This window comes from Zingiber officinale, chromosome 5A (genome assembly GCF_018446385.1).
Source record: "Zingiber officinale cultivar Zhangliang chromosome 5A, Zo_v1.1, whole genome shotgun sequence".
Lineage (NCBI taxonomy): Eukaryota > Viridiplantae > Streptophyta > Magnoliopsida > Zingiberales > Zingiberaceae > Zingiber > Zingiber officinale.
The window spans coordinates 85959767-86102686 of NC_055994.1; the positions used below are offsets into that span (position 1 = coordinate 85959767).

Here is a 142920-nt window from a genome sequence, read left to right on the forward strand (position 1 = left end):
GGTTTACAGTTTATGACTAACATTAATTTTATCGCGTTGGGTGGCTAAAAACTGTTGCTAGACGGTTACCTTAGTCTATGTATAGATTTATACTATTTTCGTGTATAAAACCTAGAGAGTCGCACGCATTGCACGTAGACATGAACAATGGTATCGGAAGCTAGTCAAGATCAAGATCAAATAAAGATTTATTTGATACAAAGAAGAGAGAATTTGAATAGCCATAATCTTGATGATTAATGGATAATTCGAAGAGTCATCATAATGATAATTAATGGAGAAGTTGAAGAGTCATCATAATGAATCTCATAAATAAAGAATTTATGGAGGTTATAACTCTTCATCTTCCTAATTAATGAAAATCATAAATGATGAATTTATTGAGAATTTAACTCTTCGTATTACTTGGAGGGTATAAGTAGTCATCCTGAGAAAGATTCAACGGAAGAATTCGTTCTCTCCATTTCTCCCTCGTCAACTTCTTCTTCGTTTGCTTCACCGGAATAGATCGTAGTACTTCCAAGGCTTTGTCGATCCAAAAGGCTAGCACCTAACGGATCGTGTCAAGTTCATGATTTAGTGCGCGTGGATACTGCTAGAGGAGTCACACGTGGGGCTTTTATCTGTCTGTAATATTATTCAAGCCTATTGAGCACTCGAGGTATTTTTTATATTATTTTTATATCCAAGTCAAATCTGGCTGACATCTTTGTTGGTCCCTTGTAGCCGACAAGAGGGGGGAGAATTACCCTGCATAATAAAAATAACAAAACACTTTCTCGATCTTATAGCTTAATTAATATAAACACTTGTACAAAAAGAAACTAATTAAAAAGAGAAAGAAGAGGCAGATCTTTTACTTGGTTTGCAATCAGAGGACTACTAGTCTAAGACATTGGAAACTCACTATCAAATCTCCTTCAGGAGGAGAAGCCTCTTACAGTAGTTAAATCACTCAATTACACAACTACACAGAAAGAGAATCATTTACAAGTGTTGTTCTTCAACTACTGAAATCAGGGTTGTATTTATAACATTGATCAGGGCGTCTGGAAGAGTTTTGGGTGCATGGAGGTGAATAAAATTTTATCCATTGCGCAATGGATCACGACAGCTTGTGTTTTGACAAGTTTTCTGGTTCGACCGTCCGGACCGGGCTGAACTAGCCCATGACTAGGGCTCGGACTTGGGGTGCCCTGGCTGCCCCGGGTGATCCAGGCACCTGGAGTCTGAGCACCTAGAATAGCTCCGGGCGTCCGGACTAGAGTTAACTTCTAGTTGACTTTTTGGCCAAATCTTCTGCTCCGGTTCCACTCGCTTGGGTGATTTCGGCTATCCGGAATAAGATTCACCCAAACCTATTTTCTGGCCTTCTCAAACAACCTTCCGCTCCATCTTCTCGTCCCTCAGAATCGCTGTGCGCTTCCATCTCGTCCGCTAGCGCCTCGTCCCTCGAACGCACCGAGCCCGTCAACTCTCTCCCGTACCATCCTTCTCGCTAGCTATGTGTTTCGCTCGACCTCCTGTGCTCCTAAGTTCCTACACACTTAGACACAGAGCATCAAACCATAATATGACCTAACTTAACTTGGTTGATTACATCAAAACTATCATGAGGTACTTACAATCTCTCCCTTTTTGATATGAGCAATCCAAATTAAGTTAGGATAAACTAAAAACAAATAACAGGAAAATAACAAGTATAAATTTTGTAATTAAAAAAAAATGCTAAAATCAAGATGTTTTCCTCCTCTTAGACTTAACCTCTACTTCTCCCCCTTTGATCATATTAAAAATAGGATTATGCTATAAAAATAATTTGAAGTAAATTCAAAATAGAGTCTAAGAGATAAAAATACAGTGACTATCATCCCAAAAATCATGAACTTCAAATTTTGAGAATTTAGATTTTTACAATTTATAAATCATTTTAAAAAAAAATTGAAAAATATTTTTAATCATAGGGAAATTATAAATTTTTTTAATAATGGTTAAACAGTCATATCCAAACTAGAGATAAAATTTTCATAAAAAATTGAAATTAATTTAAGTAGTCATAAATTATTTTCTACATAAAGACATATTTTCTTTTAAAAATTACTTAAAAATAATTTTTAAGCTAAACAATTCGTGAAATATTTTATGAGAATGCAATAAGGCAATCATTTTTAAAAAAGGATAAATTTTCAAAAATTAAAATTTTGAAAATTTTTAATATAAATTTTTTTAGATAAATAATTCATAGAAAATTCATCAACGGTCATAAAATTTTAGAAAAATGTTCTTAAATAAAGAAAGTGATAAACTTTCATAGAAAATATATTTTATAAAAAATAACACTGAAAAATAATTTTAAATTAAAGAATATGATTTTTTTGAAAGAATTTATAGAAAAATAATACAATAGTCAAAAAATTTAAAAAAAATTTCTATAGATGAGCGATGAAATCCTCTTTCTCAGAAAAATTAAATTCTAATTAATTTCTAACAGAAAAAAGTAATTTATTTGAAAACATCAAATAATTTTAAAAAACTTTAATTCAAATAAAAAATAAGACATGCATAAAAATTTAATCTAAGTATGATTTTGAAACCCAAAAATAGATTACTACCTACCCGATTGATCAAAAATTTTCTAGGAACATATTTATGTGATAATTTTCTAATTTAGCTTTTATGGTATCTAAATTACCAATTAAGTCCTTGATACTTTTTGAATTTATAAATAGTAATATTCGAACATGCAGAATTCTTTAGATTCTCTATTTCTACTTTTAATTTTTCATTTTCAATTTTTAGTTTATCGAAATCTATCAATCGATAAGATATTGCTAAGGTTCTTTTTGCTCATTGTTTTCTTTTAATAATTTTTATTATCTATTTATAATTTACAAGAATTTTTTGATAAAATTTTAATAAATTTAAATAACTGGTCAAGAGATAGAGACTGTACTCGACTTACCTTGTCGATATCTAATACTCCCCCTGTAGGACTGCTTTCTTCTGACGTTGCTCCCCCTTCTTCGATGCTTGTGTTGAAAATGGGTCTCCCCATTTTCAACATCTCCCACTCGTCCAAGTTAAGTCACTAAGACTAGTTCATTCAGGTAAGTCACAAAGACTTAATCAGTCACACAGACTATTAGAGAGTTTGGTCACATAGATCATATGAGAACATCCAATCCATACTTAGAAAAAATGATTCGTGCGACAGCAAGCACACTGAGCGATAGTTGCTAAGAAAATTGTTACACCTTGACTTAGCGACTCTTTGAGCAATCAATGCTAATAAAGTTGTTACACTTTACTTAGCTGCTCAAATAAATTAGAGACACTCTTTATGGCACATAGCCACTTTTCTGGTGGCACATAGCCTTCATCTAGGATCCATCCAATCTTCAAGTGACACACAACCATTATCTTAAAGATATCCATGTCTTGCTATTTACCCAGATTAAATAATTTTCATTTACATCGATATGAACATCTCTAATCCCTTATAATGACCACTATGTTATGAGCATGTCCCATATCCTATATTCACATTCATTTCCGTACATAACAGAAATGGGTCGACCAGTGAATAACAACAAAAGATGTAAATATATTTAATCTTCCTTTTTAGTTAGAATCAATTCATTTTAATCAGTCGCTTTCCTAGTTATGCTTCATAGACCAAATCATCCATAGCCATAGGATACACGCTAAAGTAGCAGACACTAATTAAAACCTCAAGTAAACAGCTAAATAGTCACTAAGGTAAAAATTAAGATTAACATATAATCTCAAAGGTCTCACATAGTAGAGAAATAGGGATTCTTTCTCCTACTACCTTTATTGTCGCAATAGCACATGTGGTATGAATCACATGCTACGATGTTATTCTCTTTACTAAAAAGAGCGCATGTTGTCTTCAAATTTAACATCGTACAGATTTTGATCTAGACATACTTAACGTCTAATCCGGAATTCAACATATGAATTCTAATCTGGCCTTCAACAGGTTCAATAAATGGTGGGTTCATTTACTTAGATCATTATTTACACATAAATGATCTCATCTTGACACAATTATCAAGGCGACCTCAACTTATGAATCTGTCTCTAATTTCATAATTTCAGCTACGTAAGCTGTTTCATAAGTAACGGTCTTACCCCTATTTGTACTTAACAAACAAAGATGATTGTCCATGTGAGTGGACCAATCTCCACCTGCCAACATGCTCACTGAGATCTTATATGAATGTAACAAATACAACATATACACTGAATAAATTATGAAAAATGACACAATCAAAATACAAAGTCTGATTATTATTTCAATGGAGTTACATTCTATGAAGTCCCAAAGACTTTACATGTTCTTTAAATGACTCTTTAGTCATTGGCTTAGTAAAAGGATCTGCAAGCATAACACGTGTAGGGACATACTCAATGATGACTTTTCTCTTAGCCACAATATCCCTTACAAAATTATATTTAATTTCTATATGCTTGCCTTTGCTATAATATTTGGGATCCTTGGAAAAAGCTATTGCAGCTTGACTGTCACAGTAGACAGTTACTGGACTCCCACTATTCTCAGCAATTTTCGGATGCTTCAGAAACCTTCTCAACCAGACTACTTCTTGGAATTTATATCTAAATTACAACATATATTACTTTACAGGTTTTAGACAAAATTCATTTCTATCATGAAATGTTACGGCATATAACTTGCAATAAAGAAATTAAGATTTCTTTGAAATATCTTGAAACACTGATTCCTTAAATAAATTTTGAAGAATCGGCTTCGTACTATATGATCCAACCATGAATAGCTCTGATACCACTGTTGGGTTCGGAGCGCAGTGGAAGACATATAATGAATCATGGATCTTTCGTGGTACATATAGTTTTACACAAAAATAATATAAAAACATACCTCGAGTCCTTGATAGGTGTGAATAATATCACAGACAGATAAGAGCCCCACGTGTGACTCCTCTAGTGGTATCCACGTGCACTAGATCATGAACTTGACACGATCTGTTAGGTGCTAGCCTCTTGGATCGACAAAACCTTGGAAGCACTACAATCTCTTCCAAACGAAGAAGAAGTTAACGAGGGAAACTTGGAGAGAATGAATTCTCATCTTGCATCTTTCTGAGGATGGCTACTTGTAACCTCTAAGGAATACGAAGAGTTAAGTTCTCAATAAATTCATCATTTATGATCTTCATTAATTAGGAAGATGAAGAGTTATATGCTCCATATATTCTTCATTTATAACCTTTATTATGATAACTCTTCAAATTCTTCATTAATTATCATTATGATGACTCTTCAAATTCTCCATTAATCATTATGATTATGGCTATTCGAATTCTCTCTTCTTTGTATCAAATAAATCCATATTTGATCTTGATCTCGACTAGCTTTCGATACCATTGTTTATGTCTATGTGCTATGCGTGCGACCCTTTAGGTTTTATACACGAAGGTAGTGTAAATCCATACACAAACTAAGGTAACCGTTTAACAACAGTTTTTAGCCACCCAATACGATAAAATTAATATTAGTCATAAACTGTAAATCACCATGAACCAATTACCGTGTAATTCAATCTCTTCATCTAAGCCTAAATCCCAATTAATTCGATACATTATGCATCATTACCAAATTAATTATTTACTTGATTTTCAAGATATAATAGACTCCTCTTGAATGATAAATCATTCCTCCCGTGGCCATGGATTTTGAGTCACTAATATCTCTATCAAGCGGTCAGGATGTTAACTCATAATTCTCTCTATGCTTTTCCATACACCCAACTACCGTATTAATCACAATTCAATTAAAGACTGCTTTTAACGACGTCAAAGCATATAACTCCACACATAGAATAAATTAAGATCTCAAGTCAAAAGATCAGTTACACTCGTTCATAAGAGGAATAACCAATGATACTTAATATGTGGTCTCCTCTTGAGCGGGTTGTGTCCAGTGTACCTCTAAACTCAAGGCACCCCTAAGTACAACTTGGATATTCATCCCTCCGGTCTATCGCGACCTAGTTATAGTCAGCGTTGATCTAGATATCCATGTCCCCTCTAGATATCTGTCGGATCAAGGACGGTTTTCAGATTAATATACCCATTAATCTGTGGGATTTTATCATTAATTATATACGTATAGAAAAGTAAATAATTAATGATAAATACTTATCTTTATTAAATAATTATCCACAAAATACATAAGGAGTGTCTTGGCATATAAGTGCACACACTAACATTCTGCATGAGGAAGAAGATCATCACATGTTTGGAGTGCTTTTATCAAATCTTTCCAATTACAAAGAACCACTTGATTGAAAAAGATCTCTATCTGTCTACTCAAGTTGCTTTCTGCTATTTCCTCAGTCATTTGAAGATGTTCAACAGTAAAACGAAGGTAGATGACATTTGATGCAATGAGTTCTAACTTCACACTATAATAAAACTTTGCTACTAGTTCAAATGCCTTAACCCCATCAGGAATTTGATGTAGCTTTACCATACAAATATCTTCTTTATCAGAGATCTCACTGATAAGCTTTTCCTTAAGTCCGCTCTTTGACGGAAGAGGAAACTTATGAAGATGGAAGGACATCTCCTCAACTTCAACAATAATTGTAAGTACCCTGTGATAATTTTGATGTGATCAACTAAATTAAGTTAAATCATGTATATTTGATGTTTTATATCTGAGTGTGCAAGGATTAGGAACACAAGAAGCCGAGCGGAAGATGTAGCGAGTGAGAATGATGGCACGGGAAGCGAATTGACAAGCTTAGTGTATCCGAGGGATGAGGAGCTATGGAAAAGTCTACCGTGGAGTGAGAAGGACACGCTCGCATCCTCTTCATAAATGTTCATCTCTCGAAATTGTTGCTCCATATCACGGTCAAAAGCATAGTCGACTCGTTGCTTCCTTCTCAGTGACATGCTTCCACAAGATCAATTCGGCTCTGATACCCAACCGATGCAGTAGATAACTATTAATTCTATTGATTCACACATGAATATCGAAAGCTACTATCGAATCTATTGATTCAGCATGAATACTGAAAACGATCTTTTAAACCTATTGATTCGAAAAAGAATACTAGGAAATAAGAAAATAACAGCTCTGTTGAAAATATCATTAATCAAAAACTATCCCGAACATTAACTAAACAGACGCTTATATAGACTTAAAACCTTAAGACCAATGAAAAAAATAAATCTCAATATATACAATCAATTCCTAACTTGTAAAGAAAGAAAAGAAATCCTAACAAAAATAAAAAATACTCACAATCCTAAAATCTCTGAACGGACTCAAAATATAAAAATATGAAAGATAAAATTACCAAAAATATCCTAATTACCAAACTTGACAATAATAATAAAAAGATTAAAATCAATTTCTCATTTTGCTCTTCTGTCTCCATCATTAAAATTGCTTTCCTAATTTGCTCTTCTATTTGCATCATTAAAATTGTTTTCCTGATTTGCTCTTTTGCTTGTATCATTAAAATTGCTTTCTCGATTTTCTTTTCTGCTTGCATCAGTATCTTTAGCCAGCCACAACTTATCGCCCTGTTTGCTAGCATTCGGGTGCACTTCTTCGACTAGTCAGGGTAATCTGGAGTCGCGAGGAGTGCCTAGAATTGGGGTTGTATAGAGTCGGGTCTGCATGGAGTCAGGAGTATTGCAGAGTAGGGAGCGACTCTCTTTTGACTTTGACTGACACCTTAGCCAGACTATTGACCTCCTTAACCACGTGGTACCCTATGATTACCTTCTGTATCACCAGTCTCCCCTTCAAATCTAGTCGAAGGAGGTAAGAATTCGATTGACTAGATTTCAGCTTGGTGTCAGACCAATCAAGTCCTACACACTTGGTAGAAATGTTAGATCAAAATATGTCTAACTTTAATTCATTTGTCATTTATCAAAACTTAGGTTTGCCCATTAGTACCAGCTGCACCAATAATCTCCCCCTTTTGATACAATAACAACTTAAATTAAAGTTAGAAAAATAATACAAATAGAAATAGCAAAAAAATTGATTTAAGTTATTTTCATTTTCTGTTTTATTCTCTTGATTATTTTAATATTTTCAAAATTTCTTAATTTTCTTACTTTTTCATACTTAAAATCTTACTCTTCCCCTTTAGCATTCATCAAAAAATTATGCAACTAAGCAAGCAAATAGAGCAAGTAAGCAACTCAAATATTTGAAAGAAATTGTGCATAAAATTTTAGGTCTATATCAAGAGGATGTTTTCACCAAATCAAACTTAGCCAAATATTTAAAGACATTTATTTTGTAAATATAAACTTTAGCAGGTATTTTGAAAAATAAATTTTCAAAGTAAAAGTTTCAAATTGTTAAAGAGAACTTTCAAAATAGGGTTGCAAAGTAATTTATCAAGTTAATTATCAAAGTAAATTTTTGACCGTTTAATTTTTCAATCAAGTTTTGAAAGACCATTTTTCAAAGAAACTTTTGAAAAGAGTTTTTCATATCAATTATTTTTTTTCAAAATATTTTAAAGGTAATTATCTAAGGAAACATTTTCAAAATGTTTTTCAAAACAAAGTTTATCAAGGGAAAAAAACTTTTTACGAACCTTTTTCAAAGTAATTTGAAAGCAGGTTTTTTTAATAATTTTAACTTTTCAAGTATGTTTAAGGACTTTTTGCAAGCTATATTCAAAGTGTTTTCATCAAAATTTATAAAGTCATTTGTAAGATATTTTTCAAGAAAAATAATTTTTGAACCATTTACAAAATAAGTTTCAAAAGAATTTTTAAAACAACACTTTACAAAAATTTGCAAGAAAAAGAAAATTTTAAAATAAAATTCTTTAAAAGTAATTTTTAAATATCCTTCCTCTTAATATGATAATTATTTAAAAATAATATTCATATATAAATTGTCCTTAAATTTCTAGCCTTTAGTTACTAACTAACTATCAGAAGATAACCGCATTCACTTGGTTAGTCAAGTTAAGTAATATTGTCCAGTTAAATATTTGTTGAAAAAAAGACTACTTAATTTGATCACTGTATTTTTGTATTTTCTGTCCAGACTTATGTTGATGCACTGATATAAACATCTGAAGCCCAAGCAAAAGGCCTATGCATCTCATGCTATTTTAAGTTTTGGAATACACAATCAAGGTAGATCTAGTGCCCTTGTGAGATGCTCGTTGCCTAGATTTATAAAATCATGCTTTCTTGAGGTTCATTCTAGACTAAAGCTAAAACAAATTTTGAAACACTAGAGAAATAGAAATTTTTAAAGGAATATAAAAATGAGACTGGCCTAGAATTTGTAAATTACTTGAAATCTTTTTAAGAATAAGAGTCCTAGTCTATCATGTACATTCCCAATCTTCCTCGTAAGTTACTAAATTCAGATTTTGGTAGTATTTTAGTGAAGATTATAAGTACCTCGTGGTAGTTTTGATATGATCAATCAAGTCAAGTTAGGTCCTATTGTGATTTATACCCTGTGCCTGAGTGTGCAGGAACTTAGGAGTATAGGAGGTCGAGTGAAAGACGCATCTCGCGAGAAGGACGGTATGGGAGAGAGTTGACAGACTCAGTGCGTCCGAGGGACGAGGCGATGCGAAAGAGTACGCTGGCAAATGAGAAGGAAGCGCACAGAGGTTCTGAGGGACGAGAAGTCGGAGTGGAAGGTTGCTCGAGAATGCCAAAAATTAGGTTTGAATAAGCCCTATTCCGAATGGCCAAAATCACCCAAGCGAGCGGAACCAGAGTAGAAGACCTGGACAAAAAGTCAACTAGAAGTTGACTCTAGTTTAGGTGCCCAGAGCTATTCCGGGTGATCGGATCATCTGGGGCAACCAGGGCAGCCAGGGCACCCCGAGTACAAGCCCTGGTCGCGGGCTAGTTTAGTTTGATCCGGGCACCCAGACTTGGTCCAAGCACTCGGACCATAAAACTTATCGAAACGTGAGCTATAGTGATCAGTTGTGCCATGGATAAAATTTTATCCACCTCAGGTGCCCAAAAACCCTTCCAGGTGCCCGAATCAACACTATAAATACAGTTATGATTTCAGTAGTTGAGGAACAACACTTGTAAATGATTCTCTTTCAAGTTAGTTGTGTAATCGAGTGCTTTAATTGTTGTAAGAGGCTTCTCCGCCTGAAGGAGATTTGATAGTGAGCTTCCAACATTTTGGACTAGCAATCCCCTGATTGCAAACTAAGTAAAAGATCTACCTCCTATTTCTCTTTTTAATTAGTTTCTTTTTGTACAAATGTTTACATTAATCAAGCTATAAGATCGAGAAAGGTATTTTATTATTTTTATTGTGCAAGGTAATTAACCCCCCTTTTTCCAGCCACAAGGAACTAATAAGTGGTACCAGAGCCCAATGCTTCAAAAGGACTAACCGCCGAGTGAAGCATAGAAGACGATGGCCGGACCAAGCATCTACCTACCGAAGTGTTAGTATTAACCCTAGTACCAATTATGAGAAGATTGTAAAGGACTCCATTTGTATTATTTCATTATTAATAAAATGTAAAGTTGGTTATTATATTTATTTCAATTCAGTGTCGAATGAATAATATAATAATGTCCTAGAATAGGAGGCTCTAATCTATAACATATCAATTGGTTGAATTGATAGTGAGATATTGTAGATATACATAAAACACTACTCTTAACTATTCTTAGTCAAGTATTAATATGCAAGGACAATATTAATATATTGAGACTAGTATGTAGGCCAACAGATGACTTAATTTCACAAGTCATGGATATGAGATATCATGTTGACACATGGATATATATTAGAGAATATATACTGAATGGCCCATCATAAGAATATTTTATAGATCATTATATGAGTGTCATAAACATTCTCATGTGACTATTGGTATGAATAATTTTTAGACTTGAAGTCACTACGGTTCCCCACATAAGGCGTTGTATGCTTTGGTATCAGCAAACGTCACCTGTAACAGGGTGGACTATGAAGTGGATCACTGGGTATGCAATAATTTTGTGGAGGAATGTGAGTAATGTAGATGAGATCTATCCCTTCCATATGACGGAAGTGATATCTGTGGACCCCTTGATTAGTAGGACACAAGAATGCATGACCATGCTCAAATGAGTCAATATGATATATTGAGCTTATTTGTATGAGTGTGTCTACTTAGAGATCAAGAAACACAAAGATTGATAAGAGAATGACACGGTCTATGCCTTATTGATCAATCTAGATATCAAGGATAGAAGAACCAAGTCATATAAGATAATAGTCACGGAAAGGTTAAGTCAAATCTCGACATTCTCGTCACTTGGGTAGTAATGATGTATTGCTAGATGTCACTCATTGCCTATGTATCTAAATGTTGATTTGAATATATTACCAACATTACGAGGACCTATTGGGTCATACACAAAGAACAAGTTGATTTAGAGATGAGTTCATATGATGGATCATTGGATTAAATCTAATCCAAATTAGACTCATTGAATTAGACTCAATTGGATCCAATTATTGAATTGAGTCTAATTTGAATTAGATTCATGGAGCTAATTTGGATTGATATGGTTCAATGAGTTAGACTCATTGGGTGAACTTGAATTCAACTAGGAAGGTGAATGGTCAATTTTGAACCATTGGATTGAATGATCAATTTTGAACTATTGGATTGGAAGACCAAAAGGAAAAAACCCTTTGATATTCATGAGATGAATATAAATATGATTTATGGATAAAATTTTCATTAGATGAAACTTTTAGTCTTCTTCTTCCACCTTCCTCCTTCTCTTGGCTGAAACTCAACCTTGTGGTTGCTTGCACAACCAAAGGTTGTTTCTTTATCCACTTGGTGAATTTGTGAGACAAACAAGAAGCTTGTTCGTATGGATACTATTAGAGGCGTGAACGCGTGATAGTACTGAGATCCTAACTGTCGAGAGATTGTGTGCATGCACCAAAGGTATAACTCCCTACTTTATATAGAAACTTAGTATATGGTTTCCTTTCGCATGGATCTTTTAAGAAGGAACTAGATTTTTTTTGCTGCACTTTCGTGTGTGTAGTGTCCTAGTTCCCTACACGAAGTTTAAGGTGGAGTTCGCGAACTGAAAAAAGAAGATGGAGGTATTCTTCAAAATAGATTTTAAATTATTAATTATTATAAAATATGGTTTTATAGCACCAAAGGACAAAAAAGAATATCATTGAACGAAAAAGGAGCAAGCTGACTTTGTAGCAAATGGCAAGACAGAATTTCATCTGCTAAGCATTTTACCGCCACAAGAAGTTAATCAGATCAGAGCCTACGAATCATCCAAAGAGCTCTAGGATAAATTCCTGAAACTATACGAAGAGACCTCAGAGGCAAAACTCACGAGACAAGACCTGCTCCAGAACCAAATCAGCAACCTCCAGTTAGAAGAAAGCGAAACCATCGCACACCTCCACTTGAGAATCAAAGAACTCACCATTGGACTCACGAATCTTGGAGAAAAGGTAACCAACCGAGATTCGCTAAGGTACGCCTTTTATGCATTTTCTAGAACTCCTGAATGGTTAACCCTAGTAGATGCATATTTCATCTCTAGAGACTTAGAGGTAAGTAATTTAGAGGAATTGTTTTCGATATTTGAAATTCACGAATCTAGATATGCAAATCTAAAGATGAAGATGATGCAGAACATTGCCCTAAAGGCAAAAATGGATGAACCAGATTCCAAAACATCCCTTGACGATGATGAAACGACATTCATGGTAAGGAAATTCAAAAAAAAATTAAGGCTAATAAGTTTAATCAAGTGCAAGGTAAAAGAAGGAAAAAAAAAAGGTAAAATGCTACCACTATAATGAAGAAGGGTGTGCCAAAGACAACTGTCCAAAATTAAAAAACAATGAGAAGGATAAGAAGCAGACACAAACAAAGTGCAGAAACCTAAAGGTGACGTGGGACGAAATGTCGTCAGAGTCGGAGATCAAAGCCTATGTCAAACTTGCATTGATGGCAAGTCACCAAGAAGAAGGAAATGAAGCGAGCTTATTGAAGATGAGCATCGCAAGCTATAGATTTATATTCTAAATGCATGATAGACGAATAAAATAAAAGCGGTAAAAACTTACAGCGATCTCCCGCAGATCCGCAATCGGCAATGGCGAAACTCACTGTCGGAAGAGCGATCACAGGATCGAAAAGCCCTCCGCAATTCCACAAACCAAATCCCACCGCCTTGGATATTCACCTCTTACTCTCTTCTCCAACGCACTCATGATCCTTAGACGCACCCCCTTTATATAGGGAAATAAACCAGGGGCATAATGGACTTTTCCATTATGAGTAGTGGGGAACATGGGTCATATTCCCACATCCCCACTCTCCCCATTTCCAACATCTCCCACTCGTCCAAGGTAAGTCACTAAGACTTGTTCATTCAGGTAAGTCACAAAGACTTAATAAGTCACATAGACTATTAGAGAGTTTGGTCACATAGACCATATGAGAACATCCAATCCATACTTAGAGAAAATGATTTGTGCGACAGCAAGCACACTGAGCGATAGTTGCTAAGAAGATTGTTACACCTTAACTTAGCCGCTCGTTGAGCAATCAATGCTAATAAAGTTATTACACTTTGCTTAGCTGCTCAAATAAATTAGAGACACACTCTTCATGGCACTTAGCCACTTTCCTGGTGGCACATAGCCTTTATCCAAGATCCATCCAATCTTCAAGTGATACACAACCATTATCTTGAAGATATCCATGTCTTGCTATTTACCCAGATTAAATAATTTTCATTTACATCGATATGAACATCTCTAATCCCTTATAATGACCATTATGTCATGAGCATGTTCCATATCCAATATTCACATTCATTTCTATACATAACAGAAATGGGTCGACCAGTGAATAACAACAAAAGATGTAAATATATTTAATCTTCCTTTTTAGCTAGAATCAATTCATTTTAATCAGTCGCTTTCCTAGTTATGCTCCATAGACCGAATCATCCATAGCCATAGGATACACACTAAAGTAGCAGACACTGATTAAAACTTCAAGTAAACAGCTAAATAGTCACTAAGGCAAAAAATTGAGATTAACATATAATCTCAAAGGTCTCACATAGTAGAGAAACAGGGATTCAATCTCCTACTACCTTTATTGTCGCAATAGCACATGTGGTATGAATCACATGCTACGATGTTATTCTCTTTACTAAAAAGAGCGCATGTTGTCTTCAAATTTAACATCATACAGATTTTGATCTAGACATACTTAACGTTTAATCCGGAATTCAACATATGAATTCTAATCTGGCCTTCAACAGGTTCAGTAAATGGTGAGTTCATTTACTTAGATCATTATTTACACATAAATGATCTCATCTTGACACAATTATCAAGGCGACCTCAACTTATGAATCTGTCTCTAATTTCATAATTTCAGCTACGTAAGCTGTTTCATAAGTAACTGTCTTACCCCTATTTGTACTTAACAAACAAAGATGATTGTCCATGTGAGTGGACCAATCTCCACCTGCCAACATGCTCACTGAGATCTTATATGAATGTAACAAATACAACATATACACTGAATAAATTATGGCAAATGACACAATCAAAACACAAAGTCTGATTGTTATTTCAATGGTGTTACATTCTACGAAGTCCCAAAGACTTTACATGTTCTTTAAATGACTTTTTAGTCATTGGCTTAGTAAAAGGATCTGCAAGCATAACATGTGTAGGGACATACTCAAGAATGACTTTTCTTTTAGCCACAATATCCCTTACAAAATTATATTTAATTTCTATATGCTTGCCTTTGCTATGATATTTGGGATCCTTGGAAAAAGCTATTGTAGCTTGACTGTCACAGCAGACAGTTACTAGACTCCCACTATCCTCAGCAATTTTCAGATGCTTCAGAAATCTTCTCAACCAGACTACTTCTTGCACAGCTATTGAACATGCCACATATTCAGCTTCCATAGTCGACAAAGCTACACAAGCTTGTTTTTTGCTGTTCCAGGAGATGGCGCCACCATTCAGCAAGAATGCATAGCCTGATGTGGATTTTCTATCATCTAGGTCTCCAGCCCAATCTGCATCTGAATAACCTTTCAGACTCATATCCGATCCTTGAAAACAAAGACAATAATCTGTTGTCATCTTCAGATATCTGAATATCCTTTTTACTGTCTTCTAGTGTCTCGGTCCTGGGTTTGACTGGAAGCGACTGACCAAGCCCACAACATAGCTGATATCGGGACGTGTACACAACATAGTGTACATCAAACTACCAATAACACTGGCATATGGTTTTTTATTCATCTCAGCTATTTCCTCTGGAGTTTTAGGACACATACTCTTGTTCAACACAGTACCTTTCACAATAGGTGTATGTTATATGTTGCAATTAGACATGCTGAAATGATGTAACATTTTATTTATATAAGACTCTTGTGACCAACTCAAAAGTCTTTTAAAACGATCTCTTATGATCTTCACCCCTAAGATGTATTCAGCTTCTCCCATATCTGTGGTATCAAATTGTGATGACAGCCACTCCTTGACTTCATTCACATATCCTATGTCATTTCCAGCTATCAGCATATCATCAACATATAATGATAAAATGACATACTTTCCTTTTTCCCTTTTCAGGAAGACACAATGATCCTCATTGATTATCTCAAAACCATAAGATAAAACGACTTCGTTAAATCTTATGTTCCATTATCTTGACACTTGCTTTAGCCCATATATAGACTTTCTAAGTCTACATACTTTTTGCTCTTGGCCTTCAACAATGAAACCTTCTGGTTGAACCATATAGATTTCTTCGTCAAGATCACCATTAAGGAAAACGGTTTTTACATCCATTTGATGTAATTCCAAGTCATAATGGGCCACAAAGGCCAAAATAACTCTTATTGATACAAATTTCACTACAGGAGAAAATGTCTCTTCAAAGTCAATACCCTCCATTTGGGTATATCCTTTTGCAAATAAACGAGCTTTGTTTCTATTAATCGATCCATCTGCTTTCCTCATTACTTTGAGAATCCACTTATTCCCAATAGCCCTTCGGCCCGGAGGAAGATCGACTAAGTCCCAAACATGATTTTGAATCATGGACTCCATCTCTTCAACCATTGCAGCTTTCTATTTTTCTCTAACTCTACATCCCAATGCTTCATCAATGGATTGAGGTTTGTCGTCGTCAATTGGAAGTGTAACCAATGCCTCATTCTCAATATTTAACCTCTTCTTAGGTTTAATCTTACGAACACTTCTCCGTAAGTAGGGATGTCGAGAAGTCAACTTATGACTCGGCATATCACTCCCACTCGGTTGACTAGACTCAGGTATCCCTTTTGACACCTCTCTTCCTGATAATATCTCATTCTCCTCAAATAGAGGAACATTTTTATCAACATCACCTCTGATTGGGAACTCAGTTTCGAGAAAAGTTGCATCTTTCGAGTCTGTTTCGGAGATGGTTCCATCTACTTGCTCACCTATGAAAACATAACCTTTGAAGGTCTCATGATATCTTATAAAGATACATTTCTTACCTCTAGGCCCTAGTTTTCCATACTTGTGAGAACTATCATGAACATAAGCAGCTGACTCCCAGGGTCTCAGATTACTCAAATCTGGTTTTCTGTCTGTCCAACGTTCATATGGGGTAGATGCAACTGACTTTGAAGGCACTTTGTTAAGTATATAGGCTGCAGTTAATAATGCATCTCCCCAATAGGAGATTGGCAAATTAGCTTGCGCCATCATAGACCTAATCATTTCAAGAAGAGTCATATTTCTTCTTTCAGCTACCCCATTTTGCTGTGGAGTTCCAGGGATTGTCAACTGTCTAATAATCCCTCTATCATTACATATTGTCTTGAATATATCAAACAAATACTCCCCTCCACGGTCAGTGCGTAAAGCCTTAACTTTACATTCCGTTTGATTCTCAACTTCGTTCATATAACGAATGAAGCAATCTAATACTTCAGATTTGTGAGAAATCAAATACACATGACCGAACCTAGAGAAATCATCAATAAATGTAATGAAATAGGAAGCTCCATGTCTAGCCTTCACATTCATTGGATCACAAATGTCCGAATGAATTAACTGCAATATTGATTCAGATCTAATAGCCTTACCAAATGGTTTCCTAGTTGCTTTTCCAACAAGACAATGCTCACATATAGACAATTGAATCTTAGCCCGAGTGCCCAATAGACCCTCTCTAGCTAATCGATTCATACGTTCTTGTTCTATGTGTCCTAATCTAGCATGCCAAACCTCATCAGCTATATTTGCATCACTAGTTAAAGCAATGTTTGAAAAACAACCGTTAATAGCATAATTTACATCTGGCTCTACATCAAGAATCATAAAACCATTTGTTAAAAATCCATATCCGATTGACACTCAGTCAATCTTAAGTTCAACAGACCGATTGTAAAAATTAATACAATACCCTAAATCAAGAAGACACGTAACGAAAACAAGATTCTGTCGAATTTCAGGAGCATACAGGACATCATGTAGAAATAAAACTCTACCACCACGTAGGTTGAGTTTGCAAGTGCCGACTCCTTTGACTTCAACTCTTGCATTATTTCCCACATAGATCCACTTGTTGCCAGCTAGTACCCGACGGTACTCAACAAATGTAACTCGTTCCCGAGCTACATGGTTGGTTGCTCCCGAATCTTTTTCAGCTCAGTGCACTCCCGAGCAAAGTGACCCTTTTTGCCACAGTTAAAACAAGTCAACTTGTTTTTAGGTTTCTTTCCAGTCTTATTGACTATCTTCTTGATTGGGCCCTGTCCCACAACAGCAGCTTCATTCTTCTTTCCCTTCCTTTCTTGAACCATTTCCTCTTCTTGGATCCATATGATTCAGCAGAACCTACAGCCACATAGGCTTGTCCAGAAATCCTTGCGGATTCAACTCTCTCCGCCTCCAATTCTACATGGCGTGAGATGTCAGTGAAGTCTTGATACTCTCACTAGAGTTAAGGTCTGCTTCATGGTCTCCTAAGAATCTGGAAGTGAACGAATAACTGCTTGAACCTGTTGTTCATCAGTTAACTCATGACCAACAGTTTTAAGCTCTCGAATCATGTTCGACATCTCCCTGAGGTGTTGAACCATTGATACATTCGGACGCTTTTTGTAGCTGTCAAACTTGATTGTCAGCTGGCGAAGCTTGCTCAGACTTACTCCATTATATTTTTTTTAAAGGCAACCTAGACTTCATGAGCCGTAAGATATGACTCATATTCAAAAGCTAGGTCGTCTACCATTAAACTAATCAATATACCCTTTGTAGTGGAGTGCTTTTTCTTCCATGCCTTATAGGCATCAAGATCTCGTCTGTGTTGTGCAGTGGGACCATCTACAGGTACTTCCATAACCTGATTTACAGCCTCTAGAACTTCTTGTTCCTCAAGTACATATTGTATCTTGAGGTGCCAGATCTTATAGTTATCCCCATTAAATTTTTTACCTTTGTTGAGTTCAGCTATTATGTTTTTGGTTGCCATAATCTATCATAAATAAATAAATTATTTATTATTCAGTGTATATCATATGTATGCAATTTATGATTGACTTAATATTACTTTGGGTTGGTTTACAAAATCAAGTGACAACTATGTTTTCACTCATCATCCATATGACCAATCAAATTAATATTAATCAATTCTATTACATGCATCCCAACAAATGAACTAATCATTTAATATCATGAATTCTTTAATTAAATGAACTAATCATTTAATATATCATGTGTTTTTTTAAATTAAATGAATTAATCATTTAATACTTCATGAACTAATCATGCATCATGTTAAGCAAACAACATAAATAACTGAACACATCATTAACATAAAATTATGCTGTAAATTGTTAACATATAACTAACTGACATGAATGAAATGGACTAACTATTGTTCATACAAAATGACAATAAAAATAACAGAACTCTAATAAACTAGATAGGCAACTACCACTCCCACTAGGACAGACACTAGTGCAGTGGCCAAAATAATCCCTCTCAGCCTGGACTCATTTGGGGTAATCACAGGTAGGACAGCTTCAAGGTTCTCTATTGGATCCTCTTCTGGTTCCTCCTCGATCATTTCCGGGTCCTCTTCGAACTCTTCCGGATCCTCTTCAGTCATATGATGAAGCAGTTCCTCACATAATACAGAATATGTGACGCATCCTTGATGACGCCCCCAAATATAGTCTGCTATCATCTTAGGATTTTCTGGCAATGATTGCATCAAAGCCCAAATCCTATAACTGTCCAGGACTGGAAACTCTTCTCGCTCAAGTTTCCAAAATAGATCATCAAACCGTCCAATGTGTCCGTCGACTCCATAAGCAGAGTTATACTCTATCTCCTGAATCTCCTCCCTGAGCTGATTTCGTCGCACTTCAAGACGAGTCAATGTGGTAATCGTCCGTGCCATCTGAAAAATTGAAAATAAATAAATCAGTACAAAACCGACTAACCAGTACAAAACTGACTTATTCCAATTTATATAGGCATAGTACCAACATAATAAATCAAGAAAAACAAATCTTCTTGATTTTCATGAGTTCAAGTCGACAATTAGAACTAATCTAATTGGTCAGACCCATTGGATCGGTTGATTAGGAATCCAGATCCTAAGCTCAGTCCATTGTCCTTAATTAGAACTAATCTAATTGGACAGGGATTTTTATACCTATGTTCTGTTACTTTTAATCTAAGTCCATGTCTATCCATTTCAGACTTATTGATCAAACTCAGGTCCGTTTGATCAAACCAATGCCCATTGGTTTAAGTCCGACCAATTAGAACAAATCTAATTGTTTTGATGAAATTTGACCCATTAGAACAAATCTGGTCATTTGATCATATTTGGTCCAAGTCCAATTAATCAACCCAAATTGATTTCGGGTTTGGATCAAATTGGTTCGGTTAAACCAACTAATAATTTAAATCTGAACCGAATCTCAATGGACCAAAATTACTCTAGACTATTGGTGAATTAATTGAACTCAATTTTCAATTAATTAACGCATGCAAACAGATTTAATTGCATTAAATAAAATTAACTAAACATGCATGTACCCATTTAAACCATACATGAATTAATGTGAAAAATTTTAAATTATTTCATGCAATCTAATCCTATTTCCTTCCACCTCATTTTGTGAACATATCACAGTTTGTTTTTAATTTGAAAAAGTCAAAACAGAAACTTTGATATTTTATCTTTTCCGTTGTCTTTTTTTTGTTGCACGATTCCACGTTGCACACTGCATGCTGCAGATTGCACGCCGACCACGCCGCTGTAGCCAGCCTCACAGCGACAAATGTTGGGTAGAAACTGTAAGAGGCCACCTCGATCTTCTGCATGCACGCTGCGCACGTTATGCACGCCACCTTATCCGCAACGAACACGAATTGCAGAGGTGTCCATGAGCACTCCGCCGGTTATCCACCATCGGAGACAAACTCCGTGGAAGTTCCTCGAGGCATACGACGTCACAATTTCACTCGGCTACGGCAAAACTAGACGGAGACAAACTCTGTTCAGGGCAGCGATAATAATTGCTGATCACGACTCAGTCATGATTTCGCCAAGCAAAAACGAACAGAACCAAGCCATAATTTTGATTCAACGAAGAGGTAAGGTTTTAGGATTTATCATGCATTTAGAATGAACTACGCGCTCCGATACCAATGTAGATCTATATTCTAAATGCATGAAAGGAGAATTAAATTAAAGCGGTAAAAACTTACAGCGATCTCCCGCAGATCCGCAATCGGCAATGGCGAAAACTCACTGTCGGAAGAGCGATCACAAGATCAGAAAGCCCTCCGCAATTTCACAAACCAAATCTCACCGCCTTGGATATTCACCTTTTACTCTCGTCTCCAACACACCCTGATTCTCGTTCTTGATCCTTGGACGCATCCCCTTTATATAGGGAAATAAACCAGGGGCATAATGGACCTTTTCCATTATGAGTAGTGGAGAACATGGGTCATGTTCCCATATCTCCACTCTCCCCATTTCCAACATTTTCCAATTAATTATTGCATACACCCAAATTAAAAGTACTGTTACGGTAGGCATACATTAACATGTACAGTATGCATACAAATTTTTTTTTTTAAACACGTAAGCTAAAAAAAATTCTGTATAAAAAAATCGAAACAAAAAAGTTTCATTTTTTTATTTAACTGCATGCGACATTTTTGCTCATGTTTTTTTTTATTTTTTATTTGATTTATTTAAATCAAACTTTTCCTCACGTTACTGTGCTTCATTATTTCTTCGCATCGACGTTTTCTCCGCCGCATTGCTGCCCACATTCGCATGATAGACCTCTATGTAGATAAATCTAAATGCATGAAAGACAAATTAATTAAAGCGGTAAAAACTTACAGCGATCTCCCGCAGATCCGCAATCGGCAATGGCGAAAACTCGTTGTCGGAAGACCGATCATAGGATCGGAAAGCCCTCCACGATTCCACGAACCAAATCCCACCGCCTCAGATGTTCTCCTCTTACTCTCGTCTCCAACCCACCCTGATTCACCTCTATGATCCTTGGACGCATCCCCTTTATATAGGGAAATGAACCAGGGGCATAACGGACTTTTCCATTATGAGTAGTGGGGAACGTGGGTCATGTTCCCACATCCCCACTATCCCCATTTCCAACATCTCCCACTCGTCCAAGGTAAGTCACTAAGACTAGTTCATTCAGGTAAGTCACAAAGACTTAATAAGTCACATAGACTATTAGAGAGTTTGGTTACATAGACCATATGAGAACATCCAATCCATACTTAGAGAAAATGGTTCGTGCGACAGCAAGCACACTGAGCGATAGTTGCTAAGAAGATTGTTACACCTTGACTTAGCCGCTTTTTGAGCAATCAATGCTAATAAAGTTGTTACACTTTACTTAGCTGCTCAAATAAATTAGAGACACACTCTTTATGGCACATAGCCACTTTCCTGGTGGCACATAGGCTTTATCCAGGATCCATCCAATCTTCAAGTGACACACAGCCATTATCTTGGAGATACCCATGTCTTGCTATTTACCTAGATTAAATAATTTTCATTTACATCGATATGAACATCTCTAATTCCTTATAATGACCATTATGTCAAGAGCATGTTCCATATCCAATATTCACATTCATTTCTATACATAACTGAATAAATAACAAAGATGTAAATATATTTAATCTTCCTTTTAACTAAAATCTATTCATTTTAATCGTCGCTTTCCTAGTTATGCTCCATAGATCATCCATAGCCATAGGATACATGCTAAAGTAGTACATCGATTAAAACTTCAAATAAACACTAAATAGTCACTAAGAAAAAATTGAGATTAACATATAATCTCAAAGGTCTCACATAATAGAGAAACAGATATTCATTCTCCTACTACCTTTATCGCCATAGCACATGTGGTATAAATCACATGCTACTATGTTTAAAAAGAGTGCATGTTGTCTTCAAATTTAACATCGTACTGATTTTGATCTAGACATACTTAACGCTAATCCTAAATTTAACATATGAATTCTAATTTGGCCTTCATAAATGGTGGGTTCATTTACTTAGATCATTATTACACAAATGATCTCATCTTGACCAATTATCGCCTCACACTCAGCCACGAAGTTGTTTCATAAACTTACCCTCATTTGTACTTAACAACAGATGATTGTCCATGTGAGTGACCAATCTCCCGCCAACATGCTCATCGAGATTTTATAGGAATGTAACAAATCATATACATTGAATAAATTATGGCAAATCACAATATCTCTAATTGTTATTCCAATATTATTATATTCTACGAAGTCCAAAGACTTTACATGTTCTTTAAATGACTCTTTAGTCATTGGCTTAGTAAAAGGATATACAAGCATAGCAATGACTTTTCTTTTAGCCACAATATCCCTTACAAAATTATATTTAATTTCATATGATTGTCTTTGCTATGATATTTGGAATCCTGGAAAAAGCTATTGATCGTCACGAGACGATTCATGGACTCCCACTATCCTCGTGATTTTAGATGCTTTGAAACCTTCTCAACCGACTTTCTTGCACACCGCCGAACATGCCACATATTCAGCTTCCATAGTCGACAAAGCTACACAAGCTTGTTTCTTCATTCGAGGAGATGACGCCACCATTCGCAAGAATGTATAGTCGATGTGGATTTTCTATCATCAGTCTCCACCGATCAATAACCTTTCAAATCATATCGATCCTTGAAACAGAGACAATAATCTGTCGTCGCATTCAATATTCTTTTTATCGCCTTCTAGTGTCTCGTTCACATGACCAGCCAACAACATAGCGATATCGGACGCACAACATATACATCAAACTACCACATGGCATATGGTTTTATTCATCTCACTATTTCATTTGAGTTTTAGGACACATATTCTTGCTCAACACAATAGGTGTATGTTCTAGGTTGCAATTAGACATCTGAAATGATGTAACATCTTATTTATATAAGACTCTTGTGACAGACCCAAAAGTCTTGTGACGATCTCTTATGATTTTTACTCTAAGATGTATTCAGCTTCTCCCATATCTGTATCAAATTGTGATGACAACCACTTTTGACTTCATTCACATATCTAATCTTATGTTCCATTGTCTTGACACTTGCTTTAGCTCATATATAGACTTTTTTAGTCTACATACTTTATGCTCTTGGCCTTTAGTAATATAACCTTCTGGATATGTCATATAAATTTTCTCATTATAATTACCATTAAGGAAAACCGGTTTTACATCCATTTAATGTAATTCTAGGTCAAAATTTGCTACTATAGTTAAGATGACATTTATTGATACAAACTTCATAATAGGAGAAAATATCTCTTCAAAATCAATACCCTCCATTTGCATATATTCTTTTGCAACCAGTTGAGCTTTGTATCGATTAATCGATCCATCTACTTTCCTTTTTATTTTGATAATACACTTATTTCCAATAGCCCTTCGACCCGGAGGAAGATCAACTAAATCATGGACTCCATCTCTTCAACCATTGCAGCTTTCTATTTTTCTCTAACTCTACATCCCAATGCTTCCTCAATGGATTGAGGTTCGTTATCGTCAATTGGAAGTGTTACCAATGCCTCATTCTCAATATCAAACCTCTTCTTAGGTTTGATCTTACTACTTCTTAAGTTGATGAGAAGTCAACTCATGACTCGGCATATCACTCCCACTCGGTTAACTAGATTCAGGCATCTCCCTTGTTGATAATATCTCATCCTCCTCAAATAGAGGAACATTTTATCAACATCACCTCGATTAGAACTCGATCTCCGAGTCTACTTGAGATGGTTCCATCTAGTTGCTCATCATGAAAACATAACCTTTAGAGGTCTCATGATATCTTATAAAGATACATTTCTTACCTCTAGGCCCTAGTTTTCCATACTTGAGAACTATCATGAACATAGCATGACCCCAGGTCTCACTCAAATTCCGCATGTCCAACGTTATATGGGGTAGATGGGACCGACTTGCACTTTGTTAAGTAGCTGCAAATGCATCTCCCAATAGGAGATTGGCAAATTAAACGCCATCATCTAACCATTTCAAAAGAGTCCTATTTCTTCTTTCAACTATCCATTTGTTGTGGAGTTCCGTGATTGTCCGGTGTCTTATAATCCTCTATCATTACATTTGAACATATCGCAAATACCCTCCACAATCGCAGCCTTAACTTTACATTCGTTTGATTCTCAACCGTTCATATAATGAATGAAGCAATTTACTTCAGATTGTGAGAAATCAACATGCCCGAACCTAGAGAAATCATCAATAAATGTAATGAAGTATTTGTAAGTTCATACACATTGCAACGAATGAATTAACTGCAATGTTGATTCAGATCTAATAGCCTTACCAAATGGTTTCCTAGTTACTTTCCAAGAAGACAATGCTCATATAGACAATTGAATCTAAACTCGGTGCCCATAGACCTCTTTAGCTAATCGATTCATACGTTCTTGTCCTATGTGTCCTAATCTAGCATGTCAAACCTCATTAGTTTTATCATCACTAGTTAAAGCAATGTTTGAAAAACAACCATCAATAGCATAATCGGTTCTACATCGAGAACCATAAAACTATTTGTTAAAAACCATATTTGATTGACAATGAGTCAATCTTTCAACAGACCAACTGTAAAAATTAATAAAATATCTTAAATCAAGAAAACATTACCTTGGATATTGCACCAACAAGGACATCATGTAGAAACAAAACTCTACCACCACAGGTTGAGTTTGCAAGTGTCGATTCCTTCGACTTCAACTCTTGCATTGTTTCCACATAGACTTGTCAGCTGGTACCCGACGGTACTCAACAAATGTAACTCATTCCGAGCTACATGGTTGGTTGCTCCCGAATTCATCAGGATAAGAATCAACTACATCGAACTAGCAACAAAATGCTCTTGAAGAAGACACTGATTTACCTTTGCCATGCACCCGAGCAAAGTGGCCCTTTTGCCACAGTTAAAACAAGTCAACTTGTTTTAGGTTTCTTTCCGATCTTCTTGACTATCTTCTTGATTGGGCCTTGTAACTTCCTTCTTCTTTCCTTCCCTTTCTTGAACCATTTCTTTTCCTAAATCATTGCAGATTCAACTCTCCGCCTCCTACATGGCGTGAGACATCGTGAAAGTTTGATACTCATCGTGAGTTAAGGTCCGCTTGGTTTTCAAACGGAAGTGAACGAATAACCGCTGAACTTCATCGTCAACTCATGACCGTTTTAAGCTCGAATCATGTTCGACATCTCACGAGGTGTTGAACCATCGACATCAGATGCTTTTGTAGGTTAAACTTGATTGTCACCGGCTTGCTCACTTACTCCGTATTTTTCTTTTACCCAGACTTCATGAGTAAGATATGACTCAGCTAGGTCGTCTACCATTGAACTAATCAATATACCCTTTGCGCGGAGTCCTTTTCTCCATGCCTTATAGGCATCAAGATCTCTGCAGTGGGACCATCTACAAGTACTTCCATAACCTGATTACTGCCTCTAGAACTTCTTGTTCCTCAAGTACATATTGTATCTGAGGTGCCAGATCTTGTAGTTATCCCCATTAACTTTTTCATTGGTTGCCATAATCTATCATAAATAAACACATTATTTAGTATTCAGTGTATATCATATGTATGCAATTTATGATTGACTTAATATTACTTTGAGTTGGTTTACAAAATCAAGTGACAACTATGTTTTCACTCATCATCCGTATGACCAATCAAATTAATATTAATCAATTCTATTACATACATCCCAACAAATGAACTAATCATTTATAATATCATGAATTCTTTTAATTAAATGAACTAATCATTTAATATATCATGTTTTTTTTAAATTAAATGAACTAATCATTTAATACATCATGAACTAATCATGCATCATGTCAAGCAAACAACATAAATAAATGAACACATCATTAACATAAAATTATATTGCATATTGTTAACATATAACTAACTAACATGAATTAAATGGACTAACTATTGTTCATACAAAACGACAAAAAAAAAATAATAGAACTCTAATAAACTAGATAGGCAACTACCACTCCCACTAGGACAGACACTAGTGCAGTGGCTAATATAATCCCTCTCAGTCTGGACTCATTTGGGGTAATCACAGGCAGGACAGTTTCAAGGTTCTCTATTAGATCCACAATTGGATCCTCTTCTGGTTCCTCCTCGATCATTTCTGGGTCGCCTTCGAACTCTTCCAGATCCTCTTCAGTCCTGCCTGGGATTACCCTAAATGAGTCCAGGCTGAGAGGGATTATTTTGGCCACTGCACTAGTGTCTGTCCTAGTGGGAGTGGTAGTTACCTATCTAGTTTATTAGAGTTCTGTTATTTTTATTGTCGTTTTGTATAAACAATAGTTAGCTCATTTCATTCATGTCAGTTAGTTATATGTTAACAATATGCAACATAATTTTATATTAATGATATGTTCATTTATTTATGCTGTTTGCTTGACATGATGCATAATTAGTTCATGATGTATTAAATGATTAGTTCATTTAATTAAAAAAAACATAATATATTAAATGATTAGTTCATTTAATTAAAGAATTCATGATATTAAAAATGATTAGTTCATTTATTGGGATGTATGTAATAGAATTGATTAATATTAATTTGATTGGTCATACGAATGATGAGTGAAAACATAGTTGTCACTTGATTTTGTAAACCAACTCAAAGTAATATTAAGTCAATCATAAATTGCATACATATGATATACACTGAATACTAAATAATGTGTTTATTTATGATAGATTATGACAACCAAAAACATAATAGCTGAACTCAACAAAGGTGAAAAATGTAATGGGGATAACTACAAGATCTGGCACCTCAGGATACAATATGTACTTGAGGAACAAGAAGTTCTAGAGGCTGTAAATCAAGTTATGGAAGTACTTGTAAATGGTCCCACTGCACAACACAGACGAGATCTTGATGCCTGTAAGGCATGGAAGGAAAAGGACTCCACTGCAAACGGTATATTGATTAGTTCAATGGTAGATGACCTAGCTTTTGAATATGAGTCATATCTTACGGCTCATGAAGTCTGGGTTACGCTTAAAGAAAAATACAGTAGAGTAAGTCTAAGCAAGCTTCGCCAGCTGACAATTAAGTTTGACAGCTAAAAAAAGCATCCGAATGTATCAATGGTTCAACTCCTTAGGGAGATGTCGAACATGATTCGGGAGCTTAAAACTGTTGGTCATGAGTTGACTGATGAACAATAGGATCAAGTAGTTATTCGTTCACTTCCAGATTCTTTGGAGACCATGAAGCAGACCTTAACTCACGGTGAGAGTATCAAGACTTTCACTGACGTCTCACGCCATGTAGAATTGGAGGCGGAGAGAGTTGAATCCGCAAGGATTTCTGGATAAGCCTATGTGGCTGTAGGTTCTGTAGGATCATATGGATCCAAGAAAAAGAAATGGTTCAAGAAAGGGAAGGGAAAGAAGAAGGAAGCTGTTGTTGTGGGGCAGGGCCCAATCAAGAAGACTGGAAAGAAACCTAAAAACAAGTTGACTTGTTTTAACTGTGGCAAAAAGGGCAACTTTACTTAGGAGTGCACTGAGCCGAAAAAGGTAAATCCAAGTGTATCTTCTTTTCAAGAGCATTTTGTTGCTAGTTCAGTGTTATTAGCTGATTCTTATCCTTTGTGGATTATAGATTCGGGAGCAACCAACCATGTAGCTCGGGAACGAGTTACATTTGTTGAGTACCGTCGGGTACCAGCTGGCAACAAGTGGATCTATGTGGGAAACAATGCAAGAGTTGAAGTCAAAGGAGTCGGCACTTGCAAACTCAACCTACGTGGTGGTAGAGTTTTATTTTTACATGATGTCCTGTATGCTCCTGAAATTTGACGGAATCTGATTTTCGTTACGTGTCTTCTTGATTTAGGGTATTGTATTAATTTTTACAATCGGTCTGTTGAACTTAAGATTGACTCAGCGTTAATCGGATATGATTTTTTAACAAATAGTTTTATGGTTCTTGATGTAGAACCAGATGTCAATTATGCTATTGATGGTTGTTTTTCAAACATTGCTTTAACTAGTGATGCAGATATTACTGATGAGGTTTGGCATGCTAGATTAGGACACATAGGACAAGAACGTATGAATCGGTTAGCTAAAGAGGGTCTATTGGGCACTCGAGCTAAGATTCAATTGTCTATATGTGAGCATTGTCTTGCTGGAAAAGCAACTAGGAAACCATTTGGTAAGGCTATTAGATCTGAATCAACATTGCAGTTAATTCATTAGAATATTTGTGGTCCAATGAATGTGAAGGCTAGACATGGAGCTTCCTATTTCATTACATTTATTGATGATTTCTCTAGGTTCGGTCATATGTATTTGATTTCTCACAAATCTGAAGCATTAGATTGCTTCATTCGTTATATGAACGAAGTTGAGAATCAAACGGAATGTAAAGTTAAGGCTTTACGCACTGATTGTGGAGGGGAGTATTTGTCTGATATGTTAAAGATAATATGTAATGATAGAGGGATTATTAGACAGTTGACAATCCCTGGAACTCCACAGCAAAATGGGATAGTTGAAATAAGAAATATGACTCTTTTTGAAATGGTTAGGTCTATGATGGCGCAAGCGAATTTGCCAATCTCCTATTGGGGAGATGCATTATTAACTGCAGCCTATATACTTAACAAAGTGCCTTCAAAGTCAGTTCCATCTACCCCATATAAATGTTGGACAGGCAGAAAACTAGATTTGAGTAATCTGAGACCCTGGGGGTCAGCTGCTTATGTTCATGATAGTTCTCATAAGTATGGAAAACTAGGGCCTAGAGGTAAAAAATGTATCTTTATAAGATATCATGAGACCTCCAAAGGTTATGTTTTCATAGGTGAGCAACTAGATGGAACCATCTCCGAAATAGACTCGAGAGATGCGACTTTTCTCGAAACAGAGTTCCCAATCAGAGGTGATGTTGATAAAAATATTCCTCTATTTGAGGAGGATGAGATATTATCAGCAAGAGAGGTGTCAAAAGGGATACCTGAGTTTAGTCAACCGAGTGGGAGTGATATGCCGAGTCATAAGTTGACTTCTCAACAGCCCTACTTACGGAGAAGTGTAAGTAAGATTAAACCTAAGAAGAGATTTGATATTGAGAATGAGGCATTGGTTACACTTCCAATTGACGATGATGAACCTCAATCCATTGAGGAAGCATTGGGATGTAGAGTTAGAGAAAAATGGAAAGCTGCAATGGTTGAAGAGATGGAGTCCATGATTCAAAATCATGTTTGGGACTTAGTCGATCTTTCTCCGGGCCGAAGGGCTATTGGGAATAAGTGGATTCTCAAAGTAAAGAGGAAAGCAGATAGATCGATTAATCGATACAAAGCTCGTTTAGTTGCAAAAGGATATACCCAAATGGAGGGTATTGACTTTGAAGAGACATTTTCTCCTGTAGTGAAATTTGTATCAATAAGAGTTATTTTGGCATTTGTGGCACATTATGACTTGGAATTACATCAAATGGATGTAAAAACCGCTTTCCTTAATGGTGATCTTGACGAAGAAATCTATATGGTTCAACCAGAAGGTTTCATTGCTGAAGGCCAAGATCAGAAAGTATATAGACTTAGAAAGTCTATATATGGGCTAAAGCAAGCATCAAGACAATGGAACATAAGATTTAATGAAGTCGTTTTATCTTATGGTTTTGAGATGATCAATGAGGATCATTGTGTTTTCCTGAAAAGAGAAAAAGGAAAGTATGTCATTTTATCATTATATGTTGATGATATGCTGATAGATGGAAATGACATAGTATATGTGAATGAAGTCAAAAAGTGGTTGTCATCACAATTTGATACAACAGATATGGGAGAAGCTGAATACATCTTAGGGGTGAAGATCATAAGAGATCATTCTAAAAGACTTTTGGGTCTGTCATAAGAGTCTTATATAAATAAGATGTTACATCATTTAAGCATGTCTAATTGCAACATAGAACATACACCCATTGTGACAGGTGCTGTGTTGAGTAAGAGTATGTGTCCTAAAACTCCAGAGGAAATAGCTGAGATGAATAAAAAACCATATGCCAGTGCTATTGGTAGTTTGATGTACACTATGTTGTGTACACATCCCGATATCAGCTATGTTTTGGGCTTGGTCAGTCGCTTCCAGTCAAACCCAGGATCGAGACACTGGAAGGCAGTAAAAAGGATATTCAGATATCTCAAGGTGACAACAGATTATTGTCTCTGTTTTCAAGGATCAGATATGAGTCTGAAAGGTTATTCAGATGCAGATTGGGCTGGAGACCTAGATGATAGAAAATCCACATCAGGCTATGCATTCTTGCTGAATGGTGGCGCCATCTCCTGGAACAGCAAGAAACAAGCTTGTGTAGCTTTGTCGACTATGGAAGCTGAATATGTGGCATGCTCAGCAGCTGTGCAAGAAGTAGTCTGGTTGAGAAGATTTCTGAAGCATTTGAAAATTGCTGAGGATAGTGGGAGTCTAGTAACTGTCTACTGTGACAGTCAAGCTACAATAGCTTTTTCCAAGGATCCCAAATATCATAGCAAAGGCAAGCATATAGAAATTAAATATAACTTTGTAAGGGATATTGTGGCTAAAAGAAAAGTCATTCTTGAGTATGTCCCTACACATGTTATGCTTGCAGATCCTTTTACTAAGCCAATGACTAAAAAGTCATTTAAAGAACATGTAAAGTCTTTGGGACTTCGTAGAATGTAACACCATTGAAATAACAATCAGACTTTGTGTTTTGATTGTGTCATTTACCATAATTTATTCAGTGTATATGTTGTATTTGTTTCATTCATATAAGATCTCAGTGAGCGTGTTGGCAGGTGGAGATTGGTCCACTCACATGGACAATCATCTCTGTTTGTTAAGTACAAATAGGTGTAAGACCGTTACTTATGAAACAACTTACGTAGCTGAAATTATGAAATTAGAGACAGATTCATAAGTTGAGGTCGCCTTGATAATTGTGTCAAGATGAGATCATTTATGTGTAAATACTGATCTAAGTAAATGAACCCACCATTTACTGAACCTGTTGAAGGCCAGATTAGAATTCATATGTTGAATTCCGGATTAGACGTTAAGTATGTCTAGATCAAAATCTGTACGATGTTAAATTTGAAGACAACATGCGCTCTTTTTAGTAACGAGAATAACATCGTAGCATGTGATTCATACCACATGTGCTATTGCGACAATAAAGGTAGTAGGAGAAAGAATCCCTATTTCTCTACTATGTGAGACCTTTGAGATTATATGTTAATCTTAACTTTTACCTTAGTGACTATTTAGTTGTTTACTTGAAGTTTTAATCAGTGTCTACTACTTTAGCGTGTATCCTATGACTATGGATGATTCGGTCTATGGAGCATAACTAGGAAAGTGACTGATTAAAATGAATTGATTCTAGGTAAAAAGGAAGATTAAATATATTTACATCTTTTGTTGTTATTCACTGGTCGACCCATTTCTATTATGTACGGAAATGAATATGAATATAGGATATGGAACTTACTCATGACATAATGGTCATTATAAGGGATTAGATATGTTCATATCGATGTAAATGAAAATTATTTAATCTAGGTAAATAGCAAGACATGGATATCTTCAAGATAATGGTTGTGTGTCACTTGAAGATTGAATGGATCTTGGATAAAGGCTATGTGCCACCAGGAAAGTGGCTAAGTGCCATGAAGAGTGTGTCTCTAATTTATTTGAGTAGCTAAGCAAAATGTAACAACTTTATTAGCATTGATTGCTCAACGAGCGGCTAAGTCAAGGTGTAACAATTTTCTTAGCAACTATCGCTCAGTGTGCTTGCTGTCGCACGAACCATTTTCTCTAAGTATGGATTGGGTGTTATCATATGGTCTATGTGACCAAACTCTCTAATAGTCTATGTGACTCATTAAGTCTTTATGACTTACCTGAATGAACTAGTCTTAGTGACTTACCTTGGACGAGTGGGAGATGTTGGAAATGGGAAGAGTAGAGATATGGGAACATGGCCCATGCTCCCATATCTCCACTCTCCCCATTTCCAACATAATTTGGGGTTGAATCAAATTGGTTTAATTTAACCCAATGGTTTAATCTAAACCGGGTCTAATTGGACCAAACAGTTTAAACCCACCTAATTAATTAAAATTAGACCAACAATCATAATTTTAATTAATTTTAACATGCATAATTTTATATATATTAATAAATATATATAAATAATTTTTAAACACATAAGCTTAAAAATTTTGCATGGAAAAACAATTCGAAACAGGAAGGTTTCTTTATCAGAGTAGCGCAGAGGAAGCGTGGTGGGCCCATAACCATGTTGAAAATGGGGAGAGTGGGGATATGGGAACATGGCTCATGTTCCCCACTACTCATAATGGAAAAGGTCCATTATGCCCCTGGTTTATTTCCCTATATAAAGGGGATGCGTCCAAGGATCAGGAGGGATAATCAGGGTGTGTTGGAGATGAGAGTAAGAGGAGAAGATCCAAGGCGGCGGGATTTGGTTTGTGAAATTGCGGAGGGTTTTCCGATCCTGTGATCGCTCTTCCGATAGCGAGTTTCGTCATTGCCGATTGTGGATCTGTGGGAGATCGCTGTAAGTTTTTACCGCTTTTATTTTATTCGTCTATCATGCATTTAGAATATAAATCAACATTGGTATCAGAGTGCGTAGTTAGTTCTAAATGTATGTACGATCTCTTGTTTGAACGGAGTCCGTCTCCGTCTAGTTTTGCCGTAGTCGAGTAAGATTGCGTTCATGTCGCGATTTGCTTGAATTGCCGACACGATAGGCCTCAAAGAACACCCAAAGAATTTGTCTCCGATATTGGTCGGTGACCGTGTTCATGGCAGCCTCCTGTAGAAGGTTTACGTCTTTAGTGGACACTAGTGGCAACAATCTATGGCCGGCAACAACATTTATGTTGGCCGGCGACATGCTTGAGGAGGCCTCTTGCAATTTCTGCACAGTGTACGTCGCTGTGAGGTTGGCTGCAGAGGGGAGGTGATTTGCCGTGACCAGCGTTCGTCGTTGTGTGAGCGGCATGTGTGGCATGCACTGCGTGCGAGCGTGGGCAGCGTGAGTTAGAGAAAACATGCAATGAAGAAAACGGAAGTCGTGAGGAAATGTTTGTTTTTTCAAAAATCAAATAAATAAAAAAAATAAACGGTTGCTGCATTTTTTAAAAATTAAAAAAAAACAAAACATTTTTTTTAAGCTTCTGTGTAAAAAAAAATGTGTCCACCATCGAAATATGCTTATGCATGCCTATTGTACCATGTTAATGGATGTCTACTGTAGCATTAAGTTTAATTTGTATGCATGAGATAATTAATTGGAAATGTGTTCAATTAATTTATCATTTATGATAAATAGTCTAGAGTAATTTTGGTCCATTTAGATCTGGTTCAGATTTAAATCATTAGTTGGTTTAATTGAACCAATTTGATCTAAACCCGAAATTAATTTGGGTTGATTAATTGGACTTGGACCAAATATGATCAAATGACCAGATTTGTTCTAATGGGTCAGATTTGATCAAAACAATTAAATTTGTTCTAATTGGTCAGACTTAAACCAATGGGCATTGGTTTGATCAAACGGATCTGAGTTTGATCAATAAGTCTGAAATTGGTAGAATGGACCTAGAGAAAAAGTAACAGAACATAGGCACAAAATCCTTGTCCAATTAGATTAGTTCTAATTAAGGACAATGGACCAAGCTTAGGATCTAGATCCCTAATCAACCGATCCGATGGGTCTGACCAATTAGATTAGTTCTAATTATCGACTTAACTCCTGAAAATCGAGAAGATTTATTTTTCTTGATTTATTATGTTGGTACTATGCATGTATAAATTGAAATAAGCCGGTTTTGTACTGGTTAGTCGGTTTTGTACTGACTTATTTATTTTTAATTTTTCAGATGGCTAGTCGTGATTTACGACAACATGAGCTTTGGGAAGAGATTAAGGAGCTTGATTTCGACCCTGTTCAAGGACTCGGATGACTTATTGGTCGGCTCGATCGGTTGTTCTGGAAACTCGAGCGAGAAGAATTTCCAATCGAAGACACACACAGAAGATTTGCTCTAGTCTATTCACTACCAGAAAACCTTAGGCAGATAGCATTCCAACTTTGGGATGATTATGATGGACACATCTCATATTCAGAGATGTGCAAACAGTTGCTTCATCTCTATTGGGGTCCTGAAGACCCAGAGGAGGATCCAGATGAATCTGAAGAGGATTAAGAAGATCCTGAAGATCCTCCAGAGGAGGATCCAGAAGAATCTGAAGAGCATTCAAAAGATCCTGAAGATCCAGAAGAATCTGAAGAGGATCTGGGAGAGTGTGTGTGGGATCCAATTGAAAATCTTGAAGTTGTCCTGCCTGTGATTACCCCAAATAAATGTAGGCTAAGAGGGATTATTTTGGTCACTGCACTAGTGTCTGTCCTAGTGGGAGTGGTAGTTGTCTATCTAGTTTATTAGAGTCCTGTTATTTTTATTGTCGTTTTGTATGAACAATAGTTAGTACATCTCATTCATGTCAGTTAGTTATATGTTAACAATATGCAGCATAATTTTATGTTAATGATGTGTTCATTTATTTATGCTGTTTGCTTGACATGATGCATGATTAGTTCATGATATATTATAAATGATTAGTTCATTTGTTGGGATGTATGTAATAGAATTGATTAATATTAATTTGATTGGTCATACAGATGATGAGTGAAAACATAGTTGTCACTTGATTTTGTAAACCAACTCAAAGTAATATTAAGTCAATCATAAATTGCATACATATGATATACACTGAATACTAAATAATGTGTTTATTTATGATAGATTATGGCAACCAAAAACATAATAGCTGAACTCAACAAAGGTGAAAAACTTAATGGGGATAACTACAAGATCCGGCACCTCAGGATACAATATGTACTTGAGGAACAAGAAGTTCTAAAGGCTGTAAATCAGGTTATGGAAGTACCTGTAGATGGTCCCACTACACAACACAGACGAGATCTTGATGCCTATAAGGCATGGAAGAAAAAGGACTCCACTGCAAAGGGTATATTGATTAGTTCAATGGTAGATGACCTAGCTTTTGAGTATGAGTCATATCTTACGGCTCATGAAGTCTAGGTAGCCCTTAAAGAAAAATACAGTGGAGTAAGTCTGAGCAAGCTTCACCAGTTGACAATCAAGTTTGACAGCTACAAAAAGCATCCGAATGTGGCAATGGTTCAACACCTCAGGGAGATGTCGAACATGATTCGGGAGCTTAAAACTGCTGGTCATGAGTTGACTGATGAACAACAGGTTCAAGCAGTTATACGTTCACTTCCAGATTCTTGGGAGACCATGAAGCAGACCTTAACTCACAGTGAGAGTATCAAGACTTTCACTGACGTCTCACGCCATGTAGAATTGGAGGCGGAGAGAGTTGAATCCACATGGATTTCTGGACAAGCCTATGTGGTTGTTGGTTCTGCTGGATCATATGGATCCAAGAAAAGGAAATGGTTCAAGAAAGGGAAGGGAAAGAAGAGGGAAGCTGCTAGTGTGGGATAAGGCCCAATCAAGAAGATAGTCAAGAAAACTGGAAAGAAACCTAAAAACAAGTTGACTTGTTTTAACTGTGGCAAAAAGGGCCACTTTGCTCGGAAGTGCACTGAGCCGAAAAAGGTATATCCAAGTGTGTCTTCTTTTCATGAGTATTTTGTTGCTAGTTCAGTGTTGTTAGTTGATTCTTATCCTTTGTGGATTATAGATTCGGGAGCAACCAACCATGTAGCTCGGGAACGAGTTACATTTGTTGAGTACCGTCGGGTACCAGCTGGCAACAAGTGGATCTATGTGGGAAATAATGCAAGAGTTGAAGTCAAAGGAGTCGGCACTTGCAAACTCAACCTACGTGGTGGTAGAGTTTTATTTTTACATGATGTCCTGTATGCTCCTGAAATTTGACGGAATCTAATTTCCGTTACGTGTCTTCTTGATTTAGGGTATTGTATTAATTTTTACATTCGGTCTGTTGAACTTAAGATTGACTCAGCGTTAATCGGATATGATTTTTTAACAAATAGTTTTATGATTCTTGATGTAGAACCAGATGTCAATTATGCTATTGATGGTTGTTTTTCAAACATTGCTTTAACTAGTGATGCAGATATTACTGATGAGGTTTGGCATGCTAGATTAGGACACATAGGACAAGAACGTATGAATCGGTTAGCTAAAGAGGATCTATTGGGCACTCGAGCTAAGATTCAATTGTCTATATGTGAGCATTGTCTTGCTGGAAAAGCAACTAGGAAACCATTTGGTAAGGCTATTAGATCTGAATCAACATTGCAGTTAATTCATTAGAATATTTGTGGTCCAATGAATGTGAAGGCTAGACATGGAGCTTCCTATTTCATTACATTTATTGATGATTTCTCTAGGTTCGGTCATGTGTATTTGATTTCTCACAAATCTGAAGCATTAGATTGCTTCATTCGTTATATGAACGAAGTTGAGAATCAAACGGAATGTAAAGTTAAGGCTTTACGCACTGACCGTGGAGGGGAGTATTTGTTTAATATATTCAAGACAATATGTAATGATAGAGGGATTATTAGACAGTTGACAATCCCTGGAACTCCACAGCAAAATGGGGTAGCTGAAAGAAGAAATATGACTCTTCTTGAAATGGTTAGGTCTATGATGGTGCAAGCTAATTTGCCAATCTCATATTGGGGAGATGTATTATTAACTGCAGCCGATATACTTAACAAAGTGCCTTCAAAGTCAGTTCCATCTACCCCATATGAACGTTGGACAGGCAGAAAACCAGATTTGAGTAATCTGAGACCCTGAAAATCAGCTGCTTATGTTCATGATAGTTCTCACAAGTATGGAAAACTAGGGCCTACAGGTAAGAAATGTATCTTTATAAGATATCATAAGACCTCCAAAGGTTATGTTTTCATAGGTGAGCAACTAGATGGAACCATCTCCGAAATAGACTCGAGAGATGCGACTTTTCTCGAAATAGAGTTCCCAATCAGAGATGATGTTGATAAAAATGTTCCTCTATTTGAGGAGGATGAGATATTATCAACGAGAGAGGTGTCAAAAGGGATACCTGAGTCTAGTCAACCGAGTGGAAGTGATATGTCGAGTCATGAGTTGACTTCTCAACAGTCCAACTTACGGAGAAGTGTTCGTAAGATCAAACCTAAGAAGAAGTTTCATATTGAGAATGAGGCATTGGTTACACTTCCATTTGACGACGATGAACCTCAATCCACTGAGGAAGTATTGGGATGTATAGTTAGAGAAAAATGGAAAGTTGCAATGGTTGAAGAAATGGAGGCCATGATTCAAAATCATGTTTGGGACTTAGTCGATCTTCCTCCGGGCCGAAGGGCTATTGAGAATAAGTGGATTCTCAAAATAAAGAGGAAAGCAGATGGATTGATTAACAGATACAAAGCTCGTTTAGTTGCAAAAGGATATACCCAAATGGAGGGTATTGACTTTGAAAAGACATTTTCTCCTGTAGTGAAATTTATATCAATAAGAGTTATTTTGGTCTTTGTGGCACATTATGACTTGGAATTATATCAAATGGATGTAAAAATCGCTTTTCTTAATGGTGATCTTGACGAAGAAATCTATATGGTTCAACCAGAAGGTTTCATTGCTGAAGGCCAAGAGCAAAAAGTATGTAGACTTAGAAAGTCTATATATGGGCTAAAGCAAGTATCAAGACAATGGAACATAAGATTTAACGAAGTCGTTTTATCTTATGGTTTCGAGATGATCAATGAGGATCATTGTGTTTTCCTGAAAAGGAAAAAAGGAAAGTATGTCATTTTATCATTATATGTTGATGATATGTTGATAGCTAGAAATGACATAGGATATGTGAATGAAGTCAAAAAGTGTCATCACAGTTTGATACAACATATATGGGAGAAGCCGAATACATCTTAGGAGTGAAGATCATAAGAGATCGTCCTAAAAGACTTTTGGGTCTGTCACAAGAGTTTTATATAAATAAGATGTTACATCATTTCAGCATGTCTAATTGCAACATAGAACATACACCTATTGTGAAAGGTACTGTGTTGAGCAAGAGCATATGTCCTAAAACTCCAGAGGAAATAGCTGAGATGAATAAAAAATCATATGCCAATGCTATTGGTAGTTTGATGTACACTATGTTGTGTACACGTCCCGATATCAGCTATGTTGTGGGATTGGTCAGTCGCTTCCAGTCAAACCCAGGTCCGAGACACTGGAAGGCAGTAAAAAGGATATTTAGATATCTGAAGGTGACAACAGATTATTGTCTCTTTTTTCAAGGATCAGATATGAGTCTGAAAGGTTATTCAGATGCAGATTGGGATGGAGACCTAGATGATAGAAAATCTACATCAGGCTATGCATTCTTGCTGAATGGTGGCGGCATCTCCTGGAACAACAAGAAACAAGCTTGTGTAGTTTTGTCGACTATGGAAGCTGAATATGTGGCATGTTCAGCAGCTTTTATTTTTTTTAATTAAAAATATATTTTAAAAATTAAACTTAAATTTTTTTAACTAAAAATTTATTTTAATAATTAAACTTAATTTTTTTAAAAAACTTAAAAATTTATTTTAAAAGTTAAACTTAATTTTTTTTAACTAAAAATTTATTTTAAAAGTTAAACTTAAATTCTTTTTTAACCAAAAATTTACTTTAAAAATTAAACTTAAATTTTTTTAAACTTAAATATTTATTTAATTTTTTTTAAACTAAAAATTTATTTTAAAAATTAAACTTAATTTTTTTTTTTAAAACTTAAAAGTTTATTTTAAAAGTTAAACTTAATTTTTTTTAACTAAAAATTTATTTTAAAAATTAAACTTAAATTTTATTAACTAAAAATTTATTTTAAAAATTAAACTTAAACTTTTTTAAAAACTTAAAAATTTATTTTAAAAATTAAACTTAAATTTTGTTAAAAAATTTATTTTAAAAGTTAACTTTAAATTTTTTTTAACTTGAAAATTTATTTTAAAAATTAAACTTAAATTCTTTTAACTTAAAAATTTATTTTAAAAGTTAAACTTAATTTTTTTAACTTAAAAATTTATTCTTTATTTTAAAAATTAAACTTAATTTTTTTTAATATAAAAATTTATTTTAAAAGTTAAACTTAATTTTTTTTAACTTAAAAATTTATTCTTTATTTTAAAAATTAAACTTAAATTGTTTTAACTTAAAAATTTATTTTAAAAGTTAAACTTAATTTTTTTTTAACTTAAAAATTTATTCTTTATTTTAAAAATTAAACTTAATTTTTTTTACTTAAAAATTTAATTTAAAAGTTAAACTTAAATTTTTTTAACCAAAAATTTATTTTAAAAATTAAACTTAATTTTTTTTAACTTAAAAATTATTTTAGAAGATTAAACTTAATTATTTTTTAACTTAAAAATTTATTTGAAAAGATTAAACTTAAATTTTTTTTAAAAGATTAAACTTCAATTTTTTAACTAAAAATTTATTTTAAAAGATTAAACTTAAAATATTTTTTAAAAAAAACTTAAAAATTTATTTTACAAATTAAAATTAAATTGTTTCTAACTTTAATTTTTTTTTAAAAATTAAACTTAAAAAAAATCGAAACCGGAGTCAAAAACCAGGGGCGGGCGCCCCTGGTATACGTACCCGGGGCGCCCGGAAGGGATCCGGGCGCCCCACCCCACTTGACCCCAGGCGCCCGGAATAGGTCCGAGCGCCCGGAGTCCCCTATATATAGGGGGGCAGGGGCGTCCCCTCTATTTGCACTACAAACCTTTTGCTTTTGTCAAGGCTCCTCCCGAGCTTTACTACGAAAGCGTTTAAAATTAAATTTTCCCTCATTTTGTGGTTAGTACGCTGTCGCGAATCAACTGAGGTCGTCAGTTCTAAAAATATTTTGGCGATGGCTCCTTGGTAAAATTCTTGTTCTCTGTTTAAATTTTATTTGCATGTTTGCTCTTTTAATTAGTATACTGTTGCTTCATAATTTAGGAAACGTTCTAAATCTGGTGCTGGACCCTCCACTCCTAGCATTGACCCTAGGTTTCCCACTGACGAGTTTAGGATTAAGTTTGAGTCGACCATTTATATGGCTATTAGGACTAAATGTGTAGATAGAGCGTTCTTTTTACGCTCTTGCATTCCAGCTATATATAGAGGTTATAAACCACTATAACTTGCGGAACCTTGTTGAATGTACTAGTCCAGTAAACATAAATTTGTGTGCCGAATTTTATAACAACCTAGTGAAAGTAGACGACCTTACCTATACTACTAGGGCAGCTGACACTGATATCACGCTATCCCCTACTACCATCCGGGACTTTTTGGAGTTACGACCATCTACCTATCCCTTTCAGTGCTATCCTCCCAGGGATCTACCATTTGGAGATCCCTACTCGCATATTACTCTTGATACGATTTATTCGTATTTTTTTGGGGGTGAGCGAGTACCCACTGTGACCCAGTTTAGGTCAGTTGCCCTTCGAGTCAAGGACTATGCCCTTTATAGTTTCTTAGTCTTTTGCATTCTACCACTGAGCACTCACGACATCGCGATGATGCGTCCATTCCACTCTTTCTTCTCTATGCCCTGTGTCGTAGGTTAGATATTGACATTAGCCTACATATCTTTTCCACCATTATTTACTCGGCCGGATACGTGACTAGTGGGTGAGTTCATATGCCCTACTGTCACATTCTGACAGCATATATGTCCTCTTTGGACATTGATGTCACTAGAGGTGACATCCGCTATATGACCGAGTTTGACGTTATAGGAGCTAGGAACTTTTCCCTAGCTAGTATTCATATAGATGGTGAGGGTATCATGACTTGGCAGAGGGGGGCACAACACCAGCCTGACCCAAATGCCCAGCAGGAGGAGGCAGAGCAGGATGAGTTTTTCCTCACACTGTTTCCTGATGAGGCTGCTCCTGCCCCAGCACCAGCTCGAGCATCACATCACGCTCCTCGCACTCTGGCCGATCGAGTATCCGGACTAGAGAGAGCTATGTCGAGCCTCCAGCAGGAGTCCTCCGAGTTTCACCGAGACATACGGCGAGAGGTCTCCGATCTATGACGAGAGGTGCGATAGGAGGTCTCCGATTTACGACGAGATGTGCGGCAGGAGATCTCTGACCTGCGACGAGACCTACGAGAGGACGACCGGACTCGTCACACTAAGCTATTGGCACTGCTTCGGTCGTTGGGTTTCAGACCGCCTCCTTCATCATCTCAGTAGTCATGATTGTTACATAGTTCTGTTATGACTCTATTACAGCTCTTGTAGTACATCTTGATCTATTGATTTTCATTTCGGATCTGATTGGTTCTGCTCTAATTTAATAGAGTAGGGTTTTTCAAAATTTAAAAACTATTTTAAAAAATAATTGTTTTAAATTCTAGGTTAAAATTGTTTTATTTTTTTCAAAACTTTCCTACTTTTAGAATTTCAAAACAATTTTAGCCTTAGACTAGAAAAATCCCCTTAGAAATCATGTTCCCCTAGGACTAGTATTTGAGCATCTCACCAACACTCTAGGTTTACCTTGCTTGTGATTGACAAACATAGAAAGGGGTGAGATGTATAGGCCAGTTGCCTGGACTTAAGATGTTTTTGTTAGTGCATCGATATAAGTCTGGGCGTTAAATACCAAACATACAGTGATCAAGTTAAGTTACTCAGTTTAGTCAAACACTAACTGATTACAATAAACCTAACTTGACTAACCAAGTGAAAGTTGCTATCTTCTGATAGTTAGCAAGTACCTAATGGGTTAGACAACTATTTTGAATGTCAGGTTTAGGGGGAGGATTAATCATTTTCATACTCATTTTTCTTTACTAAAAATATTTTGAAATCAGTTTTTGAAAATTGCTTTATTAATTTTTTTTAAACCTATTTTTGAAAACTAGTTTTTATAAAACTAAATTCTTCAATTAGATTTTATAAACTAAGATTTTGAAAATTGAATCTTTTGCAAACTTAGTTTTAATTAGTTTTGAAAAGTAAATATTTTTTAAACTCAGCTTTGAAATTTTTGATTTTGAAAACTCATGTTTGAAAAGTGTTTCAAAATTGAAACTTAATTTGAAAATTTAAACCTTGATCTTAAACTTTGGTTTTGAAAACTCATGTTTGTAAAATGCTTCAAAGTTGAAACTTATTTTGAAGATTTAAAAACTTTAATCTTAAAACTTGGAACTTAAACACTTCTGTTTGAAAATTAGACTATCCAAACTTAGCTTTCCTAAACTTATACGTGAAAATTAGTTTTTTTTTTTAATTCTCTTTGAGTTTGCAAATTCATTTAATTTTGCAAAAAATTATCTTTCAAAATTACTCAAAATGTACTAAATACTTGCTACAATTAGCTACTTTTCAAAACTTAACTATTTTCTAAAAAGCTAAAAGCTAATACTTTAAACAAGTTTTCAAAAGTTTAAACTCCCCCGAGTCAACTTGACATCATTTCTTGTAATTTTTTAATTCTATAATGTTTACTTAACTTATGTCGTTATTTGATGAATGTCAAACGGGGAGGGTTAAGTGGTTAAGTTAGCTAAACCAAAATTGAAAATACAAACTAACTTAAAAACCCTATGGTTAGGTGGTTAAGTTAGCTAAACCAAAAGTGAAAATACAAACTAACTTAAAAACCCTTTAAATGCTTGTTTTTTACTTGCATATTTTTTTTTCACTAACTTAACCAGGTTGTCATTCCATCAAAAAGGGGGAGATTGTTGGTACGGTTAGCACTAACGATCTAACTCAGGTTTTGATGAATGACAAATCAGGTTAAGTTAAGTTTGTCGTTATCTAACACTCTGATCGAGTGTGTTGGCTAAGTCCAGACAGGTCGACGGGCTGACCGAATGTCTGGCACAAAGTCCAAGCGGGTTGACGGGCTGACCGGACGCTTGGTGAAAAGTCCAAGCGGGGCGACAGGCTGACCGGACGCTTGGCGAAAAGTCCAAGTGGGTCGACGGGCTGACCGGACGCTTGGCACGAAGTCCAAATGGGTCGAAGGGCTGACCGGACATTTGGCACGAAGTCCAGCTAGGTCGACGGGCTGACCAAATAGCTGGCAAGAAGTCCAGACGGGTCGAAGGGCTGACCGGACGTCTAGCAGGTGAGTAAAGGTAAGTCACTGGAGGGGAGTGATTGTGAGGACGCATTCCCAGGAAGGGAACATTAGGCGTCGATCCGGCCTAGATCCATTTCGGATATCTAAGTTGAGATCGTGACTAGATTCCGGTCTCGGAAAGACGGAATCTAAGTCATACTTTTTATGTTGAACTTATAAACAGTGCTAACACTTTGTTTTACAGGATATACATTATCTATTTGCCTCGGACTAACCTTGTCTTGCAGGAAAGATATTCTCTGGAGAAAGGTGGTCCGGGCGCCTGAAGGGGATCCGGGCGCCCGGAGGTGAATTCTATCCTGATCGCGGCATCGACACGTGGAGCTCGTTGGTTGGACCTGCCACGTCACACCAGGGCGCCCGGAAGGGAAGCACCCTGAGCATCATATAAAAGAAGGGTCAGGGCTGGAGCTTCAGACACAACTCTGAATTGAAGAACTCGCTCTCCTGTGCTCCTGCAACGCTGCAAAGCTCCTACAAACGTGCTGTTTCCTTTTTTTTAAGTCTCTTATTTTGTCGGTATTGCTTTAATTCTTTCATTAGCATTTTCTGTACTTAGTTTGTAATATCTTTCGAACTGCTAGTGAATTTTCCATCGAAAGCACCCTTGTGTGCGGGCCTTGGAGTAGGAGTCGCCAAAGGCTCCGAACCAAGTAAATCCTTGCGTTCTCTTTGGCTTGTTCTTTTCTTTTCCGCTGCGCTTATTTGCTTCGAAATTTTTGTAATCGATATTCCCCCCCCCCCCCCTCTATCAAAATTCACGATCCAACACATATAACTCCACGCATAGAATAAATGAAGGTCTCAAGTCAAAAGATCAGTTACACTTGTTCATAAGAGGAATAACTAATGATACTTAATATGTGGTCTCCTCTTGAGCAGGTCGTGTCCAATGTACCTCTAAACTCAAGGCACCCCCAAGTACAACTTGGGTATCCATCCCTCCGGTCTATCTTGACCTAGTCATACTCAGCGTTGATCTAGATATCCATGTCCCCTTTAGATATCTATCCGATCAAGGATGATTTCAGATTAATATACCCATTAATCTGTGGGACTTTATCATTAATTATATACGTACAGAAAAGTAAATAATTAATAATAAATACTTATCTTTATTAAATAATTATCTATAAAATACATAAAGAGTGTCTTGGCACATAAGTGTACACACTAACAATCTCCCACTTGCACTATTGTCAAACACTACAGACTCTCAGTCCTAGGCTCCTCACATGGGTCTCATGTTTCTGTAAAGGTAAGCCTTTGTGAGGGGGTCTGCGATATTCTCGCTGGTATCTACTCTGCTAACCAATACATCACCCCTCTGAACAATCTCTCTAAGGAGGTGATACTTCCTTAGTACATGTTTGGATCGTTGGTGAGATCTTGGCTCCTTTGCCTGCGCTATGACCTCGGACTTAGTTGTTGAATCTGCAACTGTCTCCTGCTTAGAATTCCTCCAGCAAATAGTTACACCATTCAGACAAAACACGTATCCTTGCTGTGATTTCAGATCATCCTGATCTATCTGAAAACTTGCGTCGGTATATCCTCTGACGACTAATTCCTCATCTCCTCCAAAAACTAAGAGCATGTTCTTTATACTTCTAAGATACTTGAGGATAGTCTTTACCGCAGTCCAATGACCCTCTCCAGGATTTGACTGATATCTACTCATCATGCTTAATGCATGCGAGACATCTGGTCGAGTACAGATCATAGCATACATTATGGACCCTATAGTCGAAGCATAAGGTATTTTGTCCATTCTACTTCTTTCCTCTTGTGTTCCTGGACACATAGCCTTGGAAAGATGCACACCATGTGACACTGGTAAATATCATCTCTTGGAGTCTTGCATACCGAATCTATTCAATATTTTATCAATGTATACACCTTGACTCAATCCTAGTAACCTAGTTTGTCTATCTCAGTTTATTCTAATACCTAAGACATAGGTTGCATCCCTAAGATCTTTCATTGAGAAACACTCTCCCAACTAAGTCTTGGTAGATTCTAGGCTAGGGATGTCATTGCCTATAAGAAGTATATCATCAACATACAACACTAGGAACGTAATCTTGCTCCCACTAACCTTCTTGTAAACGCAAGGTTCTTCTGGATTTTTGACAAAAGAAAAATCTTCAATGGCTTCGTCAAATCGCATATTCCAACTCTAAGATGCTTGCTTTAGTCCATAATGTAGGATAGAAAAGAATTTAGATATCTCCACAATGGTATGATATTGTCCATTTTGGACCTAAGCCCTCATGACTTTGCTCTTGGGCTCTCCCCAAAAGGCCTCATTCCAATGGAGATATCTTTTTCTTTTATAAACCCATGATCTTTTTCATGTGTTTTTCAATGTGGGATTATGTTTGCAACCCTGCAACCCCAACAATCCCCCCTCAAACAAAGGACCATAGGTTTCCCACGTTCGATCCTCGACCCACCAGGTCTTCCTACCCCTCGGTCCACCCGACCTACTAGAACTTCCTTACCTAGCCGTAACTATGACTCCTTCCTTAGTGTCTGGTCCTCTTAATTCGAACATAGGAGTCCTCACTTTCTTTGTTCGGAGTCAATATTATACTCACATGGCTCGATCAGACCATAACTCTTATGCACAATCGACGGTTAAACCTTCTGGCAGTCCGGGCTCTGATACCAATTGTTGGATCGAAAAGAATTTAGATATCTCTACAATGGCATGATATTGCCCACTTTGAGCCTAAGCCCTCATGTCTTTGCTCTTGGGCTCTCCCCAAAAAGCCTCATTCCAATGGAGATATTTTTTTCTCTTATAAACTCATGATCTTTTCCATGTGTTTTTCAATGTGGGATTATATTTGCAACCTTACAACCCCAACACATAAATGGACTTCTTGAGCCTACATAACTTATTGGCGTACTCAGATTCTATAAAATCGGGAGGTTGTACCATATATACTTCCTCCTGTAACCTTCTATTTAGGAAAGCAGTTTTAACATCCATTTGCCAAAACTCGTAGTCCTTATAAGTTGCTATAGCTAGCAAAATTCTAATGGACTTAAGCATTGCAACGAGCGAAAATGTTTCATTATAGTTAATTCCTTGACGTTGATTGAAACCCTTTGCCACAAGCCTAGCTTTATAGGTGCTTATGTTCTCATCCATACCAATCTTTTTCTTGAAGATCCATTTGCACCCTATGGGTTTTACCCCAACTAGCACATCAACCAACTCCCAAACTTGGTCGGTGTATATGGAGTCCATTTCAGATTTCATGGCTTCCAGCCATTTCTTAGAATCATTTGAAGTAACTGCTTCCTTGTAAGTCGACGATTCATCATCTTCGATGAATAACACTTCCTCATCTTGGGTTACCAGCCAACCATATCTATTTGACTCTCGGTGTATTCTTGTAGACTTATGTTGATCTCGCGTTTCTTGAGCAGTCTCGGATGAAGGAGACACTTGTACTTGTGGCACTGTCTCATTATCCAACCATTCATCTTCCAACCTGTTTGTAGAGTCTATAATTTCTTCAAGACTTACTTTACTCTCACTACTTTCTTTAGAAATAAATTCTTTTTCCAAGAAACTAGCATATTGAGCAACAATAACTTTCTACTCACTTGGGAGATAAAAATAATATCATATTGTAACTTTGGGATAAACTACAAACGTACATTTTATGGATCTTCCTGTAAGCTTATTAGAATTTTCATTCTTCACATAAGCATACCCCATATCTTAAGATAAGACAAATTTGGTTTCTTTCCAAATCATAATTCATAAGGAGTCTTATCTACAGTTTTGGTTGTAACTCGGTTAAGTGTGTGTGCTGTTGTTTATAAGGCATAGCTCCAAAATGACATTGGAAGACTTGCATGACTCATCATTGATCTAACCATATCCACGAGTGTGTGATTTCTCCTTTCTGAAACATCATTCCACTCCGGCATTCTAGGAGGTGTAAGTTGGGAAATTATCCCACCCTCTTTTAGGTAATCAATGAACTCTTGACTTAGATACTCGTCACCTCGATCACTCTGAAGGGTCTTAATCTTTTTGCCACGTTGATTTTCTACCTCATTCTTGAACTCCTTAAACTTTTCTAGAGTTTCAGACTGATGTCTCATTAAGTAGACATATCCATATCTACTTAAATCGTCAGTAAAAGTCACGAAGTAGGTATATGCTCCTCTAGCCTGAACTTGCAATGGCCCACAAACATCACTATGTATGAGTTCTAGTGGTTCCTTTGCTCGTTCACCTATCTTGGTGAACGACTTCTTGGTCATTTTGCCTTATAAACATGCTTCACATGTATCTATGGGCTCTAATTCAAAAGAGTCCAAATACCCATTACTGAGTAATCTAGCGATGTGTTTCTGGGTTATATGACCAAGTCTACAATGCCAAAGATATGTTGATTTTGAGTCATGTAATTTCTATTTCTTACTTTCAATACAATAGATCGGTTCATCTAAGTTAAGAATATAAAGACCATTATTCAATGAATCATTCCTATAGAATATATTATTCAAATAAAAGGAACATAACTTGTCCTTGAATTGAAATACAAATCTCTTGATGTCTAAACTTGACACCAAAATGATATTCTTTGAGAAACTAGGATCAAAATAATAATTTTCTAAATTCAAAACAAGTCCACTAGGCAAATTTATTAAATAGGTTCCTACAACTAATGCAGCAACTCTCGCTCCATTAGCTACTCGTAGGTCCATTTCGCCCTTGGACAACCGTCTGTAGTCACTTAGACCCTGCATGTTCACACAAATGTGAGAACTACTTCCAGAATCTATTACCCATGATGAAGAAACAGAAATATTACACTCTATCATAAAGATACCTAAAGCATCCGCTCCACTAACATTCTTCTTCATGAAAATATAGTAGTTTTTCTTCCAGTGACCTTTCTTGCCACAATGGAAGCACATGGCCTCCTTCTCATCAGATTGGGGTACTTGCATCCCTTTCTTAAGCTTTTTCTGAGTTTGATATCTAGGATTCTTCACTGCATTAGCCTTGGGATTAAACTTCCCGGTGCTAGGGCGCTTGTTGGTTTTTCTGACCATCATTGCATACAGTGAAAGATTTACCTTCATATCCTTCTTAGCAATTTTCAGCATTACCATCAGATTATTCAAACTCTTTTTCATGATGTTCATGTTGAAATTCAACACGAACTGGGAAAATGATGGAGGTAGCGATGACAAGACTAGGTCAACAGCTAAGTCCTGGTCAAACTTGGAACCTAAGCTCTCGAGCCTCTCTATGTACCTGATCATCTTGAGTACATGAGATCCAACTTGGTTTCTTTCCTCTAGCATGGTACGAAATAGTGCTTGAGAGGTTCATACCTCTCTACTCTTGCACTCTCTTGGAAGAGCTCACGCAAGTGCTGATTAATCTCCCTAGCACTTATGTTCTCATGTTATCTCTACAACTCGGGAGACATAGAAGACAACATGATACACTGCACATCCCGTGCATCTTCCATGTACTGAGAATAATATGACTGATCTTCGTCTGAAGCATTGGGTGTAGGCTCTTTCAGTGGTTCATCTTCGAGCATGTAAATTTTTCTCTCATGTCGTAAGACGATTTTCAGTTTCCTATACCAATCTAGGTAGTTGGAACCGAGGAGGATATTCTCTTTCTCGAGAATGCTTCGCAGTGATAAGGTACTCGTGTTTGCCATCTAAAATTTAAAGCAGAGGTTTAGTATTTGTAGAATATATTTAATAAAGGTCTTTTATAACTCCTATTATTTTATTCAAGTCCAACAACCCTCACTGTTAGAATCGGGAATTGGTTGGTAACAATTTCTAATAGGACCAAAACCCTGAATCATATAGAATACACACAGCTGAGCTATACCTACATGCTACATTCATCAAGCAGGCCTTAACTTGCCAATCATAAATTTATGTGACTTTCGGTATGTTCTTGTTGAGCCTTATATTCTCAACACTTGCCCCTCAAATCAGTTAACCTTAGCTGAGCTAAACAAGTCAATGAATTTGAGTTAAGTCAACCTACTAATAATTATGATAAATTATAGATGTTTTGACACAAGCCCACAGCTGAGCTGTACTGACTTATGTAAAAACTCTAATTATCATCATAGTTATTAGTGGAGGGCTTTTAACAGATCTTGACTTTAATATATTTAAGAGATTTTATAATTATTAAAATGTCTCACCATAATTAACTTCTTGTGCATTTGCACAATCTCATTACGAGATTTATCTCCATTAATCCTCTTAGTCTTTTAAGACAAATAGGTCTCGGAGATTTTAACATGTTAATCTACTTATGCCAAAAAATTTTAAGTTTAAAAAAATTTAAGTTTAATTTTTAAAGTAAATTTTTGGTTAAAAAAGAATTTAAGTTTAACTTTTAAAATAAATTTTTAGTTAAAAAAAAATTAAGTTTAACTTTTAAAATAAATTTTTAAGTTTTTAAAAAAAATTTAAGTTTAATTTTTAAAATAAATTTTTAGTTAAAAAAAATTTAAGTTTAATCTTTTAAGTAAATTTTTGGTTAAAAAAGAATTTAAGTTTAACTTTTAAAATAAATTTTTAGTTAAAAAAAATTTAAGTTTAACTTTTAAAATAAATTTTTAAGTTTTAAAAAAATTTAAGTTTAATTTTTAAAATAAATTTTTAGTTAGAAAAAATTTAAGTTTAATTTTTAAAATAAATTTTTAGTTAAAAAAAATTTAAGTTTAATCTTTAAAGTAAATTTTTGGTTACAAATGAATTTAAGTTTAACTTTTAAAATAAATTTTTAGTTAAAAAAAATTTAAGTTTAACTTTTAAAATAAATTTTTAAGTTTTAAAAAAATTTAAGTTTAATTTTTAAAATAAATTTTTAGTTAAAAAAAATTTAAGTTTAATTTTTAAAATAAATTTTTAGTTAAAAAAAATTAAGTTTAATTTTTAAAATAAATTTTAAAGTTTTTAAAAAAAATTAAGTTTAATTTTTAAAATAAATTTTTAGTTAAAGAAAATTAAGTTTAATTTTTAAAATAAATTTTTATGTTTTTAAAAAAATTTAAGTTTAATTTTTAAAATAAATTTTTAGTTAAAAAAAATTAAGTTTAATTTTTAAAATAAATTTTTAGTTAATAAAAAATTTAAGTTTTTTTTTTAAAAATTTAATTAATTCTAAGGGGCGTTTGGTTCTTTCCTAGGAATAGGAATCAGAATGGGAATCATTGTATTGTGGAATGGGAATGGGTATGAGCATGAATATCACTCTTAAAAGCAATGTTTGGTTAGTTGCATATTTTCTATCGGAATAAATCAAAATTTCTTTTTATACCCTTAAAGGAAAATAAGAGAAAAAATTATATGTGAGAGAAAGATGAATGTGAGAGAAAAATATGATGAGAGAGAATGATGAGAGAGAAAGTGTGATGAGAAAGAATGAAGAGAGAGAAAGTGTGATGAGAGAAAATGATAAAAGAAAGTGTGATAGGAGAGAGTATAATGAGAGAAGATGAGAGAGAAAATATGATGTGAGAGAAAGTATGATGAGAGAGGATGAAGAGAGAGAAAATGTAATGAGAAAAAAAGAGAAGAGAGTGTGTGATGAGAGAGATTGAGAAGAGAGAAAGTATGGTGAGAGAGAAAGTATGATGAGAGAGAAAGTATGATGAGAAAAAAAGAGAACAGTGAGTGTGATGGGAGAGATTGAGGAGAGAGAAAGTATGATGAAAGAGAAAGTGTGTTGAGGAAAAAAAAGAGAGAGTGTGACAAGAGAGATTGAGGAAAGAGAAAGTGTGATGAGAGCGAAAGTGTGATGAGAAAAAAAAAAGAGTGTGATGGGAGAGATTAAGGAAAGAGAAAGTGTAATGAGAAAAAAAAAGGAAGGAGAGTGTGATAAGAGAGATTAAGGAGAGGGAAAGTGTGTGATAAAATGATAAGAGAGAAAATATGATGAGAGAGAACAAGGAGAGAGAAGTGATATGAAAGAAAAAATAAATAAATATATTTTGATATTTGATATTAAGGGAGAAAATTTTAGTTTTAGGTCAAGGGTATTTTTGGAATAAAGAAATATTTTGATTGATAAAAATAGGGTAATGACTCATTGAAGGGGAGGTACATGGGAATGAGTCATTACCCAATTTCAAAGATTCATTCCCTTATTTGTATTCCTATTCCTATAATCCAAACATTAACAATGGCAATCAATGATTCTCATTCTCATTCCCCACTCCTATTCCCCTAAACCAAACGCCCCCTTAATTTTAATTTAATTTAATCTAATCTAATTTAATCTTAATTTAATTTTATTTAATTTTAATTTTAATTTTAATTTCTTAGTCATCTCACCCAATTTATATTTTCAATCAGGAAATCCTATAATTTTGTGAGAAAATTAGGTTTAATTTTAGAGTTTGTTTTTAACTTGTGTTAGATTCAGATTTAGCTTTGGGTTCAACAAATAAACGTTCTCTGGATAAACTTCTAGGCTATGGTGAGTCACTTGGACATCATTAGAGTAACCATGCTTTCGAGGTTTTCCAAATAGTACTATCCACTGGACTTAATACAAAACCTTGGTCAACTGGTTAGAATCCGTAGAGGGTAGCTTCGGTCAGTTCCACTTAGCCAAATACACCAGGTCGAAGCTATATCTTCCTAGACATGCATAGACTAAGTTTCCCTAACGCACTATCATCCAAAACTTCACCAGTACCATTTTTCAAGTTAAACTTGAACCCTTTTTAACTAGTTCTAATTACCCTGTCGGGTAGGTTGGTTAGGGTTACCCTGTCGGGTAGGTTAGTTTTGGAGGTGCTAGCTATTCTGGAGCCTCCCCCTGAATTATTGGCTATTAATTTAATTTTTAATACTAGGTTTATATCTATTCATTTTATAATTATATTTTACTTGGTGATAGTTTAAATTTTGGTAAGTTCTAACATATTTAGATTTTAAATTTTTTGATTTAGGTTTGTATTCTGGTTTTTTATTTGGTTTATTTGACTTTATGTAATATATTTTATCTTTAGGGATATAATATTTGTTAGGTCTTATTTGCATGGTCAAACACGCTTTTGAAACCCAGGCTTTATTCGTTGATTTGTGTTAGGTTATTAATGATTTAAAGGTTTTATTTGAGTTCGACTTATATCCGAGTCCGGTTTTATTGTAACATGCTTTTTGATTATTTAGGATTAAGTCTAGATTTTTTGATCTGGTAGTAAATTTTTCTAACATATTTTTGAAATTATTAATTTATGATTTTAGTGATAAATTTTCCTCCTCAAGTGTTAGATCTTGAGTTGGATTATTATTTACAATTTGTTCCTTGAGGATTTGATTTTCCTCAAGGAGTATTTTGTTTTCACTTTCTAATTTAATTAATTTACTATTCAAGCAAGAAATGATTTTAAAAAATTTTCGATTTAAGGTTAGGAATACCTCTTCGGAACCTTCGGATACGAGTACGGACTCGTGGCTCGATTCAGGTTCGGACCCGTCTTCCGATTCATCTTCCGACTCTGCTTCGCGGGCCATCAATGCGAGGTGGCTCTGGTGCTTCTGATCTTTGGCCTTCGATTCGTCCGAGGAGGAGGAGTCCCACGTCACTTTGAGGGCCTTCTTTTTGGTTGACTTCAGTTTGTCGATCTTCAGTCTTGGACACTCGTTCTTGTAATGCCCCTTTTTGTTGCATCCGAAGCATGTCACGTTCCTCGAATCGGCTGGAGAACTGATCTTTTGTAGATCCTTCTTGCTGAAGCTTCTCTTCCTCCTGGTGAACATCTTCCTTACCAGGTTCACCAAGTGCTCTTCATCTTCAGAGCTCTAGTCAGAGTCTTCATCAGGTTCAGACTTGTTCTTCTTGGGGGAACCTACATAAAAAGCAATGCCTTTCTCGGCTCCGGCGTTAGTCTGCTTATGCAACTCCAATTCAAAAAACAATTCATCTAATTTAAGTTTATTTAAATTCTTAGAAATTTTGTAGGCATCCATGATGGATGCCCACAAACTATTGCGTGGAAATGTGTTTAATGCATACCTAATTAGGTCTCTGTTGTCCATCTGATGCCCTATCGCGTGGAGCCCGTTGAGGATATCCTTGATCCTCGCATGCAGCTGACTCGCTATTTTGCCTTCCTGTATTTTTATATTAAATATTTTATTTAATAGCAGGTCGCGTTTCGTTACCTTAGCGTCGCTGGTTCCTTCATGTAGTTCAATCAGCTTGTCCTGCAGCTCTTTAGCGTTCTGGTGTGGTTCTACCCGGTTCAGTTCTTCCCTTGTTAGTCCGCATTGTAAAGTGTTGATTGCTTTGTTTTCCGTCGATGCCTTTTTCTTCATGTCTGGAGTTCACTGTTCCGGATCTAGTGGATTTCCGGAGTTGTCGACCGGTGTTCTGTAGGTTTTTGTGATGCTTAGCCATTGGTCGAAGTCCATCTTGAGATACACCTCCATCCGCTTCTTCCAGTACGAAAAATCGTCTCCATTGAATAGAGGAGGACGCACCATACTGAAACCTTCGATCTGAGACATCCTACACACAAGTAAACAACGACAAAATATCCCAAGACTTTGGTCTTGGATTAGTAGTGCGGGAAGAATTAAAAAATAAAGGGAATTAAATTGGTGTTGCACCAATTTAATTGCAACGGAAAAATATTTCCAAAAAGGTAATAATACCAGTTTGGAATTATACGAAAAATTGAAATCCGAAGGAAAGAAGGAAAAAAGAAAAAAAAATTAAAACAGATTACCCTCTTGTTTGATTGGTGGTTGCACCAAATCAGAGCGATAACTGCTCTGATACCACTTGTTGGAGCGTGAATTTCAATAGAGGGGCGGGGGGGAGGGGGGGGTGAATATCGATTACAAAAATTTCGAAGCAAATAAGCGCAGCGGAAAAGAAAAGAACAAGCCAAAGAGAACGCAAGGATTTACTTGGTTCGGAGCCTTTGGCGACTCCTACTCCAAGGCCCGCACACAAGGGTGCTTTCTGTTAGTTAGAGCCCTAGAGCCAATCATTTGATGATTGTTGTATGGACTCATTGTATCATATTTCTTATGTATATAAAGGCATTTGTTTATGGTTATTATACTTACTTGTATTGGTGTCAAATAACTAAGTATAATAGCGTCCTTGAGTAGAAGGTTCTTACCTATATCAATCGATTGGTTGAATCGATAGTGAGATGATATAGGGAACATTACTCTTAATCATTCCTAGTCAAGTATTAACATTCAGGGACAATGTTAATGCGACGAGACTAGCATGTAGGTCAACTCGATGACTTGATCTCACAAGTCATGGATATGGAGATATCAAGTTGACACATGGGTATGCATTGGAGAATGTATACTGAATGATCCGCCATGAGAAAGTATCATGGATCGTTATATGAGTGTCATATACTTTCTCATGTGGCTATTAGTATGACTATTAGTCCTTGGACCTGAAGTCACCATGGTTCCCTATATAAGGAGTTACATACTTTGGCTTCGTCAAATGTCACCCGTAACTGGGTGGACTATAAAGACGATTATTGGGTATATAACAAATTATGCGGAGGGATGTGAGTGATGTAGATGGGATCTATCCCTCATATATGACGGGAGTGACATCATTATTCTTGATAGAGTGAGACCACTAAGTGCATGGTCTTGCCCAAATGAGTCAATATGAGATGTTGAGCTCATTTGATTGAGTGAGTCTACTTGGGATTCAAGATTTAGATTGATTAGAGGATGACACGGTCTATGCCTCATATTGATCAATCTAGATGTCAATGATAGAATGACACTTGTCATATATTGTGAAAAGTCACAATAAGTAGTCACAAGGTGATGTTGGATCTCAACATTCTTGTAACTTGGATAGTAATGATGTGTTTAGGAGCATTGCCAACGTTACAAGAACCTATAGGGTCACACACAAAGAAAAATTAGATGGAGATTAGGTTCATATGATGAACCAAGAGGATTAGGTTTATGTGATGAACCAAATTGGATTAAGAGTAATCCAAAGTAAACTAATTGAGTTGGACTCAATTTGGTTCATGTGTTAAATGAGTCTAATTTAGACTTAGACTCATTGAGCCAATTTAATTCAATGAATAGAGATTCATTAAATTAAAATTGACTTGAACCAATGGTTAGATTTGATCAACCATGGGAGAGAAGTGGTCAAGTTTGACTTGACTTGAGAGGAAGATGAAAGGTCAAGTTTGACTTGACCATTGCCACCTCATTTGTGAGTTGGCATTAAGTGGACTAATGATGATGTACCACATTATCAAGGCTAGCACATGTGTGTGTCACCTCATGAGGGAGATCAAGAGTTGTGACTCTTGATATTTCATGGAGGTTATTAACCTCTTAATGCGGCCGGCCACAATTTATTCAAGAGAGGAGTTTTTCATTTTGTGTGTAACTCTCATCTTCTTCCTCAAGCTCTCTTCTCTCCCTCTCTTCCTCCATTGCCGAGAGCCACAAAGGGTGCTAGCACACTCTAGTGTCTTTTCTCCATCTCCTTGTTCGTGTGGATACATATAGAGGAGTGTCTACTTTGACATTCTCGAGATCCAGCATCATTTGGACGAGCGGTATTAAACGAAGGGCATCGCTTCAAAGGTATACCTTCTGATCTTGTAGATCTAATGTAGATCTAGGAGTAGAGAAACTCGTACACAAATTTTAAACTTTGCATGGATCCGGTGGCATGGGATTTGGGGTTTCCGCAACGCAAAAAGGCGATTTTTACGGTCCGAAAAACCCTACACTTTCGATGGGCAATTCACTAGCAGTTCAAAAGATATTACAAACTAAGTACAGAAAATGCTAATGAAAGAATTAAAGCAATACCAACAAAATAAGATACTTTAAAAAAAGGAAGCAACGCATTTGTCAGAGCTTTGCAGCGTCGCAGGAGAACAGGAGAGCGAGTTCTTTAATTCAGAGTTGTGTCTGAAGCTCCAGCCCTGACCCTTTTTTTATATTGATGCTCGGGGCGCCTGGATCCCTTCCGGGCGCCCTAGTGTGACATGGCAGGTCCAACCAGCGACCTCCACGTGTCGACGCCGCGATCAGGATAGAATTCGCCTCCGGGCACCCGGACCACCTTTCTCCAGAGAACATCTTTCCTGTAAGACAAGGTTAGTCCGAGGCAAATAGATAATGTATATCCTGCAAAATAAAGTGTTAGCATAGTTTATAAGTTCAACATAAAAAGTATGACTTAGATTTCGTCTTTCCGAGACCGGAATTTAGTCACGATCTCGACTTAGATATCCGAAATGGATCTAGGCCGGATCGACGCCTAATGTTCCCTTCCCGGGAACGCGTCCTCACAGTCAGTCCCCCTCCAGTGACTTACCTTTACTCACCTGCCAAACGTCCGGTCAGCCCTTCGACCCGTCTGGACTTCTCGCCAACTATCCGGTCAGCCCGTCGACCTAGCTGGACTTCGTGCCAAATGTTCGGTCAGCCCTTCGACCCATTTGGACTTCGTGCCAAGCGTCTGGTCAGCCCGTCGACCCACTTGGACTTCTCGCCAAGCGCCCGGTCAGCCCGTCGACCAGCTTGGACTTCGTGCAAGACATCCGGTCAGCCCGTCGACCTGTCTGGACTTAGCCTGCACACTCGATCAGAGTGTTAGATAACGACAAACCTAACTTAACCTGATTTGTCATTCATCAAAACCTGAGTTAGATCGTTAGTGCTAACCGTACTAACAATATGCTTTGACGCTGTTAAAAACAGTCTTTAATCGGATTGTGATTAATACGGTAGTTGGGTGTATGGCAAAGCGTAGAGAGAATAGTGTTGAGTCAATAGAGGATTCATCGCTCTCTTGAATTAGGAGTTAACATCCTGGCTGCTTGATAGAGATATTAGTGACTCAAAATCCATGGCCATAGGAGGAATGATTTATCATTCAAGAGGAGTCTATTATATCTTGGAAATCAAGTAAACAATTAGTTTGGTAATGATGCATAATGTATCGAATTAATTGGGATGTAGGCTTAGATGAAGAGATTGAATTACACAGTAATCAGTTCATAGTGGTTTACAGTTTATGACTGATATTAATTTTATCGCGTTGGGTGGCTAAAAATTGTTGTTAAACGGTTACCTTAGTCTGTGAATGGATTTACACTGCCTTCGTGTATAAAACCTAGAAGGTCACACGCATAGCACATAGACATGAACAATGGTATCGGAAGCTAATCGAGATCAAGATCAAATATGGATTTATTTGATATAAAGAAGAGAAAATTCGAATAGCCATAATCATGATGATTAATGGAGAATTCGAAGAGTCATTATAATGATAATTAATGAAGAATTTGAAGAGTTATCATAATGAATGTTATAAATGAAAATTTTATGGAGCCTATAATTTCATTTTTCTAATTAATGAAGATCATAAATGATGAATTTATTAAGAACTTAACTCTTCATATTCCATGGAGGCTATAAGTAGTCATCCTCAGAAAGATACAAGATGAGAATTCATTCTCTCCGAGTTTTCCTCGTCAACTTCTTCTTCGTTCGGAAGAGATCGTAGTGCTTCCAAGGTTTTGTCGATCCAAGAGGTTAGCACCTAACGGATCGTGTCAAGTTCGTTATCTAGTGCGCGTGGATACCGCTAGAGGAATCACACGTGGGGCTCTTATCTGTCTGTGATATTATTCACACCTATCAATGACTCGAGGTATGTTTTTATATTATTTTTGTGTAAACTATATGTACCACGAAAGATTCATGATTCATTATATGTCTTCCGCTGCGCTCCAAACCCAACACAGAAAACCTTCCTATCATCAAGAGATTCATTGATTCTTTAGCTGTCAAAGCTTATGCAGATCCAAAGCATTTTAGCTGGCCTATGATGGAGTATGGCATGATGCAAAGCCATAGCAGGAGCATCTTGTGGAATGGTATTAGTATAGGAGTTAGGCCTAGAATTTGTAGTGCTGAAGATTCTTCCTTGTTGAAGCTTCCTTTGTTCAAGAGGCTGATGTCAGAAGGAGAGAGCTAGACTTGGAAGAGAATTTTACCAAGTTGATTTTAAATGATCTTTCTTGTAGACTATCATTTGATATTATTCTAAGTTCGAGCATGAGCTTTCTCCAACCTAAAAAGAATGATATAGATACAAAACTAAATTAGGAAATCAATTTTAATGACTTAGACAGAAGAACAAATCGAGAAAACAATTTTAATGACATAGACAAAAGAGAAAATCAAGAAAATAATTTTAATGATGCAAATAAAAGAACAAAATGAAAAAACAGTTTTAATCATTATCTTATTATTGTGAGTTTGTTATTTAGGATATTTTTTGATAATTTTATCTTTTATATTTTTTATATTTTGAGTTGGTTTAGAGATTTTAGGATTATTAATTTTCCCCCATTTTTGGTAGAATTCTTTTAATTTCTTTATAAGTTGGAAATTGAGATATATATATTGATATTTATTTTGTGTCTATTTAGTTAATATTTGAGATATGTTTTGATTAATGCTTTTTTTGGCAGAACTATTAGTTTTCTATTTATTGGTATTCTTCTTCAAATCAACAGGTTTAGAAGATTACTTCCGATATTTATGTATAAATCAATAGATTTGATACTCATTTTCGGTATTCATGCATGAATAAATGGAATCAATAGTTATCCGGTGCATCAAATAGGGACAACGTAGCCATTATCCCTAGAGAACGTAGAAAACACTGTCGTTTAGTCCGAGAGAAGTGGGCAACGTAGCCATTTATTTCAGGAGATGTAGGTAACGCTAGCATGAATCTTGGGAGACATGGAGTACAGTCGCAACTCTATAAAACATAACTTGCTCCTACTGGCACATATATGCACAAACATGTATCTAAAATCCTAGACTACTGTTCATCTTCTCCTTCTTCATAATATCCTTATTTGAACGTCGGAGTGGCTACACTGAGAACCCCCGATAGTTATTCTTACTGTCTCTTTTTAGTACTCTTTCTCCAGGCACTGGTGGATCTCTCCACTAGTCTTTACTGTGCCAAGCCGAACGACAACAAAATTAGTAACTATGCAAATCCACCTGTGACTCATTTATTTATCGACAATCTCAAATAAGATAAAACAATATAAATAAAAATATTTTTCTAGCCGCCTTAAAATCTATAAAATATAAATTCATATATACAGATAGATAATCTATAAATTATAAATCAAATTTATTAAATTATTAGAATTTTAATGAGAATCATTCATATCAAAAGGTGACGATAGATATCGCTTTAATTAACATGGTGTAACTTGGTGTTGAATGATCATGACATGTGCATTATACCACTCATTTCCTTAATGCATGATATAAAAGTAAGACTATAAATTAAGAAAGTAAAACACCATAATTGACTAGTTGAATTAGACAGAAGATTAGTCATCGGCTTCTTAATCGATCGATATCATGTCATCCCATTCGCCATCGCTTTCTAAGTCTATGTGGGTGACACATCAGTTTCCTCGGAATGGTCTAATGATTAACGCATGAGATGTTGTCATCATGAGATCTAAAATTCGAATCTCGATAAAATCGAGATAAATGTCTCTCTTATGTGTTAATCATTATTCCAAAAGCTAATAATCACCTGTGATTTACTTCCTCCGTGTTAACTCAGACGGATTAGCAAAGACATTAGGAATTAGCGTATTCACCTTTTACCCATCATATGGGTGACACACCACCTTCATAATTTGTTAAAAAAATGACAAGAAAAATATAGAAAAACACAGAGGTTTGGGGATCAATTAATTTTGGATTACTTTCTAAAACAGAATGTGCATGACACAACTTTTAGTTGATTTTTCTTCTAGATAATAAATAAATAAATTAAAGGGAAAATTTTTACTCGAATTGTATAGTCTTAGTCTCAAACAATTGACAAGAGATGAATGCATTAGCACTTCAATTTTGATTAACATTGATAACAATGCATTGTAGCAATTACCGTTCATCACTTTTGTAATATATATACACTTGATCTTCGATCAACACAATCTACGGATGAATAATACAAGTCTCAAAATATAAAAATGAGTTAACCAAAGTAAGTCAATAATCAACAACTCCATGGTCCCTGAGTGCCTTGACCACCTCCTGAAACAGAAAATGGTTTCCAAGATCGGTGAAGTGCAATCCGTCCCTGCAAATTAAACATGGCAATTCAATCGAGTTAATCTTTTTATAACATTCTGAATCGAAAGTGAAAATTAAGTAATAGCTTAAACACGATGGAGGCCGTCCGTTATAAGAATTTGAGGAATGAGATGAATTGTAATTACCACAGAAATGTCTTCTCCCAGTTTGAAAATTGTTGCATCTTCGTCCATATGTCGATGACGGGGAGACCGAGTTGTTTGGCGACGTAAATGCACGCTCCTGCGTAAGTTCCCGCGGCCAAGTTGGTTCTTTCCGGTAATCCTGATCTGTTTCCGTAAGGGAATCTGCATAAAATTGTCCAGAAATTTAAAAAGATAAATAGTTTGATATTGTAGATGTAGAATATATGGTGCTCACCGGAGACGACCTTCTTCGTCGATCGGCGGCGGTGTGATAAGAATCACCAAAGTCGAAGGCCATTTTGCCTGAAACAGCATGAATGATCATGATTTCTAACTGGTAGCTCAGATTTAGGCTAAGCTAGCAAATTAGGAAAAACCTTTGAGATTTCGAGATCGGGTAATCAACGTACCTTAATGAAGGCGCAGATGGCACGCAGGTTATTGGTGTACTCAAAGAGGGGCACGTGCACGGAAGCTGCGCTCCGATCGGGGAGAGCCGCATCGTTCGCGCCGAAGAAGACGGTAAAGGCGGCTGGCGAATCGACGCCTTCCATGGCCCGATGGATCACCATCAGCGCCTGCCGCGTGTTGTAGCCGCTGTAACCTCGAGCCAACACATCCGCCTGGACAAGATGCAGAATTAGTTCTAGATCGATGGCATCGTGAAAAAAGAGGAGACTTACCGAAGGAGATAGGTGGTGGGAGAGAGCGGCGCCCCATCTGCCGTCACGAAACGAGCCTTGCGTGAGGGAATCGCCAAACAAAACCACCTCCGAACGCGACAACATCAACTATTGCCACCTTCTGTACTTACCGTTGATTTTGGTTGAAGGAGAGAACATGGAAATATAAGACAAGCCAGGGCAGTATTTATAGAAATTACAATAGCGAATAGTTAGAATTAATGTAAACAGATATTTGAGAGAAATCATAACGCTTTATTTGTGCTACAATTTTTTTTTCAAAAAAAAAAATAGAAATTCAATTTCTTCAAATTAAATTGCATTATTATAGAATTTTTCTAATTAACCATCGAAACAAATTTTAATTGCTAATTAACAAAGTTTAAATTAACGACCTAACAAAGACATTATCTAGCTATTTTTTTAAAAAAAATAATTTAATAATATTATTTTCTCCTTTATACATGGCACAAAATCCGCACAAACAGTGAAAACCACTTCCTCTCACTGTTGTAGCCCTTCACTTAGAAAGGATCTATCTTTTAATTTGGATAATTTGCCAGATACTGAATTCAAAATTGCATACTAATGCTAAGAAAATAGAAAACCTGAACGCTTTTCCGATGGGCGGCCATGTATGCTTCTGTCACCAACAAGGAGAGCTCCTGCAGATTATGTGCATAGTGAACAGACACATAAGAACGGCGTTATGTAGTTCGATGTCAACTCGAGAGGAACAGCATTTCATGGATAACCTTACACTAAGATCATGAGGTTCAAGAAACATGAAGAATGCAATAATTGAAAACCAGAACAAGCAGCTTTCTCCAAGTTTGAAAACCTTCAATTATTGAAGTTGTCATAGAACAGACGAACCGAAACAATCACACTCGATTAGTAGCAAAAAAAAAGTGACTTACTCCAGGCCCAAACTCCATGGCAGTCTCTGTGATTTCAATGCATATTGGTTGCTGATTCCCAGAAAGTGTTGCCTGGTATATCAAAGCAATAATTTGTGAATTGTAGCCTCCAACTGCAGAAATGAATGTTAAAGGGAGCAAACAAACAGTAAAAAAAGCATAAAATAAATATTTAATTGGTGGTTCTCCAATTGCCTTTATCATTCACATTGCCAAGTAATTCGAAACTATATGTCTAACTTGTTGCCTCACAGTTCATTAAAATGTGTGGTTGCAGTCAACTATGACATTGGACTTGCCGTCCTGAAATTTGAGATCCTAGGAAGGTATGGGCCAAGTGGTGTATGATGACCCATGGTATTATATTGTTCGCTCGCTGAAAGTAATAACTAATAAGATACCTCTGGAGCTCCACCATGGAATTTAATAAGCAGTCGAGGAATCTAACTGAGAGGGACAGTGGTCAGATTTTCTCAGTCAAAGCATATTTCAATGATATCTTCTCAGCCAATCAAGCTCAAACCATCCTTGCAAGTCTATTAAACATCCTTTGGTATTGATGTTAAATCTCTATCACGTCAATGATTAACTGGGATACCTCATAACCAGTTATTAAGAGTAAATAAATATATCTAATTTAGAGATATTTTGAGTTTTATTTGAAGGATTACTCGTGTCAATATTGTAATTAGTTTTGATCAAAAGTCGATACACCATGGATATTAGAATGGATTATGTTATTGGAGCAATTCAAATAAAAATTCTTGCAGGTTAAGTTTATAGGATGAAATCTTCATATGTAAGGTTTTAAGGAATCAAGCAAGTTCGATCATATATAATTTCTTTTCCTTTAGTCTCTCTTATCCTCTACTGCCTCTTTAAGAGGATATGACTGTGAGTTCTCTTCTCTCAACAAATCCAAGGAGATTTAGTGTTTTGACCGATACCTATAAATGAAAGTTACACCCACAAATGCAACTTGATCCTGTGTCTATAACACTTGGCCAAGGCGTCTCTTAACACTTCGTCCTTTTTTTGTGTGTCTATATTTGTCTCTTTTATTGTGCCAACAATGTAATTGTCAGACTACCAGAGAACAAAGATCTCAGATAGCATCTCTTCACTGAGATTACTTCCATATTCCAGCAGCACCAGTCACAATGTATTATAGGTGATTTGAAACAGCAAATTAGGGCATTTATTAGAATTCTGAGGAAGATTATTAAGTGTTGATTCCATTAAGTGGTGCCAGAATGACCTTAAACCACAACAATTCTAACCAGTCACAATGTTTAGTTTAGAAATTATAGTCAAGACAATTGGGAAAATGCTGTCAAATATGTCAGTGCACATGAGAATTTGCTAGGAAGAAAATGACAACCAGCAAAGCATACCTTTATTAGCTCACCTTCACAATAGCCATCAAATTCCGCTCTACAAAAGAAATGGGAAAGGACAAGCGTAAAAGCTCACAAGAAAACAGAAAACTAGGGAAAGTAGTAGATGGTTCATACGCTTCAAGCTCGTTCTGTACTCGAACGGCTTCTACTTGAGCTACCATTTGTGCTTTCTTAACAGTCTCAAACAAATTCTGCATGTTTCCCAGAATACCTGTCTATAATACAAATAAAATGTCAAGTTGAACCAGAGACACTCTTCAAGTTCACAACATATTCACAATGAGATACAAGGGAAAATATAGAAAGAATGAATGAGAAAGGAAGAGTTACAAAAGAACAAGCAAGTTTCTGATTGTGCTAAAAATATTGCAAATGAGTGCTAGAAACAATAGAGGATCCAGTCCTAATTTTGGAAAGTAAGAATGTAATACAAAACCTTAGAAACAAGACCTCACTTGCTTAGGTCAAGAATGGCCAAGGTTTTCCAGATGGCTGACCTCACTTGCTTGGACTATGAGAAGACCCAGATGGCATGGGATGACATGGCAGGAAATTTAGAACAAAGATATAGCCTGGATCAGCGACAAAAATGAGAGAAGAATTTTAACGCCACTTGCTATCTTGAATGAGCAATGATTACATAAGTCAAGGAAGTTGCCACAGCTAACATTGTTGCAACAGCCAGGATAATTTCCTGGTAGGCAATTAAAGATGATGGTGTACATGGATTCCAAAGTAACATATCATTACAATCCATTCAAAAGAAGACAAGGAGAAGGAAGAGCATAAGCATAGCCCTGTTTGATGTCAGATATCGAGAGCAATAGCATAGCCAAATCATTGAACAGTAGAATGCCATTGACCACGATGATCCCCTGCTTATCAAAGCACAAGAATTACTGTGACGGTTCCAGATTGTCTCCAAAAAGTTGAGGGAAAAGAGGCTTAACCCAAACTCACTAGTGTGAAGAGGAAAGGAAAATTATAACTAGACATGTTCACTATTGTGTCCAAGAGGTAAAGAAAAACCATAAAAGACAGGAGATTTTTCACTGTCGTGTCCTGATTTTTTCCTTCAATTCATTAAGCATTGCATTTATTATTTTCAAAACTTGTATGAGTTAATTTAAGTTGGAGAGCTTAAACTATAACTTGATTGTAACTAAGCAGTAAATGCATATGATTGAATCCTTGAAAATTAAAATTAATGGTTGAGCAGACAATATGACAACCGCCTTTTAAATTTCTCAAATACAGCAACATTAACACAACAATCCAGTGACCTCATTTTCATTCATTCTTGTCCTTTTTACCCCCAAATAAACCATATGCATGCAGGGGCCTCATTTTTTTTTCTCTTCTGCTAGAAGTCCATGATAAACATTGGCAAAACTTTCATTTGATAGGCAGCCTGAAAAATAGGTAATCATGTTGATATGATCATAAGAACATCAAATATAGTGCTCAAGGATGTAGAATATTTCATAGATGTGTGCCTAAGAAAATTAACAGCTCAAGATCAGACTGCCTGTGAAAGCATGCTCTTATACAATCGAATTCATTGCATATACTTGTTGGATTTACTGAAAAGAAAAAGAAAAATGCAAGTTTGAAATGAAGACATAGAGATTATTTGAAATAAAATTAACTTGAAAAATGCAAGTCTAAAATTGACATAGAGATCAGTCAAAAAACCACAGGTATTGCAATTCATGTCTTTATGAGGTGAAAATGAAAATGTTTCGACCAGATATATTTATATCATGATCTTCTATCAGAAAGCTCAAAGATCAGGTTGCCAAAAGATGAGAATTTAGTTTCCTTCAGTTTCTCTAGTGTATATGACTAACAGTGAGTTTGGGAAATTTGCCAAACTTTAAATATATAGTATAATTTATAATCCATCAGATTTTTACTGCATCAGCAAAACAAATGATGCTATTTGCCCTGTTTTTTACAGGAAAAAGTTAATGCCCGTGTACAATCAATCACACCTCTACATCATCACAAGGTAGCACATACAATAATCTATGCTAGGAATATGAATGAAATCCATCAGAATTCTGTTACACCATCTCACAGAAAACTAGGCTTCCCTGAGAATTTAGTTTCATTCAGCATCCGTGGCTTAGGTTACTGTATGTGCTACTTGTTCAACTGGTTTTTCTACACAAAAACAACAAGGGGCACTGTTCCCTCATAAATATTTCACTTGTTCAATTAGTTCTTATAAATAAAAATAACAAGGAGTCATTGTTCCCTCCAAAAATATTTAACTAATCGAATTGCTGAGCAAAATGGTTCATCACCAATTCTGATTGCCTTTAACTTGGACCAGTTAGTATAAAAAATAATAATAATAAAAGAATGGATTCAGCTCTGATCTCTCCCATCAAATTTGGTCATTTCTGGCCAAAGTTATTCTCTAAGGTCAGAGGTCACTGAACTTGAGATAACTTCTCGATCAATAATAAGGCTTACATCTAAAGATCCTGGATTCTTCCATTACTTCCTAGAACTTAAATATATACTGTCTTACAGAAACCACGTTAGGATGTCTCTGAATATTATCTAGCTATGAATTTGCAAAACAACTGGGAAATTCATGAAGCATGCAGACTGAGTAGGGCCTGAAATATATTGGAGAAAAAAAAACCACATCTTGTCCTCATTGCAAGTCAATCTTAAGGAAATATATGCAAGAAATTCTAGACGCACAATAAGAAATAAAAAGCATAAAGATGCGAAAAAGAAAACTAAAATGACCCAGAAAAACAAGAAAATAAAAATAAAAGGTCAAAATTTAGCACACCAATTTTCCATAGTTGCAATAAATTATTAGATGGCTTTGATCTACACCTATCAAACAAGCGAATACCCAAAAAGTTGAAATCATACAATAAACAAAATAGGGCCGAAAACATCTGGCGGGCGAATCACAGAACCCAAATGAAGAAACCAGAAAAAGCTAAAACCTTTACTCACGTGAGGATTTCTGCAAACGTGGCGTCAGCGAACTCAACAAATGGCCACTAACAGCACTCCTGGGAGCCATTGGAGAGCAAGAAGCAGCCCCTAAAGAGTGGAGGGAGAAAACGAGACGGAGGAGAGTGAGGGGAGCGACGGTATCGAGAAATCAACGAGGATAGAAACGCTATGGATGACGAGACGGCGACGTACCGGAGTCGCATAGCGACTTTAAACGGGGCGTCGACTCTAAATAGACCGGGCCGGGCCGGGTCCGGCCGGACAACACAGTATAAATTTATCAATTAGTAGTTATTCAAATTTCTCTATAATTTTGATTTATGGAATAGTTATTCAAATTAATAATCTTTTATAGTATTTGAATCCACAAAAATTAAGCAACAGACAGCATAAAATTTAAACAACCACAATCTGAAAATAAACACTGCAATAGTATTTTGAAATCAACAGCAAAAACAATTTCTTTTCTACATTGTCTTTCCACAACAAAAGTATGCCTCTTAATTCTTAATTAGTAGTTATCATCATCGATCTCACTTAGCTAATCCTGAGAACACTTGTTCTATCAGCACAGATTGTTTAACTCAATCCATCAAACATTCTACAAAAGGAATGACAAAAACATCATTCCAGAGTTCTAAAAAGTGCCATGTATAAGATCAATTGTCTGCCTCCAGCCTTCCTTTACACAAATATTTCCATCAAGCATAAATTCAATCAGTCAAGGGCACAGATTTTTCGCCCTTTATGCGATAGAAGAATAACCTACACCCGCAAAGCTAACTGATCTTGCCATGTAATCTTTCTGTTCGTCACCTTGTGGGATGGTTCATGCACAACATCTCGACAGATCGAAAGGTTGAGATCATTAGCGGCAGTATTGCTTTCCGCTAAGCTCTTCCTCGGTTTATCAGCCTTGGCAGGCTCTGAGTCGAAGCTTAATGGATACTCGTCCGTATCCTCACCAATCTATATACCACGAGAACATCCATTGTCAGTACAAAATACATGATCTCTTTGCAGTATGAGATTGCAGTAGTTACCGGCGACAAAACCTGGTTCAAGTCGATCACTGAAGTGGTTGGAGCAGCAAAATCTCTCAGTTTTACTCTTTGTTCTTTAGCAGGGAGCTGAGAAAATGCATTAGCATTTGAAGGTTGACAAATGAAGGGCTGACTCTGCGGTTTCTTTTTCAGTCTAAATTGGTTGGCTCCAGATGGATTCTGCATTAGGCTTTTGTATCTCTTTTGCAAGAATCTATAGCATTGAAAATAAAGGAGAGGATTATCGAAATAGTAAACATTCTACGATGGTTTTGATTTACAACTACAATTTTTCCACCCTAACTCTCATACCTTCTCAACCATTCAACATAATGTATAGTTAAATTATGTCTTCCTTCTACCTAAACAAAAGTACACATATTCCTTATATTTGAGAGAGTTCTTCAAGAGGAGTATATAGGGAATTCTACATGGCAGAAAAAACTATAATGACAGGGCCTTTTCGCGTAGAGCCATGTGATCCAAGGTGTTCGTGAATGACCCAAGGCATAAAGGGGGAGGCCACCTTCATTGTAGCTTTCCCCCACCATTCGGAATAACCCTAAAGACCCTTCAGCTAGTTTTATCTGATTTCCTCTCGAAATCAAACCACACTTTAATTCACTTTTAAACATTTTTTTTTTAAAAAAGGCATATGATTTATTGTGTTTATCAAGTTTTATTAATAAAATTGTCATGGCCATAAAACTAAAGATTGCAAATAATTTCAGGGCTCAAGTTCCATAAATAATTTCTTTCCCCTATGTAAAGAACTAGAATATGTAGATACTAACTTCACTTCAGAAAGAAGTTTAAGTTTCTTCTGTTTGGCCAGCTGCAGTTTCATCCTCTTTGCCTCAGTTTCCTGTGACAGATTGCTGTGTAAGAGATTCTTAAAGAAACAAATTACTATCTATGGGATGAGTACGTTTACAAGATTAACAGTGCTCATGAAATTAACAGTGATGTTTGAGATGCCTAAATTAATACAAGAACAGAAAAAAAAATACTCATAGTTCTTGATGAATCTAGAACAGAGATCCAAGGAGGCAAATTGTTAGGGGGGAACAACAAAATCTGATATCCAGAACCATTAGGTCGATATATGTCAAATAAAAATGTTAAGCACAACAATAAGTGACATGTAGCACACCAATCATCATCTTGTAAGCATGATGCTGGAAAATTAGGGTTCTTAGAAGAAAGTCAGGTCTCGAATTCTTAGATTGGAAATTCTAGCATAAAACACAATAAATTTCCAGATCAAGATCCGAAGAGCAAAAGAAAGGGGAATATCTCACCTTAACCAGATCTCCATAATCCTGCAGGAGACTCTGATGCCTGAACTTTGCCTTGGCTTCCTCGCTCGATTTCTTGCCTTTCCCCATCGCAGCGGCGCCAAAATCTCACCTTTGGAGGTGGAAGCGGAGCGAAACCCTAGCAAGCAGGCAGCAGATGGGAAAAGGTTCCTCCTTTGCAAGTAGCGACGGGGAAGCCGAAGCAGATGTGGGGTTTCCTCCTCCCTCAGTTTTCTGCGGTCTGACCATGACCGAAAGGCCCAAATAAATTGCGCACAGGAACAGGAGGAGGGCTGGCAATTTCCTGCTCGGTGGAGATGGATGGAGGGTTTTCTGGGCCTCAGAGGGGCAAATCTGGCAAGCTCGGAGCAATAGTCTTGTGTGAGAGAGAGAAAGAGAGAGGTTTGGTTGGGTGAATGGTGATGCATATCTGAGGACACTCACTTCTCCTCCTCCTATTTCTCCCTTTTTTGATTTCTCACCATGACCACCTCGTCTTACTGATGCTCCTTTTCTTTTGGCCTCGGTCTCGGTCTCGCCTTGGTTTTCCTCCACCCTACCCTCATATGACTCGCTCCTGGTCCAGATGGGCCATCATCAGGAAGACAGGAACAAAGACATGGATGGAATGGACTTGTTCTCGGAGGGTGGAGATTCCTTTTGATTTTCTTCTTTGGCATGGTTGACAGAGAAGGAAGGAAGACGGGTGGATGGAGAAGCTATGAATGAGCGGCGTCTGTGCTGCGATGTTGCAGCTGTCCGCTGCTGCCTGCTCTGCTACTGCCTGAAATCGTACATGCCCATCGCCATTTGCGGTGGAGATGATGGAATATAATATCATTTTCCCCACATTACATTCTAGTCCTACAAGTTTCCCCACATTTCTATTCCCCCTTAGAATTTAAAATTTTATATCCAGACATATATTCCTTTCGTTATATTTCGACATTTTACTGAATTGTGGAAGTAAATTTCGGTATTATCTAAATCACATATCCAACTGAAACTTAATTAAGTGATTAAGTAAAATAGTATTAATACTTTGATCTCCGGAGGCAAAATGAAAATAAGCAAAGAACAAGAGGTTTAATAAGAGTTTCTCCGCGATCTCTTGGATTCCATTTGTCCGTGTGAATTCACCGAAATGCCCCTTCTTTATTTTCTCTGTTTCAAGTCGCTGTCCGCCAACATAAATGCTTTGGCTTTTTTTCTTCTTCCACCTCAAGCTCCACTCCCTGTCCCTACCTTGTTTTCCTATTCTTTCTCTCGCTTTCTTGCCCTGGCCATTGGAGAAGCCTTCCACCCTCCTCCTCCTCCTCCTCCTGCTTGTGGATCAAGCCTGGCATTTTGCATTCTCCTCTGGGAATTGCAGTTGGCTTCGGCATTCTGCACAGGGAGACATAAAGATGAAAGGGACGTGAGCAGGCTGCAAATTATCACTGACCAAGGAGACTCAGTTGATTTTTGGTACAGTAAATAATTTTATGTTAGAAAGAAAGGGAATTTTACGTTGAGGCTCTGCATTGATGGTTGTCGAGGACGACTTGAGGCCCGACTTGAGGCACGAACGAAAGATCAAAGCCTTTAACAACTTATTGGGCCTCTATATTAGGCCTCAATAAAGCCCAAATAAAGTCGTTAACAATAGGAAGTCCTTTTCTCCGTTTCCGGCCATCTTCGCTAGCCCTAAGCCGCGCCTTCGTCGGCGCCATGGGGAACACGGAGAAGCTGATGAACCAGATCTTTGAGCTCAAGTTCACCTCCAAGAGTCTGCAGAGGCAGGCGCGCAAGTGCGAGAAGGAGGAGAAGTCCGAGAAGCTCAAGGTGAAGAAGGCGATCGAGAAGGGGAACATGGACGGCGCCAGGATCTACGCGGAGAATGCCATCCGGAAGCGCACGGAGCAGATGAATTACCTCCGCCTCTCATCCCGGCTTGACGCCGTGGTCGCACGGCTCGATACGCAGGCCAAGATGCAGGTCATCGGGAAGTCGATGGGGTCGATCGTCAAGGCTCTCGACTCCTCCCTTGCCTCCGGAAACCTACAGAAGATGTCCGAGACCATGGACCAGTTCGAGCGCCAGTTCGTCAACATGGAGGTCCAGGCGGAGTTCATGGAGGGCGCCATGGCTGGCTCTACCAGTCTCTCCACTCCCGAGTCAGAGGTCAACAGCCTCATGCAGCAGGTTGCTGATGACTACGGTCTTGAGGTTTCCGTAGGTCTCCCTCAAGCTGCGTCGCATGCCATCCCTTCTGCCAAGGAGAAGGAACCGGTGAATGAGGACGATCTTTCGAGGCGCTTGGCAGAGCTGAAGGCGAGGGGTTAGCTCCTCTCAAGGTGACTCTTTGATTTTGTATAATTTATCTTTCTCCTTATTTGTCAACGAAAGTCAAAACAGGGGATCTATATTGAGGAATGAACATTGTTTCCCAATGCTTGCTATACTATATATTTTGTTCAATTGACCATTTTATAATTAGTGTAAGATTACAATAAACAATTGTCATGTTGCTGTTAATGCCCAGTTCCATAGGACCTGTATCTGGAGGTTGAAAGAAAGAGTCGAGTCAGCTTCCTTAATTAGCGGTTGAAGATGGTTATCTCAGTCAATCTAGTTTCTCACATTTAATTTATACTAATATGATACTTAGCTGCCTATATAGAGCAACTTATGGTGACTTCCCTTGCAACCTGTATTGAATTCTATGATAATTGAAGGCTGATGTAGATGAGTTAGGTTGATCTTCAAGATTTTTTTGAAACTTTACTAGGAATTATCATATCAACGAATGCTTTTACCTACATTTACTTAGTGACATACTACTAATAGTTACATCTCAATGATTAAACCATTATCATTTGATATCCTATTAATTTGAAATATCTCCATTGTTGCTGGCGTCACACTCAATTTGCTCTTGCCCACCTCACTGCCAATTTTGCTGCTGTTTGCGTAAAAACAACTTTATTGTTGCCTAATGCATGACAGCTCAATTTGTAAAGTTTTCCACTCTATACAATCGTTGCCTGTAGAGTGTGTAGCTTGAGATAGAAGTTTGTGCAGGAGAGGAGTTTACATAGAAGTGTTTCGCGAATGAGTTTGCTTCTTTGTAGAGGAGTTTGCTTGGAGAGGAGCCTGTGGTTTTTGTTGAGAAATTTTAGGACAATTATTATTATTTTTAATATTCTGAGTGTTTTTTCCCATTTTCCTTGGCATGCACTTGATTTTGCAGCACCTGGTATTAAACACTTAGTCAGGTGGTGCATGTCTAATAGTGCCGACCTACCTAGGTGTGGTGGTGTTCAGGCTGCACCTAGTCTTGCCTAGGTGCACACACAAGCAATTACTCAAGTGGCCTTTAAAAATATTGCCCTGAAAAGAAAGAGAGAAAACAAGGGAGCAATAGCTTGTAGGACATTGATATTTCAACAGCAATACTTGCAGTGGACACTTGACACCTCTATTTGTATAAGTTTTCTGAAATAATATTATCAGAAACTTAGATCCAATGATTAGATACTTGTGCCAAAGTTCTAGTAACATATTTAGTGAGTGGGGTCAAAATGTCATTCAAGTCACTATTGAAAGGCAGAATAAATTGGATCTGGGCTTGTTCTTTAGTGAGTAGAGAAATATAAAATCTCGCGACTTTTCTCTGACTATACAGATTTCTATTCTATTTTTAGTTGTGTTCTTCAGATGAATTCTTCAACAAACTGCTCTTCTGCTAGTTTATTGAAAAGATTGCAAACAGGTCCCTTGAAAATTATCCTTAACCACGAGCTAATCCTTTTCACTAACAACAAACCAATCTATTAAATTATGTTTACCCTCGGAGGAGCTTCATGTCACAGAGGTTAAACATAAAGCAGTTAGTCTAAGTATGAAAATAATGATGTATCTGGCGAAGATGTGTTAGTTAGTACAAGTTTCAAGATCCTTGCGTCACTCTGATGCAGATATGTCAATTCAGTTTTCATATTACTTGCCCTACAAATTCGGGTTAAGTTCTATCCATCTTCGTTTTTATTGTTATTTAGAGTATTCTACTTTTATGGGCATTGCATATTCTTTGCTATAAGTTGGTAAAGTGATTATTATTTCCATAGTTTGCATGAGCTCTGTCTGTCTTATTTGCGAGACACTTTATTGATTGCTTTTTCTTTCATTTCAGGTGTCGGAAAAATCTTGTTGAAACCACTATAAGTGCATCGTCTATGCTATTATTCTCGGTGTCTGCCAATAATGCTTCATAGCCGTGTAGCATACATGTGTAACAACAATCAATTATCAATTCCATTACATATTTGAACTGGGAAAATCAAACAGACTGTTTTCAGAGCTTATGATGGATCTATAATACACTTGTTGAAACTTGTGGTGGGTCCACCAAATTGATTGAAGCTTTGGTGCTTTCTCCAGACCAACTTAACAACACTTGAGATTCAACAATGGTGAAGTGCTTTTGTTGCTTGCTGCATGAATAAGTAGGATATCAAATCAGTTTGATCAGTGGTTTAGAGGATGACTGTAAAAACTTGCTCTTTGACTTCCTAATTGCCTTAAATTGAAATAAGTGTTAAATCAAGTTAAATTATGAGGTTGGTTGGTGATGTAATTTATGTCCTAATTGGTTGATCCAGCCACCATCCATGACTTGACGGCACCAACTTATGCTGATCTCACCACCATTAACTGGTTCATGTCCATTAGGAAGCCAACAAATGTGAGCAATTTACTTTTGCATGGAGACAAGGATTAAATAAAGGGAAATTGTCTAATTATCTTCATCACCTTTTGATAAAGGGCTCTAATTTGACTAGCAATAGTCATTCTTGTCCCTCAAATAATTGGATAAAAACAGAAACCTTATAAGAAGATTATCGTTTTGGCTTAATCTATTTGTTTTTAATGACTTTTTTTTTTTTTTGCTTTTGTGTTATTGTGTGGTTGATTATGCTACCTCATTGATTGAATCAAAAATTTACACTGACATTATAAGATTTTGATCGAATGAGTTTATTTAGTTTCCCATTTTTGTGTTATTTTTGGTAGTAGAAGAAGAACACCCAAAGTGTTTGTTGAAATGCCTGAAGGAGGCGAAGGAGCAAACCTGAGAGCCCAGAGCAGACAGCGGCCTTGACGGGTGTGCCTGCCTGGCTTTGTCGGGTCGGGCGCGGATTGCGCTGGGTGCTTGCCATTTCCACCCGACAAAACTTCGTCTCTTCATTAAATTCGTCATGCATTTCCATGCACGTCACTTAATTTACGGACACAGTTAGTCCCATACATCTTCATCAGCAATCTGCCAATATGATTTCAAAAAAAACACACACAAGAAATTAATGCTCACTCATTCATCCCATAGATTGGCCTCAAAAGGCATTCCAGCTTTTAATGATCTCCGATGTGAATTTTTGTACTCTGCGTTCTGCAACAGTATAACCAGAAGAGAAAAAAAAACAAAAGAAAGAAAGAAAAAGTTGAGGTTTACACTTCTCTCCTCTCCTCTCCTCTATATATGCCTTTCTCCTCTCCTCAATTTCCATTCAATTTTCTTCTGTGTTACACTTCTTGTGTGAATACATGGGCTCTCTCTGTTGTCTTCCACAGCTTTCTTGAACTGCATGCTTGCAGATACATTTATGAGTCCGGTTGCAGTTCAATGAAGCTGTGGGAAATCACAGAGATGGTCGAGCAGTTTAATTTTATCCTCTCTTGGATCAATTTAGCTGTCTAATTACTTCTCGAGACCAGTGTTTTCCTCCCCAGAATACTTCACAGTTCTCTTGCCAAATTAGCATGAAGATTTCTGAATTCAGTTGTTTCCTTTTCTACTTTTTAAAAAGCTGAAAATTGTTCAGATATTAATTCCAATTGATTTATTTTCTACAAATTTTTGGAGTGGGCACCTGGTCCTCCCTCATCATGCAAGGAAAGATGATGCTCTTCATGATGAGATATCAAGTCTGGCTATTTTTATTTTTCTTAAAAAATAATAATTTAGATATCTTTTTGTATGGTGATAAAGCTTAATTAATTATATGAGATAATCATGTGTTTTAGAAACACTAAAGTGTATTATTCTGAACAATATACGTTGTATTTGATTACTGATTTATACGTCTACTTCAGCAGCATATTTTTTTCATATCACTTCTGATAATTTTATTTTTACCCGAAAATCTTCATCCGAATAGCACTGATTTATGTTTTGAATTTATATATAATAATAATGTAATCCGAGAGATAAATTGAACAATTTTGACGTCGTTGAGTCAATAGAAAGGTTGGGTTTGATCTTATTGGGCCGCTCAAGGGCCCATTTAAGAAATGAGGATCGGGAAATTTATTCATATGCCGTTGGTTTTTTTTCATATTATTCTTTTATTTTTTTTATCCATTGAAATTTTTTCGTGTCCTCCAAGTAATATCTTGGGGAAGACGGTTCTCGATATATTATATATTATTATTATTTTTTTTTATAAACTAAAGGCCGAATGATTTGAAAGCATTTAACGCCGTGGCTTTCTGGTAATAAAAGGCGTCGTCAATTGCTCCTTTCCATCGCAAGAGAGGATTCGCCCTCTTCTCTATCGTCTCCTAGGGTTTGCGTTTCCGCCTTCCCCAATCTCACGGCTACCGGATCCCAAATCGAAGGATTTGTCTCGTCCAGTATGAGGCCGACCACCGCCGAGAGAAGCCAGCAGCAGCAGCAGCAGCATCGCAACGACCGGAGGCCTCGCCCGCATCACCGACCTCCTTATGCCTCTGGTGATCGCCAGGAATGGGTTCCCCGCGGATCCGCCTCCGCTTCTATTCTTCCTACTCCGCCGCCACCTGCAGTCTTCGAACCCGAACCCGCCTACCGACATTGGCACCGCCAGCCTCGGCCGTCTCCACCGGCTTCTGCGGCGGCGAAGCCGACGTCGGAATACGGGCCGGACCTCTCGATGCCGCAGTTGGTGCAGGAGATTCAAGACAAGCTGGCGAATGGGACGGTGGAGTGCATGATTTGCTATGACATGGTGCGGCGATCGGCCGCGATCTGGTCGTGCTCCAGCTGCTACTCAATCTTCCACCTTCACTGCATCCGCAAGTGGGCCCGTTCGCCTACGTCCTCTGATGTCCCGTCCGCCGGCGGTGGGGATGGCGGCAGCGCGGGATGGCGGTGTCCTGGGTGCCAATCGGTGCAATCCATATCTGCCAAGGAGCTATCTTATACTTGCTTCTGTGGCAGCCGACGGGATCCTTCGAATGACCTTTACCTCACTCCCCACTCCTGTGGAGAACCATGCCGAAAATCACTTGATCGGACTGCGCCCAATAAGTTGGCGTCGGATGATGATGGTGGTTACCATTGTCCCCATGTCTGCGTCCTCCAGTGCCACCCTGGGCCGTGCCCACCGTGCAAGGCCTTTGCTCCAGACCGGCCTTGCCCATGTGGCAAGACGGTGATTGTCCGACGATGCTCTGATCAAAAGAGTCCCTTCTCGTGCGGGCAGCAGTGCAATCGTCTCCTTTCTTGCGGCCGCCACCGGTGTGAATTGGTTTGTCACACTGGTCCGTGTAGCCACTGCCGAGTACTTGTTACTACTGTTTGCTTTTGTAAGAAGAAGACTGAGGTTGTTCTTTGTGGTGATATGGCGGTGAAGGGAAACGTAGAAGGTATTCAAGATGGGGTCTTCTCGTGCAATTCTGCCTGTGGTAATATTCTTTCGTGTGGGAACCATTTCTGCCGAGAAAAATGCCATCCTGGGTCTTGTGGAGAGTGCGAGTTGCAACCAGATAGGATAACAAGTTGCCACTGTGGAAAGAACAAACTGGAATATGAAAGGAAGAGTTGCCTGGATCCGATTCCAACTTGTTCTGAAACTTGTGAAAGAGTCCTTCCTTGCGGAATTCATAGGTGCAAGGAGACCTGTCATGAGGGGGATTGCCCACCTTGTTTGGTGCTGGTTGACCAGAAATGTCGATGCCTCTCTTCAAACAGAAAAGTGGAATGCTACAAGGCCTCTGAAGAAAGCAAAAATTTTCTTTGTGACAAGTCCTGTGGTAAAAAAAAGAACTGTGGCAGGCACCGGTGCACTGAACGTTGCTGTCCTCTCTCTAAAACTGCTGGAGCGATTTCGAACAGTGATTGGGATCCTCATCTGTGCTCCATACCTTGTGGAAAGAAGCTCAGATGTGGGCAACACTCTTGCCAACTGCTTTGCCACAGTGGTTACTGCCCACCTTGTCTTGAGACTATATTCACAGATTTGACATGTGCCTGTGGAAAGACATCAATTCCACCGCCACTTCCTTGTGGTACTCCAAGACCGTCCTGCCCCCACCCTTGTTTGGTTTCCCAACCATGTGGTCACTCGGCTTCCCACACTTGCCATTTTGGAGATTGCCCACCATGTTCTGTGCCAGTTGTGAAGGAATGCATTGGAAGCCATGTGTTGTTAAGGAATATACCTTGTGGATCCAAGGATATCAGGTGCAATCAACTCTGTGGTAAGACTCGCCGATGCGGGATACATGCCTGTACTAGGACTTGCCATCCTCTTCCATGTGATGCTTCTTCTGCTTCAACATCTGCATCTGATGTGAGTGGGAAGTCTTCATGTGGACAGGTCTGCGGTGCACCTAGAAGGGATTGCAAGCACACTTGTAGTGCACCATGCCATCCCTCAGAGACCTGCCCTGATCTTAGGTGCGGAGTGCTTGTCATGATAACTTGTTCTTGTGGTCGAATTACTGCAAGTGTTCCTTGCAGTGCTGGAGGAACCACCAATGAATTCCATGTTGATACTGTATTAGAAGCGTCCATTCTTCAGAGGCTTCCAACTTCATTGCTTCCCGTGGAAGCCAATGAAAAGAAGGTCCCTCTCGGGCAGAGGAAGCTCTCTTGTGATGAAGAGTGTGCTAAGCTGGAGAGGAAACGTGTCCTTGCAGATGCATTCGACATAACCCCTCCCAATTTGGATGCTTTGCATTTTGGTGAAAACTTAGCATCATCTGATCTTCTTGCTGATCTCTTTAGGAGGGAACCTAAATGGGTTTTGTCTGTGGAGGAAAGGTTTAAGTTCTTGGTGCTGGGAAAGACAAAAGGAGGTGGCATCAAAGTACATGTCTTTTGTTCTATGTTGAAAGAAAAGAGGGATGCTGTTCGGCAGTTAGCAGAAAGATGGAAACTAACAGTCCAAGCTGCAGGTTGGGAGCCAAAGCGATTCCTAGTGGTTCATGCTACCCCCAAGTCAAGACCTCCACCTCGTATATTGGGCTCAAAGCCAGGAGTACCGCTAGCTGCTCCACTTCCTCAACCATTCGATCCTCTAATTGATATGGATCCTCGACATGTTGTTTCAATGCTAGACATGCCTCGTGATGCAGATATCAGTGCCTTGGTGCTAAGATTTGGTGGGGAATGTGAACTGGTATGGTTAAATGACAAGAATGCTTTAGCAATTTTTAATGACCCAGCAAGGGCTGCCACAGCTTTGAGGAGGTTAGATCATGGATCAGTATACCAGGGAGCAGTGATAGTTTCAAGTTCTGCTGTGAGTAATGCATGGGGAACGAGGCCTAAAGAGGATGGAGTTTCCTCAAAGGTTAGCAATCCATGGAATAAGGTTGTTGCCCCTGAATCAGATTCTTGGGGAGGGGATTGGTCTTCTTCTGGGGTTAGTGCTGCAGCACCTGCTTGGAGGCCAATAGAGGCTGCACCAATCTCGGCATCAACAAATCCATGGAATGTTCTTGATTCTGATGCAACGATGAATTCATTGCCTGCTGAATCATCAGATCATCCTTTTGATTCCAGTGGTGAAGGTAGCCCCACTGTGAAACCTGATACAGGTGGTGATTTGATCTCTGTGAGTCAGGGTGTTGCTGTTGACGAGACAGAGATAAAAGAGGTGGACGACTGGGAAGAAGCTTATGCATGAAGCCTCTTTTGGCTTGTCTGAGTTGCTTCCCTTTGAATGTCGTTGAACCTTTGTTTTACTTTTGCAGCCAATTTATGTAAATCCATTATGTCGATGAGAAATTATACTCCTCGATGCAGACTTATTGTTGCTCATCCTATTTTTGTTGTTTCTGGCAATAGTATACAGGGATACTACTTGAGCAATTCCTTTTTTGTGTTTTTTTTGGGGGAGTTGTTGTGGAAGCCATGGGAGAACTACAGGTGATCCTCTTAAGAAAATCATCAAAGAGAATGCAATTATCTTCTAGTATGAACTAAATTGTTAATTGGAACAATTTCATTATTTTCTCAATGAATTGGAATTTTATCAGTGAATCTAAACAGATAACTGTTGCCTCTTTATTGCATGGTTGAGCAATTGAGTGACTGCATGCTATTTCAGGTTGAATCTTCTTTTCTCATTCCACCTTTTTTTTTCGGTATGAAAAGCATTAATTATGTTTCAGTTTTATACCAGAAAGTTCACTTGTAGCATCTATGCTTTTGAACATTCCTCTCATTTCTCATGGTTTATCTAAAAATTTATATTTCTTTTCTGGTCTTAAACATGTTACTGCCAAAGTCTGGAGCTGTACGTGCTCATTGTTAGGAACTTTGGACTTCTTACATAGTTCCAGATCATGTGTGAACTTTATCTATGGCATTCTGGTGGTAAGCTGATATGCAAGTAAAATGAATTTTTACTAGTCTTTCTATGCATACGATCTTTGTGTGTTTTTTTTGGATCTTTGTGCACATAGGAGAATGTTAATTTTGTTTCCTTTTGTATTAGTATTTAGAATTGGTGATACATGCTAACAATGCACATGAATCTCCATCTGCATAAATTTGATCCAAATAATTAAATGGTGATTGTTTTGGAAAGCCTTCACATAAGTTGGGTGTCATAGGCTTTTTACACCTGCGACCCCTGTTGGTTGATGCATAAAGCGTATGCATGCTAAACCAATCCATGGAGCTAAAATTAAGTGATGTCCAAGTTAATGTTGATTTGATAAATCAGTTTAACATTCAAGAGGCTTTTATGTGCTTTACTTTTTGATTGTTTAGGTTAATTAATTTGGTATATTATATAATAGATGTAAACTTATATCATATACCAGATGGAAACTCACATGTTTTCTTGGCAGAAGGTGTTATATGCTGGTAATATTAACTAATGTTGCTTCAAAAGAAGGTACGTATTGAATATGCACCAAATATGTAAGGTAATATTAACTAACATTTGACAACTGTGTATTGGAGGCAGACCTGTAAGTGCATGATCACATATAGAGGAAGATTTAGATTTATAAAGATCCATGTATTTGTACAATACATTATTAGAGCAGTGTGAACTGACATTCTATTTGAATTTGGATAAACTTATATAGGTCTAATATCCAATGCATTTATATAGTTTGACCCATTTTCAAGCTTATAAGATTCTAATAATATACAAGTCAAAAAATGAAACCTTCAACTTAATAATTTCAGGATCTCCTCTAAAGGGATCATTTACATTTGTCATCTTTACTGTTGTAATCAGCTCTCCAGCCAGTTAATTGTGCAAGACTTGCCGTTAGTTTTTAGGCTCTACTAGCCCAAGAATTCAACATGCTTTCTTTACCACAATCTACATAGCTCACACAAAAAATAAAAACGAAAATAATTTACACGGATTCCCAGCCATTTATACTGGAAAGAATAATAATAAAGTTGTAAACACCTAAAAGTTCCATAAATAATTTTCAATAGACAGATTCCTCTTTTTTCAGGACAGGATTAAATCAGCTGGTTCAGCTTGTTAGTTTGCAAACCAAAAGGTAATTTGGTGGTGCATAAAACTGAAGATAATAAAAAGAAAAAAGAAAAAAAAATGGTCTGCGTTCTTTATATATTTGTTGATGATTTAATAAGTTAAATGAGTTTCTCCCCAAATTTTTGATAAGTTAAATGAGTTTTTTATATATTTGTTGATGATTTAATAAGATCTTTATTCGTGATTTATACTGATTGCTTCTTGTAAAAACGAATTCCTTAGTGTAAATTTATATTGCAACATGTCTCAAATAATGGTCTGTGTTCTTTAAAATCGAACGGAAGCCTTTTTCTTGGACTGAAATTAGATTCAGTAACTTGAAAAAAATCTTGACTCTAGTCAAAAGCTGACTGGTTCAACTGTGGTTTCCAAAGCACTGATAATGGTGAGGCCTGTAGGGGAAACTGGTATGTCTCCTCTTTCCAGTCCACTTATTCAGCACAGTGCCGATCAAACTTTTAAGGTCTCATTTTTTTTCTTCCTTCTTCCTCGTTTGTTGCCACCTCGTGGTCCACTCAGATGACACAGCAAAAAAGCAGCAATGAGTGCTCATACAGCATCTGGTATGCAATCACATGCCATGGCCCTCTTGTCTTCTCTTTCCCTGCACGCACTCAGAGATAGAAAGAAAGAGAGATTGAGATGGAAGAGGCAGAGAAAGAAAGAGCGGAATCAGACAAGAAGAAAGTGATGAAAATGGACACAAGGTTTTGGTGGATGCTGCGAAGTTAGGAGCAGCCTTACTGTTCCTAGAAAAGCTACTTGTTGCTTGCTCCCTGGTGCTTGTCCAACTGCTGATACCGCCGTCAGCAGCAGTGAAACGAGGGAAGAAAAGTGTTTTCTTTTCATTCCTTTTAATAAAAATTAAAAAAGATGCTTGGTTTTTATGTTTTTCCTAACTTTTTTTCTCCCTTTTAGTACTTGCTTATTTGCTCAAATAAAGTCAGGACGGTGCCTCCAGTGCCATAGCTATCTGCAATTATTTGATTGGACTGGCGATGGTTGATGTGCTCAACATAGGCCACTCTTATTTTGGTTGCAAGTCCCATTCATCTTTTAAGCCATCCAATTGATGATAAGATGCAAGGAGAGAGGAAACAACACTGACAAATGGGACCTCAGTTGATGAGTGAATGATTGAGGTTTTTTATGCAAGTTTCTGTTGTCTAGGGTGGGTGGAGGAAAGAATCCAACTATCGTTATGCTAATTGGAGATGTTCATTGTTACTCTCTGTATGGAATATGCCTCCATTTTCGTTCATCTTTGACAATAACCAAAAACAGCAACTTCTGTGTTGCATTTTATCGTCACTTTATTATAATTTGTATTCAATTTACCAAAATTGCTGCGTATTCAGTAATGCTTTTACCCTTAAGCTTGAGGATACATTAATTGTCTGTGAATATGATTAGTTAATACATATTGCTGCACTGATGTCTTAATTTTCACATTGTCTGTGTTGTGTGCAGAGATGCTCATCTCTGGCCATGCTGTGCTTGGCCATAGTTTACCATTCTGAGGGACGGCCATGTTGTAAGGCGAAACAGAAGGAGGACAAAGAAAGGACCAGAGCGGAGGTACTATCACTTACTACTCTTTTGGCATTTCCCCCTTTCTATTTCCCCGACGCCTCTCTCTTCTTCCCAGCTGGACAAGAAGAGAGATTTTTTTTTGATGCAGAGGGCCGTTATATTATAGTAAAATATTTATTTAGATCGTTTGAAGTGAACAATTTCACTTTTGCTCTAACAAAAAGAGGAATCTTTACCCCAGGTCATGGTAATCTTCCGTGATTTATTTTCTTCTAAAAAGTAATAGAACTGCACACTCAATATGACGATTTCATTTATTGTCATAGGAAAAGAGAGATCTTCATTTCTTACTTTTAAATATTATTTTTCCCTCTTTCCTTTTCCACCTTCATTAATGCACCCTTGAGTTAAGTGCTAGTTAAGATTAGGCTTGAAGTCCAAGTGAGAGTTATAGGAATTGAAAAGGAATGAAAGTGAAAGCTCCTAATTGCAGATGTTATTTTTCGCACTCATTTTAATCAGTTATCAATCAGTTTTCTCAGGTACACATCGGGACAAAGACTATATTCATTGCATTAAAATTCAAGAGTTTCCCGTATTGCTTATCCAAAACTAGGGCTCATGGTCATCAATCGTAGGAGATATGAAGTAAAGACAGTCTTTTCTGAAGTATACTAAGATATAATGTTTGAGCACAGTAGATTGAATAGCTTCTTCATACAGAACTGCTACTGTTGAAGCAGTAAACATGGCACAGTGAGACAGAATTGACACAGGTAAGAATATAACAGGCAGTAAAACAGAATTGACTGTGACGGAATGACTGCGCCCGGTGGTCAAAAGTAGTTTTAGATTGCAAGAGCTAGATCAAACAAGCTGAACTATGCAGTAGGAGCTTAGTTTCCTTAAATAACAAGGTAGAACAGCTTCACTAGTCTTTGCTGTGCTCTACAACAACTCACTCCACTCTTCCATTAGATACATGGCCACTATGTCATTCACTCATTCAATGTTGACTGTCTTCTGCTAATTGTTTGCTCCTTTGACAGCAGAGGCAACAAACTATGCTTTCATTCAGCTTGGCCTAATGGACTGGTACTCGTTCTTCTGTTGCCAAGTGAAAGGCAATGCTGGTATTTGTGGTGGGAATCCTGATGATGCTGCTGAATTGGCGGCCGAGAACAAGTGAGTCGATGGTGCAGCCGCTGACGGCCAAGTTCCACTGTCGTTCCCCCAACCGAAATTCGTGCGCCGTTGATCACCACCTCCATTTGTGCTGCTCACATACTGCATCGTGCCAGAAACTGTATTCATGCACGAGGCTAAGCTCTAGTTGAAGCTAAGGAATGAGGACACCCACCTGATGAAATCTAGGGGCAGCGAATTGCGGAGGAATGATCATAAGCTGCGAGTACTTGCACATTTCGTCAGCACCGATGAGCATTGGAGAATGGAGGCTTCTGCTTTCGCTCCCAGGAAACTATGCAGTCCACGGGCATGGAAATTAGAGGCTATTTAATTTTAGCAGAAGCAACAGGTGCAGACGATGAACCTTTAATCTGGTGTTGCGACTCCATTCAGGCTCGAAGCCGAGTGAAACTCCTTGGTCCATCCCGTTTGCGTCTTCATCCCTTTTGGATCTCGAGCTCCCCAAGCTCAAGCTGAGACTGTGCTGAACAGAAGCAGCTAACAAGTTTGGGATGCATGCAAACTTTAGAACCCTGAGCAGATCAATAACGAGAGGGAACAACATCGTTATTGGAAACTCACTCTGGGGATTGAGCTCGTTCGAGTAGAAGCTTGGATCGAAGTTCGTCACCGCGTCCTTGCCACTGCACTTGATCGCGGCCTTGTCGTAAGCTCTAAAACAACCAAAATGAACCAGTGGCTTAGGGCTTGATGGTTGTGGAGGAAGTAAGATGCAGAGCCTTCACTTACCTAGCAGCTTCAATTTCAGTGTCAAAGAGGCCAAGGTAAACATACCTGCTAACAAATGGATAGCCAAATCATTGCTAGATTACAATAGAGAAACAAGGCGACATGAAATAAGGCACATTGGAGGAAATACTATTACTTACTTCTTCGCCATGTATTGTCCAATTCGAGCTTCCCATCTCCCACATTTGTGCAGGGTAACGCCAATGTACTTGGAGTTGCCTCTCGGGAAAGCCGTGCTTTGTCGTCGAAGAAGATGAACAAACTCCTCCTTGGTGAGATTGCCCATCTGCAGCCAAGTCATTTAGGCATTTGATGAACTGAGGAAAGTTAGAGCGAAAGGTGGAGGAGATTTTCAATCGCGCACCTGTTTCAGATCTTCCTCGTAATCCTCCAAGTCGAAGTTTATATCTGCATCGACGCCACGGAACTTGATTGCTGCTCGGTCGTATGCCCTGCGATGAAATTATTGTGTCAAATGCTGGAATGGAAACTGGAGTTATAGTTTGGGGGAGGAGATAGTCTTACCTTGCAGCAGCATGAGCAGTGTCGAAACCGCCTGTAGATGAAGATCCAAAAAGTTATTGCTTTAGATTATCAGAATTCAGTAATTTTTTTATTTGAACTTCCATTACTTACCCAAATAGATTTGTTTTCCACAGTCCCTGCAGAGTAAAATGGAGAAACAGAGATGAATGAAGAAGCTCAAAAGACCAGGAAAAAGATCCAATTTTTATGGTTTGGGAGAAAGAAAGCTGACCATATGTGGGATTCCCACCGGCCGGTCCGCCGGTAGAAGGTGACGCCGCGGTACTGGGAGCTCCTCGACCGCGGCCCGCGGCGGCTCTTCTTCACTGGCTGCGGCACTTCCGTCGGCTTTCCGACCACCACCCGCTCCGTCGAGTGGCAAAACCTCAGAGCGCCGGCCCATTGAGCGCCAGGGGGCGGCGGCGTAGGCAGAGTACGGCCGCCGCCGCCCCCATCGCCGCCGACCGAAGGAAAGAACTGCCGAGTGACGACCGCCGGCGGTTCGCTCTCCTCGCCGCAGTGGGAGATGGGAAACCCGAAGATCTTACCGGCGCAGCAACACGCCACGCCCTCGTCCCCGACAGATCCTCCGGCGTTGGACTCATTGATCTCGGCGTCGGCGTAGACCTCCCTGGCCGGATTGCTCTTATCCTCCTCTCCGCCGGCAGACGACGCCTCCACCAGGTCGCCATCGTCATCCTCCTCCAACGAGGCAACACTATTAAGATCCAAAGACCCTTTCATCCACCTAAAAATCCCTCCTTTATCTCCTTTCCACCCTCAAACTCCAATCTTTCTTCTCAAAACAATCGATTTAAAGGCGGCGTCAGTAGCAGCAGCCGCTTTACCAAACTTGTGCCACTCAAAGCTCAGCAGCAGGGAGAAAGGAACACACACTATGCATACATCAAAAAAGGATCCATCTTTCACCAAAGTGTAAGTTAAAAGTTAAAATGGAAAAGGAGTTTTCCTTTGAGGAGCCAGCCATGGTGGTCTCCTCCACTTGGACCTCTACTTATCACACGTTCCTACTTGATCCAATCCAATTCATCCACTCAATGCCATTTTTATCCTGCAGGTCGAACTGTAGAACAAGGGAAAAGACAGAAACCCTCGCTGTGCCATCTGCATCAGTATCACAACGCTTACTCATGTTATTTACTGTCGAAAACACAGACACAGTACAGAGCCCCTCTCTGACGTGCCGATGTGATTAGTGACTTACTGAAATTTGGAAAATAAGTAAATAATGTTATAGGTGATGAAGGTGAGATTGGCTTAAAAGCTATACGTGGAGATGGCGCTGACGGTATGCAAGAGGAGGGCGTCCGAGTAGGAACCTGTCTATTCTTGAACAAGTGGAAGTCGAATGGCCAAGAAACATCTGAAGAAGATTTTTATAATATTCATCAAAAGTGTCCAGCTAGTGATCTGGTGCCAGTTTGTGGTCCTCTGCATGACTCAGTTTAGGAATCAGCAACATGCCTCAACTTGGACCAACTTGTCACCTAACCTACTCAACCCACTGGATTTCTGCTATTTCCTGGGAACAGACAAATAGATCCTATAGAGGAGGAACTCTTTGTAGAATTCTTATGAAGAGGCTCGAGAGTATTGTTCTTTGTACATGTCGATGTATATCCCCAGATACAATGAGTAACCTAACAGCCGCGCGTTTGCAGCTTTGAATCATCACTGGGAGCAGCATGGCAAACAACTGCAAATGCAAGTAATAAATGGCTGTAAAACCTACACAGAAAATTGAATAGCATGTCAGCTGTTGATAATTAATTGCATGACCAACATATGACATTGCCATAACTGGGAGAAAACTGACATATCTGCTTCGAGTGAACTGTACTCTTCACTGTCACTTGGCCCTGCACTCTTCAATGCAAAGACAAGAGTTGATGAACAGAGAGAAGAAAGTAAGGCTTCAAGTTCGTGCAGTAAGGATTGACTTAGTGTATATATCACACAGAGGTATTAGATGACTTATACCCTTTTCTCCGACATGGGAAAACAGACCAAGAGCCACATGATGGATGCATGTAATGCAGTAGTTGTCACAGAGAAAAACTGCACCAGAAGTTTACTGTTTTACCTGCATTGCTTATTGACTGACTATATTGCTATTTGACTGCAGCCGAACAACACAAATCTGAAACTTCAATTCACTTTGAGCTTTCACTAACATGCCTTGGAAGATTGAATTTATTACTGTGTTGCTATTTGATCTGTCGTTTTCTCTGAACACTGCGTGCCTCTGGTATTACTACTATTTACCAAAGCGAGCACTCTGTTCAGGAATAGAACGGGCATAAGTTGATTTGCAAGTTATATTGCGCCCTGATTCGGCCAGAAAACTTGAGTTGCTTGTCATTACAGATGAACTAGTGAAATCAGCTTATGATCGGATTTGTCATCAAAATTAACATTTTTGGACACAGGAAAGCCTTGCATGTTCTGCTAGATACTTGTCAAAATTATCAAATTTCAAAAGCACAAGCTGATTTAGCTCTTGGAGGGGTTTTGAAGGAAGATAATATTGCTGGGAAAAACTCATTATATTATATTAGTAGGTTTTGAAAAAATACATAACGCTTAAAGAACAACTTCTGGATTTCATTGAATGTCTGTATCAGCATAGCTTATGTAAGCCCCAGAATTTTTGAATCAATAATGCAATGCATTGAAATAACTGGTCACTGGAGAGGAAAAGGCATGGTGGAGGTATCTTTTCAACAATGTTTTCTGAATCTGTCTTTTGGGTCAGTGAAGGCATGAAAACTGAGACTCCAGTGATTATTCAAGATGTGTTTGACTAAGAATGGAAGAAACACTGATGCAGGTTCAGAAAATGGTCTATATAATCTCCAACAATGTCAGGTCCTAAAAACTGAAATGGTACCAGCACCAGACAACGTCTAATTATCAATCTATAATGGAGCCAATGGTAAAAGTATAGATAAAATATTTGAGATGTTACAGTAGGTAAACACAATATTCATGTTTCTGTCATCCATCTTGAGGTTGTCTTTGCGGTCACTGAGCATCTAAATTTATGCATATCCCTTACTGTAGTTCACTGCAGTATGATTAAATGCATTCTGTGTTATGTTTAGGGTTCTTTGACTTTCATTGAATCACAGATCTAAATTTCTTTTGCATGCTCCTCTTGTAGCTCCTTCAACTATTATTCAATGCATTTCTTGCTATCTTAAGATTGTGCTTACTCCCAGCAACTTGAGAGATAAGAGGAAAGGACATAAAATTTTGAAGCACTTTCCTTCTAATCTAATGAGACTCTTTCATCTTTATCAAACAACAACTTGTCGACATAATAAGAAAACTATTTCTGCAGACTGATTCCAATCGTTGTACTTCAAATTTAACTCCTATGATCTCCTAAGCTGAATTTGTGAGATAATACTAAAGCAAATAGTTCCAACAACCAAGAAAGTCGAATAATATTGCAAGTAGTTTCAAAGTAACATTACTAGTACTTAATACATCATTTTTATGCTAAACAATATACATATGTATATGCAGGTTCTCATAAAGGAACTCCAATATTTACTTGCTAGAAACTTCGACTTGTGAATGATAAATACATGGGAGGTAAAATTTTCCTACCCTTTGCAAACAAAGCTGAAGTAATGATACACCACTGACAGTCTTGCTGTTCATTTTCCTGTCTTTAGAACAAAATATTTTTTGTATTCATAGAATTCTTACCGCTTACAAATTAAATCATGTGAAGTAACCTTGATTCAAGTACCAAATTCTCATGACTCTGTGATGCCTTTGAGGTGTGCTACCTTCTGTTGAAGGCTTTTTACATTATTTTCTGACAGAAATGCAGAAAAGTTTCAGTACTCAGTAGCTTGCTTTCTGGGTGTGAACTATTCCGCAAAGCTGATCATGAAATACTTCCATTAGTTGGGTACTCCACTAGATGTTTTAAAGCCTGTAAACTTTCGCTAATTACCTCTAGCAAATTGATGGATGCATTGTCATATTTTTAATTAATCAACTGCCATTGTCGTATAAGCTTCATTCACCTATCTGTTCACATCAGCAAGAAACCTTTCCTCAGTAGTCATCTGATGAATTCAATGTTTCCGAAATGTGTATGTCATTTGACCTACGATCATATATTAGCCTTGTGCAATACCAAGGGAGGTCCTAACTGCTAATACATAGGTAAGATTGCTCCATCATGACCTAGGATTCCAGGATGTTATGAAGAAGAGCAACCAACTTGTTGCTGTACAAGGATAAAGTTGTGTACACCAAGAGTGTATCTACTTGATGGAAAGAGAATCAAAGTAGAAGGAAAAGAAAACCAATTAGATTCCCTTGTCTACTTGGGTAGAAAAGAAAAGAAAAGAAGCAATTTGAAGTTCCTTTCCTCGCTTTGAATTCTACCCAAGAGTAAACTGAAGTTTGAGAGGAAAAGAGAATATTGGGGAAGGGAAGAAAAGAGATTCTTTCTTTTATTTACATGAAAATAATGTGTAAAAGAGAAAATCAGATAACACGACAACATAAATCTTTTGATTTGATCATTCCCAAGATATGCAAGGTTAAACCAGTGTTTCCATTTCTTTTTTTTCTTTCCTCTTCTATCCACTTTTAGATGGAACCAAAAGTGAGAAAAGAAGCTCCTAGTGCTACTTTTATTTTTCCCTTGATTCTTGTTCTTCTACTGATTCTATTGAAGTGGACAAGGAAAATGGCAATTTCCCTCCTCCCTTCACTCTATCTGACCCTTCTTCTCAAGTAAACACCATGTATATAGGTCACACATTGAGTTTACTTCACTTCTTTGGTCACTTTATGCTTATTCTTCATTCAGGATAAAGGGCCTTTAGGATTCACAAGTGGGACATATCCTTCATCTTTCAGTTGCTTTGTTAGACCATCAAGAGCTAAATATATATCATCACATTGTTCATGGAGCTTATCAGCAGTTAGAAACCTGTGTACTTCCCTGCCACCTACCTCAACCCAACTGAAGCCTGGGCACTTGTTAACGCCGGCACCCTTCATGGCTGCTCGAACCTCCGAGACATCACCCCACCTAGATGCATCGGCATATACGTTAGATAGCAACACCCAGTAACCAGAGTGCTGAGGGTCCAATTCAATCAGATGCTTAGCTGCGATTTCAGCTAGTTGAACATCCCCATGAATCCTACAGCTGCTAAGTAATGCACCCCAGATGTAGTCATCTGGCTCAACCGGCATGTCTTTTATGAACTGGTAGGCTTTCTTAAGCAGACCTGCTTTTCCTAAGCTATCTACAATGCAAGTATAGTGATCCACATCAGGTACAATCCCATGCTCACTGACCATTGTTTCAAAGTAATGCAAGCCCTCATCAATCAGTCCCGCGTGATTACAAGCTGACAAAAGTGCAATGTAGGTCACACGATTGGGCTTCCAACCTTCGTCTTTCATCCTATCGAAAAGTAAGATGGCTTCTTGAGGACGCGCACTGAAGCCATAACATGATATTATCGTATTCCATGAGATGACATCTTTGTGGCGCACCTCCTCAAAGACAGTTTGAGCATCTTCTACACACCCACATTTCCCATAAGCATCCATGAGAGAATTCTGAACAATCGGACATGAGCTGCAGAACCCACTCTTAACCATACGTCCATGTAGTGCCATCCCCTGCCTGAGACATGAGGAATATGCACAGGCATTAAGGGCAGAACTGAATGAATACTCATCAGGCTGGACGCCCTCTGTGACCATCTGTTGGAATAGCTTGAATGCACGATCTACATCATGGACCATCACATACATTGCAACCGTTGTATTCCAAGAGACGACATCCTTTGCTTTTATCATTCGAAAAATCTTCTCAGCCGCAAAGGTGTCTCCTCGCTTAGCATACATGGCTATCAGAGCATTGCTCACCGCTGTGCTCGATTCAATCCCACTTCTAAAAGCATGGGCATGGATCTCCAATCCAGATTTCCATGGTCGACCACATTCTGGAAGGATTAAGGTCAATGAAACTTGAGAAAGTGTTTGTGCTTCAAAGCCACATTGTAAGGCCATCTCCCGGAAAACATGGGATGCTTTGTCGATTTGCCCATAGGCTAGAAACCCTGAGATCATTGAATTCCATAGATAGCAAGTTTTCAACCTGACTTTCTCAAATAAGCAAGTAGCATATTCCATGCACCTGTGGAATGCATATCCAGCTGCGATAGCTGACCACACCCGATCAGCACTGATTGGATCGATATCAATCCTGTCGACGATACTCCTGTAAAAAAGCACATGTAACTCCTTGAGTCTGTCTAGAGATGGGATTGTGGGGATCAATGGGAGAAGGGTATTGAAGGTGGCTACATTGGGCTTGAATGAGCCAAAATAAAGCATAATGCTGAGAGACTCCAAGGCAAATTCAAGATCGCCATGTCGAACACAACCAGCAACAATAGAATTCCAGCTGACGATCCCAACTTCCACTCTAGACTCTACCATGGTGTCTAACATCTCCAAGCACCTGTCCAAGAATCCATTTTGGGCGCAAGCAGTCAACATGGCATTCCAAGTGACTTCATTTCTGTGCGGCATTCTATCGAACAACTGACACGCATCGCCGAAAGAAGAATTCTTGACGTAGACATCCAAGAGGGCGCCGGCGCAGAAGACGTTGGAGGCTAAAAGACCAGTTTTTACTAGATCTGCGTGGATCTGCTGGACGAGATCGAAGAGGCCGAGGAGGGCGCAGGACTTGAGGACGAAGGGGAAGGTGAACTCGTTGGGGAAGAATCCCGCGTCCAGCATCTCAAAGAAGAGGTCGAGGGCGAGGTCGGCGAGGGCAGAGGAGGCGTAGTCGCGGATGAGATGGTTGTATTCCAGGAGGGAGCGAGCGCGGTGGGGGATAGCGTTCAGGAGGGTGGTGCTGGCGGCGGCGCCGGCGACGGCGCCGGCGCGACAATGGGCGGAGAGGCGGGGATCGGATGTGAGGCCGAAGCGAACGAAGCGGCCCTGGATCTGACGGAGGGAGAGCGCAGCTGGATGGCGGTCGAGGGCGGCGGCCAATGACGCGGCGCTTCGGTGAAAGAGAGCGCGGCGGCGTTCATCGCTTTTGCGTGAATTACCAATCTGACCCTGTTTACTTAAACGGATCTCTAAATATAAATCTAGCAAATTATCTTCGTTGACAATTATCTAAAATGTAAATAATAATATTAAAATAATTAGTAACGGTGATTAAAATAATTTTTAAAGTTAATAAAGTGTTGTTAGCATGACTTTTTAATCCATAATTAGTTTGCTTAGATTAGGTTGGCTTTTAATTATTAGGGCTAGTTTGAAAAATAATCAATCATGCATTAAACATTGATGGAGAATTATTAAAGTTGTTTATGATGATTACTAATTACCAACAACTTTTTCTTAACGAGTATTATTGCGTGCCAAGTCACACCATTAAGCATCATAATTGAAATTTTCACGCCTCATGGATTGACATAGTTGATCAATTTTTATTCTTATAATTCAAAGATAATTCAAAAGTTTGCTTTTTTCCTCACTCATTTCAAAGGTAGATTATCTTTGTTGATAAAGAAAATTAATTGTACCAAATTTAAATTAAAATAATCTCACATTATAATAATTTTAGTCAAAATTGTTAAATACTTTTAATTAAGGTAAAAATAATTTTGATTAAATTTAAATAATTTTAGATAAAATTATTATAATGATATTTTGAGATGAAAATTAAGATAAAATATTATTTTAACACCCAACACTAGTAATAATGAAAAAAAAAAGTTTAATTAATTTTTGCCGACCAAAAAGAACATGGTTAGTTCTCATCCAAATTATTCACGACAAATATATTATTAAAGGCCATTGGCACGTGATTTTTTTTTTTAATATAATCCATGGTTGTGAATAATTCTTCCTTGTACGAATTATTCATCTAATATTTTTAATGAAAAAACATATATTTTTTACTAATTTTTCTTTTTAATCCAACCAATCTAATAAAATAATCAAACAAGTTATTATAATATTTTTAAAAAAAAATGCCGTCAATTTTTATATTTTTATCTGTTTATGATCCTCTTTAATATTAGAAAGGAATATTTTTGAGTAAATTTGTTTTAAAAAAAATAATTAACTATTTTAACATTATTAAAATATTAAAACTTATTTTTAAATAAAGCGAAGCAGGCAGTGGCAGCTCTCACTGTCCAATTCCAAATTTTTCTACTCGCTTCGCCCCGTCGGTCACGGCTTGTTTGTCTCCCACTTAAAGGTATCGCCTTTGACGGGCAGATACTCCGGCGATGGCCGGAGATAATGTGGGATCAGAGTAAATTGATAGTTGAAGAGATCGGAGGATGAAGCAGCTGCCGGAAGTGCAGCTCCCCAACCGCCGCACCTACAGCCCCGCCGCCGCCTTCCGCCCATCCACCGCCGACGAGGGCGCCGCCGCTGCTGCCGAAGCTTTCAAGCACCCCGCCATCCTCTTCTCCCCCGTCCTCCACCTCTTCTGCTGCCTCCTCTGCGCCGCCGCAGGATTCCGCGTCTCCCGCCTCGTCGTCTTCCTCTCCCCCGCCCCTCCTTCATCTTCAACTCTGCCTCAACTCTTCGTCCCCACTGTCGTCCTCCCTCCCCCTCCCGCGGTCGCCGCAACAAGTCGCGTTGTCGCCGGCCGGCACGGCATCCGCGTGCGGCCCTGGCCGCACCCGGACCCCGCCGAGGTCGCCCGGGCCAATGAGATCCTCTCCAGAGTGCAGGAAGAGCAGCGCGTACAGTGCGGCGTCAAGGACCCCCGCCCCGTCCTCGTCGTTACTCCGACCTACGCCCGCACCTTCCAGGCGCTCCACCTCACCGCCCTCGCCCACTCGCTGATGCTCGTGAGGTTTCCCCTCACGTGGATCGTTGTCGAGGCCGGTGGAGTGTCACACGAGACCGCCGCCCTACTGGCCCCCTCGCGCCTTCGCGTGATCCACCTCCCCTTCCATGAGAAGATGCCCGTGATTTGGGGTGACCGACACCGCTTCGAGGCCCGGATGCGCCTCCACGCCCTCAGGTCTGGGATTTCTTCCTTGCTCCGATCAAAGATTTGATCTTTTTCGCCTCCATTGCTGACCTGTGTCGTCGGAAGCAGAGTGATCAGAGAGCGGCGGTTGGAAGGGCTCGTGGTGTTCGCTGACGAGAGCAATGTCCACAGCACGGAGCTTTTCGAAGAAATCCAAAAAGTGGAGTGGATGGGTGTGATGTCTGTGGAAATCCTTTCACATTTACCGGCCACCGAGAATCAGGACTCACCGTCGCTGGTAGAAGGTCCGGCGTGCAACTCCTCCGGCCAACTGATCGGGTGGCACACCATTGTCAACAATGAGGTAGCCGAGGTGCCGGAGAGGCTGGAGTGGGCCGGGTTTGTGATCAACTCGAGATTGTTATGGAAGGAGGGGGATGGGAAGCCGGATTGGGTTCGGGACCTTGACGACATGGAAGGTGGCGGGACAGAGATGGTGAGCCCCTTCGATTTGTTGAAGGATGCATCGTCGGTGCAGCCGCTTGGCAACTGTGGAAGGAAGGTTCTTTTATGGTGGATTAGGGCTGAAGCACACTATGACAGCAAGTTTCCTGCTGGGTTAGTTTCATGACTATGCTCAATGATCCTTAATTCAACATTGGACTTATTTGTCTATCAATTCCTAATGATTAAATCTAGGATTTATGCATGATGGTTTTCATCATAAGGATAATCTTGTTTTAACAGATAAATGCATCCAGATTTTGGCTGATGATCAGCTTCTTTATAGCATTAAGAATCCATAATTGTTGCACAGCATCCCTTTAGCAATAGCTGCAAACAAAAACACAAGCTTGTCGGTCTTTTCTAGTTTGTTTGTCATAAAACAGTTACTATGCCTAAAAATCTGATGATTTTATAGCTACTTATAAGGGAAAATGGCTCCTCATATTCCCATAAAAAGACCATTTGATTTAGGTTCAAGAGGATGAACGACAACAATCAAAGAAAGATGGAGGGGAGAATAGTCAACAATCAATGAAAAATGGCTCCTCAGTAGGCGAAGCCGCCATCTTAAACCAAATATTATTAGTCAACTATCATGGTTGATTGCATCTCTTGGCTTCATTATATATCTAACTTAAACAACTCTCTCTATGGATTAATGGGGCAACAGCTCATGCTACATCCACTTGCAATACCACAGAATTGTTCCTTCCTTTCTCTGTAATACAACATAAAATAAGGAAAAAAAATTGCAAGTGATGTCAATATAGAGAAAAAAGTTACCATAAAAGTAAAATAGATTGTATTTTTTTTTATTATGATTGCCATCTGCATTTCAACATTTTGAGGGTTGTAGTTGTGTTAATGTCTTCCCTAGATAACAATTCTATAAATTTGCGTATGTGATCCTAGACTTTCAGTGTTTGGATTCGACCACATTGTTTTGATGAGATGACAATGGACTTTAAATTAGGTGTTAATTGTGGTTTGGTATATACATCAAGAGAGTAGGGACTTAAATAGTGGACATGGTATGAGGTGCTCGTTGCCTAGGAGCTGAGGCTTGGATCAAGGTGTCGTGGAAAATTCACTGGCTCAACGACTTGAAATGAATTATGAAGCTTTGGAGACTCTTGGAGAACTCTAAGGCATGAAGCATTGCATGGTTGTTATTGTGATTGGGGAGATTGTGGATAACTTGATGGCTCAACTGCTTGGAACGAGTGATGGAGCTTTGAAGGAAAGCACTGAATGGTTGTTGTTGCAATTGCAAAGATCGTAGAAGACTCAAGAGTATGGAGCAAGGATCGGGTGGTAGATGCTCGATGGCTTGGTGGTCTAGATCGAGAGAGTTAGAGATCTAAAAGCATGAGAGTTACGAGAGATTATGGGTGGTAAGGTGGGTCATCTTTGGTTTTTGCTTTTGGGCATCATGATTTTGATGATGTGTGATTGGTTAGATAGTGAATGAGCTACCTAGGAGCTGGTTATAAAGCTTTCTTCCGGGGGACTATTGTCTCAAGACATAGTCTGTGAATAACTCAAGTGCTTATTCCATACTCTACAGAAGCTTATAGGCCAAGATTATCAAAAATAGATAAGTACTAAATGATAGTCCACCAATGAGTATTGGAAAAAGAAAAAGAGATGTACAGAAGTTTTGCATACGCTCTTGGAGAATCTTCAGACTACTATTGGAATTTGATCTACAGACTTTGTGTCAATTGATAATTCACCTTATCCCATATTCTACATGGTGCTGGAGTATCAAACTGAGGGCTGGGTAGGGGTCAGCTAAAATAGAACAAGATGAGATCATTCACAAAGCTGAAAAAGTGATTGACAAGAGGAAATGACAAAGGTCAACAAGCTAATTGAGGGATGTAAATTTTTTGGACATACCTCCTGTCTCCCTTCCAATTGGTGATCACTTATCCCACAAATTTAAGGCATTTGAGAATATTTTCTTAGCAACAACCAAATATTCTATCTAGGGTTACGTTATCGCTGAGCAGCTGCATTGCAAATGAAGGTGATGGTGAAAGGATTATGCTCTGTGGGAATTTTTGTGTATTGTGAACTGTTGAAGTCAACTATTTGAATTCTGCTGAGTTTGCATATGTTTTAAATTCTTAACAATGTTGTTGCCATTGTAGTTGAAGTCCTGGTAAAGAAAGATTATGCTTGGTGTCATTTCATCCAACAGTTTACTTCAAAGTAGTTTCTTGGATGATCATATTATTTTTCTGTATCAGTGAAACTTAACATCCATATCAGATTGAAGGCTTATGCTTCCATGCAGGTGGATGGTAGGCCCTCCTTTAGAAGTTGTTGCCCCTGCAAAGCAAACTCCATGGCCTGGAACACCTCCTGCTCTTCCACTTCAACAGACACTGATCGACGAAGGCAGTGCCGAAAAACATGTTTCAAAAAAAGGAAGGTCGTCCTCCAGGTCTAAACGCAGCTCTCGCAACAAAAAGAAACAAATGCGCTTGGAAACAAGTTTCTGACCAGACAAGCATACTAATGTTGTAACTTCATTGCAAATAGCTTTATCACGAATCATTTGGCTTCAATTTGAAGTTCAGCATACAACTTATGGATGTGTTAGTTAATTTTAATATGTCTATTGAATGTGCATTCTTGTATTATAAACTGAATCCTTAAATAAGACATGCCAGTGATTGATATACTAGAGCTTTCACAGAATGCTGCTAGGCATCTGAATTCTTTAATTTGCCAAAACATTCTCATGCCTTTGTCGTCTAACTGGAGCATCTTCCTGTACATTGATTTCTCAGTTGAAGTTTCTAGCTAAGAATGGAAATAAAGTATCAGGAAAAATTCTGTTTAACAAGATGGCATTCCTGAAGCAGGTGATGTTCATTTACTCAATGCTGCTGAAACTTTGCCTGTTTATTGTTACCCAAACTGTTTTGCCTTTCCTTGCAGGACTCGTATAAAGATCTGTTTGACCAAAACATTGAGAGAAAGAAGCATCAAGAGTAAGGTATGGGAAGCCGAGTAAGTGCAGTCACTTGTCCTTTGTCCAACAGATACAAATGTTCTTGGGAAATGATGACGACAGATACAAATGCAGTGCATGGTTTTCACAAGAATGGCAATCCACTGGTGCAAGTGTCTCACTGCAACAACTTAAAGCCACTCTTCTGCACCCATTCTGATGCATGCATGGGCTGAGCCCTCCATTCATCTTCCAAATAAAATCTTTTGATGTTTTGGTCGGTTGGCCTTGTGTGGAATCTGACACTGTTCTGTGGCATTGATGGATGAAATTTTGAAAGCTTTTTTATGAGTTAAGTGTAGATTCAGCTGTGTTCATGGTTTTTCTTGGGGTTGTGATAGTTTTAAGGGTGAGTGCAACTGATGAAGCAGAATTAGTGAGAAAGCTTGTTTCTTCACCCAACAATTTGTTCTTTCTGACCATCTAACTCTTGCACGCTTTTGAAAAAAAAAGAATATTGATCATGGAATCAACTCATCTAAAAAGAATATTGAATTAGATAATACCGGACATGGGACAACCGATTCAATTTCACGAAAATTTTTCATCGGCTGTCAGGATAAATTGATACTCTTCCACTGCAACATACCTTAACAGGCATCAAATCAACTCATTTATTCTGTAAAAGGTGAAATCAGTCACCTTAACCGCCACTATGATTATCTCATATCATTGAGAGAGAGTAAATTAGAAAATCAAAATTAGTCATCACATGTGAACATAATTCCTCAGTTTTTATTAGATTTGACTCTTACTCAATTCTATAAATTTATCATATGATAATCAATTTAATTATCATAAATTCTAGAATCAACTCATCTAGTGTTTTAATTGACAAAAAATTAATTAGGTATTTCATAGATGGAAGAATGGTTTTTAATAAAGATTTGTTTTTAAAACTTTAACGTTATAGCATTTAGTAAATATTTTTTTCAGCATAAGATTTAATTATAAACTTACAACGCCTTTAATTTTATATGGAAAAATGTATTAAAAGTTTTTTTAGAAAAAAAAAATTGCTCATCTTATTTTGCAGTAGTGTCCACTTCAATATAATTGATATCAGGCGTCCCATCAGTCGTTTGATGGGTCACTCGAATCTTTAACCTTTTATAATTCTTTTAAAAGAAAAAAAAAATGAGAAAAATTAAAAGATCCTCCCTAAACCTTAAAATTACTCCACTGCTCTCAAATATACCTATCACACTCATTAAATCATAAACTAATCGATGATTAATTAGATTGTAAGATTTGGATATTTAATAAAAAAAATCTACATTTAGTAGTTATGAACTACTACTACCTTTGTGATAATTTCATAACTGTACAATGTGATTGTTGTTTAACAAAATAAATTTGTATGAAATTATAATTGTTATAAATGAATGTATCATATTCATACAATTCACCTAATTCAAGATTTAATATGTATATCATATTCATACAATTGACCTAATTCAAGAGTTAATATGTATATCAAAAGATAATAATCTTAAATAGTATACTTTAAAAAATAACTATGTTATTTTACGGGAGAGTTGATGGGATGAAATGCCTTTTGATAAATTTAAAATAATAATAATAATAAAGAAATTTATTTTTGAGAGTCTAAAGAAATGTAGAAAGAAATTAATTTTCTTTTCTTTTGTTTGTTTTTTCTGCTGAAAAAAGGTTACAGAATCCACTTTAGCAAAGACAAGAAAGGGCGAAAAAAAATTATTTTGATTTAAAAAAAAGGCTAAAATCTATTTTGTTTCATAATTGATCTCAATTATTCTTCAAGATCACTATATTTATATTGTTTATAACACTCCATAAATTTGCCATAATAATATTTCTAATTTAATAAAATTAATTTTGATTTAGAATTTTTCTGTGGTCTTATTCCTGCAGATGCTTGCCAATATAACAGTGACAACGGCTAGTGACTCTTAACATTGGATGTAACACTCTAGTGTAACACTCTACTGTAACAATGTGCGTTTATTTACTTGTAACGCGCTACTTTAACCCTCCTCAGCGTCCTCTTCCACAGAACTCCGATGAAGAGAAGAATCATGGCGAAGATGAGCGCCAGAACGTCGCGCTATCCTCTTTTTGTTTGTTGTTTCGACACTTTAATGTGAGAAAAATCTAGCATTTCTTCTTCCGGTTGTTTGGAGGAGAAAAAGATGGCTTTTTTACCTCTTTTTGATCATCTGTATTGCCAAGAAGAGAGCTTGGAGATGGAGGAAGGAGGAGAAGAGGAAGAGGAAGTGGTGTTTCCACTCGGAGAAGACTACGAGAGCGAGAACCGTGTCCTCTCGGTCGTGGAGGCTGCCACCGGGGAAGATTGGGAGGCGGTGATGTCTTCTCTGGCCGCCAGGGAATCGGAGGCTCTGCCGCAGCTCGTCGCTGATGGGGAAGGCGCCGATTTACACCTCCGCCGGGCGAGGGAGAAGGTAGCGGAGTGGGTAGTTCTCGCTGCCGCTGGCCACGGGTTCTCAGCGCTCACGACGCTGCTCGCCATGAGCTACTTCGACCGGTGCTTCCTCCCGTGCGCCGGCGGCGGCCGCGGGCCGCTGCATCTCCAGGACGACAAGCCCTGGATGGGGCGGCTTGCAGCCGTGGCGTGCCTGTCCCTAGCGGCGAAGGTGGAGGAGACCCGCGTCCCTCTGCTGTTCGACCTCCAGGTTCCGCCGCCACCGTCGCCGGTGGAGGAAGGCGGCTACTTGTTCGAGCCGAAGACCGTACGGAGGATGGAGCTCCTGGTGCTCTCCTCTCTCGGCTGGAGGATGAATCCTGTCACCCCTCTCTCTTTCATCCACCACCTTCTCCCCCGTCTCTGTTCCGGCAGCGGTGGCGGTGGCGGTGGCGGTGGCGGTTGCATTGCTGCCCGTATCCGGGAGTTGGCCAGGCGATCAGAAGTGGCGCTTCTCTCTGTAATTTCCGGTGGGTTATCTTCAGAAAGCTTCCTTTCCATCAAACCTCAATCTTTCCGCACCAATCTAATGAATCTTTTTCCCTATTTATCGAAGATTGGAAATGGGTTCGATATCCTGCATCGGTGTGGGCGGCGGCGGCGTTGCTCCTTGCGACGGAGCCGCAAGAGGCTCACCGCCTCATTTCCCTCCTGAAACCCTCCAAGGTTGAATTTTTTTAGTCGCTTCCCGCTCCTCCCTCATCGCTCCATTATTGTACTTCTCATTGCTAATGGCTAACACCGTCTCACACTCCATTCCACAGGAAAACCTGGAACGATGCTACCAGCTAATGAGGGAATCTATGAGCGCCACCACTGCGATCGACCACAAGCGCAAGCATTCTTCCCACTCATCGCCGCCGAGTCCATGTGGAGTGATCAGCTCCTGCTTCAGCGGCGAGAGCTCTTGCGATTCATGGCCGCTGCGGCCTTCCCCTGTTTCGCGCCCGCCGGAGGCGGCGGTGGCTGCTCCTCCCCTCAAGCAGAAAAAGTGCAAAAAGGAGCAATTTTGACTGCCGATTCGCTGCTTAATCTCGCGAAGAAGATTAAAAAAAGCAGAGACAAATGCCTGCCCTTGTTCAATTAATCTGAAAAACTTAAAAAAAAAAAAAAATCTTGTCTTCAAGTTCTAATCAATGCATTACTTCCTTCTCAATTCTCATCGCCATCAAAATCTTCTGTGACTAGAAAAAACAGAAAGCTTCAACAGCCACAACAATGGCGTTGATGACTTGTCTGCAAATGGAGGGAAAACAATAAAGAAGAAGAAGAAGAAAGTAAAGCGAGAAGAATAAGGACCTTTGCTTACCTGTCGGAGAGCATTAATTATTCATGCTTTGATCTCTTCAGAATAACGGGGATTTTACATCAAAGATACCAAGCGTGGACTTCCGAATCCATCGATTAGTTTAATAAACCCGAATCTGTGTCCTTAATCGTCCCTCCTCCTTGCAACCTCTGCTCCGTTTTGAATGATATGCTTGTCATTACTCGTTCCGAGGCATCAATCGCCTCCTTTTGCGGCGTCGATTACAGCGAAGCAGTTGGCGTTTAAAGTAAAAAAAAGCTTCTTTTGTTGGATTATAAATGGATCATACGCAGTTGATGATCGAAGAAGAGAGAGAAAAGAGGACGAGAAAGAGAAAGGGGCGTGCCTCGAATGGTGCGTTCTTTCCCTTTCTTTTTCTTTTTTCAATTGGCGTTTATTTGGAGGCGACCGGAGTCGGCAGAAGTCCACCAGACCCGAACAGAGGACGAAGCTTTCCTCTCCTCTGGTTGAGCTTTTATGAACCAAAAATCTTGAGTTTGGACTTCTTCATCAACTGTTAAATCATTCAAAACAAACTGTTAATCTTTCTGCCGTCATTTTTATTTTGCTATCTGAATCGAGAATGATGATGAGTTGGCTGCTTGAAATAAATGATCTTGTCATTTTTAAGAGCATTTCTCGACAAGGCTTTCTTTCATTCAATCTAATCAAACAACTCTTCTGTGTGTTTATGAAACAACCTAATCCAAGGACAGTCAGTTTGACCTGGAAATCCAGGTCTTTTTTAGGTTCATTTCAGTACAGAAATCTTAGTTTCCAGTACTGCAAACAGATTCGTTACAGCCTTTACTGCTGCCTTTAAACCTAAACTCTGAAAATAATGGTTTGAGCTATTTTATGTTTAGTGATTAACTCTTGAATCTTGAACATGTACATGAGTTGAATGGAGAGTATGTGAGGGCTGACTGAGAGAAAACTGTCCATTTTTATTTTTTATTTTTTGTTTCAGCTTTGTTCTGGCTCCAATAGCTCGTCCACCTTCTTCCTTTTAGAGCACAAGATATCTTTTTTGTCTTGTAGAAGCATCAAAAGGCTACCCGTATTGGCCCCCACAATTATTGTCGAGTAAATGTTGAAGAGGACCTGCTCCACTCCATTCCACTTACACTACTTTTCTTACTGTTTCATGGAGAGGTAATGAGTTCAGAGTAAAAAAAAAATAGACGAGAAAATTAGAGAATTATTTTTTTTTTAACTTTGCTCCATCAATGTTACTAGAAAAGTTTAGAAAAAAATATTTATATATTCAGTTTTTATCGTACTTTTATTTGCGTATTAAAGAGATAATAACTTCTATTGGTAGCACAAGTGGATCTGAGGTTCTTCCTTGGAAGTTGCTGGTGCAGCCTCTCGGTTTTGGGATTCCGTTAAACATTGTACATGATTAGGGACTCTTGTTTTGCAAGCTTATTTTCAATAGACGGGAAGCTCCATTGTTCTCTGGGTGTCTTGTTACAAGCTTATTTCACTTGTAATAATATCAAAATATGTTTTTCTTATTTGTTTATCCATGTGGAATTTATAAATCTCATTAACAGTTTTTTGAATAATTTCTCTCCATTCGTAGTAACTTGTGTTCAAGCTCATCAAAGGCAGTTGAGCTCGTATTACATCCAAATGCACGCAGTGCATTATGTCAACGTCCATGTTTTAATATACAACCAACAAAGATGAATGCTACATCCCATGGCTTCCTCGTCACAAATGCATATTGAATGTGGAATGGATTCGAGGATAAGACTAACTAATACTCAAACTTGAGTAGCCCTGCTCGCTATAACCGATGCATATTCCACAATGGTTTGATCCGATGACCTCTTCAGCTGAGAAAAGACCGGAAATAATGCAGAAGATCGAAGGAAGGATCTGCAAACAGCATGGTCACACATCTTACGCAAAGCAAATAGAACAATCTTAAGGGGAGATTCATTTTGAGTTCTTCCTCGACTCGGGCTCAATGCATTCTGTGAATAGTTACAGACCATCTCCAACAACGCCTGGCAAAACCAAGGAAATTTAAAACCATGATAAGAATGTATATGGACAATACATGCTATGAGAAACTAAGTGGGATGTATACTGGATCCTGAGTTCAAAATATGTAATTGTATCGTTAACAAACCTGCATGGCACCCTTAGACACAATATCTTCACATAGAGCACTTGAATTTCGAACAAGATTGCTAAGTGCACCAGCAGCATTGAGTTTTGTTTTATCTTCTTCGGCTGCGAGTAGAAGTATTGTTAGTTGAGGAATGCATCTCCGGAGCTCTTCATACAGATCATCATTGTGGTATGCAGCATTCCCAACCTGATCATAGAAGAGTTGGATTTAGAATGACAAAAACACAAATGTCTCCTTCATATAAGCTCACCCAACGGTTTGCAAATGTACTCAATTATGTGAACTATGTCCACCACCAACTTCCAACAACATCCTCACAAAAATATAGTCCTGTTTCTTTTAATTTATCAACTCAACCAGGTTTAAATCCACACACTACTGTTGCTAGAGTTCAACACGGCTGAGGTTCCGCTAATCCACGATTCCCTCTTCTCCTTCCAACTTAATGCCTCACCAACCCTCTTCTATTGCTCCACCAGCCAGCCTCTTCCTTTTGTACAAAAGCACTTTGATCCCTTTTTTTCTATTTAATGCATCAAGCTTAGCACAAATATGATACCTCAGCTTCAATAAAACATAATAAGCCCTCTCGTGAGCCCAAATTAACGTCCCACTTCATCTCTTTAGCCTTTTATCTCAACTATTGTAAAGAAAATTCTATAATACAAGAAAAGCATTGCAAGTTTTACAAGTAACTTACAGCAAAACAAGCAAATTTCCTAGTACGTCTGTCTGGGTCAGCACACCTATCAATCAAAATATCAATGACCTTATGATTTGCCTGCAAAATATAGATATATATATTTATATCAAATGTTATATAATTATAAAACTTATAGGGAGAAACTGAGGGAATATGAACTTAATCATATATCTTACAAGTGAGTTGTAGAAGTAGGAACTGTGCCGACACATATTACCAATGGCACTGCAAGCTTTTGCACGCACATCAGCAGAATCACTATTAAGGAAGTCCATGAGAAATTGCAACATACCAGCTTGGTCAATGGCTTCATAGAAATCCTGCGCCAAAGCATTTTCAAGATAAAAATGATAAAGTGAAGATAATGAGATATAAAGCCTGGTCCTGCTGAATAGATTGCATAATACAACCTCAATTGTCATAGAGGAAAGTGTGAATCTTACATATAATCAACAGAAGAAAATGTTATAGCCAAAATATGCTAGAATAAATCTACTTAATCATGCTCATATAAATTGAGATCGCCCAATATACTTTCCTTCATAATCAACAGAAGAAAATGTTACAACCAAAGTATTCTAGAATAAATCTACTTAACCTTGCTCATATAAATTAAGATCGCCAAGTAATGTTTCGTTAATACTGTACCTTTGACATCCGGGCAAGGTCAGAAATAATCATTAGAAAATCCAGCATAGCATCTTTAGGGATTGATTGGCCGCCCAACAGCTTTTGTACTCTGTTTGGAGATAAAAGACCTTCCTTAACAAGTTGCAGTGCTAAAGGTCGATATCCAACCATTTTTGCAACCATAGCAATAGGCCTCGACACATCTTCCAAGTCAAGATAGTCCAAGCTGCAAAGTATGCGACCAGGAAAATTGACCTGCAAGTGAAAAAAAAACAAAGACGACAATTCTAAATGGCAAATAGCATGATAGCAAACAGCGTGATAGAGCAACAGAAACCACCTAATTTTACCTCTGAAAGAATTTGAATATAATAAGGCATATTGTTTCCAATAGCTTTGACTAATTCTTTATTTTCAATTGCAAGTCTGCCACCAGGCAAGCCATTATTTAAGAGGAAGCCACTGTTAATTGATGCTGATGTTGATGGCATGTTGGGGGCACTCTGTACTGCAACAAAGGGAAATGCCACAATATCGACGATTGTATTCACTAAATCTTTATTTCCAGCATGACCACTAGCATGACCTTCCCAAGTGCTCAGTGAAATTAAGTGTTGATCAGACAATAAGTCAGTTATTAGCTTCACATGCTCTTTTTTGAAAAAGAACTCATGAAGCACTCCACCACTGAGACAACAACACAAGGAAGAAAGTGCCCAAATTAGTCCAGCAGGAGACAGCCCTAATCTAACAATTCTGCAATCTTTTCCATCGACAGGATCTTCTACAATCCCATCTGCTAACAAACTAATGAGAAGCTGAGGGATTCCATTAGAACATGCTTGCTGAACAGATAGAGGACCGCCCCATAAAAGCCTCATTTTCAACAAACCAAGACAACCATCATTGGGTTCTACCCACCTCAAGACAATGTCATTAGACTTTGTTTCAATTTCGTTAGAACAGCGAAGCTTTAGTAGGTTACGTAGTGTTGCCATAGATGGTAATATAGCAAGTGTATTTTCAGAGATAGAGTTCCCATACGACCCAATATCAAGAGATAAAATTGATGATAAAGCTAGCATGGCTGATGCACAATGAGATTGAATGGAACTTGCCACAGAATCATCCATCAAGGAAAGGTGCGCAAGAACTGAAAGACGTGAGCACTGCTTTTTCTGAGAACTAGAAAGAATGAATGACGAAGAACACTTTCCTATTGATCTTAATCGATCAGCAATTGTTGCCAAAGTAATGCAACAATGTACAACCAAACCACGAGGATTTGACAGCTTACATTTTGGAGTACTCTTCTCTCCAGAATCCTTGTTTAGATAAGTAGCACTCAAGGACAATACAGAAAAAATATCAGATACAATAGTTCCATCAGTTGCCACATCTGTTTCAGCAACAATATCTGATGGATTCAACAAACCACAAAGCACAGTGCAAGCAGAAGGGCTCAGAAGACAGATCCTTGACATAATCTGAAAAACAAAAGCTCTGATAAGCCAGATGCATATTAAAAATCAGATCCAAACATCAATGATTCAATTTGCTAAAATAACAAGTTCCTGAGTTCAATGTCATGTCATTTGAAGTTTGATTCCTAACACATAATCTGGCACTGCCTCATATTATAGCAACAAGGATTGTTAAAGGAATTGATTATAGAAATATAAAAGCTATTTATATCTATATTAGGCTGAACCTCTCACCAATTAAAAAAAACACAATACTGAATGCATAATATAACCAATCCCAAACAGTGCTATCACGATACAATAAGATAAAGAAACATACTGATTGAAGTCCTTTAGTGAAAAGAAAACACTTTTTTCTCCCTTGAAAAGGAGAGATAATATACCTGAAGAGTGGCATACAATGCAGACTCCAACCCATTGTGAAAAGAGTAATAAACAGCAACTTGAATTGCTTTTGATTCAACAAATAATTTCACAAGTCTTGAAATAACTTTAACTGGTTCCTTGTGGAGTTTTAGGGATTGCTCATATTCCATAATATCAGGCTGCAATGAAAGTTGCCTACGTGAATAGACCAACGGAAAAGCATATGTTTGTTCTTTTGCAAAAATTGTTTCCACTGCATTAATCAGACACCAAATTGCCTTGCATGCTTCACATGCAGCTGGAACCATATTGGAAGATCCTGACATGAAACTTGTTCCAGAAATAGTTAAACATTCAAGCAAATGCTGGAAAACTGAAGATTCACTAGCACAATCAACCATCTGAAGCAGAAACCTTTCCATTGGCTTTGCGCCTTCATATGATGTTGATTGTTTTAGCTCACTTATAGCACGGTACAGCATAATCACAATGGATGCAGTAGCTTCATAGTGGATCCTACCAGATGTATCAGTAGTTAAAGCCAGCATCTGCAGTAGAGTTATAGGATGATATTCTCAATCAAAAACCAGTGAATAAGTTTTGCAGGACAAACAGAAGTCACCTGAGAATAAAGATACACTAGAGCACTCCAGTGCTTACAAAAAGAATCATGACTTCCACTACCAGTAACTTCCAATAACTTCTTCAAAACAGAAAGGCTCTGCAGAATCATCAAATACTAAAATTTAGTCCAAAAGATCAGTGTACATTGAAATAATTGTTGATGGTGATGAACTGCATGGACAAAACAGAAATAGTTAACCATAGAACATGAATTTTGTCTATCACAAACCCACACTGAGCTTATCATTAATCATGAAAAAAATGTCATATCAAGGATCAGAAAGACCTTAATGCATACGCCTTGAGCATCCCCAATCTTCACTTTAATGAGGGCAGCAGTGAATTCAAGAAGCACAGATATTAGGATGTCAGAAGATGTACCCGGTTGAAGTGTTCCAGAAGCAATTAGATTTGTCAGGATTCTGAATGACTGGCTCACATTGTCCATATCAAGATCCCTAGAAATTTAATAAAAGGCACAAAAGGTTTGATTAGAACAAGAATTATGATTATAAAGAATGCAGAATTGTGACTAAAAAGAATGCTATGAAATAATCAAAGTATTTTATATCTTAAAATTTACTGAACTACTACCATGTCTAGACTAAAAAAAGGTGCTAAAAACATGATAAGTTGGATCAAATCATAAGTTGTAGTAATAATAAGGGCATCAGTAATAACAGATCTTTAATACACAGCAAATGGCCATGATTCTTTGGCTCAAAAATTGCATCTTTTTTTGTAAAACGAACATACTCTCGAAAACCATATGATGCCATAGAACCAAACATAAAATGCAGGATCAAGGCATAAAAGAACAGAAATATGGTCTCAGTTATGGATTAGTTAGCCAAAGCGTGTTGACATGAGAATAAACTCTTGAACAAGACTATTTACCAAAGAGCTAAGATCCAAAGGACATGTCTAACCTTGTTAATAGTATTTCGGATAATTATAGATTTAACTAGACTTCATCAAAGTTAGCTCTGTAGCCTAATAAAATTATTTTCTAGGTCTGAAAAACCTTAATATTAATGGAAAACATGATGTTTGATAGGAATGGAAACCAATATTTTTGTTCACAGAGAACCAGCATACATCAAATGAAAATACATCAAAAGACTGGGCTTGCCTGAGAGAACTAGGTGATCGCTTGGTCCAAGTTTGCAGAGGGTGTAAAATGACTGATAAAGCTTCAATATCATGACTGATATTACTTGCACCTTTTACTGTCCGTGAACCTTTTTCCAGAGCATCCAAAATTTGGTTGTCTGAAAGCAAACAGAAAATGTAGGATTTCTGAAGTCCCATAAGAAACAGTTATTATGTAGTAGAAACTACGGCAATTTACCAAAAGGGCATATCCAAAGTTCAGAATTGACCAAAAGGCGTCCCAAATTTTGAAAATACCTAAAAGGTGCACTTTTGTCCCGCTTTACCCCTCTGCCAAATCTGATTCTTTCTCTTTCCTATGCATGCAACCTCTCCTCTTCTTTCTCTTTTGCATGCATGCATGCATAACTATTGTAGCACTGATTTTTTAAAAAAACAGCACCACAACTTAATTACATTATCTTTTTCTCCTACGAATCTGAATTGACACTACCACGGGCCTAATGTGTCAGAGACCAAGACCACGTTCTTGTTGATTCTTCCAATAATATTTTAACACCTCCGGCAAAATTGAAATAAGCAATGGAAGGTACCGTTGGACTCTCTGCAGCCTCATAAATCCACAAAATTTGAAAGGGGTTTAATCAAACCTGTCTAGGTCCATCAGTAGGTTTGGGTCCTTTGAATTTTTGAGGTCGTAAGGAGTCCAACGATGCCCTTCATTGTTTATTTCTACTTTTCTGAAGATGTTAAAATGTTATTGGAAGAATCAACTAGCATTGGGCTTGATATGAACATATCAGGCGCAACGTGCATATTTGGCCCGCATTGTGCCTAATATGATTCATATCAAGCCAACATTAGGGTTGATATGTTCATACCAAGGTCAACGTTAATTGATTCTTTCACTAACATTTTAACACCTCCGGAGAAGCCGAAATAAGCAACGGAGGGCACCGTTGGACTCCAACCGAAACCCACTGATGGAGCTAGACAGGTCTGATTGGACTCATTTCAAGTCCGGTAGATTTCTGAGGCCACAAGGAGTCTAGCGGTGTCCTCCATGGCTTATTTTGGCTTCTCCAGAAGTGTTAAAACTTAAAATGTTATTGGAAGAATCAGCTAGAACATGATCCTAGTCTCCGGGAAATCAAGCATGTGGTAGTGCCGATTTAGATCCTTCGGAGAAAAAGATAATGTAATTAATTTATGGTGCTGATTTTCAAAAATAAGCACAACAATAATTATGCATGCATGCAAAAGAAAGAAGAGAGGAGAGGAAAGAGAAGAGATGTTGGATGCATAGGAGAGAGAAAAGAAAAGAGAGAAAGAGAAAAGGTCACATTGGGCAGAGGAGTAAAGCGGAAAAAAGGTGTGGCTTTTGGGCATTTTCAAAGTTTGTGATGCCTTTTGGTCAATTATGAATTTTAGGTGCGCCCTTTAGTAAATTGCCATAGAAACTATATTAATACAAAACACCAAAGAATATATGATACAGTATATCAGACTTTCAAATTGACAGAATCATTCTAATAGTTCACGAATAGAATCTGAAAAACTAAATTCCACCTCTTCGTCCTTGATCAGTTCTGCAACATAAGTTATGGGAAAAAGATTTATTACTCTAAAAATCATTCAAATGATTCACAAAAATCAGGTTAAGTAATGCTTTTAAGTGATTTTTAATATATTCATTTGAATCCCTAATCTCACTTATGTAGGATCATAGGAACCCTGGAGGCTGATAGCACCAACAACTTATGCTTACTCTATCAATTCTAGAAAAATGCTTCCCTTAAGGAGTACTGTGCCAATGGTAGCCCTATATTTGTCAAACTTTTCCTTATTTGGATAACAGTCCTAATATGCTTCTGCTGTCCATAATGACAATGAAAATTATGCATCTTTGTCTATTAAATAAAAGGAAGATAGACAAACCTAATAGCGAAAACTCAACACTAAGTGCCGATCAGTTGAAGGCACATTATGCTTAAACTAAAAACACTCACTGCAGCAGTAATAAAAACAGTTAATAAGATATATGCTACAACTTCTTTTTTTTATTTCTGAGTCAGAGGAGAACAATTTATTAAAATATTACAGACTGATATGTGTCAAGGACAACCTATATAATTAGGTTGGGCAACTTGTTTTGTTGTAGATTGATATGTCGCATGATGCATTGAATGCAAGAAAGGATCTTGGTGAAAAATAAGCATTGGCCTACTTTTAACAAAGCAAGGAAGTATCAAATGCAAGTAGTGTGTGGAAGTCTCTATGCTATGGGAACAGAGATGTCCAAATATTTAGAGTCTCCATTGTACGGCCTACAACCACTCCTAGAGATGCTAAGATTTTCTTACAAATCTTACTAACATTTTGCAATCAATGTAAGCAAGCATATCGGGGTTAATTTAATTTTCCAACTCCATGGTATAAAAAAGTAGTCAAACATTGCACATAATTGTTTGCTGTCCATTCAATAGTTCCTTAAAAGAACATTCTCCATGCTAATGCACAATCTAAGTATATGCATACATATACTACCTATGTATTGATAAATCCCAAATATGGAAACTGTATAGAATATCAAGTCATGGCATTATTTTCCACACCTGATGAATGAGCATGGCCTGATACACCCACAGAAGATGCATTGTCTTGATTGTCAGTTGTTTGTGAAGGACTATCATTTTCGCCATTTTCAATCTCTTTTTTATTGCTCCAAGAAATAGAATTATCTTTTGCTGTCATAAAGGGCATCAAATACCTAATATGACATCTAATACTACAATATGAAATGTAGAGAAGAACATTTTCAAGTAAATAATACCCTCCAAATTGTCATTAACGAAATCAGAACCTTTGTGAACTCCATTTGGCATTCCGACTTCAGATCCACTAACTGCATCAGCTCCAACAGTTGGCTGGAATATGATAGTATAAACATGAGTATTTTATTTTTGGAAGACCAACTCTCAAGTTTTTTTAGTGGGAATAAGAAGACTAACTTTGGATCCACTAACTGCATCAGCACCAACAATTGGCTGGAATATGATAATATAGAGATGAGTATTTTATTTTTGGAAGACCAACTCTCAATTTTTTTTAGTGGGAATAAGAAGACTAACTTTGGTTTCTGGCTCCTCTGAAGCATCTTTCACAAATGGGTGTTCCAGCAAAGCTGGCCAAGTTAATCTATTCTGTGGCACCTGATAGCAGCAGAATACAAGTGTAATGCATACGGACTGAAAGTACTAGGGCAATCATATGCCTAGACTGACAAAACAGGGAGGCTAGGACCTTGTTAAGCAGGCCCTTCAACAAGCTTTTGAAGTTTGAGCTCATGTTTTCTGGATATTTCACTGGGTCCTGGTAGAAGCCTTAAAATTAATATCTGTTCGAAGGATGCACTTTATTTTTTGAAAGATAACAAATGGAGGAAAAGAAATACACTGACTTTAACTATATGGCGAATCAATGCATAGACAGAATTTGTGTAAAATGGTGGCTGACCAACAAAAAGTTCATACCTGTGTCAGAATGTTAAAACAAAAGGAAATTTAATTTATAAAAGTCTACAACAATTATCTAATGGCAGATGCTTATATTGACTCAAACAAAATGAAATAGACATCAGCAACATAACATGAATGCATTGTTCAGTTGACATAGCGATGAAGCAAAAGTCCTAACAGTGAACTGTATACACCTTAAATAAGATATACAATATAATTTACCTCAGCACGTGTTCGGATGATAATAAAGCTAAGCAAATTAATAAAATCATCATTAAAAAATATTAAATTATGACAAACTACCTTTTTAAAAAGAAATACTAGTTTATCATCATTGTATATATTTGAGCATCAACATACTTCTGCAGCGCATGGCTGCATGGCTGCATACCAAGTAGCAAATAGAGCATGATAATGACACCAAGGCTTAACCATCAAATTTCACTCACTGAGGTAATAACCTATCATTTTCTTGCTGAGAATATGCCATAGGGCACCAATTTAAGAGACATCTTACAACAGCATCTTAGATATAGTTTCCATAATGGAAGAGGAAAGTCTAACTGTTGTGATAAATCGAATGTATGAGAGAATAAGAGATTAGAAGACACAAACCAACATGACATCGTTATAAATGGATTGCTTTCCTAAGAGCTCATGTTTAGAACAAATAATTAGCCAATTAAATTTATCACGTCACAATCTACTTTTTTTACCTCCCCTTCTTCCTTGTCCAAGTGAAAATTATTTAGAAAAATGATATGCTCAAGGAAAAAAACTCAAGGATAGACACATAAAGTGATGGGGCCCACAAAAAGTGAAATGGTGGGTCATGACTTTATGTCTATCCTTGAGCTTTTCCTTGAGTTTTTTTCCTTGAGCATATCATTGCTCAATTATTTAACCCTCTCCTTCTCTCATCCTCTCCCTTCTCTTTTCCCTTTCTTCTCTTCTTTCAATTTTCCTCCACTAACCACAGACTAAAAGACCTTCCTAAGAGGACATGATCAAAAGCATCAAGAAAGCTGATATCAAATTAGCAACCAGGAGAATAAATCTTCTACCCATAACAGGAAGATGACATCCAATCTTATTGTGAGGATCAAATTTATCAAGGGAGTTGATGTATAGTCAGCCTGAATTGTGACACCCAAGAATTTAATCATGGAAATCTTGGAAGTTAATCAAGGTGAATTTGAAGGATTGAAGTGGGAGTTAAGTTATGGGCACCTTGAGCATATCAATTTGATCCAAACATTTGTTACTACTTCAAGCAACCAGAGTATTAGAGTTGAGGCTATGATCTCACAAATTCCATAATTAGAAAATGAAAAGAGACATGATGCAAAAGATACTATAGAGGTTTTATAGAAATATGACATACAAAATAACTCCAAGCGACCACAAATCTGCTGTATGATTGTATGGTTGCTCCCTCACCAACTCTGGAGCCATATAAAGTGGTGTACCTACAAATACACAAATCATAAGAAAGAAAGAGACAAGTTCAAGAAGGTCAACTATTCTTGTAGCACAGAAGATGAATGCAAACATGAACCTCATGTATTAATAATTCAGGTAAAGTTATGAAAGTTAACCAACTGATGTCCTAGTTGAATGTCTTCCTCAAAATTGAGAATGTCCAAATTTATTGAATAATTTCCTAACGAAATTGAAAAGATAATACTGTGACTGTGTCTTCTATTCGCCTTTTGACTATGCAGGAAACACCTCCATGCAAGATGATTTCCTTAGCTAAGAGTGCAAATATTTTTCCAAATAATAGGGATGAACCAATCAGCTATATATTCCACAAAGTGGAATAAGATTGGAACAAACTAAATATCAGCAGGCAGCAGCATGTACTGGAAGAGTTGGAAATTAAAAAAGATCTGAAGTGAGGCTTACCTTTTATAGAACGAAGAACTACAGTGTTCGCTGACATCGCTCGTGCAAACCCAAAGTCACAAAGCTGTCAACAAAAGGGATTAGAATGATCATAAAACACATAAACCAACTCAAACTAAAGAAATGAGGAATAAACTCCTGGTAGTTTATCTCAATATAGAAGAAATAAATAAATTTTTATTTATTTTAAAAAATATGATATTTATAGAGAATAAAAATGATTACTCATTGTTTGAATATAAATAGAAGGACAACCAAAAAGAAGAACAAGTGGAAGAAAAAGGAACTACTATTAAATAGGCATGAAGAAATTTACAAATGACTTTACTACCGTGGACAAGTACAATTGTAGAACTTGATTGTCAACTCACCATGCAACTTATACTATGTATAAATACAAAGATGACTTCTTAAACATTACCTACAAATAAACACAGGCCTAGGATGGTCTTGGCTTTTAGACAAGAAGCATAACTTTTAATCTATCATGGACCATAATAAATATCGACAAAAATTCAACTTGTAATTATTTAACAGTATAGTAGAATGTATTGATATCTCAGAAAAAAACATCCCTATGTGAAAGTACAACAATAAGATCTAAAATATCGATTTATAATACCAAACTGGACAAAGAAGTAGATATGTCAAATTACCAATTTGTGAGAAAAAAACAAGAAAAACATCAAAGAAAAAGAATAGCAGATTATTATTGATTATAATCATCTAGGAAAAATAACAGATGCTGCAGAGGGAAAAAAGAAAGCTATTAATGTTTTGTGTCATTTTCCATCAAAAAATTAAATTTAAAGTACAACAATTCATGGAACATTTGTCATAGTTTAATACTAACTAGCAAACTAACACAACCCTCCTCCTTTATCAGGGCTTGGGACAAGCTATAAAGTACAACAATAACATGAATTATTAAATAGGCCAATCTGAACTAACCTTTATAGTAGATCCTGCGCCTATAAGAATATTTTGTGGCTTCATATCGCGATGAATGATTCGGTTTGTATGCAAGTAGTGCAGCGCTTTCACCTAAAATGTGTAGTATGTAGATGAACAAATGTAACTATTTATTAGATTTAGACACTTGTATTACTTGCTAACAAAAGCAAGAAAAGCAAGGGAGATAAATTAAATTCATAAATCTGATTATGTTAACAAAAGCTTGGCAGAAAGTACCAATTGTTTTGCTATTGCTTGAACTTGTTCTTCTGGGAGACACTTGTCATCCTCAAGAACCTCAAATAATTCTCCCTTAAAATACAAAATTTTAGAACATACATGGAACACAAAATGGATTCTTTTTGTATGAAAGACTATGTTGAAAATCCATACCTGCGCAAACTCAGTGACAACACAAAATTCTTGAGGTGTCTCAAAGGAATCAAGCATTTGAATTATATTTTCATGCTTCAGCTTCCGTAATATCTATTCCAAATTAAAATTACATATCTTTTTAGTGAAAGCACTATGATGCCACATAATTAAACATAAACAATAAAATAAGGCATAAATTAGAGAACATCAGTTTCTGTAGGTTTCATCATTTAATAATATTTAAAACATCCCACACAAATAGAACTAGCTCATTAACTTATTACTTTCACCAACAAAGACAGATCTTTCAGATTGGAACACCTTACTGTGCCTGAAATTAGGCTTGCTTTGGTATAACACACTGAAATATGAGAATTAATTTATTAACTTATCGAACTCAAATACCAGCAGGTCCAGCACATAATGCTTAAACATAGTTCACTCATCAGAGTATTATCAACCCCCTAATTAGTTTGCAACTTACAATATAGGACTAACCTGGGGCATTACTGTATTTATACAATATCAATCATATCTTCAAAGATGTAAGCATTAGGCAATCACCAGCAAAGAAAGAAAGATATGGAAGCAAGTTAATTTTGGTCATTACAAGGCAAGCTCTCTTTTGATCATTTATAATTTTTCCATGAAAATAAAAAAAAAAATCAAAATCAGTCTTCACGCATATCAGCACTAAATGCAGGCTTCTATATCTGAATATTTTCCTGAGTTGACAAAAGACTGCATGTTTTGGTAAAATATTTTTTTACTTTTAGCAACCAAGAACAAAGCTCCAGCATGTAACGACAGTGCATCCCGGAGTGACTTCTGATTAAAAAACACTTAAAGCGGAGCAACTCCATTGATCTTTATTCAAAGCAAAGTTCAGCACTTGAATAGTGCTTCTTCTAACTAAATGTGATTACTCAAGGAAATAACAACAATATCATATGCTATCAGAATACAAGAATGTTGATGTTTACAGCCACTGTATTTTCTGCAAAGCAATATCTAAGAGGACATCATTGAAGATAAATCTTCCATAGCCAATTTCATATACTAAAGATTGCAGATGAGTTGTCAATTCCAATAAATGATCAGAGTATTGGCAATTGGGTGAATATGATGATAAAGTTTTTCATCAAACTTGCCTCATTGGTGCATTGCACTATCTCTCATTGAATGAGGCTATGGAAAGTAAAAGGCAACAACTATAAAAGACAGAAATGCCTATGTTAAAAAATGGAGAAATAATAATCAGTTATTATTATAAACAGTACCTCAATTTCCTGCCTCAAGTTGTGGATATCCTTTTCACTTTTCCCATGCTTCAAAATAAACTTCATGGCAACAGTCTGAACTAAAGCAACAAACAAAAGTTACAAATATCATCATCTTCACACACACACACACACAAAAAAAAAAAAAAAGAGATAAAGGATCCAAATTGAACCTGTCTAGTGTACTTGCGTCGTCCTTTATACACCTTTCCAAATGAACCCTCCCCAACCAGCTCAATCACGTGATAATCCTCCACCCCCATAGTACAGCCAATGCTGTCACGGTGGTTATCACAATTCTGCCCCAACTCAACTGAAATAAACTAAGGATGTTAAAGGCTCCACTTCCCCATATAAAAAGAGAAAAAAAAAACACTCTTCCAAACTTAAATGTACTTGAGCAATGGTAGTAATCGGAGACAATGATATATGAAAATCAATATGGACCTAAAGATTCATAATCAAATGAAGAAAGCAGACTTTTCTTTGAAAGGAATACATGCTTCCCAAAAAATCAGAATTTGTGGAAATCCCCAAAAAGAATAATGAGGTTTCTCTGCATATTAAATCAATAAATTAAAGAAAAACCGATTTTAGGGATATTGATCTCAACCTACTCCTCTTAATGTTACTCCAATTGCTTCACACGCATAAATGAAGAAAGAACTGGGGGCTTTTGACATGGAGATTTGGATACTTTGGTTTGCTGAGCCTAAATTTATGTTCAAAGTAATCATGTCGTGAGAAGGAAATTATAGGGTATACTGAAATCAAGCCCCTTGCTGATCCTAAATTCATGTGTACAAATCATATCTCTTAAGAAGAACTCAATGAAGGTAGCAAATTAAAGTTATCTCCACTTCATGCATCTTTAAACATCATTTATATATTTCAAGGTTATTGTCAGTACCCAATTTTAGCATCTACTAGTTTAGCAATTATTATACTTCAACAATTGTCCAATTTAGTGCTCGACTAATATATTTTTATTATGGTGTAATGCAAAAGTCGCTTCCACCAATCACAGCATATTACCTGAAAAATGGGTCAATGCCTTGAAGTTTCAATATATATAAGAATAGGTTGACACCCGCACTAAAGAGCATAAGGGTTGAAAGCCCTTTGTTGACATATGCATGAGAGTGAGGCCCTAGATTCATTGGTTGGCTCTTTCACTACTATTGTTTTAGGTTTCACATTATTAACCTCTTTTTACCACAATCACCATGTGGTGTAACTTTATCAGTTATGTTTGTGTTCAAAACATGTCACGCTCCATTTATTGTTCCTGCATGATTTGTCAATACCAAGGTCTTGCTTAAGTTATCCCTTAATTTTGTTTTTATTAAAATAACCAATTCATCATTATAGAACATTTTATCCAAAGTCCATTAAGACTATCAATCAAGGATCAAGTTAAAAGGGCAAAGCAATCTAAAGGCAAGTATCAATAGACAAGAATCATATAGTATCTTTGAAGTAAACCCCTCCCAGGATTACAACCTCGTGTAAGGTAGGCAAGAGGATCATCATATTATTTCCCATGTCAACCTTTAAATCATCACTTTAAGCCCCTCTTTTAAAATAGATCAGCAAATTTTTAATCTTAAAACTAATTGATTATACAAATGTTAATCATGCACAAGTGGTGCTAAAAAAGAAACCAAGCAAGAACGACCCAACTTGAACAGCATCAATGACACCCTCAACATCCATCAAAGGTAGATCTACAAAATATAATCCACGACTGACCTTGAACTGCAAAATTACATCAACTAAATTTAAAGTCGGCAGAGGAAAATTTAACTCAATCCCCAAACCGCAAAGGGGTAGGATGGGTCAACACTGCTCAAGCCCCCATCAATCAATACCTAATATCCTGCCAAAAGAAAACTCATCTAAAAAATATACACAGATAATTAACCCCTAGTACGAGCTCCAACAACCAAACAGGCTTCAACCAATCTAGAAGACTTACCCAAAATTAAAAAAAAAAAAAAAAAAAAAAGGCTGATCACCGCTACTAGAGACAATTTGAAAAATGAAACAAGGAGAATAGGCAGCCGGCGTCCCCAGCCCCAAAGATCGAAAAGGGCACTTGCCGAAATCTGGGAGAAGACTACTCACCGATGCTCTCTCCCCGCAGGATCACAGGATCCACCGACAACTGAGATCTCGAGTTCTCGGCGGAGATATTGACGCCGGTGAGGAGGCAACGACGCTCGTTCACTTCGGAAGGGATCACTGGAGGAGAGATGTGCCGGGGCTTGACTGCAGCTCGAATCTGAGAATGGAGCAGGAGAGGAGCTCGCTGTTGGAGAGGGAGATGGCGGAGAGCAGAAGAAGATATCGCGATCGGGTAAAAAGAGAGAGGGGAGATCGGAGCGACTGAGGAAGAAGAGCGTCTCGAAGGGATTTAAGCGGGAAAAAAATACAATCAAACCCTAACTAAAATCATTGACTCGGTTTCTTTGGTGAACCGAATAGGTTCGCTACTCGTTCACTCCAAAATTCAAATCAATTTGAAACGGATTGGAGCTCCATATGTTAATAAGTGGATTTTGATTAATTCATTAATTGTGGCTAGCCACTAGATCCATCCGAGTTGACTTGATTAATTCATTAATGATGGTAAAAAGGTGAATATGTTCGCCCCTAACACTCCCACCAACCCGTCTCAAGGTCAACACGAATGAGGTAAATCACGGGCGGCTACTAGTCTTTGGAATAATGACTAGCACATAAGGGAGGCATTTACCTCGGCTTTGCTGAGATTCGAACCTTAGACCTCATGATGGCAACACCTCATGTGCTAACCACTAGACTCATCTGAAGGGAACTTAGAGATCTTGGATTGTACCTATTTTAATTTTCATGGATTTCTAGAGTTGCAAGAAATTTAAATATACTATACATTGTTTATTTCGGCTTCTCCAAATATATTAAAATGTAATAAGGGTTTAATATTAGACCCAACGTAAAAAAAAATTATGATTTTTTCTTATTACATTAACACCTCTGAGAAACCAAATTAAACAATAGATAGCTCTCATTACACTATTTTAGTTCTTGTGGATTTCTGAGGTTGTAAGGAGTTCAAATATTCTATCTATTGTTTATTCCGACATTTCGAATGTGTTAAAATGTAATGAAAAATAATCAATAAAATATTCATGTTGGGCTTAATATTGAGTTTGATATGATTTCATATCAGGTCCACACCGTCCTTTAAACTATTCAAGGCTCCTCACCTCAACCTCTAAATAATTCACACATAAAAAAAAAAATTCACTATTGACGAGGTAGGCTCAGTGCTAATGAATTCCAAATTTAATTATCAACAATTCATCTGTGATTGTAAAATGCATGGTAGCACAGAACAATCCATTCAAGTTTATAGTGCAGAGTTCATACTTTCACATAATAACTAACTATAATGAGCTAAGATATCATATTTCATTAAGTTGTTTGGCCTGATATAAAATCGTATCAGGTCAAACGTGGGCCTGATATGGAATGATATCAGATCCGTGTTGGGCTTGATATGATTTCATATCAGTACCAACATAGAGATTTTTATCGATTATTCTTTATTATATTTTAATACATTTGGAAAAGTCGAAATAAATAATGGATAACATATTTGAACTCCTTGCAACTTAAAAAATTCACAAGAACTGAAATGTGTGCAATCAGAGCTCTCTAGGTTCATTAATGTGTTTCAATCAAAACTTATTGATGGACTTAGAGAGCTCTGATTGCATCCATTTCAGTTCCTGTGAATTTTTGATATTGCAAGGAGTTCAAATCTCGTCGTTGTCTGATCCTAAAACTCAAAAAGTCACATCGAGGAGACCAATCACTAAAAACTAAAAACACGAGAAAACATGCCTCGTAAACATGTGACTCTGATATCAATAAATTGTCACACCTCGAAGATAAGGTTGCCCGACAAAAATCGGATAGTACCTCCCCTGTAACAATGACAATTAAAACATGTATACAATATCACAAGGCTACTCATAAGCAATCAATAGCCCACATGGTTGGAACATACAACCACGCAATTATATACATAGCTCACACGGGTAGAACAAAAAGAACATAACCACTGTAACAACCCAATTTTCTCATTCCGAATCCTAATAGTAATTAAAAATATTTGGAAATGCTTTAGAAATATTCTAGAGATTTTTAAAATTTTTAGAGTATTTTTATGCAATTTTTGGAGTTCGTTTGGTATTTTTACTAAAAGAAAGAAGTTGCAAAAAAATAAAAAGGTTAAGCCGAGGTTCGAACCGGAGACCTCCGGTTTCTCGGCTGACCAGGAACTCAGCAAGGCCGTGCTGATTAAAAGAAGAACGGAATTAATTTAAGTAGTAGTTAATAACAGAAAATAATTAAGTATAAAAGAGGTGCGGCCGAGATTCGAACCCGCGACCTCCGACCCAACCCGAGTCTTAAACAAAGCGTGATAACCAAGAACCCAAGCGGGCGTGCTGAGCAAATATCGAGCGGAAATAATTTAAAGGATAGTTAGATAACAGAAATATTAGGGATTAAAAGGGATGAGTTAAGAGAGGATGTGATTTAATCTCCGTAACCTAAGTCCCTTCTCCCGATCCCGATTTCGTGCGACGGCAACTCGGGCGAAAACACAAGGAGGAGTTAGGGCACCGTCTCCGGCGGTCGGCCAAGGTTCATCCGAAGGTCTCCTCACATCCTCACGGTTCTCTCGGTGAGGAGCACACGTAGGCGCAAGAAGAGGACAAAAACTTGAGCTATCCGGAACCCTAGAAGCCCTTTTCTTGTTCGGTTGAGAGTCCAAGAAGCAAGGTAAGTGCTTCTCACCTGCGGTAGGAGTAGCTTTGGAGTTGTTTCTTCTCGTTTTTTTTTGAAGCATGATGTAGGACCATATGAAATCTAGCAATGTTCTGTTTTTGTTGTTGTCGTGGCACTGGGTATGAGCAACAAATATGGTTCTAGATTTCCAGTAGCAATGTTTCCTTACTAGTTGCATCTTGGTCTTCCTTGCCGTGTTACAAGGCATGCAGAATAGCTGCAATTTGGGTTCCTTTTGTTTCATTGCCGTGAGTCCCAAAGAAGGAGCATGTAGGGGTTGAGCATGTTGAGCATTCTGTTCTTTATGGTTTCCTGCCGTGGCAACAGGAGGAATGGATTATGATTTCGGTTTGTTGTTGAAGCGGGTTTAAAGATTTTGGTTGCCTTGTAAAAGTTTAAGCGGTGTATGAGTTTCAAATTCCAGCAATTCCAGTGTTGTTTATGCTACGTATTGGATATGAGCAGCCTTCTTATATTTTATTTTGGGAGTAATAAGTGGGTTTTTTTTAGCAGTGCATCTAACATGTAATTTGTTGCCTTTCGGAACTTTATAGTAGGAACAACTTGTGTTAACTACGCTATTAGACCCCTTGGTAATTATTTTGGTCATGCATGCAGTTTTAGATTTATTAGTTAAGTAATATAGTATTTCAGTACAGAATTTTCCTTGTAAATTCTGAGCATGAATAATTCAAATCCAAGGGTTTTCTGGTCTTGTGCTATACGATGAACAAGAACAACCCATTAATCCTATACTAGCTTTAGAGTTTTAGTGCAGATTTCTGTTAAGTTTTAGTGCAAATTTTGTTAAGCATTAGTGCAGATTTATATTAAGCATTAGTGCAGATTTCTGTTAAGCATTGGAGCATATTTTTAATATGCATTACGAATTTTTAATATGCATTGCAGTGCAGATTTTTCATCAAGCATTTGAGTTCCAGTTTTTGAATTCCCTATCAGTATTTTGAGTTTAAGAAAAGTATAAGAAAGAAAAAGACCAAGGCCTTAAGTAGATCCTAAAGTCGAGACTTTAGGTATTTTGACACACAAGGTGCTTATTAAAATGCCAAGGCATTTAAAGAAGAAGTAATTAAGATATTTTACTTTGAAAGGCTAGTACCCGACTTCCGAGGTTGTCGTTAAACAAATCTAGGTGACCAATTCCGAGGTCTTGACCCTGGTAAGACCGAAGTCTTTACCCTCGTAGGACTGGTGGGTCGTAACCCCAGTTTCTATTAGGGAGCGCGCTTTGGTACTACGCCTGGGCCCAAGAAGAGATTGATTATTATTTTGAAGTATTAAAGTATATGTTTTTAAACAAAAGAAATAAGTTTCACATAAGTTTAAAATTCAACAAGTTTAGTTTCTTTTATGCTAGCATGTTATTTAGAATTTCATACTGTTATTAAATGAGCATGAGCAGCTTTACATGTTTAGCATTTCAGTATGTTTGATTCTTTTGCTATTAGATGAGCATGTGTAGTATTTCCTTTAAAGTATTCAGTTTTAGATTTATTCTTATTCACATGCATATTCGAGTTTTGCGACTTAGATATCGCTTACTAAGCAATTTTACTTATAGTTGCATTTCCTCTTACTGCAGATAAAGGAAAGGAAAAGTTATAGCGAAGGAAGGCGACAAGGAGGTGCAGATGGATGTGTGATGTTTGGACTATGGAAGCCTTGGGACCTAGTTTAGAAATTTATTAAGATAGCAATTTATTCATGTTGATGATTTTATTATCAGAGTGACTTTATGTTTTAGAACTTTTCCTTTTAATTGCTATGAACATTAGTTCTATTTATTTGAGTTGTAGTATGATTGCATGCATGTTCAGATTAATACATATATTTCAGCATGTTCAAAATGATATGTTTTAGTTGTGTATATATATGCCAGAGTAGAATGTAGAGATAAGTTGTTTATGTTTTCCGCTGCTATCAGTTGCATGTTTAGAAAGTTTATGTATTGATAATTACATGTGTGCAATGTTAGTTAAGTAAAGTTAGTAGTCTAGTAGCGCTCCACCCTCACAGACCAGTAGTGAGGAGGGTGGGGTGTTACAAGTTGGTATCAGAGCAGTTCCTATTCTCCAGCATCACACACACATCAGCATCAGCCTTGCCGTCTTCAAGTAAGAAAGTATATAAAATTCTTTTATTTAGTATGCTTTTCCTTATTATTTGTAGTATAGAGAAATTCTTAGAGATATTTGCTTATGTGCTTAAGTGAGATAAAAGTTCTTGTTTTATGTTTATATATATATATATATATATATATATATATATATATATATATATATATATATATATATGTCTAGAGAGTATAGGGACAAAGTCAAGAATTATGCTTAGTTTTCTCTTTCTGCATAAAGATGGCAAGAAGAGGACATCGTCGTACCGCTCATACTGAGGATCGAGTACAGGAGAACAAAAAGGACTCAAGCAGGAGGATGTTCGAGTAGTTGTGAGTACCCAGAGGTATTCCCAGAAGAGCTACCTGGACTACCTCCCGACAGAGAAGCGGAGTTTGAAATTGAGTTGGTTCCTGGCACCAGTCCAATTTCAAAAGCTCCATACCGAATGTCTCCAATAGAGTTAAAAGAGTTACAAGAACAACGTCAGGAGCTGCTTGACATGGGTTTCATCCGCCCTAGTCATTCACTCCGGGGAGCTCCAGTGTTGTTCATTAAGAAGAAAGATGGATCTATGCGGATGTGCATAGATTTTAGAGCGCTGAGCAAAGTAACAGTTAAGGACAAGTACTCTCTTCCCAGAATAGATAATCTATTTGATCAGCTAAAGAGGGCAATAGTGTTCTCTAAAATAGACCTGCGCTCTAGGTACCACCAGCTGAAAGTGATAGGAAGTGATACGCCCATGACAGCTTCCAGGACCAGATGTGGACACTACGAGTTTGTAGTCATGTCATTTGGTGTGACTAATGCACCTACGGTTTCCAGAGACTTTATAACAGGTCTTCCAAGGGCCACTAGTGGGTACGATGCGATATGAGTGATAGTGGACAGAGAAGTTAGGAAGACTAAGGGACAAAGAAGTACCACTAGTTAAGGTTATTTGACATCAGAAGCGCGAGGAAATTACTTGGAAGCGTGAGGACAACATGAAGCAGAAATATCCAGAATTATTTTAAGTTCGAGGACGAACTTTTTATAAGGTATGGGGAATTGTAATAACTCAATTTCCTCATTCCGAGTCCTAATAGTAATTAAAAATATTTGGAAATGCTTTAGAAATATTCTAAAGATTTTTAGAAATTTTTAGAGTATTTTTTATGTAATTTTTGGAGTTCGTTTGGTATTTTTACCAAAAGAAAGAAGTTGTAAAAAATAAAAAGGTTAAGCCGAGGTTCGAACCGGAGACCTCCGGTTAAGCAAAGCCTTAAGTTGTCTTGGCTGACCAGGAACCCAGTTGGGCCGTGCTGATTAAAAGAAGAACGGAATTAATTTAAGTAGTAGTTAGTAACATAAAATAATTAAGTATAAAAGAGGTGCGGCCGAGATTCGAACCCGCGACCTCCGACCCAACCCGAGTCTTAAGCGAAGTGTGATGACCAAGAACCCAAACGGGCATGCTGAGCAAATATCGAGTGGAAATAATTTAAAGGATAGTTAGATAACAGAAATATTAGGGATTAAAAGGGATGAGTTAAGAGAGGATGTGATTTAATCTTCGTAACCTAAGTCCCTTCTCCCGATCCCGATTTCGTGCGACGACAACTTGGGCGAAAACGCAAGGAGGAGTTAGGGCACCGTCTCCGGCGGCCGCCCAAGGTTCATCTGAAGGTCTCCTCACATCCTCACGGTTCTCTCGGTGAGGAGCACACGTAGGCGCAAGAAGAGGATGGAAACTTGAGCTATCCGGAACCCTAGACGCCCTTTTCTTGTTCGGTTGAGAGTCCAAGAAGCAAGGTAAGTGCTTCTCACCTGCGGTAGGAGTAGCTTTGGAGTTGTTTCTTCTCATTTTTTTTTTCAAGCATGATGTAGGACCATATGAAATCTAGCAATGTTCTGTTTTTGTTGTTGTCGTGGCACTGGGTATGAGCAACAAATATGGTTCTAGATTTCCAGTAGCAATGCTTCCTTACTAGTTGCATCTTGGTCTTCCTTGCCGTGTTACAAGGCATGCAGAATAGCTGCAATTTGGGTGCCTTTTGTTTCATTGCCGTGAGTCCCAAAGAAGGAGAGCATGTAGGGGTTGAGCATGTTGAGCATTCTGTTCCTTATGGTTTCCTGTCGTGGCAACAGGAGGAATGGATTGTGATTTCGGTTTGTTGTTGAAGCGGGATTAAAGATTTCGGTTGCCTTGTAAAAGTTTAAGCGGTGTATGAGTTTCAAATTCCAGCAATTCCAGTGTTGTTTATGCTACATATTGGATATGAGCAGCCTTCTTGTATTTTATTTTGGGAGTAATCAGTGGGTTTTTTTTAGCAGTGCATCTAACATGTAATTTGTTGCCTTTCGGAACTTTATAGTAGGAACAACTTGTGTTAACTACGCTATTAGACCCCTTGGTAATTATTTTGGTCATGCATGCAGTTTTAGATTTATTAGTTAAGTAATATAGTATTCCAGTATAGAATTTTCCTTGTAAATTCTGAGCATGAATAATTCAAATCCAAGGGTTTTCTGGTCTTGTGCTATACGATGAACAAGAACAGCCCATTAATCCTATACTAGCTTTAGAGTTTTAGTGCAGATTTCTGTTAAACTTTAGTGCAGATTTTGTTAAGCATTAGTGCAGATTTATGTTAAGCATTAGTGCAGATTTCTGTTAAGCATTGGTGCAGATTTTTAATATGCATTGAGAATTTTTAATATGCATTGCAGTGCAGATTTTTCATCAAGCATTTGAGTTCCAGTTTTTGAGTTCCCTATTAGTATTTTGAGTTTAAGAAAAGTATAAGAAAGATAAAGGAAAGAAAGAAAAAGGCCAAGGCCTTAAGTAGATCATAAAGTCGAGATTTTAGGTATTTTGACACATAAGGTGCTTGTTAAAATGCTAAGGCATTTAAAGAAGAAATAATTAAGATATTTACTTTGAAAGGCTAGTACCCGACTTCCGAGGTTGTCGTTAAACAAATCTAGATTACCAATTCCGAGGTCTTGGCCCTGGTAAGACCGAGGTCTTTACCCTCGTAGGACTGGTGGGTCGCAACCCCAGTTTCTATTAGGGAGCGCGCTTTGGTACTACGCCTGGGCCCAAGAAGAGATTGATTATTATTTTGAAGTATTAAAGTATAAGTTTTTAAACAAAAGAAATAAGTTTCACATAAGTTTAAAATTCAGCAAGTTTAGTTTCTTTTATACTAGCATGTTATTTAGAATTTCATACTATTGTTAAATGAGCATGAGCAGCTTTACATGTTTAGCATTTCAGTATGTTTGATTCTTTTGCTATTAGATGAGCATGTGTAGTATTTCCTTTAAAGCATTCAGTTTTAGATTTATTCTTATTCACATGCATATTCGAGTTTTGTAAATTAGATAGCGCTTACTAAGCAATTTTACTTATAGTTGCATTTCCTCTTACTGCAGATAAAGGAAAGGAAAAGCTATAGCGAAGGAAGGCGACAAGGAGGTGCAGATGGATGTGTGATGTTTGGACTATGGAAGTCTTGGGACCTAGTTTAGAAATTTATTAAGATAGCAATTTATTCATGTTGATGATTTTATTATCAGAGTGACTTTATGTTTTAGAACTTTTCCTTTTAATTGCAATTAACATTAGTTCTATTTATTTGAGTTGTAGTATTATTGCATGCATGTTCAGATTAATACATATATTTCAGCATGTTCAGAATGATATGTTTTAGTTGTGTATATATATGTTGGAGTAGAATGTAGAGATAAGTTGTTTATGTTTTCCGCTGCTATCAGTTGCATGTTTAGAAAGTTTATGTATTGATAATTACATGTGTGCAATATTAGTTAAGTAAAGTTAGTAGTCTAATAGCGCTTCATCCTCACAGACTAGTAGTGAGGAGGGTGGGGTGTTACAAGTTGGTATTAGAGCAGTTCCTATTCTCCAGCATCACACACACATCAGCATCAGCCTTACCGTCTTCAAGTAAGAAATTATTTAAAATTCTTTTATTTAGTATGCTTTTCCTTATTATTTGTAGTATAGAGAAATTCTTAGAGATATTTGCTTATGTGCTTAAGTGAGATAAAAGTTCTTGTTTTATGTTTATATATATATGTCTAGAGAGTATAGGGACAAAGCCAAGAATTATGCTTAGTTTTCTCTTTCTGCATAAAGATGGCAAGAAGAGGACGTCCCCGTACTTCTCGTATTGAGGACCGAGTACAGGAGAACAAAAAGGACTCAAGCAGGAGGATATTCGGGTAGTTGTGAGTACCTAGAGGTATTCCCAGAAGAGCTACCTGGACTACCTCCCGACAGAGAAGCGGAGTTTGAAATTGAGTTGGTTTCTGGCACCAGTCCAATTTCAAAAGCTCCATACCGAATGTCTCCAACAGAGTTAAAAGAGTTACAAGAATAACTTCAGGAGCTGCTTGACAAGGGTTTCATCCGCCCTAGTCATTCACCCCGGGGAGCTCCAGTGTTGTTCATTAAGAAGAAAGACGGATCTATGCGGATGTGCATATATTTTATAGCCCTGAGCAAAGTAACAATTAAGGACAAGTACCCTCTTCCCAGAATAGATAATCTATTTGATCAGCTAAAGAGGGCAATAGTGTTGTCTAAAATAGACCTGCACTCTGGGTACCACCAGCTGAAAGTGATAGGAAGTGATACGCCCATGACAGCTTCCAGGACCAGATATGGACACTACGAATTTGTAGTCATGCTATTTGGTGTGACTAATGCACCTACGGTTTCCAGAGACTTTATAACAGGTCTTCCAAGGGCCACTAGTGGGTACGATGCGATATGAGTGATAGTGTACAGAGAAGTTAGGAAGACTAAGGGATAAAGAAGTACCACTAGTTAAGGTCATTTGACTTCAGAAGCGCGAGGAAATTACTTGGAAGCGTGAGGACAGCATGAGGCAGAAATATCCAGAATTATTTTAAGTTCGAGGACGAACTTTTTATAAGGTATGGGGAATTGTAACAACCCAATTTCCTCATTCTGAGTCCTAATAGTAATTAAAAATATTTGGAAATGCTTTAGAAATATTCTAGAGATTTTTAGAAATTTTTAGAAATTTTTAGAGTATTTTTATACAATTTTTGGAGTTCGTTTGGTATTTTTACCAAAAGAAAAAAGTTGTAAAAAATAAAAAAGTTAAGCCGAGGTTCGAACCGGAGACCTCCGGTTAAGCAAAGCCTTAAGTTGTCTCGGCTAACCAGGAACCTAGCAGGGTCATGCTGATTAAAAGAAGAATGGAATTAATTTAAGTAGTAGTTAATAACAGAAAATAATTAAATATAAAAGAGGTGCGGCCGAGATTTGAACCCGCGACCTTCGACCCAACCTGAGTCTTAAGCGATGTGTGATGACCAAGAACCCAAGCGGGCGTGCTGAGCAAATATCGAGCAGAAATAATTTAAAAGATAGTTAGATAACAGAAATATTAGGGATTAAAAGGGATGAGTTAAGAGAGGATGTGATTTAATCTTCGTAACCTAAGTCCCTTCTCCCGATCCCGATTTCGTGCGATGACAGCTCGGGCGAAAACACAAGGAGGAGTTAGGGCACCGTCTCCGGCGGCCGCCAAAGGTTCATCCGAAGGTCTCCTCACATCCTCACGGTTCTCTCGGCGAGGAGCACACATAGGCGCAAGAAGAGGACGAAAACTTGAGCTATCAGGAACCCTAGAAGCCCTTTTCTTGTTCGGTTGAGAGTCCAAGAAGCAAGGTAAGTGCTTCTCACCTGCGGTAGGAGTAGCTTTGGAGTTGTTTCTTCTCGTTTTTTTTTGAAGCATGATGTAGGACCATATGAAATCTAGCAATGTTCTGTTTTTGCTGTTGTCGTGGCTCTGGGTATGAGCAACAAATATGGTTCTAGATTTCCAGTAGCAATGTTTCCTTACTAGTTGCATCTTGGTCTTCCTTGCCGTGTTACAAGTAGGGGTGATCACGGATCGGGTTGGTTCGGTTATTGGGGTAAAAAACTATCTGACCCTACTAGATCAGATAATGTAAAATCAGGACCTACATCCGGCCCTATATCCGACGGTTCTTATGTTTCAGATATCCGACGGGTTATCAATTATTTGGATATCCGACCCTATATCCAATGAAATATAAAATATAAATATAAATATAACAAAAAAATAATATTTTTTAAAATGATAATAGACATTACTCATTACACGTTATAGCAGCTAATTGAAAATAACTATTACAACGTGTAGTAGCTTATCGACAGTAGTTACTACAACGTGTAACAGCTTATCAACATTAGTTGCTACAAGTAGGGGTGATCGGATCGGGTTGGTTCGGTTATTGGGATAAAACACTATCCGGCCCTACTAGATCAGATAATGCAATATTAGGACCCTAATCCAGCCCTATATCCGGCGGATCATTTTTTTTCGATTCGGTTCGGGTTGGAATAAGCGGGTTGGTCGGTTTGGCGGATTGACTGCTCACCCCTAGTTACAAGGCATGCAGAATAGTTTCAATTTGGGTTCCTTTTGTTTCATTGCCGTGAGTCCCAAAGAAGGAGCATGTAGGGGTTGAGCATGTTGAGCATTCTGTTCCTTATGGTTTCCTGCCGTGGCAACAGGAGGAATGGATTGTGATTTCGGTTTATTGTTGAAGCGGGTTTAAAGATTTCGGTTGCCTTATAAAAGTTTAAGCGGTGTATGAGTTTCAAATTCCAGCAATTCCAGTGTTGTTTATGCTACGTATTGGATATGAGCAGCCTTCTTATATTTTATTTTGGGAGTAATCAGTGGGTTTTTTTTAGCAGTGCATCTAACATGTAATTTGTTGCCTTTCGGAACTTTATAGTAGGAACAACTTGTGTTAACTACGCTATTAGACCCCTTGGTAATTATTTTGGTCATGCATGCAGTTTTAGATTTATTAGTTAAGTAATATAGTATTCCAGTACAGAATTTTCCTTGTAAATTCTGAGCATGAATAATTCAAATCCAAGGGTTTTCTGGTCTTGTGCTATACGATGAACAAGAACAACCCATTAATCCTATACTAGCTTTAGAGTTTTAGTGCAGATTTTTGTTAAGCTTTAGTGCAGATTTTGTTAAGCATTAGTGCAGATTTTTGTTAAGCATTAGTGCAGATTTCTGTTAAGCATTGGTGCAGATTTTTAATATGCATTGCGAATTTTTAATATGCATTGCAGTGCAGATTTTTCATTAAGCATTTCAGTTCCAGATTTTGAGTTCCCTATCAGTATTTTGAGTTTAAGAAAAGTATAAGAAAGATAAAGGAAAGAAAGAAAAAGGCCAAGGCCTTAAGTAGATCCCAAAGTCGAGACTTTAGGAATTTTGACACACAAGGTGCTTGTTAAAATGTCAAGACATTTAAAGAATAAGTAATTAAGATATTTTACTTTGAAAGTCTAGTACCCGACTTCCGACGTTGTCGTTAAACAAATCTAGGTGACCAATTCCGAGGTCTTGGCCCTGGTAAGACCGAGGTCTTTACCCTCGTAGGACTGGTGGGTCGCAACCCCAGTTTCTATTAGGGAGCGCGCTTTGGTACTACGCCTGGGCCCAAGAAGAGATTGATTATTATTTTGAAGTATTAAAGTATAAGTTTTTAAACAAAAGAAATAAGTTTCACATAAGTTTAAAATTCAGCAAGTTTAGTTTCTTTTATGCTAGCATGTTATTTAGAATTTCATACTGTTGTTAAATGAGCATGAGCAGCTTTACATGTTTAGCATTTCAGTATGTTTGATTCTTCTGCTATTAGATAAGCATGTGTAGTATTTCCTTTAAAGCATTCAATTTTAGATTTATTCTTATTCATATGCATATTCGAGTTTTGTGAGTTAGATAGCGCTTACTAAGCAATTTTGCTTATAGTTGCATTTCCTCTTACTGTAGATAAAGGAAAGGAAAAGCTATAGCGAAGGAAGACGACAAGGAGGTGCAGATGGATGTGTGATGTTTGAACTATGGAAGTCTTGGGACCTAGTTTAGAAATTTATTAAGATAGCAATTTATTCATGTTGATGATTTTATTATCAGAGTGACTTTATGTTTTAGAACTTTTCCTTTTAATTGCTATGAACATTAGTTCTATTTATTTGAGTTGTAGTATTATTACATGCATGTTCAGATTAATACATATATTTCAGCATGTTCAGAATGATATGTTTTAGTTGTGTATATATATGCCAGAGTAGAATGTAGAGATAAGTTGTTTACGTTTTCCGCTGCTATCAGTTGCATGTTTAGAAAGTTTATGTATTGATAATTACATGTATGCAATGTTAGTTAAGTAAAGTTAGTAGGCAGTTGTATAATAAACAACTCATATGGTTATAAGTAAGCACAGCGGAAGTCACAGAATAACAAATGCAAAACCACAAAACAACTAACTGCGAGCTGGCTCGGCTTGACACAACCACATCAAATTAATTACAGGAAGCCACAAAGATAAACTCTGTATAAAAGATACATATACATGAACAATTCCAATGCCAATAATGCGAACGGAAGCAATAACAGAAGAAGTCGCTTGATGTGACATGAGATTGGCAGACAAGATCTCTATGCGATTCTATAAATCCTTTACCTGCTACCTGGCAAAAGAAAATCAGTTCATGGAGTGGTGAGTACTAAGACTCAATGGGTAATGGACAGATAATGCATGAGCATAATATATATCTAGAGAGTCAAAGGTATATAGTCTCATCAGGAAAAGTATCATGAACTATAGAGATATCATAATAAATGTTTATACCTGAATCCATATACTAAGCTAGTAATAGAAAGTCAGGAGTAGTGAAGCTCTGTAATAATACTGCTCATAACTACAAGCGTAACATGTAAGGTATATACATACTACCAATAAGTAAGCCAGTGTCCAGCCACATCCAATAGGTATATAACTCAACATATGTAAACATATCACATAGATATAATAAAACAACTACATAAGCAAGTATAATAACAAAAGTATATGCATGGATGGTCACCCCGCCCACCCCTTTGCACCACGACCCTTGTATGGTCAAAAGGTCTGATCGATGACAACTGTACAACACTCCAGCCGCCACTACTCTCGAGTCATCGATTGTTGGAGCAATCTAGGTACCCTAGGTTTTGATGTTTGGGCAAAGGTTTAAGTTAGGTTTATTGTTGTATTTGATATGCATTATGAGTGTAGGATACAGGTACAATAAGGAAAGTCCAAGGGTGATCTTGGCAAAGGAGGAAAGTCCAAGGATGAGTCTTGACAGTGTAAGTCCAAGCATGTAGTCTTGGCAACGTAAGTCCAAGTGTGACTTGGCAATGGATGAAGTCCCGGAGGCGCTACCTCTTGGCAAAGGAAGAATTGACAACAATGACAAGGCCGATGGAAGCTCCAGAAGACAAGACGTGAAGGATGGGAGGTATCCGAGGGACGCAAGGCTGATGGAGGAGGCTGAAAGGCTAGGTCTAGGTTGGTTGGGCGAGGACGAGTGCTGAGTGAATGTACTCGGGGGTTAAATATTAGGATTAGGGTTTTACTGCAGCGCCACTGTAGCATTACTATAGCAGCACTGTAACAGTCGACTAGTGTTTTCATCAGTCGACTGGTGCGGTCGACCAGGCAGTCGACTGGGAGCGAACAGAATGTTTTGATTCGTTCGATTAGTGTGGAGCAATCGACTGATGGAAATATCAGTCGACTGGTATCGAGCCGTTGGGTTGTAACGATCGAATCTCCACAGAGGGAAGTCGACTAATGGTTTTGGCAGTCGACTGATTGGCGGGGTTTTTCAACTCGTGGCCTATATAACCAAGCATTGGAAGCTTGGTTAAAGTTGACTAAATAGACTTGGTTAAAGCCTATTAGATTCTCCCAAGCCCTCGTGTGATCGGTGTGCTTGTATTCAAGTGTTTGTGGCGAGGTTTCTCTACCGACAAGGAGCTTGAGCTAGCCGGAGGTTTTCCGGGGAGTTATCCACTGACGAAGCGGGATCGTCCACCTTACAGACAGCCGTGGAGTAGGAGTAAGTGATCTCCGAACCACGTTACATAAACGTGTTAGAGGTTTGATTGTCTTGGTTATTACCTCTAGGTTTAGCATTCTATTGGTTAGATTTATTTTTATATTTCCGATGTGCACTAACATTATAGAAAGCGATCTGGATTATTGGTTAGTCCTAGGAAAATGTACCAGTTCCACTGTACAAAAATTTTGTAGAAGTGTCAAACCTTTCCTTAAATAACCTATTGTGTTCTTTAGAAGTTAAATTAGGAATCGCAGATGGAACTTAACATCATTGATTCTAAATTTAACTTATCTGTTTTTAATGATTTAGATTTGAATCGCAAGCGGAACTTAACACTATTGATTCAAATCCACCTATGTTATTAATTCCATTAAATATTAATTTCCAAAATTGACTTCCAGGACTACATGGCGAGGCACATGGCCTTCTTGGATATGGGAGCAACCACCACCGCCTAGACAAAGCCTTTTAAGAAAAGCTAATATTTAATTTCCTTAAATAACTCTAGGTTAACCAAAAAGAACAATCGAATCACAAATTCAAAAAGAAAGAAAACACAAACTCGAAAAACTAGATCTAATGCCTCTTGTGTTTGGAATTCTTACAAAAAGAAATAAGTAGCATGATGCGGAAAATAATTGCTAATTATACCTTCTCTTTGTAAACTAATGATCTCGAGATCTTCTGTCGTATTCCTCGCCTCGCCTTGGACGTCGTGTGGGCGACGATCCTCTAAGATGAACACCACCCAAAAGCTTCCTTCCTCTTTCTCTAAAGTCCGGCCACCACCACCACCAAGGAGAAAAGAGCAAAGGGAAAGGGAGAAGAGAGAGGGTCGGCCACACAAAGAGATCCTCCAAGTAAGAGAATAAGAATTGTGTCTCATGAAGCCTCCTCACCCTTTCTTTTATAATACTTGCCCAAGGCAAATAAGGGAAGAATTTTTACAAAAATTAAAATCTTCCTCTAGTTTTTCTTTTTCCCTTTTTATTTTCCTTTTCTTTCCTCTTGATTGAATCAATCACCAAATCAATTTGGATGATGATTTATTTTTTTTCTTTTTGGCCGGCCATCTTGCTTGGGCACCAAGCAAGGTTGGCCGACCCCCATAAGAGGAAAGAAATATAATAATTTTTTATAAAATTTTACAAGAAGAAATTCTCTTATAAAATTTTACAATCTCCCTTCTAATTTCCTAAAGTAGGAGTTAAAAAATGAAAGTTCTAAAAATTAAAACCATGTTTTAAAATTTAAAACTTCTCTTATAAAATTCCCTTTTTTTAACATGGTGATAGAAAATTTAAATTTTAAAACTTATCTTTCTTTTTTCCTTAAACCATTAGGATGGTTAAAAAAAGAAAGTTTTTAAAACCTTTTAAACTTTCTTTTAAAACATGTAACCTAATTCAAATAATGAAAGTTTTAAAATTTAAAATCTCTCTTTTAAAACTTGTAGTTTTATACAAAGAGAAGTTTTTAAAAATTTAAAACACCCCTCCTTGTTTGAATTATTGTGGTCGGCCTCTACATGCTTGGGTACTAAGCAAAGGGTCGACCCCTATAGAAGAGGATGTGGCTGGCCCTTGCTTAGTCACTAAGCATTGGACCGACCTCCTTTTTGGACACCAAGATGGGCTTATATTTGGCTTGACTTGAGGGTATAATGAGGCTACAACGGGGACCTAGAGGAGATATTGGTTTTGGTCTTCCGATGAGCTTGAGTATCCCGTGTTCGCCCGGAACACACAACTCTAGTTCATCGATAATAACTCATTCCACTAGAGAGTTATTATCGCACTACCGCACCAATCCCAAATTATATTATGGGCTCCTTCTTATCATGAGTGTGTTAGTCTCCCTGTGTTTAAGATAACGAATGCCCACTAATTAAGTGAGTTGTCAGTACACTAATTTAGTAAGTTACTGATAACTCACTTAATTAATATCTAGCTCCAAGAGTAGTACCACTCAACCTCATTGTCATGTCGGACTAAGTCCACTTGCAGGGTTTAACATGACAATCCTTATGAGCTCCTCTTGGGGACATTCTCAACCTAGATAACTAGGACACAGATTCCTTCTATAATCAACAACACACACTATAAGTAATATCTTTTCCCAACTTATCGGGCATATTGATTTATTGAGCTAAACCTCACCCTTTGATAAGTCAAAGAAATAAATATTAAATATATGTGCTTGTTATTATATTAGGATTAAGAGCACACACTTCCATAATAACTAAGGTCTAGTTCTTTTATTAAGTCAGTATAAAAAGAACTTACCTAAAATGGTCCTACTCAATACACTTAGAGTGTACCAGTGTAATTTATTAATCAAGATAAACTAATACTTAATTACACTATGACTATTCCGATGGTTTGTTCCTTTCCATCTTAGTCGTGAGCAACTGTTTATAATTTATAAAGAATCGACAACATGATCTTCTGAGTGTGACACCACACACCATGTTATCTACTTATATAAATTAATTGAACAATTATATTTAATAAATAAATGTAGATATTGACCAATGTGATTCTTTTATTTCAAAAATAAATGTTTACAAAAGCTAGGCTTTTATTATACACTCCAACAGGTGAGACGCTATTCACCCCCCTCTAGCGGGCGTCAAGGTCCCAACAACCAAGTGGACAGTTTGCGTAGTAGCTGAATAGCTACATAGCATAGGGTCCCTATTGCTCGCATCTCCAGGCGCACTACCCATGAGTGACCTAGTGGGAGCATGACAGGAAAATCGACATATACTCCAACTACCACTACCCATGAGTGACCTAGTGGAGCACGACAGGACAAGCGGCATCTGCTCCAACTACCACTACCCATGGGTGGCCCAGTGTGCGGCGCTGACCAATGACTCACTCAACCACAAGAGAGACATAGTCATCGGTATGAATGCAATGACATGATGAGCAAGATGCAACAGTCATCACATATATAAATAGCAATCAGCTATGCTACAATAAAATCAGTATGCTCAATAGGGTACATAAATACACAACAATAAAAGTAAACATAGTATCTAGTATCTACTAAATATCATAGATGACAATGAGAGACTGTATAGTTATGAAGCCGAACAGCTCAAAGATCAAGTGGATAAGTATCAAGCTCAGGAAAAATACGAGTGGAGTCAAGATAAATACAGTATCTATCCAAATATCTAGCTTATGCACTAAGGTCAAAGTACTAAAAAAATCAAGGTAAGAAGTATCCGCCTTTATCTATCGATCGTACTAAACAATCCTACGTTGAGACACATGTCTCGAATCAATGTCTTGCAAATCACATGATGTACAGTTTAGCTACATGTACAACAACTAGCTAAACCCAAGACTAAATCATAATTCGATTAGGTAACCATGTTTAATTTCACCTAATGATCCAAATTCAATTAGATGAAAAGTCCATCCTTAATCCATAGCCCATGAATCAATCTAACAATCAATCACCCATCATTCAACCCTTAGTATCAACTACTAAACATCATGCATCAACCCTACATAATTCATCCATCCCAATTAATCAAATCTATAATTAATCACCACTAATCATGACACTAATCCAATCCGCCGTAGAAATAAAATCAACTTTAAAACTCACCCAAATCTAAAGTCTCAATCAATGATTCACAGCCAGAGAAAACCACTGCCGGTATTGATGGTCGGAGAAGGTGAAACCGCTGCCCCTTTAATTCAGGCATTCCAATTCACCATCAATACATCCATATCTAAGAATCAATTCTAATTCATAATCCACAACCTTTAGCTAACAACTTACCCCTAGGTCAAATCCACACTTCCTCTTGAATGAAATCTATGTGTCGCGGTGGTGCTATGGTGATGAACCGAAATAGAGGAAAAGACAACAGTAGCGCTAGGGCACCGTCTTGAGGGTAAATCGGAGAAGGATGGTGGCGAGCTAAGGCAAAGGAAAGGGCGGCAACCATGTGGTGCCGACACGATTGGTCAGGGGCAAGTATGCGGTGATCTGTGTGCACGACGATGAGGATATGGAGACGATCTCGCGTCGTCTTCTTCAACCACATCTCTCACTGCGACGACTAAATGTGCGGCATCGTGAACGCAGTGGCTGATGTCCATGTCTGCTTGTGTCAGGAGCAGATTATGAGAGGAGCAACGATGCCTCCTCGCTCTTAGCTAAAAACTAGTCTCGTGCAGGGAGGGAAACTTAGAGAGATTGGCGGCGGTTCGAGCTTTGGCGATCGAAGGAGAAGGAAGGGATTCAGCCGGAGAAGAATTGGGGAGAAGATAGGGATTTGGCTGGAGAAGAATCTTGGCGTTGGCGCTCGACAGGGTGGAAGAGTAAAGGCTGCATGAGCAATGATGTCGACCCCTTATGGGCATCGGCGTTGATACTTGGCAGTCGACAGTCGACAAAATTGGGACCGAGAAAGGGGAGGAAGAGAAGTGTCGGCGAGATGGGGAAATTGGGAGAAATGAAGGAAATTAGGAATGCTTTAGTTTTTATACCATAGGTTAATTAATCACAACCTTAGGTTAATCAAATCCACAACTCCCACTTTAATTTGGGAGTTGTGGAAAGTCAATGGTCAACACAGTGAGTATCCGACCGAGTGGATGTATGTGTGTCCGATTCTGCATTACAGCTCAGCCTGATGCTGAGCTTCCGATGCTAAGAAGACTCAAGCATGACTAGTAAGGAGGAACGAGGGCCGAGCGGCCTCCCCGCTCGGTCGACCGAGGAGCGCAGCTTCGACCCTGCAAATACGGGTTTTTTGCTTGGCAAGACAGAACCGAGACAATAGGATGATTGGTCGAGCGGGCATCCCGCTCGATCCGGCCCTAGTGATGCAATAGGTTGATTGGCTGAGCGGGCATCCCGCTCGACCCGACCCTAGTCGGACGGTCCCTCCGCTCGGCTTGGTAGAGGACAAATGAAGCAGTTGATGATATCTTCTTGGGGACCAGTGTCACCGACAGATGGCATGGTCGGCGGCATGGTTAGACAGAGAATAGTACGGAGGAAACTTCTACTGTCTCGTAAGGGATATACTCGTGCTATTGAGGTATGACGTCAGACACGCTTCTCTGACACATCCATTCCAGGTATGCTTTGAGGAGCGTGCACGCCTCGGGGAGTGTGCACACACCTCTGGGGAGCCCTATATAAGGACCCCCAGACTTCGACGGAGGTATGTTCACTTCTTTACTGTAGCTACAATTCTCGTTTCCCCTTTGCTCTACTTTTTTCTACCATAGATCTTACTTGAGCGTCGGAGGGCCATTGCTGGGGAACCCCTCCCTGGCTCGGCATTGTAATTGCAGGTCCACGTCGGCGGGAGATCTACGCTTATCTTCGACCAGACAGCGGGAGCGTCACATCCCTAGCGTCTATCGACTCAGCTTTCGGACAGGAACAAATTTGGCGCCATGTGTAGGAACACACCTAAATCCGAGCCAAGGAGATGGAAGAAGCTGGACGTCAACACAGTGTAACGCTCTCCCAAGAGGAGCTCGACGCGTTCATACAAGCGCGAGCGACCAAGATAATAGAGCAGCAACAGAAGGCACTAGCCGATCGGATGGCGCAACAAGCAACCTCAGTATCTGGAGGCTGAGTAGCACACGAGGATCGACCGGAACAGCTCTCCATATGGGGCCAAAACAAGGGTCCGACCGGTACGCAAGCAGAGGCGCCGCCCGCCCCGATTCCATTCCATCGGGCCTTATTCTAGACACCATCTGAAATCGCGCAAGCAAAATCGAGACCGATCTTCCTCTGACGAAGCTCCCACTCGGGACGCGAGAAAGGGCAAGGTGCCCCGAGCTGACTCCTCCCTTGAACGGATCAACCACCAATTCTCCGAGGCAATTCTGCAAGATCCTCTACCAAGGCACTACGCACCCTTGGCGATTGGCGAATACAATGGGTCGACTGATCCAGACGACCACCTCGGCAAGTTCGATAACACCGCAACCCTTCATCAGTACACAGATGGAGTCAAGTGTCGAGTCTTCCTCACTACTTTATCCGGCTTGGCACAACGTTGGTTTCGGAGATTGTCGGACGGGTTGATTTAGAGCTTCAAGGACTTCTGAACAACCTTCCTCCACCACTTCGCGAGCAGCAGGCGCTATCAGAAGACTAGCGTCAATCTGTTCTCTATGAAACAAGGGCCAAGAGAGACTCTGTGGGCCTACATTCAACGCTTTAACCAGGCGGCCATGGACATCCCCACTGTCTCGTCTGAAACTATGATGCATGCCTTCACCAAAGGGCTTATCGACGGGGACTTCTTCCGCTCGCTCATCAGGAAGCCGCCCCGCGATTACGACCATATGCTGAAGAAGGCCAGTGATTATATCAACATGGAGGAAGCTCAGGCGGCCCGAAGGAAGGAAGCGCCATCAGAACCAACGGTGCACGTCGAACGAAGGTCGCCGACTAGCCACCAGCCTCCGAGAGGGCCCCAAGCCGATGTGGCACGACCGCATCAGGAAGTAAGGCCACACACCGTCCAACATGTGACTGTCGAATGACCGAGGCCCAAGGGAAAGGTATATACCCCTATGGCAGTTCTGTGCTTTTCACCAATCGGCAACCCACAACACCCGAGACTATCGCGGAGTCCCTACGGCAGTTCAGCCGACACCCAGGGTTTATCGTCGCCGATCACCTTCCCCCAACATGCGATACAGGCGGCCGAGCACAGGGCGACGAGAAGACACCAGCCGATCCCCCGAGCGGCAGCATCATCATCAAGCGAGAAATGACGACCGTGCCCAAGTCTCACACGAGCGAGTCTGGCACTCCGCTCGGAAGGAGGAGAACCGAAGTAACGTCGCTCAGGGTGAGATCAACATCATAGCTGGGGGACTAACCAGCAGGGACTCTAACCGAGCCCGAAAGTCACATGTTCGACGATTGGAGGTCCATGTCATAGGATGCAGCCAAGAGAGGGTGAATGAGCTCGAAATCAACTTTGGCCCCAGGGATCTTGAGGGGATTGAAGTGACGCACGACGACGCCCTCATCATCCATGCGGTAATCGCCAACTATACTATTCATCCCATATTTATTAACACAGGGAGCTCGGTCAACATTATCTTCAAGAAGGCCTTCGACCAACTCTAGATCGACCGGGCCGAGTTGCTACTGATGGCGACCCCTTTGTATGGGTTCACCAACAATGAGGTCCAGCTGATTGGTCAGACAAGGTTGGTCATATCACTCAAAGAGGAGCTGCTCTGAAAGACCAGGACTACCACTTTCATCGTCGTGGACACCCCATCAGCCTATAACGCCATTCTGGGCCGACCGACCCTCAATGAATTTCAGGTGGTAGTCTCTACTTATTGCCAGAAGATCAAGTTCCCCGTGGAGGATCGGGTCGGAGAAGTTAAAGGAGATTAATTGGCTACTCGACGCTGCTACGTCGAGATGGTGAAGGCGGAGCCTAAGTCCGCTCGGAAAGTTTCCCGACTCGAGGTAAACGCCATTACCGAAAAACCTCCTACTTTAGTTTATGAAGAATAAGAAGAGGTGCAGATATACCTTAGCTGGTCGAAGGCAATGACTTTCATAGCGGCCGACCTACAAGCTGAGCAGAAGGCCGAGCTGATTAGATGTTTAAGCAAAATCATGATATCTTCGCCTGGTCCACCCATGAACTACCCGGCATTTCCCCGATCGTAGCACAGCATGAGTTCCACGTCCGACCAGACGCTAGGCCGGTGAAGCAGAGGAAAAGGGACTTCAGCGCCGAGCAGAATCAGATCATCCGAGCTGAAGTAGAGAAGCTATTGGAGGTTGGCCACATCAGAGAGGTCCAGTTCCTGAGCTGGCTCGCGAACGTGGTGCTGGTCTCGAAGCTCGGGAACAAGTGGAGGGTGTGCATCGACTTTCGAGACCTCAACAAGGCCTGCCCGAAGGACTTCTATCCACTGCCGAGTATCGACCAGATGGTGGACTCCACAGCTGGGTATGAGCTGATATGCATGTTGGACGTGTATCAGGGGTATCATCAAGTGTCGCTCGCCCGTGAGGATCAAGAGAAGGTGAGCTTTATCACGGCGGACAACACCTACTGCTACAACGTGATGTCATTCGGACTAAAGAATGCTAGGGCTACCTACCAAAGACTCATGAATAAGGTGTTCCGGCAATAGATCGGACGAAACATGGAGGTATATGTTGACGATATACTCATCAAGTCCCTCCAAACTGCTGACCTATGTGCAGACATAGAAGAAACCTGCCAGACGCTCCGCGCATATGGAATTAAGCTGAATTCGAGCAAGTGTCTGTTCGACGCAAAGGGTGGAAAATTCCTCGGCTATATCGTCACCAAGCGGGGCATCGAGGCAAACCCTAGTAAGGTGAGGGCGCTGCAAGATATGCCGCCGCCAAGGAATTTGAAGGAAACTCAGCACCTCACCGGTCCGATAACAGCCTTATCTCGATTCATCTCCAAGTCTGCCGACCGGAGCCTCCCTTTCTTTAAGATATTACGCCGAGCTACCAAGTTCCAATGGGACGAAGAGGTGACAGGGCGTTTGAAGAACTAAAAGCATATTTGAATTCTCTGCTTGTATTGGCTAAGCCGGCTGCTGATAAGCCGCTTCATATTTATTTGTATTCGACCGAGCACGTCGTCCGCTCGGCGTTGGTGCGGCCGAACGACGAAGAACAACCAGTGTATTTCCTGAGCTATATTTTAAAAGATGTTGAATCTCACTACACTGGTCTCGAGAAGCTTGCCTTTGCTTTGGTGCTCACCGCTCGGAGGCTTCACCCATATTTCCTCACACACACGATCGTGGTAATGACCAACAGCCCTTTGGGAAGAGTTCTCCTCAATCCAGAGGCGTCCGGGTGGCTGATCAAATGGATAATGGAGCTTAGTGAATTCGACATACAGTATCAACCCTGAACGACCATCAAGGTGCAATCCTTGGAGGACTTTGTTACTGAAGTACAGAATCTCGAGCCAGAAGCGACTTAGAGGGTATATGTGGACGGATCATCCACTCGGCAAGGAAGCGGAGTCGGTGTACTACTGATCTCCCCCCAGGAGGA

The 142920-nt window shown here is 38.1% G+C and overlaps 10 protein-coding genes and 1 long non-coding RNA gene across 18 annotated transcripts; 5 read left to right on the forward strand and 6 right to left on the reverse strand.

Annotated features, from left to right (window-relative positions):
• Window positions 1–60919: 60919 nt before the first annotated feature.
• LOC121980839 (GDSL esterase/lipase At5g45920-like) lies at window positions 60920–62998 on the reverse strand. 2 transcript variants are annotated; one of them, XM_042533078.1, is made up of 7 exons: window positions 62927–62998; window positions 62615–62671; window positions 62007–62127; window positions 61734–61946; window positions 61559–61626; window positions 61324–61485; window positions 60920–61184 (listed from the first exon to the last, which is right to left on the reverse strand). In XM_042533078.1, the coding sequence occupies exons 3-7, from the start codon at window positions 62109–62111 to the stop codon at window positions 61094–61096; spliced, it is 639 nt and encodes a 212-aa protein (XP_042389012.1). In that variant the 5' UTR covers window positions 62112–62127; window positions 62615–62671; window positions 62927–62998; the 3' UTR covers window positions 60920–61093. The 2 variants fall into 2 exon arrangements, with proteins under 2 accessions (XP_042389012.1, XP_042389013.1); XM_042533079.1 differs by lacking the exon at window positions 62927–62998 and adding an exon at window positions 62767–62847.
• Window positions 62637–67696, reverse strand: LOC121980842 (nucleoid-associated protein At4g30620, chloroplastic-like). Of its 3 annotated transcripts, XM_042533083.1 has the most exons (4): window positions 67312–67574; window positions 64441–64537; window positions 64321–64360; window positions 62637–62998 (listed from the first exon to the last, which is right to left on the reverse strand). In XM_042533083.1, the coding sequence occupies exons 1-4, from the start codon at window positions 67379–67381 to the stop codon at window positions 62891–62893; spliced, it is 315 nt and encodes a 104-aa protein (XP_042389017.1). In that variant the 5' UTR covers window positions 67382–67574; the 3' UTR covers window positions 62637–62890. The 3 variants fall into 3 exon arrangements, 1 of the variants encoding a protein (XP_042389017.1); XR_006111665.1 differs by lacking the exons at window positions 62637–62998; window positions 64321–64360 and adding an exon at window positions 64782–65737 and having other exon boundaries at window positions 64430–64541; XR_006111664.1 differs by lacking the exons at window positions 62637–62998; window positions 64321–64360 and having other exon boundaries at window positions 64400–65737; window positions 67312–67696.
• A 30-nt stretch (window positions 67697–67726) lies between these two features.
• On the reverse strand, window positions 67727–70479 carry LOC121980841. The gene is made up of 4 exons (XM_042533082.1): window positions 69659–70479; window positions 69152–69222; window positions 68358–68571; window positions 67727–68283 (listed from the first exon to the last, which is right to left on the reverse strand). The coding sequence occupies exons 1-4, from the start codon at window positions 69743–69745 to the stop codon at window positions 68080–68082; spliced, it is 576 nt and encodes a 191-aa protein (XP_042389016.1). The 5' UTR covers window positions 69746–70479; the 3' UTR covers window positions 67727–68079.
• A 439-nt stretch (window positions 70480–70918) lies between these two features.
• Window positions 70919–74076, forward strand: LOC121980840 (ESCRT-related protein CHMP1). The gene is made up of 2 exons (XM_042533080.1): window positions 70919–71991; window positions 73830–74076. Exon 1 carries the CDS (start codon window positions 71366–71368, stop codon window positions 71978–71980), a length of 615 nt encoding a protein of 204 aa, XP_042389014.1. The 5' UTR covers window positions 70919–71365; the 3' UTR covers window positions 71981–71991; window positions 73830–74076.
• Window positions 74077–75186: 1110 nt separating this feature from the next.
• Window positions 75187–79724, forward strand: LOC121980843 (NF-X1-type zinc finger protein NFXL1-like). The gene has a single exon (XM_042533084.1). The coding sequence runs from the start codon at window positions 76333–76335 to the stop codon at window positions 79588–79590; it is 3258 nt and encodes a 1085-aa protein (XP_042389018.1). The 5' UTR covers window positions 75187–76332; the 3' UTR covers window positions 79591–79724.
• Window positions 79725–81664: 1940 nt separating this feature from the next.
• LOC121980845 lies at window positions 81665–83662 on the forward strand. 2 transcript variants are annotated; one of them, XR_006111667.1, is made up of 4 exons: window positions 81665–81839; window positions 81952–82665; window positions 82903–83010; window positions 83499–83662. It is a non-coding gene; the product is annotated as an uncharacterized LOC121980845 (long non-coding RNA). The 2 variants fall into 2 exon arrangements; XR_006111666.1 differs by having other exon boundaries at window positions 83508–83662.
• A 166-nt stretch (window positions 83663–83828) lies between these two features.
• LOC121980844 (AP2-like ethylene-responsive transcription factor TOE3) lies at window positions 83829–86487 on the reverse strand. 2 transcript variants are annotated; one of them, XM_042533086.1, is made up of 10 exons: window positions 85661–86487; window positions 85540–85565; window positions 85429–85459; window positions 85268–85355; window positions 85044–85189; window positions 84904–84948; window positions 84736–84827; window positions 84518–84651; window positions 84326–84445; window positions 83829–84252 (listed from the first exon to the last, which is right to left on the reverse strand). In XM_042533086.1, the coding sequence occupies exons 1-10, from the start codon at window positions 86170–86172 to the stop codon at window positions 84040–84042; spliced, it is 1407 nt and encodes a 468-aa protein (XP_042389020.1). In that variant the 5' UTR covers window positions 86173–86487; the 3' UTR covers window positions 83829–84039. The 2 variants fall into 2 exon arrangements, with proteins under 2 accessions (XP_042389020.1, XP_042389019.1); XM_042533085.1 differs by having other exon boundaries at window positions 84904–84951.
• Window positions 86488–88923: 2436 nt separating this feature from the next.
• Window positions 88924–92906, reverse strand: LOC121979740 (pentatricopeptide repeat-containing protein At4g16470-like). Its single transcript, XM_042531729.1, has 3 exons — window positions 92850–92906; window positions 89420–92634; window positions 88924–89346 (listed from the first exon to the last, which is right to left on the reverse strand). Exons 1-2 carry the CDS (start codon window positions 92904–92906, stop codon window positions 90286–90288), a joined length of 2406 nt encoding a protein of 801 aa, XP_042387663.1. The 3' UTR covers window positions 88924–89346; window positions 89420–90285.
• Window positions 92907–93644: 738 nt separating this feature from the next.
• Window positions 93645–97661, forward strand: LOC121980846 (probable beta-1,4-xylosyltransferase IRX14). Its single transcript, XM_042533087.1, has 3 exons — window positions 93645–94510; window positions 94589–95077; window positions 97269–97661. Exons 1-3 carry the CDS (start codon window positions 93816–93818, stop codon window positions 97474–97476), a joined length of 1392 nt encoding a protein of 463 aa, XP_042389021.1. The 5' UTR covers window positions 93645–93815; the 3' UTR covers window positions 97477–97661.
• Window positions 97662–99930: 2269 nt separating this feature from the next.
• On the forward strand, window positions 99931–101587 carry LOC121980847 (cyclin-D3-2-like). The gene is made up of 3 exons (XM_042533089.1): window positions 99931–100922; window positions 101009–101118; window positions 101217–101587. The coding sequence occupies exons 1-3, from the start codon at window positions 100163–100165 to the stop codon at window positions 101463–101465; spliced, it is 1119 nt and encodes a 372-aa protein (XP_042389023.1). The 5' UTR covers window positions 99931–100162; the 3' UTR covers window positions 101466–101587.
• A 1726-nt stretch (window positions 101588–103313) lies between these two features.
• LOC121980848 (serine/threonine-protein kinase TIO-like) lies at window positions 103314–119299 on the reverse strand. 3 transcript variants are annotated; one of them, XM_042533091.1, is made up of 24 exons: window positions 118990–119299; window positions 117036–117175; window positions 116863–116937; window positions 115601–115693; window positions 115445–115519; window positions 115205–115297; window positions 114254–114317; window positions 113730–113814; window positions 112288–112360; window positions 112131–112199; window positions 111959–112039; window positions 111839–111874; window positions 111691–111754; window positions 111443–111574; window positions 108847–108985; window positions 108001–108172; window positions 107713–107811; window positions 107108–107638; window positions 105591–106727; window positions 105259–105495; window positions 104787–104930; window positions 104608–104688; window positions 103905–104093; window positions 103314–103779 (listed from the first exon to the last, which is right to left on the reverse strand). In XM_042533091.1, the coding sequence occupies exons 2-24, from the start codon at window positions 117123–117125 to the stop codon at window positions 103534–103536; spliced, it is 4005 nt and encodes a 1334-aa protein (XP_042389025.1). In that variant the 5' UTR covers window positions 117126–117175; window positions 118990–119299; the 3' UTR covers window positions 103314–103533. The 3 variants fall into 3 exon arrangements, with proteins under 3 accessions (XP_042389025.1, XP_042389024.1, XP_042389026.1); XM_042533090.1 differs by having other exon boundaries at window positions 111661–111754; window positions 118990–119298; XM_042533092.1 differs by lacking the exon at window positions 118990–119299 and having other exon boundaries at window positions 111661–111754; window positions 116863–116942; window positions 117036–117164.
• Between the last annotated feature and the right edge of the window lie 23621 nt (window positions 119300–142920).

What these genes read in the sequence shown, in the direction of transcription:
- LOC121980839 (XM_042533078.1), bottom strand. Translation starts at nt 62,111, where the DNA reads ATGTTGTCGCGTTCGGAGGTGGTTTTGTTTGGCGATTCCCTCACGCAA. An exon ending in CCCACCACCTATCTCCTTCG is followed by an intron (nt 61,947 to 62,006) that starts GTAAGTCTCCTC and finishes CATCTTGTCCAG; the next exon opens with GCGGATGTGTTGGCTCGAGG. An exon ending in CCATCTGCGCCTTCATTAAG is followed by an intron (nt 61,627 to 61,733) that starts GTACGTTGATTA and finishes ATGCTGTTTCAG; the next exon opens with GCAAAATGGCCTTCGACTTT.
- LOC121980842 (XM_042533083.1), bottom strand. Translation starts at nt 67,381, where the DNA reads ATGGCTCCCAGGAGTGCTGTTAGTGGCCATTTGTTGAGTTCGCTGACG. An exon ending in ACGTTTGCAGAAATCCTCAC is followed by an intron (nt 64,538 to 67,311) that starts GTGAGTAAAGGT and finishes TATTATAGACAG; the next exon opens with GTATTCTGGGAAACATGCAG. An exon ending in GTACAGAACGAGCTTGAAGC is followed by an intron (nt 64,361 to 64,440) that starts GTATGAACCATC and finishes TTTCTTTTGTAG; the next exon opens with AGCGGAATTTGATGGCTATT.
- LOC121980841 (XM_042533082.1), bottom strand. Translation starts at nt 69,745, where the DNA reads ATGGGGAAAGGCAAGAAATCGAGCGAGGAAGCCAAGGCAAAGTTCAGG. An exon ending in ATTATGGAGATCTGGTTAAG is followed by an intron (nt 69,223 to 69,658) that starts GTGAGATATTCC and finishes AATCTGTCACAG; the next exon opens with GAAACTGAGGCAAAGAGGAT. An exon ending in AAACTTCTTTCTGAAGTGAA is followed by an intron (nt 68,572 to 69,151) that starts GTTAGTATCTAC and finishes TCAATGCTATAG; the next exon opens with ATTCTTGCAAAAGAGATACA.
- LOC121980840 (XM_042533080.1), top strand. Translation starts at nt 71,366, where the DNA reads ATGGGGAACACGGAGAAGCTGATGAACCAGATCTTTGAGCTCAAGTTC.
- LOC121980843 (XM_042533084.1), top strand. Translation starts at nt 76,333, where the DNA reads ATGAGGCCGACCACCGCCGAGAGAAGCCAGCAGCAGCAGCAGCAGCAT.
- LOC121980844 (XM_042533085.1), bottom strand. Translation starts at nt 86,172, where the DNA reads ATGAAAGGGTCTTTGGATCTTAATAGTGTTGCCTCGTTGGAGGAGGAT. An exon ending in GAACGAGCTCAATCCCCAGA is followed by an intron (nt 84,652 to 84,735) that starts GTGAGTTTCCAA and finishes CAAACTTGTTAG; the next exon opens with CTGCTTCTGTTCAGCACAGT. An exon ending in CTGCCCCTAGATTTCATCAG is followed by an intron (nt 84,253 to 84,325) that starts GTGGGTGTCCTC and finishes GGCACGATGCAG; the next exon opens with TATGTGAGCAGCACAAATGG.
- LOC121979740 (XM_042531729.1), bottom strand. Translation starts at nt 92,906, where the DNA reads ATGATGCTTAATGGTGTGACTTGGCACGCAATAATACTCGTTAAGAAA. An exon ending in TCGTTAAGAAAAAGTTGTTG is followed by an intron (nt 92,635 to 92,849) that starts GTAATTAGTAAT and finishes TTTACATTTTAG; the next exon opens with ATAATTGTCAACGAAGATAA.
- LOC121980846 (XM_042533087.1), top strand. Translation starts at nt 93,816, where the DNA reads ATGAAGCAGCTGCCGGAAGTGCAGCTCCCCAACCGCCGCACCTACAGC. An exon ending in ATGCGCCTCCACGCCCTCAG is followed by an intron (nt 94,511 to 94,588) that starts GTCTGGGATTTC and finishes CGTCGGAAGCAG; the next exon opens with AGTGATCAGAGAGCGGCGGT. An exon ending in GACAGCAAGTTTCCTGCTGG is followed by an intron (nt 95,078 to 97,268) that starts GTTAGTTTCATG and finishes GCTTCCATGCAG; the next exon opens with GTGGATGGTAGGCCCTCCTT.
- LOC121980847 (XM_042533089.1), top strand. Translation starts at nt 100,163, where the DNA reads ATGGCTTTTTTACCTCTTTTTGATCATCTGTATTGCCAAGAAGAGAGC. An exon ending in GCTTCTCTCTGTAATTTCCG is followed by an intron (nt 100,923 to 101,008) that starts GTGGGTTATCTT and finishes TATTTATCGAAG; the next exon opens with ATTGGAAATGGGTTCGATAT. An exon ending in CCCTCCTGAAACCCTCCAAG is followed by an intron (nt 101,119 to 101,216) that starts GTTGAATTTTTT and finishes TCCATTCCACAG; the next exon opens with GAAAACCTGGAACGATGCTA.
- LOC121980848 (XM_042533090.1), bottom strand. Translation starts at nt 117,125, where the DNA reads ATGGGGGTGGAGGATTATCACGTGATTGAGCTGGTTGGGGAGGGTTCA. An exon ending in AAGCAATAGCAAAACAATTG is followed by an intron (nt 115,298 to 115,444) that starts GTACTTTCTGCC and finishes TACACATTTTAG; the next exon opens with GTGAAAGCGCTGCACTACTT. An exon ending in ATATTCAAATTCTTTCAGAG is followed by an intron (nt 105,496 to 105,590) that starts GTAAAATTAGGT and finishes TTTCACTTGCAG; the next exon opens with GTCAATTTTCCTGGTCGCAT.